The sequence below is a fragment of the Lampetra planeri genome, chromosome 48 (genome assembly GCF_965212315.1).
Source record: "Lampetra planeri chromosome 48, kcLamPlan1.2.h2, whole genome shotgun sequence".
Lineage (NCBI taxonomy): Eukaryota > Metazoa > Chordata > Hyperoartia > Petromyzontiformes > Petromyzontidae > Lampetra > Lampetra planeri.
Window position 1 is genome coordinate 7,086,433 of NC_136154.1, and position 144,179 is coordinate 7,230,611.

The 144,179-nt window shown below is 52.6% G+C and overlaps 3 protein-coding genes across 3 annotated transcripts in view; 1 reads left to right on the forward strand and 2 right to left on the reverse strand.

The window, feature by feature from the left end:
- The window catches only part of LOC144733744 (receptor-type tyrosine-protein phosphatase H-like), a 23,871-nt gene extending 21,198 nt beyond the window's left edge, over positions 1–2,673 (forward strand). Inside the window, exon 10 of the mRNA XM_078615765.1 lies at positions 1–2,673. This exon is cut by the window's left edge and continues 4,283 nt beyond it. The gene's annotated coding sequence lies outside the window, so the exon portion shown is untranslated.
- Positions 2,674–8,330: 5,657 nt separating this feature from the next.
- Positions 8,331–30,890, reverse strand: LOC144733745 (chitinase-3-like protein 1). Its single transcript, XM_078615766.1, has 10 exons — positions 30,854–30,890; positions 25,979–26,177; positions 23,963–24,019; positions 23,376–23,541; positions 20,009–20,133; positions 17,464–17,575; positions 15,973–16,155; positions 14,351–14,473; positions 9,700–9,901; positions 8,331–8,518 (listed from the first exon to the last, which is right to left on the reverse strand). Exons 1-10 carry the CDS (start codon positions 30,888–30,890, stop codon positions 8,331–8,333), a joined length of 1,392 nt encoding a protein of 463 aa, XP_078471892.1.
- A 9,332-nt stretch (positions 30,891–40,222) lies between these two features.
- Positions 40,223–117,493, reverse strand: LOC144733746 (uncharacterized). Its single transcript, XM_078615767.1, has 44 exons — positions 117,486–117,493; positions 116,747–116,861; positions 115,256–115,331; positions 114,310–114,392; positions 113,025–113,226; positions 111,407–111,535; positions 110,279–110,396; positions 109,147–109,285; positions 108,422–108,508; positions 107,697–107,769; positions 103,505–103,642; positions 102,126–102,278; positions 99,904–99,989; positions 99,291–99,411; positions 97,985–98,225; positions 96,918–96,967; positions 96,190–96,293; positions 95,890–96,041; positions 94,473–94,611; positions 92,137–92,247; positions 91,221–91,415; positions 87,115–87,354; positions 86,256–86,412; positions 84,835–84,963; positions 83,994–84,141; positions 81,817–81,854; positions 70,487–80,749; positions 67,631–68,023; positions 66,153–66,197; positions 57,363–65,272; positions 56,820–56,997; positions 55,192–55,442; positions 54,644–54,827; positions 53,327–53,546; positions 52,220–52,398; positions 50,370–50,442; positions 49,151–49,251; positions 48,582–48,613; positions 47,838–48,024; positions 47,248–47,279; positions 45,239–45,364; positions 43,550–43,592; positions 42,251–42,383; positions 40,223–41,160 (listed from the first exon to the last, which is right to left on the reverse strand). Exons 1-44 carry the CDS (start codon positions 117,491–117,493, stop codon positions 41,004–41,006), a joined length of 23,739 nt encoding a protein of 7,912 aa, XP_078471893.1. The 3' UTR covers positions 40,223–41,003.
- Positions 117,494–144,179: the final 26,686 nt, after the last annotated feature.

Sequence of the window (144,179 nt, forward strand, 5' to 3'; positions counted from 1 at the left end):
CAGGAGGTCGTGGGTTCGATCCAGACCCTGACGCCTGCTGCTGTATATTTGGAGTTTGCCTGTCTCTCTCATCATCATCATCATCACGGTGGACTAGGAGATGTTAACTACCTCGCCTAGTATGCAGGATGTCGTGGGTTCAATCCCGACCCTGACGCCTGCTGCTGTACATATTTGGAGTTTGCGTATCTCATCATCATCACGGTGGCTAGGGGATGTGAACTACCTCGCCTGGTATGCAGGATGTCGTAGGTTCGATCCAGACCCTGACGCCTGCTGCTGTATATTTGGAGTTTGCGTGTCTCTCTCACCGTGGTCGTGTGGATTTTTTCCGGGTCCTCTCCGTTTTTCCCCTCCACATTTAGAAGCAACATAACGCATTTAGAGTATTTGGCTGCATTATATTTCCACGTGATTAGCTACTAATTTGAGCTATCATTGTGGCCAGTTCGCTTCTAAAAAAAGAGCTATATAGCTCAGTGGGCATTATCCGGTAAATAAAACTCGTTTAGTTGATTAGTTTAGATTATTTGGTTGCTACTATAAATTGCCACGTGCGATGATGATGATGATATCCACTATTGATGAACTATCATAACACGTGGCCAGGTCGCTACTCAAAAAAGAGCAATGTAGCTCAGTTGTGGGCATTACCTGGTCAAAGAAAAATAGCCAATCGTAAGTCAGGGTTTCCGTCTCTCGGAGGTCTAGATGCCCGTTACTATCCCATCTCTAGGAGGTCTTGAGACATAAGGCTATGATGCAATGCCTGGATAATGGTGTTGGTAATGACCATTGTAGCATTTGAGTGGAGTGTTTTAAATTTAAGCAGAGATCACATTGTGCCTGCTCGTGTCATCTGGTGGAATGCATTGCACTGCAATGGTGTATGTATGTATATGTGTGTCTACGTATATAGGCGGTCCCCGCTTTTACGAAGTTACAACGCTGTTCCTGGAAACCCTGTCGTAATTTAATCCCATAAGTTGAAGAGTTCCCCTGCCCCCTCAAATCACCCCGCCCCCCCAACCCCCCCCTGCCCCCCCCTCATATGAGTCGGGTTTCCAGAATGCTTCGTTGGAAATTGTGAACAATTGCAAGATGCAAAGCACCTCCGATGACCGAGGTTTAGGCTACGTACGGTGCGAAAGAAGTTCCAACATCCAGGGACTCCTCTACTTACGAGCATTCGACTCACGAACTTTCAGAGATACGAACCTTTCCTTATGTCCGGTTGCCCGTTCGGACCAAGAGTTGTAAGTTCAACCGCCTCGCAATGGATGGCGGTGGTGGCATCTTCATCGGCAGACCGTGAATAACCAGCGGCATCTACGTCTACAGGAGACTATACAATTTTAAAGCCATTCCCCGTGTTTAGTGCACGTGCCGTACACGTTCACAATCGACGGGGAGCACAGTTGGACTTACGAACAAATCGACTTACAAGCATACGTTTCGGAGGCAACACAAGTCTCCGTCATCAGGTGGGACCGTCACAGCCAGATTTGCTGTATCAAGTGAGGCAGGGATTCCAAGATGCAAGTTCTTAAATACAAGTTAAGGGGGATTTTTATTATTATTATTTTTTTTTATTATAAATTTTAATTTCATTTTTTACCTACGTGACTTTACCGAAAAAACTAAGAGTATGAATCCTTCCAGTCTCGAAAGCTTCAAATCTAGAATTACGAGCAGACATCTGGAACCTAGCTCGTAAGTAGAGGAGTCCCAGTACAAACAGCACACACGTCATCACCAACGCAAGGCAAACACACAGCCACCGTGCAGCGCAGCGACCACTTCAGGAAAATATTGAATCGTGTATCTTTTTTTGTGATTGACAGCGAGATGGGTTTCAATGGTGAATACCGGCGGGTGTCCCCCCCCCCCCGCTCCCACGATTTTTACGGCGTTACGACACGCTCCTTGGAAGCTCCGTCGTTTAATCGGGAACTTATTTTCCCGTCGACTGTGGAAATGTAACTCACCCAAGGTCTTATTTTTAAAACTCCCCCCCGCCCTTCCTTTGATCGACGTGTATTCAACGGCGTATAATCGATGCCGACATCATCCACACACACAAACACGCCTGTCACATCCGCCCCCCTCCCCCCAGCTCCGATTAGCGACGGTTTTCGTCTACGCGTGACGCAAAATAAATTCAACGTACGTCGTTTGAAAACAAACGGGGACCCCCCCTCCCCGCTCCATTCAAATGCGTTTGGAGTCGTGTCGGAAGGTGCGTCGTAAACCAAAAAATAATCGATCCACGGTGGCCTCGTGAGAACGTCGCAAATAGCGGGGGCTCGTCGTAAATCGTTCCGTCGTTATTGCCGGCCTATTGATGCCTTGTTGACGGTGGCTCGATTGTGACGCCATCAAGTCCGTGGGCACAAGTCGAATCGATCGATGTTTTGGGCCTCCCCCCACCCCCCGTCTGTCGACTCAGGCCCACCAACCAAGACAATTGTATTTTATTTAAAGCAAGTGTGCTTTATAAAGCGGTTATGGTATATGGCATACTACAGGATTTGTATTACCTGCGTATTACCTGCATATTTAAAAGAAAGAAATATACTTTGCATACGTTATCTATAATTGTACCAAAGCTGATTGACTCACCGGTGTATATTATCTGGTGAGGCTTGCAATTATGAATGGCTCATGATTCTCGTTTGCGTCATTGTGTTTTTTTTATCCTTTCCAACATCTGAGATTGCAAATGTTGATACGTCAGTGTCCATCTTTCAGTCTCGTCGGGCCTGTAGGGGGGGGGGGGTGCCGTCCATTCATTTCTCAATCCACGCGTCTTGGTGAGGGTCACGGCGGCAGCGTGTTCAGTAGTGGCGGTCCAGATCTCCCTTTCCCTGGCGACAGACTCCAGCACCACATTTACTATACGCTACTACACTACACAGTACACACTACTATACACATAATCTAGTTCTTCCTAGGGAATTCCCAGGGGTTCCCAGGCCAGTGGAGCAACATAGTCCCACCAGCGTGTCCTTGACTGTCCCTGGGGTCTTCGCCCAGTTGGACTTGCCCGGTAAAGTCAGTCATTGACCTTAGGCCCAAGGTGATCTGGTATCATGTACGCTTATAAGCATCCTTGTGTTCGAACATGGTGTTTGTTCTTGACATTCCATGACGAGTGCTGAATTACAATAACATCTTACCGTTTGGGTTCAGATTAGGGGGGGGGGCATTCCTCCCAATCACACCTCTCCGGGTATTTCCATCGTGTCCCACATGAGCATTGAAGTCACCCAGTAAGAATGGAAACAAAAACATCCTCTGATAATATATGCATTGTCCTTGAAACTCATTGGTCCACACCAGAGACAGCCTTCTTTTGAGCCTCGTCTCAGCTGTCTCTGCTGTGGACCAATCAGTTTCAAGGACAATGCATATATTATCAGAGGATGTTTTGTTTGCATTCTGACCACAGGCATTGTGGTTAATGTAGACATGATTACTTGTGAAAGGTTTCAGTTTGGTGTTTAAACATCTTAACACCTGTTTTGTTGCCAGATAACAGGGGAAAACCCTATTATCAATAAAAAATATCACGACGTTTAGATCGTTTTCATCGCAACACAAGCAATCGTCTTCTCACCTGAAGACGATTGCTTGTGTTGCAATTGAAATGTCGTGATATTTTTTATTATTTTTCTATCTACGTGGCTGTACCGAAAGACCCATAGAACTATGGAGTCGGTAGGCGGCACTGTCGAGCTCTGCACCCACCGTCTCCAAGAAGGCTGAATATTATTAACTGCTGTTTGGTGCATAAGCCAGAGGTCGCAAACGGATTTTGATTCCTTACCCGTACCCGGCCGCACCAGGGTCGCAAACGGGTACCCGTACTCGGCTGGGTACGGGTAGCCGGGTATCGGGTAGGGTACGGGTATCGGGTACCCGATTGCGACCTCTGGGATGAAGCCACGTTGCAGGCGCGGGTGGGTTGATTCTAGGAACTTGAATTGTGAGAAGAAACAAGACGTTGGGAAATGAGTGACAAACGGTTACTCACCAGTGACTCACGGCCTTCTCACTCAGTGGTTGGGGTGAGTCACGTGCGGCTATCCGTACCCGTACCCGGCCGCACCAGGGTCGGGTATCGGGTAGGGTACGGGTATCGGGTACCCGGTTGCGACCTCTGGCATAAGCACAGACAACAGTCAGTGTTCCTCTCTGAGATGGAAGTCTCATTGAGGCGACCCTCTCCTCCACTGGGACAAACTCCAACTGAACAGCACCCAGCCGGGGGCTTGTGAGTATCACCACACCTGCCCAGCAGAGGTCGCAAACGGGTTTTGATTCCTTACCCGTACCCGGCCGCACCAGGGTCGCAAATTGGTACCCGTACCCGGCCGAGTACGGGTACCCGTTCCCTACCCGTACACTACCCGAAATGAGTGACAAACGGTGACTCACCAGTGACTCACGGCCTACCCGTACCCGTACCCGTACTCGGCCGCACCAGGGTCGCAAACGGCTACCCGTACCCAGCCGGGTACGGGTAGCCGGGTATTGGGTAGGGTACGGGTATCGGGTACCCGGTTGCGACCTCTGCTGCCCGGGGCCTCCCACCAGGGGTTACTCCGGAATAGTAGAAAAACCACCTCCGATCGAGACGATTGGTTACAGTGCCAATGCTGCGTGTGGAAGTGAGGCCGGCTATGTCGAGTTGATACTTTTCCATCTCCTCCACCAGCTCCGGCTTCTTCCCCCCCCAGTGAGGTGACATTCCGCGTCACAATAGTCCATCGTCAAGGTTCAGTCCATCAGAGACCATCCTTTCTCCCTGCCATACTGGCATCGCACCCGCCCCTCATCCTTCGTCCTGCGGATGGTGGGCCCACAGGAGGGTGCCACGTAACCATTTCTGGCTGGGCCCGACCGGGTTACGTGGGTCACCCGGCCACCAGGCGCTTGCCGGTGAACACCACCCCCAGGTGTGATCCGATACGGATGGAACCGTAGATTATCGGCTGCTGTTGCTGTTCAGGACTGAGAAAAAGAAACTGGCAAAATTTGTTTCAAATATTACGACTATATTTGTTTTATTTTACCAAGTAAGGCCGACTGAGCTATGAAGCTCTTTTTCACAGATGTCCAGTAGGGGCACGGGGTCAGAAAGTTACAACAAATAATAAAAAAAAGTGTAGGAAAGGCGAGCAAAGCACTAAGACGAATTAACTAAAAAAGTAAAAAAAAAATATTTTTTTTATTTTACGAGGTAAGGCCCACTGAGCTATTAGTTATATTTTGAAAATCGACCTGGTTTATCGTCATCGTGTGGAAATTTATAGCAGCCAAATACTTTAAATACGTAGTGATGCTGATTGTAAATGTGAAGAGAAAAACCGGAGAACCCAGAGAAAAATCCAAGCGACCGCGGAGAGAACATGCAAACTCGAAATATACAACAGGCATAGTCAGGGTCGGGATCGAACCCACGAACTTCTGCATAACAGGCGAGGTAGTTAACATCTCCTAGCCACCGTGGCGCCCACTGAGCTATATAGCTCTTTTTCAGAAGCAATCTGGCCACAAATGATAGTTCAACGAAGTGGTTTTTCCTCATCGTGTGGATATGTATAGCAGCCATACACTCTAAACGCGTGATATCGATTCTAAATATAGAGGGAAAACCCGGAAGACTCGGAGAAAAAGTTCACGCGACCACGGACAGAACATGCAAACTCAAAATATACAGCAGGCTTTGTCAGGGTCAGGATCGAACCCATGACATTCTGCATACCAGGCGAGGTAGTTAACATCTCCTAGCCACTGTGGCGCCCACTAAGCTATGTAGCTCTTTTTCAGAAGCGACCTGGCCACAAATGATAGTTCAACAAAGTGGCTTATCATCATCACGTGGTCATATATATCAGCCAAATACTTTAAACGCGCGATGTCGATTCTAAATGCGGAGGCAAGACCAGGAGAAAATTCCACGCTACCACAGGCAGAGAGACACGCAAACTCCCAAGCATACAACAGACGTCGTCAGGGTCGGGATCGAATCCACGACCTCCTGTATACCAGGCGAGGTTATCAACATCTCCTCGCCACCGTGGGGCGTCTGCCTGGTTTGACCACGACCACGATCGAGACGTAACCCAGTGGTTTCAGGGTCCCACTCTGCCCGGCAGAGCCGCCACCGCCATCATCTGACTCGGGCGCGAGCAGTTCTTTGTCGCGATGATGATGTAACATCCGGGGCAGACCACGTGTCGGGAAGTGTCGTAGAGTCCCACGTGCACCCGTGAAATTGTTTTGGTTCCTCTCGTTCTTTCCCATCAGGAGGACGACCGCTTGCGTTGCGATGGAAACGTCGTAGTTTTTTTTGTTATTTTTTTGAACCTATCTACGTGACTTTACCAAAAGACCCAAAGAATGTAAAGTAATACATCTTACAACTGTATTCCTTCACAGAATAAACACATGGTTATTAACTGATTTAATAATAATCTGTTATATAATTACAACAAACGCCCCGCTCCTCCAGTCTCTGATCTCTGCACCTGATGGGGTTCAGCGATGGCATTGTCCTGCTGCTCGATCTAAGACCGGAAGCAGTGGGGATTGTATTTTTTCATTCAGACGCTGTCTTTCCGACAGACCTGTTCTTCACCTGAGGACGGCTGCTTGCGTTGTGGCCGAAACGTCGTGAGAATTTTATTATGTTTCATTTTTATTATTTCCCTTCTACGTGAATTTACCGAAAGAACCAAGAAGACAGTGGGGATTGCTGAAGCTGGTTGATGTCATTACCAGCGACCAGAGGTGTGGACTCGAGTCATGTGACTTGGACTCGAGTCAGACTCGAGTCATGAATTTGATGACTTGCGACTCGACTTGGACTTGCATAACAATGACTTTGTCCCACCTCTGAGATGTGGACTCGAGTCATGTGACTTGGACTCGAGTCAGACTCGAGTCATGAATTTGATGACTTGCGACTCGACTTGGACTTGCATAACAATGACTTTGTCCCACCTCTGCCAGCGACACGTCACGGTGCCACTCACATTGTGAATTTTGTGGATTTACTCTCCAACACACCGGTGGGCTGAAGTAGTAAACTAATTGGCGCGTTTTGTTTACGTGACAAACCTTACTGGCTGTATGGGGGGGGGGGGGGGCGGAGGGTTACGACACAACATTTATACTTTATGTGATCTAACCCCCCAAAAATGCCTTTAGTATGAATCTTTCAGTTTAACACGTAGGTTTTTTTGGGGTTATTTCGTGTAAATATATGTGTCGTTAAAACTCGCCAACACCCGACGCAGCCACTTAGTAAGGGTTGTCACATAAACAGAACGTGACAATTAATCAATAGTACAGCACTAGCGTATAGTGTAGTAAATAGTAGTGTATAGTGTAGTGTATAGTAGTGTATAGTGTAGTGTATAGTAGTATATAGTGTTGTCTATAGTAGTGTAGTGTGTAGTGTACAGTAGTGTATAGTGTAGTGTATAGTAGTGTATAGTGTAGTGTATAGTAGTGTATAGTGTAGTGTATAGTAGTGTATAGTGTAGTGTATCGTGTAGTGTATAGTAGTGTATAGTGTAGTGTATAGTGTAGTGTATAGTGTAGTGTATAGTAGTGTATAGTGTAGTGTATAGTGTAGTAGTGTTTAGTCTAGTGTATAGTGTGGTGTATAGTAGTGTAGTATAATAGTACAGCACACCGGTTGTGTATTGGAGAGCCAAGCCACAACATTTACAATCTGAGTACGACGTTTCGCCAATAATTACAACCAGCTTCATCAGGCGACAGCCAGATTTGTGGAGGAGTCCACCTGTCTGCTCTTTTTGGTTCAAACATCGACAACGCCGTGGGAGAAGGCATGGTCGTCGGTTCGATGCGTACGCATTTTACCGTCTGAGCAATTTATAGAACCCGACGTTTGGGGGGTTTTGTTGTCGTTGTTGCGTTACGATTTCGCGTTAATTGAAATTAATGTTTACGTTGAACATTGACACGGGTTTTACACGGGTTACAGTTGGTTAGATATTTTTTGTCGACAACGTTTTATTGAACTCCCCTCTCTCCCTCACCTCCCTCCCACCCTCACCCCCCTTCCTCACCTCCCTCACCTCCCACCCTCACCTCCCTCCCTCACCTCCCTCCCTTCCTCACCTACCTTCCTCACCTCCCTCCATCCCACCCTCACCCCCCTTCCTCACCTCCCTCCCTCCCACCCTCACCCCCCTTTATCACCTCCCTCACCTCCATCCCTCCCTCACCTCCCTCCCTTTCTCCCTCCCTCGCCTCCCCCACCGCCCTCCCCCAATCCTCGTTGGCGCAGCTTAGCGCCAATTAACGTCGACCAGGAGGAGGGCGAGGAGTAGAAGCGACGGCATCAGGACGAGCTGGAGCGAGGCGTGATGACGCATCCGCTCTGCGCGGCCCGGAGAGTCGAAGGACGCGGTGGGCAGTGGCTCTAAGACCTCCTCTGTGCGGTTCAGCATGGAGGCCAGGCACTCGTCGTAGCTCCCTGCGTGGAAGAAGCAGTAGTGGCAGTAGCAGCGGCAGCCACAACTCTATGACAAACTGAACGCCACTACTGCCGCCCACCCGTTCACTCACTCGAACATTCACTCACTCAAACACGCACCGGTTCACTAGCTCGACAATTCACTCACCCGCCCACGAACCCGTTCACTCACTCGTCCATTCACTCGACCAATCACCGACCAATCCATTTACTCGCTCGACCATTCACTCACTCGCTCGCCTGTCCATTCACTCGACCATTCACTCACCCACCCACCAACCCGTTTACTCGCTCAAACATTCACTCACCCACCCACCAACCCATTCACTCACTCATCCATTCACTCGACCAATCACCCACCAACCCATTTACTCGCACAAACATTCACTCACCCACCCACCCGTTCACTCACTCCTCCATTCACTCGACCATTCACTCACTCACCCACCCGTTCACTCACTCGTCCAATGACTCGACCAATCACCCATCAACCCATTTACTCGCTCGACCATTCACTCACACGTCCCCCCCGTCCATTCACTCGACCATTCACTCACTCACTCACTCACTCACTCACTCACACACCGACCCGTTCGCTCGCTCGACCATTCACTCATCCACCAACCCACCCATTAATTGACTCGACCATTCACTCACCCACCCATCTGACTAATCACTCACCTACCAACCCATTCACTCACCCACCCACCCGTTCATTCACTCGACCATTCATTCACTTACCCACACACCCATCCCGTTCATTCACTCGACCACTCATCCACCCACCAACCCATTCACTCACTCGAACTTTCACTCACCCACCCGTTCACTCATCCATTCACTCGACCAATCACTCACCCACCAACCCATTCACTTACCCACCTACCCGTTCATTCACTCGAACATTCATTCACTTACCCACACACCCATCCCGTTCATTCACTCGACCACTCATCCACCCACCAACCCATTCACTCACTCGATCATTCACTCACCCACCCGTTCACTCACTCATCCATTCACTCGACCATTCATTCACTTACACACCCATCCCGTTCATTCACTCGACCACTCAACCACCCACCAACCCATTCAATCACTCGACTAATCACTCACCATCCCACCCACACGTTTATTCACTCGACCATTCACTCACTCACTCGCCCATCTGTAGACGTTACCTGTTTGGGTTTCGAGGTTACCTGTGCGGGTGTCGAGGTTACCTGTGCCGCGGTCGAGGTTACCTGTGTGGGTGTCGAGGACTCTGTTCATGGCGCTCAGGAGAGGGTGTCTCCCCTGCTGGCACAAGGTCCCAGTGAAGTCGTCGAAATCCAGGGACCAGAGAACGGCGCCAGCGAGGCCCTTGCTCTTTAGCCAACACAGCTGCAACGCCACAACGGAAGGCCGACGTCAGAGTCTGATGGTCTGTCTCTTTCTGCCATTGTCTAGAGACCCCCATCAGAGACTCGGTCTGTCTCTGTCTCTGTCATTGTCTAGAGACTCCCATCAGAGACTCGGTCTGTCTCTGTCTCTGTCATTGTCTAGAGACCCCCATCGGAGACTCGGTCTGTCTCTGTCTCTGTCATTGTCTAGAGACTCCCATCAGAGACTCGGTCTGTCTCTGTCTCTGTCATTGTCTAGAGACCCCCATCAGAGACTCGGTCTGTCTATGTCTGTCATTGTCTAGACACCTCCATCAGAGACTCGGTCTGCCTCTGTCTGTCATTGTCTAGACACCCTCATCAGAGACTCGGTCTGTCTCTGTCATTGTCTAGACACCCCCATCAGAGACTCGGTCTGTCTCTGCCTGTCATTGTCTAGACACCCCCATCAGAGACTCGGTCTGTCTCTGTCATTGTCTAGACACCCCCATCAGAGACTCTGTCTGTCTCTGTCTCTGCCATTGTCTAGACACCCCCATCAGAGACTCGTTCTGTCTCTGTCTGTCATTGTCTAGAGACCCCCATCAGAGACTCGGTCTGTCTCTGTCTGTCATTGTCTAGACACCTCCATCAGAGACTCGGTCTGTCTCTGTCTGTCATTGTCTAGACACCCTCATCAGAGACTCGGTCTGTCTCTGTCATTGTCTAGACATCCCCATCAGAGACTCGGTCTGTCTCTGCCTGTCATTGTCTAGACACCCCCATCAGAGACTCGGTCTGTCTCTGTCATTGTCTAGACACCCCCATCAGAGACTCGGTCTGTCTCTGTCTCTGTCATTGTCTAGACACCCCCATCAGAGACTCGTTCTGTCTCTGTCTGTCATTGTCTAGAGACCCCCATCAGAGACTCGGTCTGTCTCTGTCTGTCATTGTCTAGATACTCCCATCAGAGACTCGGTCTGTCTCTGTCTGTCATTGTCTAGACACCCCCATCAGAGACTCGGTCTGTCTCTGTCATTGTCTAGACACCCCCATCAGAGACTCGGTCTGTCTCTGTCTGTCATTGTCTAGACACCCTCATCAGAGACTCGGTCTGTCTCTGTCATTGTCTAGACATCCCCATCAGAGACTCGGTCTGTCTCTGCCTGTCATTGTCTAGACACCCCCATCAGAGACTCGGTCTGTCTCTGTCATTGTCTAGACACCCCCATCAGAGACTCGTTCTGTCTCTGTCTGTCATTGTCTAGACACCCCCATCAGAGACTCGGTCTGTCTCTGTCTGTCATTGTCTAGATACTCCCATCAGAGACTCGGTCTGTCTCTGTCTGTCATTGTCTAGACACCCCCATCAGAGACTCGGTCTGTCTCTGTCATTGTCTAGACACCCCCATCAGAGACTCGGTCTGTCTCTGTCTGTCATTGTCTAGACACCCTCATCAGAGACTCGGTCTGTCTCTGTCATTGTCTAGACATCCCCATCAGAGACTCGGTCTGTCTCTGTCTGTCATTGTCTAGACACCCCCATCAGAGACTCGGTCTGTCTCTGTCATTGTCTAGACACCCCCATCAGAGACTCGTTCTGTCTCTGTCTGTCATTGTCTAGAGACCCCCATCAGAGACTCGTTCTGTCTCTGTCTGTCATTGTCTAGAAACCCCCATCAGAGACTCGGTCTGTTTCTGTCTCTGTCATTGTCTAGACACCCCCATCAGAGACTCGGTCTGTTTCTGTCTCTGTCATTGTCTAGACACCCCCATCAGAGACTCGGTCTGTCTCTGTCATTGTCTAGACATCCCCATCAGAGACTCGGTCTGTCTCTGTCTGTCATTGTCTAGACACCCCCATCAGAGACTCGGTCTGTCTCTGTCATTGTCTAGACACCCCCATCAGAGACTCGTTCTGTCTCTGTCTGTCATTGTCTAGAGACCCCCATCAGAGACTCGTTCTGTCTCTGTCTGTCATTGTCTAGAAACCCCCATCAGAGACTCGGTCTGTTTCTGTCTCTGTCATTGTCTAGACACCCCCATCAGAGACTCGGTCTGTTTCTGTCTCTGTCATTGTCTAGACACCCCCATCAGAGACTCGGTCTGTCTCTGTCATTGTCTAGACATCCCCATCAGAGACTCGGTCTGTCTCTGCCTGTCATTGTCTAGACACCCCCATCAGAGACTCGGTCTGTCTCTGTCATTGTCTAGACACCCCCATCAGAGACTCGGTCTGTCTCTGTCTCTGTCATTGTCTAGACACCCCCATCAGAGACTCGTTCTGTCTCTGTCTGTCATTGTCTAGAGACCCCCATCAGAGACTCGGTCTGTCTCTGTCTGTCATTGTCTAGATACTCCCATCAGAGACTCGGTCTGTCTCTGTCTGTCATTGTCTAGACACCCCCATCAGAGACTCGGTCTGTCTCTGTCATTGTCTAGACACCCCCATCAGAGACTCGGTCTGTCTCTGTCTGCCATTGTCTAGACACCCTCATCAGAGACTCGGTCTGTCTCTGTCTGTCATTGTCTAGACACTCCCATCAGAGACTCGGTCTGTCTCTGTCTCTGTCATTGTCTAGACACCCCCATCAGAGACTCGGTCTGTCTCTGTCTGCCATTGTCTAGACACTCCCATCAGAGACTCGGTCTGTCTCTGTCTGTCATTGTCTAGACACCCCCATCAGAGACTCGGTTTGTATCTGTCATTGTCTAGACACCCCCATCAGAGACTCGGTCTGTCTCTGTCTCTGTCATTGTCTAGACACCCCCATCAGAGACTCGGTCTGTCTCTGTCTGTCATTGTCTAGACACCCACATCAGAGACTCGTCTGTCTCTGTCTCTGTCATTGTCTAGACACTCCCATCAGAGACTCGGTCTGTCTCTGTCTGTCATTGTCTAGACACCCTCATCAGAGACTCGGTCTGTCTCTGTCTGCCATTGTCTAGACACCCCCATCAGAGACTCGGTCTGTCTCTGTCTGCCATTGTCTAGACACTCCCATCAGAGACTCGGTCTGTCTCTGTCTGCCATTGTCTAGACACTCCCATCAGAGACTCGGTCTGTCTCTGTCTGCCATTGTCTAGACACTCCCATCAGAGACTCGGTCTGTTTCTGTCTCTGTCATTGTCTAGACACCCCCATCAGAAACTCGGTCTGTCTCTGTCTGTGTCATTGTCTAGACACCCCCATCAGAGACCCGGTCTGTCTTTGTCTTTGTCTCTGTCATTGTCTCTGTCCACTACAGAAGCGACCTGGCCACAAACGATAGCTCAACGAAGTGGCTCATGACGTGGAAATATAAAGCAGCAGTCAAATACTCTCAACGCGTGACGTTGATTCTAAATGTGGAGAGATAAACCGGACGACCCGGAGAAAAATCCACCAGACGACGGGGACAGAGAGAGAGACTCAAATTCCAAATATACAGCAGCAGGCGTGAGGTTTGGGATCGAATCTACGACCTCCTGCATACCGGGCGAGGCAGTTAATATCTCCTAGCCACCACGGCATCAGGGTCGGGATCGAACCCATTACCTCCTGTATACCAGGCAAAGTAGTTAACATCTCCTATCCACCTTGGTGTCAGGATTGGTTTGGATTGATCCCATGAACTTCTTACTCTCTGGTTCTTTCGGTAAAGTCACGTAGGTATAAAATAAAATACATCACGATGTTTCGGGCGCAACACAAGCGTCCATCATCAGGTGGGAAAGCGTGGTCTGCTGCTGAGGAAGACTCTTTTAAAAGGTTTGAAATGGGTGTAGCTCAAGGGTCATAAAGAAGTGGCCGGGGCTAGTGATGTTAATGTGAGAAATTAGCATGTAACTGTAAGATAGGAGAGCGGCCTCCTCGACGAAGGCATGGAAGTGGCTATGTTAATGTGAGTGATTAGCATGATGTTAATGTGAACAATTAGCATGTAAATTAAGCTAGGGGAGCGGCCTCCTAGACGAGGGCATGGAAGTGGCTATGTTAATGTGAGGGATTAGCATGAACTCCTGTATACCAGGCGACGTAGGTAACATCTCCTAGCCACTGTGGGCGTCATGGTCGGGATTGAACCTCCACCACCTCCTGCACACCTGGCGAGGTAGTTAACATAATTCTAGATTTGAAGCTTTCGTGACTGCAAGGATTCATATTCTTAGGTTTTTTCGGTAAAGTCACGTAGGTAAAAAAATAAAAAAATTAATACAAATTAATACAAGTGAAATAAAAATCACGACGTTTTGGAGGCAACACAAGCTTCTGTCTTCAGGTGGAACCGTCACAGCACGATAGCTGTATCAAGTATAGGTAGTTAACATCTCCTAGCCACCACAACGTTAGGGCTGGGATCGAACCCACGACCTCCTCCTGCACCCCGAAGCGAGGCGGTTAACGTCCCCCTATCCGGCGCGACGCCCTCGCGAGATGGCACGGGCAGTGGGACAAACACCGCGGGTCACGGGGCGACGGCTCCGTCACCTTGTAGGTGAAGCTGCGCGTGTCGTCGTAGCCCAGCCACTGGTCATCCAGGTGGGCGTAGGGCACCGCCTGCTCCTCCAGCCACTCCGCGTTGTACTGGTCCTGGCGCAGCCGCTGGCACACCTGGGGGGCGGCGCGCGAGAGCCGGGGAGGAGACGGGGTCATGGCGCCTTAACTCTTCGTGATCGGCATCTTTAGTCGTCGTCGTCGTCTTCGACGCGGGAACTATTCGCTGTCGGATGTAGGTCACCGTCCTTTGCATACGAGCCAATTCGTATCGCATCTCTCGTTTCCTTCCTTGTTGCCCTACACTCCTCCTCTTCGAAATCTTTAGCGTACTTTCCAACATGCAACAAACTTTAAATTTGGCATGTGGGTAGCTTCCAGACTCTACACAATGCAAAACAGTATAAAAATAGACTTTTGTATTTTGCGAGGGTGGGGGGGGGCACAATAATGGATATATTTTTCACGGCAAGTGAGCGGTGACGTCATATCTGTGATGTCACTCGCATGCGGCAGCGTCACGCAGTGTGCCTGCTGACGTCACGCTCCTCCCCCCCCCGAACTCTCCGCGTAGGCCGTTTATTAATCCAAGACAAGAATCCAAGTCCCGGGCGAAGCCGGGTAGTAAAGCTAGTAGCCGACTCAACACTACACCACAGACTCAACACTGCCCCATAGACTCAACACTGCACCACAGACTCAACACTGCACCATAGACTCAACACTACACCACAGACTCAACACTGCCCCATAGACTCACCACTGCACCACAGACTCAACACTGCCCCATAGACTCAACACTGCACCACAGACTCAACACTGCCCCATAGACTCAACACTGCACCATAGACTCAACACTGCACCATAGACTCAACACTGCCACCCATAGAATCAACACTGCACCATAGACTCAACACTGCACCATAGACTCACCACTGCACCACAGACTCAACACTGCCCCATAGACTCAACACTGCACCACAGACTCAACACTGCCCCACAGACACAACACTGCCCCATAGACTCAACACTGCACCATAGACTCAACACTGCAACCATAGACTCAACACTGCACCATAGACTCAGCACTGCACCATAGACTCAACACTACACCACAGACTCAACACTGCCCCATAGACTCAACACTGCACCATAGACTCAACACTGCCCCATAGATTCAACACTGCCCCATAGACTCAACACTGCACCATAGACTCAACACTGCCCATAGACTCAACACTGTGCCATAGATTCAACACTGCACCACAGACTCAACACTGCACCATAGACTCAACACTGCCCCATAGACTCAACACTGCCCCATCGACTTAACACTGCCCCATCGACTCAACACTGCACCATAGACTCAACACTGTGCCATAGATTCAACACTGCACCATAGACTCAACACTGCACCATAGACTCAACACTGCCCCATAGACTCAACACTGCCCCATCGACTCAACACTGCCCCATCGACTCAACACTGCCCCATAGACTCAACACTGCACCATAGACTCAACACTGCCCCATAGACTCAACACTGCACCAAAGACCCAACACTGCCCCATCGACTCAACACTGCCTCATAGACTCAACACTGCGCGCAGGGCCACCTCGTAGTAGGCGAGCGTCCCCGCCGTGCCCGTGAACGCGCCCGCCTCGCCGGGTCCGGAGATCGGCGCTCCGAGTGCCGTTCCGGCACCGCTCAGAGTGAACGTCGTGCCGTAGGCCGGCACCCCCACCACGAGCTTGGAGGGGGGCACCCCCCTGTCCAGCCACAGCTTCACGGCTGACTCCTGTTGGGGAGGGGGGGGGGGGTTGGTGGGACGAGTGTGCCAAAGGATGGCACGAGTTATTGAAATCAAATCGTCCGAATCGGAATGTTGCATTCATGCTGGAGGAGGAAGCTAAAGAGATACAAAACCCATCTTCTTGGTTCTTTCGGTGAAGTCACGTAGAATGGAAAAAAAACATAATACAATTATTTTTATTATTTTATTATTTTCCTTCTACGTGACTTTACCGAAAGAACCAAGAAGATGAATCCCTGCAGTCACGAAAGCTTTAAATCGAGATACAAAGCTATTCTTTAAAATCACAGATGTCAAGTAAGGGGGGAATCCCCCAGGACGTGACAACAACAAACAGCACACACACAAACACAACAGCAGTGCGAAGTATAGCAAAAGGTAAATAAGTCACTGAGCAAAACTTAAACACAAATACAACTATGAATATATTCTTTGGGTCTTTCGGTGAAGTCACTTAGATAGGTTCAAATAAAATAACCAAAGATATCTTTACCGAAAGACCCAAAGAATATTAATTCCTGCAGTCACGAAAGCTTTACGTTGAAACTATTAACTATGTATTTTTTTCTTACCAGGTAAAGCCCACTGAGCTATGAGCTTATTTTTTTTTCAGAAGCGACTTGGCCATCACAAATGATAGCGCAACAAAAGTTGGCTTATCATATATAGGAGTCAAATAATCGAAGTGATATAAGCGCGTGTTCCAAAATCAACTCCGAACCCTGAAAGGAGAGGAATTTGACAATTGTATAAGGGCGGGGCAGCCACCTCATCCCGCCTCCCCCACTCCCAAATAAATACATTTCCACCAGAGCCTACGCTAACCACGCTACACCACTGCCTCCAACGCAACCACCCACTCGCTCACCCACCCACTGACTCGCTCACCCACCCACTGAGTCACCCAACCACTGATTCGCTTACCCGACCACCCACTCACCCACCCACCTACTCACCCCACCACCTGCTCACCCTCCCACCCTCCCACTGACTTGCTCACCCACCCACCCACCCAGCCACCCACCCACTTACTAACTCTCCCACCTGACCACTCAACTACTCACTCACCCTACTCTTTGTTTTTTTCGGTAAAGTCACGTAGGTAAAAAATAAAATAAATGAAAACAACTAAATTAAATCACGACGTTTCGGAGGCAACACAAGCTTCCGTCTTCAGGTGGAACCGTTACAGCCACTCACCCACCCATCTACTCGCCCACCCGGCTCTCTCACAGGGCAGCAGCCCCCCCGTTTAACTCGGAGACCGACCGCGCCAGCGCCACTCGATCTCACCGTCGTGGTCTGCTCCGGGTAGAGGGAGGAGGAGAAGAGGGGGCTGTGGTGACTGGTTTGTCCGTTCCAGTTCTGCATGTCGTAGCACATGACGTTGATGAAATCCAGGTACCTACGGGGAATGACAACGGCGCTCAAGGACCCAGTTTTTCTTACGATCATCGCCGTCATCAGCATCATCGTCCCCTCGCCAACCACGTGTTTCGCATCCGCGTTATTCGCATACCCTTCGGCGTATCAATTTTTGTGTATCCGCGGTTTATCATGGTGAGTGGCACTTGCGATTTCAAATCAGAATATTTATTTAGACTGGAGGGATCCAATGGGCCACGAAACTCTTGTTCACAGATGCCCATTAGTCTTCACAGATGACCCGTAGTCTTCACAGGTGTCCAGTAGTGTTCAGAGATGATGTCCAGTAGTTTCCACAGATGGCCAGTAGTCTTCACAGATGCCCAGTAGTGTTCACAGATGGCCAGTAGTGTTCACAGATGCCTAGTCGTTTGAACATATGTCCAGTAGTTTTCACAGATGACAGCCAGTAGTTTTCACAGATGGCCAGTAGTTTTTACAGATTACAGCTAGTAGTTTTCACAGATGGCCAGTAGTTTTCACAGATGACAGACAGTAGTTTTCACAGATGTCCAGTAGTTTTCACAGATTACAGCCAATAGTCTTCACAGATGCCCAGTAGTTTTCACAAATGGCCATTATTCTTCGCAGATGACCAGTAGTGTTCACAGATGGCCAGTAGTCTTCACAGATGGCCAGCAGTATTCACAGATGCCCACTAGTTTACACAGATGTCCAGTCGTTTCCATAGATGTCCATTAGTCTTCACGGATCCCCACTAGTTTATCGTCTCATCTCCCCCGGCTCTGCCACCGCCGTCTTCCCATCACCAGGTGGAGGTAGTGGATAGGCAAAGCCCTCTGAACAACCACCTCATCACCGTCATCACCATGGACTTCAACCCTCGGTATTAAAGATAAATAACATAATTTTAGCGTGCTTTATTAAGTGATTTGACCATTTATTGTTTTTCTAATGCATATTGCATTTGTGTTTGGTGAAATATACAGGTCAACCCCTTATCAGTGCCTATCTTATTACAGACCAATTCCGGCCTCATTGGTCACCCCGTGCCTCTAATACATGTCAACGTTCGTCCTACAAAGTCGCATCACAAGGGAGAAACACAAACAGACAACCATTTTTTTACTCTTTGGTTCTTTCGGTAAAGTCACGTAGAAAGAAATTAAATTAAATAATAGAATACGACGTTTCGATTGCAACACAAGCAACCGTCATCGGGTAGAAAACAAATCTAGTAAACTGTCTGTCTCTCTCTCAAATTTAGCAATCTTTGTGTTGACTGTTGTCTTAGCCGACTTTCTCTGTTGTATTGCATTGTGTTTATACGCTCACTAGGTTAGTTTTCTACCTGATGACGGTTGCTTGTGTTGCAATCGAAACGTCGTATGCTATTATTTAATTCATTTTCTTTCTACGTGACTTTACCGAAATAACCAAAGAGTAATTCCTGCAGTCACGAAAGCTTCAAATCAAGTTTTAACAATTTTGATCGAACCCACAGCCTCCTGTATACCGAGAGAGGTAGTTAACATCTCCTAGCCACCGTGGTGATGATGAGAAAGGTGCAAACTTAAAATATACAGCAGGTGTCAGGGTCAGTATCGAACCCACGGCCTCATGTATACCAGGTGAGGGAGTTAACATCTCCTCGCCACTGCTGCATCCCTTCGTATTGTGTATTTAACATTATAACCTTGGTAGGCTGAAAGAGGCTAATCTATTTAATCAATTCATTAAACTTGATTTGAAGCTTTCGTGACTGCAGGAATTACTCTTTGGTTATTTCGGTAAAGTCAAGTAGAAAGAAAATAAATGAAACAATAGTATTCTCTTATTTCATTTATTGTCTTTCTACGTGACTTTACCGAAAGAACCAAAGAGTAATTCATTAAATTAAATAGTTTTGCAAGAATTCGCCCCCACTAAAGAGGGCATCGCATTACTTTACAGTACATAGATTCAATGAAGGCAGCCCTGCCGATAAAATCAAGACACTTGTATCGTAAAATGTATCAAAACGAGAGGGCATACTCTCGGAAAAAGCTAAAAGGGAAAAATTAACCCGTAAAAACAAAGTTTTTCACTATAAATCCTTTATATGCGTGGCATCGGTTTTATTTTATTATTCATTTCTGTTTTTTTGAGTAAGAGTTTCATTTTTATCACATTGGTATTTTAAATTAAATGTGAAATTTTTTTTTTCCTAAAAAGTGGAAAATTTTGGAAATTGTCACGCACAACGAGTATGTGTGCAAAATGTCAGCTCGATTGGATCACGGGAAGTGGGTTAAAAAACGACCGAAAGATTTGTACGGTCGTAAGCGCGCAAGCAAGTGAACTTAATATAAAGGATTTAAAAAAAAGAGTTTCCTGTTGTCGCCACACTTGGCGTTGGACCCCCTCCCCCCGCCTGCCCCACCCCTCCTGCCCTCCAATGGAGGCGCCTTACTGGTGAATCTTCTCCACCTCGTAGCTGCCGTCGACTATGCGCGCGATGGGCGACACGGCCACGGCAAGGAGCAGCCGCGGCCTACCCTGGGCCAGCGCCTCCTCGTCGAAGGCAGATCGCAGCTCCTGCGGCAGGGGATGGACAAACGGCCTTTCGGGGTGAGCCTCGTACACAAGGAGAGTGAACCGTCGTCACCACCACGCAAACGACCATCGCCACGCAAACGACCGTCGCCGCACGAACGACTATCGTCACGTGAACAATCATCATCACGCCCATTTTGGTAATCACCCTCGCAGCAGCAGCGGTTTTTGGATCATCTTCTTGGTTCTTTGGGTAAAGTCACGTAGAAGGGAAGTAATAAAATAATAAAAAAAGTTTTTTTATTTTATTATAAAAAAATATGTTTATTTTAGTTTAGTATTTCCCTTCTACGTGACTTTACCGAAAGAACCAAGAAGATGAATCTTTCGGTAAAGTCGCGTAGAAGGGATGTAATAAAATAATGAAAAATTATGTTTTATTTTTATTATTTTTTTACTTCCCTTCTACGTGACTTTACCGAAAGAACCAAGAAGATGAATCTTTCGGTAAAGTCACGTAGAAGGGAAGTAATAAAATAATAAAAAATTATGTTTTATTTTTATAATAAAATTAAAAAAAATTATGTTTTATTTTTATTATTTTATTACTTCCCTTCTACGTGACTTTACCGAAAGAACCAAGAAGATGAATCCCTGCAGTCACGAAAGCTTTAAATCGAAATTTTGGATCATCGTTCAATAAAGATGGCGGTCACCGCATTGTGCGGCACTTTCGGACGCTTGTCGTCGTCGTTGCGTTGAGTTTGCCCTCCTTCCTCCCGCCACCTCCGATTAGCACGGTTTGCTACATATGGCGCCAAAGATGTTCAACATATATGGGTGGGGTGAGTGGGCGAGTAGGCGGGTTGGCTGGCCTTCACCGCATCGCATGCACTTTCGGACGAGTGCTTCTGCGGCCATCTGGAATGCTCGTCCTTCCGATATTCGGAAGCCACTGAGAGCTGCTATGCACTTTTAAATCATCGTCGTCCAGACTGACAAACTCATTCGCACGGTACGTAGCCAACCGTGCTAATTGAAGCTGCGAGGGAAGACAACAAAACTGAACACAAGAAGCAGTTCTAAAGAAATGAGGATGACCCGATCATGGGACCTTTCTTGCCAGTATCAAAATATTTTTTCTACCATTTCTGGTAAAAATGTTCAAACACCAAACATAAACCTTTTGTAAGAAATCAAGTTGCTTCACCAACCACATGCACGCAGGTCGTGTGGTGAGCATGCAAACAAACACGCTCTGATAATAATGTTACAAGCATTGTCTCTGAAACTGATTGGTCTACACCAGAGACAGCAGCCGTCTTTAGGGCCTCACTGCCAGTGTCAAAAGGCGAACAGTACAAGGACAATGCACCATCGGAGCATTTCTAGCTCGGGGTGAGCAGCTGCTAAATGGGACCTTTTTGGCAGTATTACAGTGTAATAAAGGTCATGGAAGCGACTTCTGGAATCCGGTCTTTATTTGTCTTTCGTTCACAACACTCCCATCTTACTCCTTCACACTGCTGACAGACAGCGTGAGAGGGAGAGAGACATGCGCGGCCACGTGGCAGCCTAGACCCCGCTCCAGCGTGGCCTCACCCTCCGTTCGTTCCAGATCTGTCCACGTGTTGTTCGTCTCCACCCCTTTTAATACCCGGTTCACGTGATACCTTTCCACCAATCCTGGTTAGCCTCTATGGAGTCTTTTAGACTCCATGGTACGCTCCCAGGATCACGCCCCTGACTCGTCCCCCCATTGGCTGTGGCTAAAGCCAGCAGAACCAATCCTCTACTTACAGATGTCACCTTCCCATTACGTCAGGGCCACGCCCCTAGACTTCTCCCCATTGGCTATGGGCCAGGACCGGCAGAGCCAATCATCGTACGAGGTGTAATTCAACAGCAACCCGGATATGTCCTCACATTACAACAGTATAAAAAAAAGTATAGGCTTTTATCCTTTCTGGCAATAAAACAGCAGCTGCGTTGAGATGTTCAAACACCAAATATAAACCTTTTGCAATGAATCATGTTACTACATTAGCCACACAAAGTACTTGCGGTGCACATGCAAACAAAGAGCATGCTCTGGTCATACATGATGCATTGTCTGTTGGTTGCATGTTCACCACAAGTACGTGTGGTTAATGCAGACGTGATTCCTTGCAAAAGGTTTCTATTTGGTGTTTGAGCATCTTAACACAACGCTCGTATTGCCAGAAAGGGTAAAAGCTACTCTTAGAGGATGACCCGAGTTCGCGTGATGATGGTTTATGCTGCTTGACAACATCAGCGAGGCATCGCGGCTCATTCGTGGCAGAGGTCGCAAACGGGTTTTGATTCCTTACCCGTACCCGGCCGCACCAGGGTCGCAAACGGGTACCCGTACCCGTACCCGGCCGTACCCGTACCTTACCCGTACCCGGCCGGGTACGGTACGGGTATCGGGTACCCGATTGCGACCTCTGGGATGAAGCCATGTTGCAGGCGCGGGTGGGTTGATTCTAGGAACTTGAATTGTGAGAAGAGACAAGGACGTTGGGAAATGAGTGACAAACGGTTACTCACCAGTGACTCACGGCCTACCCGTACCCGTACCCGGCCGCACCAGGGTCGCAAACGGGTACCCGTACCCGTTCGGGTACGGGTAGCCGGGTATCGGGTAGGGTACGGGTATCGGGTACCCGGTTGCGACCTCTGATTCATGGCGAGCACTTTGCGTGTTCATAATGAGCGCGACCTCAGAATGAAGTATCCGTTCGGCCAACGGAAGCCAATGCATCTCAGTGGCCACGGAGTCTCCAACCCACCCTGCCTTCGCCACTTTCACGAGTTTGGTTGCGTCGCGCGTAAACGCGCCCACCGGAATGCACCGGCCACAGGACAGACGTTACAATATTCAAACTGCTCATAGCGCAAGTTACGGTGTATGTGGTTCATGTGGACTGCGACAGGCCCGTGTCCATTAGGTGTTGAAGCCACAACCGTCATTCAACGGTTGTTCACGCGATGACGGTCGTTCGACGGTTGTTCACGCGACCACGATTGTTCCACGGTTGTTCTCGCGACCACGGTTGTTCCACGGTCGTTCACGCGACAACCGTCAGTCAACGGTTGTTTACGCGAGGACAGTCGTTCGACGGTTGTTCACGCGACCACGGGCGATCTACAAAAAAACACGCACTCGGCCAATGCGGCTCGGAAGCCCAATGAGCGGAGAGCCGAGTGAACGGCGTGCGGGTCGTCCCTTGCTGGAACGCAGCGGTGGATGGGGGGCACACCTTGAGCAGGGACGTGAAGCGCTGCTTGTCCACTGCGGGGCTGCCCCTCTGCGCCGGGTACTCCCAGTCGAGGTCGAGCCCGTCGAAGCCGTACGTGCGCAGGAAGTCGACGGCGGACGCGATGAACGCTTGCCTGTGGTCCCTTCTCGATGCCATCGCCGAGAACCTGGGGCGGGGGCGATGGTGCGGCGAGACGCAGGGACGCAGAGACGCAGGGATGCAGGGGTGCAGGGACGCAGAGATGCATAAGTTCAAGACAGGTGGGTACATGAAGAAGTTCAAGACATGTGCGCACATAAAGTAGTTCAAGACACGTGCATACGTGAAGTAGTTCAAGACACGTGCGTACGTGAAGAAGTTCAAGACACGTGCATACGTGAAGAAGTTCAAGACACGTGCGTACGTGAAGTAGTTCAAGACACGTGTGTACGTGAAGAAGTTCAAGACACGTGCGTACACGAAGAAGTTAAAGACACGTGCGTACGTGAAGTAGTTCAAGACACGTGTGTACACGAAGTAGTTCAAGACACGTATTGAGATAGAGACGTAGTGAGAGAGCGGTGTACTGGTGGCCTCCTTGGACTTACCTCTCCACCCCGAACACATAGCCGCCAACCGACAGCAACACCTGAAGCTCCGGATTCCTGCGAAGCGCGAGACAGCGACCAGTTTGGGTTGCAATTCCACGGTGCCCCCCCCATAACAACGAGATGCGTTTTCAATTCAATCGCGCCGCTCGTGAACCGCACGCGCCGTAACGTGCGGCACGAGCGGTTCGAACGTCGTGCGGCTCGCCGGCGCTCGGTTGCGAGCTCGTGGGAGTGGCCACGGGTCCGGGGTGGTTGGTGGAGACTCCCCAGAGGTCGCAAACAGGTTTTAATTCCTTACCCGTACCCGTACCCGGCCGCACCAGGGTCGCAAATGGGTACCTGTACCTGTACCTGGCCGGGTACGAGTACCCGTTCCCTAGCCGTACCCGTACCCTACCCGAAATGAGTGACAAACGGTTACTCACCAGTGACTCACGGCCTACCCGTACCCGCACCCGGCCGCACAAGGGTCGCAAACGGGTAGCCGGGTATCGGGTAGGGTACGGGTATCGGGTACCCGGTTGCGACCTCTGAGACTCCACGACCGCCGGGGCTGCGTTGGCTTGCGGGTTGCCGAGCGAGCATGTGCCATCGCGAGGTCGCGCTCGTTATGGACACGCAAAGGGGTGCTCGCCTTGCGAATGAACCGCGGATGCCTCGCTGATCTTGTCGGGAAGCTGCAGGTCACCGCCATCGTCATCATCGTCGTCATCACACGGAATCCGGGTCGTCCTCGCGGAGGCTTTTCGGCTGACCGTCGAACAACATCGTCACGCGGCGCTTTCGGACGCGCTTCTGCGGCCGTCTGGAACGCTCTTTCCTTCCAATATTATGAAGCCTCCGTGAGCTACTCAATCCATAAATCATCATCATCTAGATTGACAAACTCGTTTCTACCGAACTGCTTTTTGTGCTTAGGTCATTGCCTTTCCCCCGCACTTCTGATGAGCACGGTCGGCTACGTACGGCGCCAAAGGAGTTCAAGGTACCTACGCACGTACGGCGTGATGATGTCAGCCGCACCCAACGGTTTCGTACGTCGCGCTGATGTCACCTCGCGCTCCAGCGCCAGACGTGGCCAGTCGCACGAACGTGCGGTGGTGGGGGGGGGGGGGGGGCGTCACATCGTGCCGTCGTGTGACATTCGTAAAAAGTTTTACCGGCTGGCCGATCCGGAGGACGGTAAGTAAGGGCGGATGGTGACATCTGAATGGAGGGTCGGTCGACTACGTTTGGAAATGGTTTGGCTGGCTGGCTGGCTCGACGGAGGAACGGATGCATGTGCGTATGTACGTATGCATGTTGAACTTTCTTCCGCGCCGTGCGTAGCCCACCTTGCCAATTGGAGGTGAGAATCCTGCACCTCCAAGGATGTCGTGGCGGCTGATGGACGGTCGGACGGTCACGTCTAAAGAACCACGTGACCTGCTATATTCGGGGAGGGGGGGGGAGTTTTGCTAGATAGACGGATGATCAGATGGTCACGTCTAAAGAACCACGTGACCTGCTATGTTCAGGGGGGGGGGGGGGGAAGTTTTGCTAGATGGACGGACGATCAGACGGTCACGTCTAAAGAACCATGTGACCTGCTATGTTTGGGGGGGGGGGGGGGAAGTTTTGCTAGATGGACGGACGATCAGACGGTCACGTCTAAAGAACCACGTGACCTGCTATGTTCGGGGGGGGGGGGAAAGTTTTGCTAGATGGACGGACGATCAGACGGTCACGTCTAAAGAACCACGTGACCTGCTATGTTTGGGGGGGGGAAAGTTTTGCTAGATGGACGGACGATCAGACGGTCACGTCTAAAGAACCACGTGACCTGCTATGTTTGGGGGGGGGGGGGGGGAGTTTTGCTAGATAGACGGACGATCAGACGGTCACGTCTTAAGGACCATGTGACTGCTACATTATGAAAAAAGTTTCGTCGGCTGGACGGACGTACGCAGGCGGATGCGGGTGCAGGCCCCCCAGCATAAATTGGCAAAAAAAAAAAACTCGGCATCGGCTCACCTCTCCCTGAGTGCCGTGAGCAGCCGGTATGCGGTGGGGTCGTTGTCCTGTGCCGGCTGGACGGAGAACGCATCGTCCATCACGCCGAACGCGAACAGGACGTGGGAGCACGCGAACGGGTCCACGTTGCCCGCGCCGAAGCTGCCCGCGCCGAGGCGTCCCTCCGCCCAGCTGGCGAAGTAGCAGATCTTCTTGAAGTCTGCGGGGGCGATGGGGTGGGGGGTCGATTTATGTCGACAAAATCGGCCGGCGTTTCCCCCGAAATCCCGGCCTGTTGAAGTGATTTGGGCGTTGAGCGAGCGTAGGAAACGCACGTTAAAAGGCATCGAAAGTTAGCGCCCTTGTACCGTACTTTGTAATATTTTAAACAATGGACATTAATACGTAAAGATACTAACAACGTTATGGATGCATAATATGAAGAGAATCACGGCTAATTGATGCATGAACTAATTTTTACTCAAACTAAAACAGCGCGTCGTTAACAGGGAAATGGTCGGTAAGTGAAGGCACTACACTACACTATACACTACACTGCTATACACTACACTACTATAGTCTACACCAATATACACTACTATACACTAATATACACTACACTAATATACACTACACTACGAAACACGACACTGCTATACACTACACTACATATTGTAGTGTAACAATAGTATCGTATATAGTATAGTGTATAGTAGTGTAGTGTATACTCGTGTGGTGTATAGTGTGGTGTATAGTAGTGTAGTGGAAACTCGTGTAGTGTATAGTGTAGTGTATAGTGTAGTGTATAGTAGTGTAGTTTATACTCGTGTAGTGTATAGTGTAGTGTATAGTAGTATAGTGTATACTCGTGTAGTATGTAGTGTATAGTGTATAGACTACTGTATAGCTGTGTAGTGTATAGTAGTGTAGTATAGTGAAGTGTATCGTAGTGTCGTGTATAGTAGTGTATTTTATAATGTAGTATAGTGTAGAGTAGTGTCATGGAGTGTACAGTAGTTTGTATGCACATTGAACTTCGTTCGCAACCCACAGAGCCAACCGCGCTGATCGGATAATCGGAGGTGCGGGCGGGGAGGGAAGGACAACAAACTAACACACGCAAAATACAATTCTAAAGAAATTAGTTTTCGATCTCGATTTAAAAGTGCATCGTAACTCCCAGCGGCTTCCAAACAGCGGAAGCGAAGAGCGTTCCAGACGGCCGCGGAAAAGCGGCTCGTCCAGCTGCTGCGATGACGACGATTATAGTTTTACCGCTCCTTGACGGGGTCAGCAGTGAGCTATCCCGCAGAGTTCACTCGCGGCGAGCACTTTGTAGCAAAATATTGCAGAAAAAAAAATCACCGTACAGCCGCCACTACCGCCACTACCGCCACTGCTGCTACGCGTCAAACGAAACGTTCGTTGTTGAAGGGCCCTTTGTGTGATTTCAAGGGCACCCTTTGGGTGGTTTCAAGCGACAACTTCCCGGTCGAGAAAGTCCCGCTACCGCCGCCACGGCGACTACGCGTTAAACCGAAACGCTCGTTTATCAAAGGCCCTTTGTGTGATTTCGAGAGGCCCTTTGGGTAGTTTTAAGCGACAACTTCCCGGTCGAGAAAGTCCCGCTACCGCCGCCACGGCGACTACGCGTTAAACCGAAACGCTCGTTTATCAAGGGCCCTTTGTGTGATTTCGAGAGGCCCTTTGGGTGGTTGCAAGCGACAACTTCCCGGTCGAGGAAGTACCGCTACTGCCGCCACAGCGACTGACGTCACAGCAAACCGCGTTGGTGCTCGGCCAATGAGCGAGCGCCGCGGGAGCGGCCGCGTTCAAGCCACGCACGGGTGCTGGGGTCCGTCCGCCGCGAAGGGTTTACGTTCCGAGTGAACGGCAGCATGGTTGGCTGCGTTGCGGCGCGAAAGAAGGTCAACGCACGCGCGCGCGCATCTAAATCATCTTCTTCTTCGCTCGGAGAAAAGGCCGGATTCGTCCAAGCCTCCACCGAGAGTCGCGAACACCGCGCCGGGCGATTGAAGGCTCATGCGGCACGGGGCGGCGGATACGCGGCGTTGGTTCGGTGGACAAACGCAGCGGGGCGCACGCGTGCTCAATACCTGAGGCTTGCGCTGGCGAAAGGGTGCAGATCGCCAGAAGCGCGGCCAAATCTGAAAGGCGAGGTCGTAAAGTGAGCGGAGTGCCACGCTAACTCAGATCGCCGCTGGCACGGCGCCCGAGTAAATACTTCTCATAAACGCGCAAACTTTTAAAAGCCGCATCATGGGACCTTTTTCTCTGCGGCATCAATGTATTAGGATTGGCTGTAACCTTTCCGGCAATAAAACAGCAGGAGCAGCGTTTAGATGTTCAACCGCCAAACAGAAATCTTTCGCAAGGAATAACCAAGTTACCACAGTAGCCACACACACGTGGTACTTGCGGTGAACATGCAAACACAAACGTGGCTCTGATAATAATGTTACGTGGCGTTTAAATTTTGATTGAAAGCTTTCGTGATTGCAGGGATTCATATTGTTGGTTCTTTCGGTAAAGTCACGTAGAAGGGAAATAATAAAATAATAATTTTATTCCATGGAACCTCATTTGCCAGTAAAAATATGATAATTGGTTTTTTACCCTTCTATCTGGCAACAAAAAAAAGGTGTCAGTTTTGTTGCCAGATAGAAGGGTAAAAAAACTATTATCAATAATTTTATTGTTTTCTTTTAATTATTAATTTTATTTTATTATTTCCTTTCTACGTGGTGACTTTACCGAAAGAATCAAGAACATGATTCCCTGCAGTCACGAAAGCTTTAAATCGAAATCAGCAGTTATGTTAAGACGTTCAAACAGCAAATAGATGAAAGCTAATTCTTTAGTTTCTTTCAGTAAAGTCACGTAGAAAGATAAAATAATACATTCGATAATAGCATACGACGTTTCGATTGCTTGTGTTGTAATCGAAATGTGGAATGCTATTATTTAATTTATTATTTTCTCTTTTTCGATTTAAAGCTTTCGTGACTGCAGGGATTCATCTTCTTGGTTCTTTCGGTAAATTCACGTAGAAGGGAAGTAATAAAATAATAAAAATTAAACATAATAAAATAATATAAATTTATTATGTTTTATTTTTATTATTTTATATTACTTCCCTTCTACGAAACATAATAAAATAATATATTTTTATTATGTTTTATTTTTATTATTTTATTACTTCCCTTCTACGAAACATAATAAAATAATATATTTTTATTATGTTTTATTTTTATTATTTTATATTACTTCCCTTCTACGAAACATAATAAAATAATATATTTTTATTATGTTTTATTTTTATTATTTTATTACTTCCCTTCTACGTGACTTTACCGAACGACCCAAAGAGTATTTCCTGCAGTCACGAAAGCTCCAAATCAAGATGAAAGTTTTTTCAAGGAACATGCAAACGCAAACGCGGCTCTGATAATAACGTTACTTTGCGTTGTCTATGAAACTGATTGGCCTACACCAGAGACAGCAGCCTTGCTTAGGGCCTAGTCCCACTAGCAGTGTCAGACCAGAGAACGACGCCAAAAGGCGAACAAGTACAAGGGCAATGCACCGCCAGGGCATTTATAGTTCGGGGTGAGCAGCTACTAAATGGGACACATTTTTGCCAGCATGAAAGAATGAAAATGAAATCAGAATAGACGTTAACCCTTTCTGTCAATTAACAAGAACAGCTTTACATCGAAAAAAGAAACAGCAGTTGTGTTAAGATGCTCAAACACCAAACAGAATACGTAAATTTTGACGGAAAACTTTCGTGACTGCAGGAATTCACATCCTTTGGTTCTTTCGGTAAAGTCACGTAGATCTAAAAAAATAAAAGTGAATAAAATAAAAACTACGACGTTTCGATCATAGCACAAGCGATCGTCATCAGGAGAATACGTAAACTTGAGCACACACAGACTAAGATCCCCCATATAGCCTTAACAGAGTGTAGGGGCAAGTGCTGTTAGTGAGCACCTATGAAGGCCGGAACGGCACACGAGGGGGTTGGTGGCCAGCACCACGCCCGACCGCCTTTGTCTCCCCAGTGACGATGTTTACACACCGCTACACCAGGTACTCATTTGAGGCTGAGTCGACCTAGATGAGGCCCAAGACCGGTTCAGATAATCGCCACTTGGTGTTGGCCGCGAGCGGGAATCGAACTCGGGTCGCCGGGTTCATAGCGCAGCGCGTTAACCGCTACACTACCGCCCCCCACACACAGACACACACACACACAGACACACACACACACAGACACACACACACAGACACACACACAGTCACACACATAGACACACACAGACACACACACAGACACACACACCGACACACAGACACAGCCATACACACACAGACACACACACAGACACACACACGCAGACACACACACAGACACACATACAGACAGACACACACACAGACACACACACAGACACACACACACAGACACACAGACACACACACATACAGACACACACACAGACACACACAGACACACACAGTCACACACACAGACACACACACACAGACACACACACAGACACACACACAGACACACAGACACAGCCATACACACACAGACACACACACACAGACACACACACGCAGACACACACACAGACACACATACAGACAGACACACACACAGACACACACACAGACACACACAGACACACAGACACACACACAGACACACACACAGACACACACACACAAACACACATACAGACAGACACACACACAGACACACACAGACACACACACAGACACACACACAGACACACACACACAGACACACACACACACAGACACACACAGACACCACCACAACAACCGCGCTGCCGGACTCACAGGAGGTCAGAGGCGCCCGCCTCACGGGTGCCCTCATGGTTCCCTCGGAACCCTGTGGGGGTGGCGAGGTATCTTCGGTGCCCGGGTGACTCCCTCTGTGCACGGTGGCCCTGCAGGTGGCACAGAGCGCGAAACGTTGTTCGAAGGGCGTTTAGCGGGGGGGGGGGGGCGGGGAGGTTCAGGGGCAGGCGAATAGCAGCCACGGCCACGTGCATTTTTCTCGGCGTCTTTCTCGACACCGCCCCACCAAGCGACTGGACATTTAGAATGCAGGGACGTGCGGTCAGGGGAGGCAGGGGAGGCAGAGCCTCACCTGTGTAGAGAAGTTCCGACGGACGTACTCGGAGACGGAGGTAAGTTAAGGGCTTTCGCCAGGGTTTATTAGAGCTCATCAATATTACACAGCAGGGTACACGACTCCCAGGGGCTAGGGGTGGTCCTACTCTGAGTCCGGGTCCCTGCCGGCTAGCTCCGGTCTCTCTCTCGGTCTCTCGTGTCGGATCGTGGACTCTGTCGACTCCACCGAGCGGAGAGAGAAGCACCTCTACGGCTACTACCACCGGCTTCTCCCCAGACTCCCTCCCTATTCGATCCCTCTCTCTACCCACTGGTTCCCTCTTCACCCTTCTTACTCTACCCGTTCCCACAGTGACCCCGCTTACGTCACGGGGTATCCCTTAAGTACCCTAGGAGACGTGACGTCATCGCACTGAACGGCACACCTTGACGTCAAGTCCCCATTTTACTTCTCTACACCTGTCATTCTCCAATGAAAATAGCTGTTACGGAAAAAAAACAATCAAACAAAATAAATAACAAGATTTTTTCCACTGATCTGTGTTATAAATGTCATTTCAGTACTATTCCAATCATTTTTTAAGTAAAAATCGCCAAATTTGCGGAGCTCCGCTGCAAATACAGGAAGAGACGAGAGGTGAGGCAGCGGCGAGCTCAGCCTCCCCTCTGATTGCGCAACCCCTCAGTAACTGGATGGAGCGCGGGCAATAAGCGCGTGCCTGTTACTATCTCTCTGTGCGTCACCAATGTAATGTTTGTAGACCCCTTCATTTCATGTCCTCGCCTTCCACACTCCAGGTAACTTATTCCACGTAGTATGTGTATAAAGATATTTAGGCTCGCTGGTCTCGTCATGAAACTGCAATGAAAACGCACCAGGGGAGGCAGCTATCACATCTGCCTCACCGAGGGAGACGTCAAATCTTGATTTGAAGCTTTCGTGACAGCAGGAATCCATACTCTTTGGTTCTTTCGGTAAAGTCACGTGGGTATAAAAAATATCAATAAATTACCACGTTACGATCGCAACACAAGCAATCGCCATCAGGTGAAACGTGTCTAACACGCCCCCCTCAGTGAGGACACGCCCCCTCAGTGAGGACACGCCCCCTCAGTGAGGACACGCCCCCCTCAGTGTGTGAATCTGGCTCTGACACGACTAGCCAATGCCTCCCCAGCAGAGGTCGCAAACGGGTTTTGATTCCTTACCTGTACCCGTACCCGGCGCACCAGGGTCGCAAACGGGTACCCGTACCCGGCCGTACCCGGCCGTGTACGGGTATCGGGTACCTGATTGCGACCTCTGGGATGAAGCCACGTTGCAGGCGCGGGTGGGTTGATTCTAGGAACTTGAATTGTGAGAAGAGACAAGACGTTGGGAAATGAGCGACAAACGGTGACTCACCAGTGACTCACGGCCTACCCGTACCCGGCCGCACCAGGGTCGCAAACTCTCCCACTCACTCACTCACCCACCCACTCACTCACTCACCCACCCACGCACCCACCCACACACTCACCTACTCACTCACTCACTCACCCACCCACCCACTCACCCACTCACCCACCCACTCACCCACTCACTCACCCACCCACGCACTCACCGACTCACCCACGCACCCACTCACCCACCCACTCACTCACCCACTCACTCACTCACCGACTCACCCACGCACCCACTCACCCACCCACTCACTCACCCACTCACTCACCCACCCACCCACGCACTCACCGACTCACCCACCCACGCACCCACTCACCCACCCACTCACTCACCCACTCACTCACTCACTTACTGGCCGGGTACGGGTAGCCGGGTATCAGGTAGGGTACGGGTATCGGGTACCCGATTGCGACCTCTGGGATGAAGCCATGTTGCAGGCGCGGGTGGGTTGATTCTAGGAACTTGAATTGTGAGAAGAGACAAGACGTTGGGAAATGAGTGACAAACAGTTACTCACCAGTGACTCACGGCCTACCCGTACCCGTACCCGGCTGCACCAGGGTCGCAAACGGGTACCCGTACCCGGCCGGGTACGGGTAATTGGGTATCGGGTAGGGTACGGGTATCGGGTTCCCGGTTGCGACCTCTGCCCCTCAGCCATTGACCTCACCGCACGTCACTGTCAGAATGAACGTCGCACATTTCTAGTTATGTGTCTGCCGCTGTTTAAGCGATCCAACCCAAACCCACTCTCCCCCCCCCTATATTAGGGGCCGTCCATAAATGACGTCACGCGATTTTGGACGATTTTTGACCCCCTCCCCCTCGTCACACGGCGTCACAAAAAGTCAGACCCCCCCTCAAATATGACGTCACAAAGCTCTGCCCCCCCCACCCCAAACCATATTTCCATTTTGAAAATAAAACATGCTTCAAATCATCTTCTTGGTTCTTTCGGCAAAGTCACGTAGAAGGGAAATAATAAAATAATAAAAATAAAACATAATAAAATATAATAGAATGATTTTTTATTATTTTATTATTTCCCTTCTACGTGACTTTACCGAAAGAACCAAGAAGATGAATCCCTGCAGTCACGAAAGCTTTAAATCGAAATTTAATGCTTCAAATCGCTTTAAACTATTGTCATTGTAGTGCGTATTTAATGTGGCGCTGCACTCTGATGTTGTTGGAGAAAACATTTATTAAAAAGTACATTTAATTAAGTAGAACGTGTCGTCTATATTTATTTAAAGTTGCACATTTTGATGTGACGTCACATTTCTCTAACCCCCCTCCCCCCCTCGTCACACATTGTCACAAATGTCTGACCCCGCCCCCCCCCCTAGGTGCGTGACGGCATTTCTGGACGGTCCCTAACCACACTGATGTTGTAGAAGAAAACATTTATTAAAAAGTATATTTAATTAAGTAGAACGTGTTGTCGATATTTATTTAAAGTTGCGCATTTTTACGTGACGTCACATTTCTCAAACCCCCCTCCCCCCCTCGTCACACATTGTCACAAATGTCTGACCCCGCCCCCCCCCCTAGGTGCGTGACGTCATTTATGGACGGCCCCTTATGGATGATATTGGCAGCGAAAGCCTGCTACGCTGTTCAACTTGCCGCTATTCATTCCCACGCGACGGTGATGAAGGGGATGAGGATTCGGCCACGCTTCGTCGAGGCGTCATTTGTGGCCAGGTGGCTTCTGGATAAAGTCCTACGCAGCTCAGCGGAGTCACACCTGGTACAACATTATTTTTGAAATCGTATGGTGGTCTAAATTTTGACTCCGCCTGATGACGACCGCTTGTGTTGCAATCGAAACGTCGTGAGTTTTTGTTTTTATTATTCTTTTTATTTTATTATTTTCTTTCTACGTGACCTTATCGAAATAACCAAAGAAGACCGTGTAGTAGTTTGTTAAAGAGTATCTGGGGGATCTTTGTGCGAGCGAGTGAATAAGAGAACGGGTGAGTGGGTGAGAGAGTGGGTGAGTGTGAGTGACTGGGTGAGTGAGTGTGTGGGTGATGGACGAACAAGAGAGAGAGAGAGATGGATGACTGAGATGGGTGAGTGAGAGAGTGTGTGAGTGTGTGAGTGAGGGTGTGGGTGAGTGAGAGAATGGCTGAGTGGATGGGCGATTGGGTGAGCGATTAGATGGGCGAGTGGGTGAGTGGATGGGTGAGTGAGTGGGTGAATGGATAGGTGAGTGATTGGGCGAATGATTGGATGGGCGAGTGGGTGAGTGATTGGATGGGCGAGTGGTGAGTGGATGGGTGGGTGCGTTGATGGGTGAGTAGGTGAGTGATTAGGTGAGTGAGAGAATAGGTGTGCAAGTGACAGATTGGGTGAGTCGATGGGTGAGTGGATGGACGAGTGAGTGGATGGGTGAATGAATGGTGAATGTGCGCGTGAGCGAGGGAATTGCTGAGTGGATAGGCGAGTAGGTGAGTGATTGGATGGGTCAGTGAGTTAGTAGAAGGGTGAGTGGATGGGTGATTGGGTGAGTGGATTGGTGAGTAAATGGGTGAGTAAGTGGGTGAGTGTGCGAGTGAGAGGTTGAGGGAGTGAATGGCTGAGTACATGGGCGAGTGGGTGAGCGATTGGATGAGTGAGTGAGTGGGTGAGTGGATGGGTGTTTGGGTGAGTGGATGTGTGAGTGAGTGAATGGGTTGAGCAAGAGAATGGCTGAGTGGATGGGCGAGTAGGTGAGTGATTTGGTGAGTGAGAGAATAGGTGTGCAAGTGACAGATTGGGCGAGAGAATGGCTGAGTGGATGGGCGAGTGGGTGAGTATTGAATGGGTGAGTGAGTGGGTGAGTAGATGGGCGAGTTGGTGAGTGGCTGGGTGAGTGAGTGGATGGGTGACTGAGTGGGTGAGTGGGTGAGTGGGTGAGTGGGTGAGCGTGCAAGTGTGCGAGTGAGCGAGAGCATGGTTGAGTGGATGGGCGAGTGGGTGAGTGATTGGATGGGTGAGTGAGTGAGTAGATGGTTGAGTGAGTGAGATAATGGGTGAGTGCATGAGTGAGTGTAGTGTAGAGAGTAGTGTATAGTGCAGTGTATAGTGTAGTGTATAGTGTAGTGTATAGCAGTGTATTGTGTAGTGTATTGTATAGTGTAGAGTGTAGTGTATAGTGTAGTGTATAGTGTAGTGTATAGTGTAGTGTGTAGTGTATAGTGTAGTGTATAGTAGTGTATAGTGTAGTGTATAGTGTAGTGTATATAGTAGTGTATAGTGTAGTGTATAGTGTAGTGTATAGTGTAGTTTATAGTGTAGTGTATAGTGTAGTGTAGAGTGTAGTGTATATTGTAGTCTATAGCAGTGTATAGTGTAGTGTATAGTGTTGAGGGTAGTGTATAGTGTAGTATATATAGTAGTGTATAGTGTAGTGTATAGTGTATTGTACAGTGTAGTGTATAGTGTAGTGTGTAGTGTAGTGTACAGTGTAGTGTATAGCAGTGTAGAGTGTAGTATAGTGTATAGTGTAGTAAATATAGTAGTGTATAGTGTAGTGTATAGTGTAGTGTATAGTGTAGTGTATAGTGTAGTGTACATTGTAGTGTATACGCACGTACGTTGAACTTCTCTCACACCGTGCTCATCGTCGTTGCAGGCTCGACTAGGACGCTGGGACTGGTCGGACGTGACAGAGATCGAGCGCGCTCAGAGTGAACGTGGAGCCCTCAATCCGGTGCCATTTATCGACGAGGAATTATGTCACAAGGGGCGTGGGGTTCAAACGTTTGCTAAACACGGACAGCCTCGCAAAGGCGGTCGTTTGGGGCAAACGAAAGGTCACCTGGTACCATGCCTCGGGGCTAGCAGGTTGCTCAATTGTAAGGTCTTCAAATGAAATGGACATTTTCGCTCGCCGTTTGAAGGTCCGGGGGTGTGATGGGGGTGGGAAATATTATCTGGTCACCACCTAGGAGAGAGAGAGAGAGATAACGCTGTTGGGGAGTCTTTCTAAAGTTCACAACAAGCCTGGCCAGCCTTTAATCTTGATGTGAAGCTTTCGTGACTGCAGGAATCCATACTCTTTGGTTCTTTCGGTAAAGTCACGTCTCTCTTTCTCTCTCATCATCATCATCACAGTGGCTAGGAGATGTCTCCCCGACAGACCTGGTCTTCACCTGAGGACGGCTGCTTGCGTTGTGGGCGAAACGTCGTGAGAATTATTTTATGATGTTTTATTTTTATTATTGTATTACTTCCCTTCTACGTGACTTTACCGAAAGAACCAAGGGAGGTCGTGGGTTCGATCCCCGACCCTGACGCCTGCTGCTGTATATTTGGAGTCTGCGTCTCTCTCATCATCATCACGGTGGCTAGGAGATGTTAACTACCTCGCCTGGTATGCGGGAGGTCGTGGGTTCGATCCCGACCCTGACGCCTGCTGCTGTATATTTGGAGTCTGCGTCTCTCTCTCTCTCATCATCATTATCACGGTGGGCGAGGAGATGTTAACTACCTTGCCTGGTGTACAGGAGGTCGTGGGTTCGATCCTGACCTTGACGCCTGCTGTTTGTTTGGAGTCTGCGTCTCTCTCTCTATCACCAGGGTGGCTAGGAGATGTTAACTACCTCGCCTGGTGTGCAGGAGGTCGTGGGTTCGATCCCGACTCTGACGATACCTGCTGCTGTATATTTGGAGTCTGCGTCTCTCTCGTCATCATCATCATCACCACGGTGGGTGAGGAGATGTTATCTACCTCGCCTGGTGTACAGGAGGTCGTGGGTTCGATCCCGACCCTGACGCCTGCTGCTGTATATTTGGAGTCTGCGTCTCTCTCTCTCTCATCATCATCACGGCGGCTAGGAAATGTTAACTACCTCGCCTGGTGTGCAGGAGGTCGTGGGTTCGATCCCGACTCTGACGATGCCTGCTGCTGTATATTTGGAGTCTGCGTCTCTCTCTCTCATCATCATCACCACGGTGGGCGAGGAGATGTTAACTACCTCGCCTCGTGTACAGGAGGTCGTGGGTTCGATCCCGACCTTGACGCCTGCTGTTTGTTTGGAGTCTGCGTCTTTCTCTCTATCACCAGGGTGGCTATGAGATGTTAACTACCTCGCCTGGCATACAGGAGGTCGTGGGTTCGTTCCCAACCCCGACGCCGCGGTGGCGAGATGTTAACTACCTCGCCTGTTATATAGGAGGTCGTGGGTTCGACCCCGACCCTGATGCCTGCTGTTTGTTTGGAATCTTGCGTCTCTCTCTATCACCAGGGTGGCTAGGAGATGTTAACTACCTCGCCTGGTGTACAGGAGGTCGTGGGTTCGATCCCGACCCTGACGCCTGCTGCTGTATATTTGGAGTTTGCGGTGTCTCTCGTCTCCGTGGTCGCGTGGATTTTTCTCCAGGTCTTCCGGTTTTTCTCTTCACGTTCAGAATCGTTTTTTCTCTCCACGTTTAGAATCGATGAATTTCCACGTGATCATGATGATGATGATGATAAGCCACTTCGTTGAGCTCCCATTTTGTGGCCAGGTCGCTTCTGGTAAATTAACTAACTTGCTTATAGTTTCAGTTTCGTGACCCATCAGCTTACTGGTGTCAGTGAACCACAAACGAGCCAGACCCGCCACAGCATTGTCCGCAGCACGCCGTATACAGCGTGGTATTTGATGAGCGCGTGCCCATTAATACACGCGGACAAATTACGTATTAATCTGAATTAGTCTCCCATCAATTGACGCAATTACGCCACCGTAAAGTCACTTCAATGACGAGGCGACCCGTCGCTCCGCAACTTTAATTGGTCTCAAAGGTCCTTCTGAAATGAGGTAACTGCCCTAAAGTCCTGCCCCGCTGATGACGATGATGACGATGACGCTCCCGTCACTGCCGCTGCTGCTATTATATCTATCCCCCGTGGTCATGGATGTCGTTCGTGGCTGGGTGCGTAAAGGTCAGGTCTGGGGTGAAGTCTTCAATTGGGCTTCTATTCATAGTCAGGCGGTGCGGCGGTGATTGACAGAGTGGACAGGCGTGTGCAGTCCGGTTGTGGATGCCGCGGTGGCTAGCAGATGTAATTGCCTCTCCTGGCATGCAGGCGGTCGTGGGTTCGATCCCGACTTGATGCGTATTGTATGGTTTGGAGTTTGAGTGTCTCTCTCCCCGTGATTGCGTGGATTTGTCTCCGGGCTCTCCGGTTTTTTCGCTCCACATTGAGAACCAACGTGCATTCAGAGTATTTTGGCTGCTGTACATTTCTACCCGAGAAGCCACTTCGTTGAGATATCGTTTGCGGCCAGCTTGCTTCGTGGACATCTGTGTAAAAGAGCTTCAGGGCTCATAGGAATCCTCCAGTACAAATAATGATTCTGGTTCTGAAAAAAGAGCTATTCAGCTCAGTAGTGGGCTTTACCGAGGAGAATAATAGTTGTGGCCGAAACGTCGTGAGAATTGTATTTTATTATGTTTTATTTTAATTATTTTATTATTTCCCTTCTACGTGACTTTACCGAAAGAACCAAGAAGATGAGTTATATACATGTATATCCAATGTTGTGTTTGTGTGTCCGTGTTGCGTATTCTACAATAAAAAAGAAACGAAGCTATTTTTTTTTTTACTCTTTGGTTCCTTCGGTAAAGTCACGTAGAAATAAATCAAATTAAATACATTATTATACAGTTCGTTATTATTGAATTTGATTTCTTTCTACGTGACCAAAGAGAAATTCCTGCAAATCTTGATTCGAGGCTTGGCTTTCCCACCTGATGATGGACGCTTGTGTTGCGCCCAAAACGTCGTGATTCATTTTATTTTATACCTACGTGACTTTACCGAAAGAACCAAATAGTATAATTCCTGCAGTCACGAAAGCTTCAAATCAAGTTAAATGAATTGATTAAATAGATTAGCCTCTTTCGGCCGGCCAAGGTTATGATGTTAAATACACAATACGAAGGGATTCAGCAGTGGCTAGGAGATGTTAACTAGTTTTAAAGCTATTTATTTTATTTTAACACTTAAGGTCCACTGAGCTACAGAGCTATTTTTACATAAGCGACCTGGGCATCACACATGATAGCCCGACGAAGTGGCTTATCACCACCACCACCAACCACCACCAACCACCACCACCACCATCATCATCATCATCACCACCATCATCACCACCATCATCATCACCACCACTACCATCATCACCACCATCATCACCACCATCATCACCACCATCACCATCACCACCACCACCATCATCACCACCACCACCACCATCATCATCACCACCACCACCATCACCACCGCCATTTATAGCGGCAGCCACATAACTCTAAAGGCTTTGCGTCGATTCTAAATTCGGATGGGGGAGGGGAACAAAAACAAACGGAGGATCCCACAGAGAAAAATCCACGTGACCACGATGAGAGATACAGAGAAAGACACGCAAAACTCAGGCGTCGTGCGAGTTGGCAACGATATCCCTGCGTACCAGGCGCGGTAAGTTGACATCTCCGACGCACGGACGCGGCGATCAAGGGGACTCAAGTCTTCTCCGCAAGCGGTGAAACGTAAACTTTTATTCGGAGTTCCCGATATTCTTCTCCCCCCCTCCCCAACGCCGCCACCCCCACGGCAAATGTACAGTTCGGGCCCCCCCCCCCCCCGAACGAGAGAAACCGGCGGATGTGTGCGAGAGGAAACCAAAAAAGAGGCGCCACAAAGCGTAAAAGTGCCCAAGTCCGCGCACATCGACGGAGCCAACCAAGAGAGCGATCTTTATGCTTAATTTTCTCTTTCCTTCCGAATGATACGACAGCAATACTTTGTTTTCCACTCATACCCCGCTCGCCCTGTCGCCGAAACGTCGGGACATTGTTGCCTGCCGGGCATGGCCTGGCGGGAAACGCTGCGGCGGAACCGACGCTCTCCAGATTGTAAGCGTCGCGAGTGTTGCGTGCGTGCGTGCGCGTCTGAGTGTCGCTTTAAAGTGCACATAGCCTGGCACAAGCGCGGCGGTGACGTCACCGCCACTCAGTGGCGAATGGCGGCTGTTGTTGTTGTGCGTGTGTGTTCGCGCGTTAGCGTGTGTGGTGCGGCGCGGCACTGGGCAAAAACGTCACGGTTGGGGATGCGGCAATCGGCGTGACATCGTCAAGCAAATCGGCAAAGGCAAGCGGCAAGCACGCCGCGGAGAAGTGGCCCACCACCGTTGCCGGCCGGCCGGTCGGTCGTCGTATCCGGCAACTCTCGGTTTGTTGGCCCGCTTAGGGGGTGGACGCGGCGGGTTTCGGTGTATATCACGGGGGTCACCGCGGCGTGGCGAAGGAAGGTGGCGGGCGTGGAGGGGGGCGGTAAGGAGGAACGGAGGGGTGAGTGGGGGGCGGGGGCGGTGTGGGGGTGTCGTTGTCGTCGTCGTTGTCGTCGTTGTTGTCGTTGCGGGCCGGCGTTCATTGGCAGGACTCGCAGTTGCACTCGCGGATGTACTTGTAGGAGTACTCCAGGATGGTGCCGTTGGTGCACCGCAGCGGAACGTACCGCTGCTCCGTCACCGTCTCCTGGCAACACTTGCACTCGTGGGCGATGCCGCCCGTATGGTAGTTCAGCCTGTGGGCAAAGCGTGCCGGGGGGGCGGGTGGGAGGCAGGGGGGGACACGGCTCAGAAGCAGTCGCGGGTCGCCGCGTCCGCGCGTAGACAGCGCTTGGCCACAGATGGACCTCAAATGGCCGATCTCGTGAAGGAGTCGTAATCGAGATTAGTCCGCACACGGGTAGAAGGGGGTGAGATGGAACAGATGGAGATTAGTCCGCACACGCTGGTAGAAGGGGGTGAGATGGAACAGATGGAGATTAGTCCACACACGGTGTAGAAGGGAGTGAGATGGAAGAGATGGAGATTAGTCCACACACGGTGTAGAAGGGAGTGAGATGGAACAGATGGAGATTAGTCCACACACGGGGTAGAAGAGAGTGAGATGGAACAGATGGAGATTAGTCCACACACGGGTAGACGTGAGTGAGATGGAACAGATGGAGATTAGTCCACACACGCTGGTAGAAGGGAGTGAGATGGAACAGATGGAGATTATTCCACACACGGGGTAGAAGGGAGTGAGATGGAACAGATGGAGATTAGTCCACACACGGGGTAGAAGGGAGTGAGATGGAACAGATGGAGATTAGTCCACACACGGGGTAGAAGGGAGTGAGATGGAACAGATGGAGATTAATCCACACACTATGCTGCTGTGCCGCCTTCGAGCTGACAGAGCCAGCGGGTACCACCACCACCATCATCACCATCACCACCATCACCACGACCATCACCACCATCACCACGACCATCACCACCACCACCATCACCACGATCACCATCACCACGACCATCACCACCACCATCATCACCACCATCATCACCACCACCATCACCACCATCATCACCACCACCATCACCACCATCATCACCACCACCACCACCACCACCATCATCACCACCACCATCATCACCACCATCATCACCACCATCATCACCACCACCATCATTATCATCACCTTCATCATCATCACCATCATCACCACCACCACCACCATCACCACGACCATCACCACATCACCACCACCACCACCACCATCAACATCATCATCATCATCATCACCACCATCAACATCATCATCATCACCACCATCATTGGCTTACCGGGACAGGGAGAGGCACATTCCGCTGCACTGGCTCAGGGTGATGTCGTCGGACACGCAGCTATCCACCTGGATCTTCTCCAAGGACGTCAGCACCTCGCACTTGGTGATGGACGCATCCGGGTCTTTCTCACCTGCGCGGCATGAGTAGCAACATCATCATCAGAAGCAGCAGCAGCAGCAGCAGCAGGATCATCATCATCATCAGCAGCAGCAGCAACATTAGCAGCAGCAGGATCATCAGCAGCAGCAGCAGCAGCAACATTAGCAGCAGCAGAAGTAGGAGCAGCATCATCGTCAGCAGCAGAATCATCATCATCATCATCAGCAGCAGAATCATCAGCAGCAGAATCATCCTCATCAGCAGCAGCAAAATCATCATCATCAGCAGCAGCAGCAGAATAATCATCAGCAGGATCATCATCACACAGCAAAATCAACAGCAGCAGAATCTTCATCATCATCATCAGCAGCAGAATCTTCATCAGCAGCAGAATTATCATCAGCAGCAGCAGCAGAATCATCATCATCATCAGCAGCAGCATCATCAACAGCAGCAGAATCATCATCATCAGCAGCAGCATCATCAACAGCAGCAGAATCATCATCATCAGCAGCAGAATCATCAGCAGCAGCAGCAGAATCATCATCAGCAGAATCATCATCAGCAGCAGAATCATCAGCAGGATCATCAGCAGGATCATCATCACACAGCAAAATCAACAGCAGCAGAATCCTCCTCATCATCATCATCAGCAGCAGCATCATCATCATCATCAGGAGCATCAACCGCATCATCATCATCGGCCCCGTCTGCTGATTCAATCTCAACGCATCGTTTCTCCCGGAGCAGGAATCCGATGAGCTGCCAGGGGTTAGCGACGTTTGCGACGACAAACGCCGATGGCCAAGAGGGTGAGCAAAGTCACTAAAAATATGAACGTATATATATATAAAAGAGTGTGTGTGTGTGTCTACATGAGTCTGCAATCGTAGGGCAAAATATCTCATTTATATTTGTTTTGTGTAGTATAGTGTATGGTGTTGTGTATACTAGTGTAGTGTATAGTGTAGTGTATATAGTAGTGTATAGTGTAGTGTTCATATATAGTAGTGTATAGTGTTGTGTATGTAGTAGTGCATAGTGTGTAGTGTAGTGTATATAGTAGTGTATAGTGTATATAGTAGTGTATAGTGTAGTGTATATAGTAGTGTGTAGTGTATATAGTAGTGTATAGTGTATATAATAGTGTATAGTGTAGTGGGACACCCTGTATGCATGCAAAGTACAAAAACTTACACGACAGAGGACAGCATCCAAAGTCATCGTAGATGGGGTCCGACTGGTAGGAAGACAAAGCCAAACAGCGCGAATCGCACACAGAACAAACAGTTTGACTTTAGAAGCTAACCACCCCCCCTGCCTTTCCTGCAGAGGTCGCAATCGGGTACCCGATACCCGTACCCTACCCGATACCCGGCTACCCATACCCGGCCGGGTACGGGTAGCCATTTGCGACCCTGGTGCGGCCGGGTACGGGTACGGGTAGCCGCACGTGACTCACCCCAACCAATGAGTGAGAAGGCCGTGAGTCACTGGTGAGTAACCGTTTGTCACTCATTTCCCAACGTCTTGTCTCTTCTCACAATTCAAGATCCTAGAATCAACCCACCCGCGCCTGCAACTTGGCTTCATCCCAGAGGTCGCAATCGAGTACCCGATACCAGTACCCTACCCGTACCCGGCTAGCCGTACCCAGCCAGGTATCTGGTAGGGTACCCGTTTGCGACCCTGGTGCGGCCGGGTACGGGTACGGGTAAGGAATCAAAACCCCTTTGCGACCTCTGCTTTCTTGATGAGGACTGCTTGCATTGCGATCGAAATGTCATGTTTTTGTTAGTTATTTTCTTTGAAGCTATCTACGTGACTTTACCGAAAGACCCCAAGAATGTGAATTCCCGCGGTGAACGAAAGCTGGCCGTCGCCTGATGAAGCTGGTTGTAAATGTCGTGGCTTGGCTCTACAACACACCGGTGTGCTGTACTAGTATACTACACTATACACTACACTACTATACACTACCATACACTATACACTACACTATACACTACACTATACACTACACTACTATACACTACCATACACTATATACTACACTACACTATACACTACTACTATACACTCCACTATACACTACTACTATACACTACACTATACACTACTATACACTACACTATACACTACTACTATACACTCCACTATACACTACACTATACACTACACTATACACTACACTTTACACTACTATACCCTACACTATACACTACTATGCACTACACTATACACTAGTGCTGTACTAGTGACGAATTCGCCACGTTCTGTTTACGTGACAACCCTTACTCGTTGGCCATCTCGGGTGGTGGCGGGTTTTAACGACACATTTATATATTTACGCTAACCCCAAAAGACCTCTTATCATGGACGAAAGCTTCAAGTCGAGATTTTACGCGCGAGGCGTTCCTCCCCGAACGCTAGGCCTCGGCAAGGTAAGGTAAAAGTGTAAAAACAACGAGCCTACCTTTACCCTACCTTTTACCTTACCACAATACAATCACTCTACCCTACCTCTTACCCTTTAGCAGGTAAGGTAAAAGGTAAAAAGCAACGAGCCTACCTTAAACCTACCTTTTACCTTACCACAATACAATCACTCTACCCTACCTTTTACCCTTTAGCAGGTAAGGTAAAAGTGTAAAAACAACGAGCCTACCTTTACCCTACCTTTTACCTTACCACAATACAATCACTCTACCCTACCTTTTACCCTTTAGCAGGTAAGGTAAAAGGTAAAAAGCAACGAGCCTACCTTTTACCCTACCCTTTTACCCTTACCCCTTGGCATGTCAACACCTTTACCCTTTACCTTTACCCTTTTACCCGGTAAAAAGGGTACAATTACCTAACCTTGCCGAGGCCTACCGAACGCACCTTGCACTTGCTGAAGTCGAATGGCGCGCAGGTGATCATCTTTTCCACAATGGCGGCCGAGCCGCTGACGGCGGTGCAGGAGAAACGCAGGCACATGTCGTTGTTGTCTGTCCATGTGTCGCCGACCTGCGCGCAAACGCCGGCATTCACGGCAGCGGTTGGTTGGTTTGCACGTGCGGAACGCGTCCATTTACCGGAATTCTTCTGTTGATATGCTGTTGATATGCAATTTCCTTTGTCAAGGCGCTCTTCCCCCCCCCCTAACCCAGCTTTAAAATATACGCTGCCAAGCTTGGCGGTGTTCATTCAGACGCTGTCTTTCCGACAGACCTGTTCTTCACCTGAGGACGGGCTGCTTGCGTTGTGGCCGGAAACGTCGTGAGAATTGTATTTTATTATGTTTTATTTTTAATATTTTATTATCTCCCTTTGTGAGAATAGTATTTTATAATGTTGTATTTTAATTATTTAATTATTTCCCTTTGAGAGAATTGTATTTTATAATGTGAAATTTGTATTATTTTATTATTTCCCTTTGTGAGAATTGTATTTTATTATGTTTTATTTTTATTATTTTATTATATCCCTCTGTGAGAATTGTATTTTATTATGTTTTATTTTTATTATTTTATTATCTCCCTTCTACGTGACTTTACCGAAAGAACCAAGAAGATGAATCCCTGCAGTCACGAAAGCTTTAAATCGCGATTTACCGGAAGTTTCTTTTTTGCACCACCGTGCGTACGCACGCGCGTAAGGCGACCATGGCTGAGCCAGTGCAGGACAACAAACTAATACACAACAACAACAACAGCAACAAACAGCAGTTCTCAATGTAGTATAGTGGTGTGGGAAATAGTGTGTAGTAGTGTAGTGTTTAATAGTGTAGTGTATAGTAGTGTACTGTAGTGTAGTGTATAGTAGAGTCGTGTATAATAGTGTAGTGTATAGTAGCGTATAATAGTGTAGTGTATAGTAGTGTAGTGTATAGTAGTGCAATGTATAGTAGTGCAGTGTACAGTCGTGTAGTGTATAGTGTATAGTAGTGTAGTGTATAGTAGTGCAGTGTACAGTAGTGTAGTTTATACTAGTGTAGTGTATAGTGTAGTGTATACTATAGTGTATAGTGTAGTGTATAGTGTAGTGTATAGTGTAGTGTATAATAGAGTAGTGTATAGTATTGTATAGTGTAGTGTATACTAGTGTAGTGTATAGTGTAGTGTATACTATAGTGTATAGTAGTGTATAGTGTAGTGTATAATAGGTTGTGTGTACGTTGAACTTCTTTAGCACCACTGCACGTTGCCAAACGCGCTTAAACTCGTTTTGCTTATTGCTGCCAGGTGCTAAGGACACTATTGACCTATGTCACTCTTTCTAGAAGCGATCATGATGATAATAGGTTTTTTACCCTTTTATCTGGCAACAAAACTGACACCCGTTTACAAGGGATCATGTTTGCATTAACCACAATACCTGCGGTCATCTGATGACGCTAAAAGGCGTCATCTGGTCGAACACCATATGAGACTGGGCTCTAAAAAGAAGAAGCTGTCTCGGGTGTGGACCAATCAATTTCAAAGACAATGCATACATTATCAGAGTGCTGTTTTTGTTGTTTGCATTTTGACCGCAGGTATTGTGGTTAATGCAAACATGATCCCTTGTAAAAAGGTGTCAGTTTTGTTGCCAGATAAAAGGGTAAAAAACCTATTATATTTTGCTACTGGCAAAGTAGGTCTCATGATGTAAATCATGAGGCTTGTCAGCATCATTATCATGATGTGGACATTCACGGCAGTCGAATACTCTCAACGCACGGTGATGCTGATTCTAAATGTGGATAAAAATCCACGCCACCACAGGGAGAGCGAGAGAGAGACGCGAACTCCAAATATACAGCAGTTGGGTCGGGATCGAACCCAGGACCTGCGGCTCAGGGCGGTCGCCACCGCCACCGCCCCGCCTCTGGTCAGCGAGGCATCGCGTGATGGGCGTCGCGAGCTCACCTGATAGACGGAGCCGCTGTGTCTGCAGGCAGCTGAAAGAGAAGAACAGCAACAGAGCTCGGTCAAAACCCGCGGTACGGAACGACGGCGCTTCTCTTCCATGACCCACTCCCATGACCTCTCCCGTGACCCTAGCCCATGAACCTCTCCTGTGACTCTCTCCCGTGACCAGCTCCCGTGACTCTTGTTGTGTATGTCGGGTGGGCATAAAGACAACAATCTCTCCCCATGACCCTGTCCCGTGACCCTGTCCCACGACCTCTCCCATGACCTTTTCTATGGCCCTCTCCTGTGACTCTCTCTCGTGCGTGACCCGATGCAATGACCTCTCCCGTGACCCTATCCCGTGACCCACTCCCATGAACCTCTCCTGTAACTCTCTCCCGTGACCCGCACCCATGACCTCGTCTGTGACACTCTCCCGTGACCTCTCCCGTGACCTCTCCCCTGAATCTCTCCCATGACCCGCTCCCATGACCTCTTCCATGACCTCTCCCGTGACCTCTCCCCTGAATCTCTCCCGTGACCCTCTCCCATGACCCCCTCCCGTGAACTCCCTGCCCGTGACCCCTCACGGCCGCGCTCCTCACCGCACTCCACGCGGGGGCAGCATGTGGTGGTGATGATGTCCTCCGTGACGGGGGTGGGCGCTGGGACCAGGTTGACCCCGATAGGGCAGGTGACAGTGGGCAGCTTGCAGGGCAGCGCCGTGCGCTCCACGTTGCCTCCCTCCAGGCACTCGCACTCTTCGCAGCCCTCCTTCCATTGGTCTCCGACCTGCGCCGAGTCAACCAATCGTCAGCCAAGCCGTCCAGTCGGTCGCTCAGCCAGTCAGCCAATCGTAAGCCAGCCAGCCGGCCGGTCGCTCAGCCAGTCAGCCAATCGTAAGCCAGTCGGCCGGTCGGTCGCTCAGCCAGTCAGCCAATCGTAAGCCAGCCGGCCGGCCGGTCGCTCGGCCAGTCAGCCAATCGTAAGCCAGCCGGCCGGCCGGTCGCTTGGCCAGTCAGCCAATCGTAAGCGAGCAGGCCGGCCAGTCGCTCGGCCAATCAGCCAATCATCAGCCAGCCAGTCGGCCAGTCAATGTATGCGTAGTCAGGTGCGAGGATTTAGCCTCGTCATTCGCGACAAGCGATATGCGTTTCCGGAGGTGCTCGCGGATTGGCAAAACGTCGCGGGCAGTGGCACTGCCCCACTTTGGAAAAACCGATCATCAGATATTGATTCGGAGGGAAGGCCAAAGACGTGCACGAAACGTCCATGGGAAAGGTTTAAGTAGATGGGGGGGGGGGGCGGCATGGCGTGTATTAGCGGTGGTGGTACGAAGAGGTACTCACGTATTTCGGTTCACCGCTGTCTGACCAACACTCTGCGAAAAAACACGCACAGAGCGCGGAGGTCACAACCAGGATCTCACGTGGCACGTGGGTGAGTGTATGGATGTGTGCGTGTGTCCATAGTTGTGTGTATGTATGTTGAACTGCTTTGCACTCTAGGTAGCCAACCGTGCTAATCGGAGGTGCGGGTGGAAGGACAAATGTACTTGTGTGTGTGTATGCATTCGTGCGTGTGCGTATGTGTTTGTATGAATTATGGGGAGCGGGAGTGGTAGCGGTTAGCGCTACGCTGCGCTATGAACACGGAAACCCGAATTTGATTCCCGTTCACGGCTAACACCAGCGACAGCGATTATCTGAACTGGTCCTGGGCCTCCCCTAGGTCGACTCAGCCTCATACGAGTACCTGGTGTGGTATGTAGTAAACATCGCCACTGGGGAGACAAAGGTGACCAGGCGTGGTGCTGGCCACCGACCCACTCGTGTGCCAGTGTCGGCCGCAACTAACAGCACACTTGCCCCGATAGTCTGAGGCCACAGGCTACACCTTTGCCGCGTGCCCGCGTTACCTGGACACGTGGTCACGCAGGTGGAGGATCCGGCCTGCAGCAGCTGCTGTCCGTCCCCGCAGTAGCAGCCCTCTCCCTTCCACAGGTTCGATGCATCGATTCTGAATGGACGGACCGGTACAGCCGCGTCAAGAGCGCGCCGACATACGACGGCAGCGCCGCCCGTGCAAGGCACAGGATCGCACTTTGAGGCCGCCGCGTGAAAGTGCCGAAAGGCTCGCGGCAGGAGGTCACGGGGGGGGCAGGCCCAGGTAGGGTGGGTTGACCGAGATGACGGAGATAACGATCCCCCGTATAGCCTTAACAGACTGTAGGGGCAAGTGCTGTTAGGGAGCACCTATGAAGGCCGGAACGGTACACAAGGGGGTGGGTGGCCAGCACCACGCCCGACCACCTTTGTCTCCCTAGCAGCGATGTTTACACACCGCACCAGGTACTCATTTGAGGCTGAGTCGACCTAGGGGAGGCCCGGGACCGGTTCAGATAATCGTCACTGGTGTTTGCCGTGAGCGGGAATCAGACCCGGGTCGCCAGGTTCGTAGTGCAGCGCGCTAACCGCTACACTACCACTCCCCACACACACACACAGACGCCGGATGCCAACATCAATGCCCCGCCATTTGCCACGAAAGTGATGGTGACGTCAGCACGGCGCCCATGCCAGGCACAGGTGCCACGAATTGACCGACTGAGATGACTGGCCGATGCACCACCTATGCCAGGCTAGGTGCAGGAGGAGGTCACGGGACAGACCCAGGTGGTGCCACGGGGTCGACCGACTGAGATGAATGACCGATTCACCACCTGTGCCATGGGTTGTCTGGCTGAGATGAATGGAAGATGCACCAGCTGTATCCCCTACTTTGCCAAATTGCTGCATTTTAGCCACCCGGCGCTCCGCTCGTTATTGTGAGCGTCGCTCCTCTGCCCTCCGTTGTTGCTGGAGGTCGACTGCCTCCAACTGCCCAAGATCAGCAACAGCGTCCTTCACGAGCCTCCTCCTCCATAGAGGCTGATCTTGACACCGCTGGTACCGGTCATGGGCAAGTCCACTCGGCTCTACGTCCTCTCGTACCGCATCAGCCCCCTTCTATGCGGCCAAACTCGAAGCCACTTTTGGCATGCGGCAGCTGGGCATGCGGGCTGCGTGACCCAGCCAACGCAGACATACACGGACACACACACAGACACTCACTCGCCCACATGGAGACTGCCTTACCTGTCCAGGCCACACACAGGTGTAGCCTTTGTTTCGCAGTACTTGTACACCATGTTCCCAGGGCATGTATACGCTGCACACACAAAGACAAAGACAAAGATCCCCCATAAAACCTTAACAGACTGTTCGGGCAAGTGCTACTCGTTGATAGGTGCTACTCGTTAGCGAGTAGCACCTATGAAGGCCGGCACGGCACACGAGGGGGTGGGTGGCCAGCACCACGCCCGGCCGCCTTTGTCTCCCTAATGGCGATGTTTGTACACACCGCACCAGGTACTCATTTGAGGCTGAGTAGACCTTTGGAAGGCCCAAGACCAATTCAGATAATCGTCACCGGTATTGGTCATGAGCAGGAATCGAACTCAGGTCGCCAGGTTCATAGCGCAGTGCGCTAACCGCTACACTACACACACAACAACAACAACAACCGCCATTCGCCATGAAGTGGTGGTGATATTACCGCGACGCCTGTGCCAGACTAGGTGCACCTTGAGGCCACGTGATGTGTTGAACGCCCGCTGGCAGGAAGTCACGGGGCAGACCCAGCAGGTGCCACGGGTCGACTGACTGAGATGACTACTGACCGATGCACCACCTGTGCCCCCCACTGTGCCAGGCTAGGTGCAGGAGGAGGTCATGGGGCAGACCCAGCAGGTGCCACGGGTCGACTGACTGAGATGACTACTGACCGATGCACCACCTGTGCCCCCCACTGTGCCAGGCTAGGTGCAGGAGGAGGTCACGGGGCAGACCCAGCAGGTGCCACGGGTCGATTGACTGAGATGACTACTGACCTATGCCCCACCGGTGCCCCCCTACCATGCCAACTACAAAGATAACAAAGATCCCCCATATAGCCTTAACAGACTGTAGGGGCAAGTGCTGTTAGCAAGCACCTAATGAAGGCCGGAACGGTACACGAGGGGGTGGGTGGCCAGCGCCACGCCCGACCGCCTTTGTCTCCCTAGTGGCGATGTTTACACATCACACCAGGTACTCATTTGAGGCTGAGTCGACCTAGGGGAGGCCCAGGACCGGTTCAGATAATCGTCACTGGTGTTTTTGCCGTGAGCGGGAATCGAACCCGGGTCGCCAGGTTCGTAGTGCAGCGTGCTAACCACTACACTACCGCTCCCCATGCCAACTACACACACACACGCACACACACACACACACACGGTCTCGGCACAACCCTTGCCCGCTGATACCACCGCTACCACAAGCGTTTCCACGAGATGGGGGCTGCTCTCGAAGGGTATTTGGCCTACTCTTCCACGCTGGCCAGCACATCTCTGGAAGAGGTGAGAGTTCCCACACTTTACACCCCACCATGGCTGATTGACTCTGGCGTACCACACATTAATGCGTGCGAGGTCGGCGGAGGCTCTGCATCGGATGCGTCACACTCAACGCCTCGGTACGGGTACGGGTACCCATTTGCGACCCTGGTGCGGCCGGGTCCGGGTACGGGTAGGCCGTGAGTCACTGGTGAGTCACCGTTTGTCACTCATTTCCCAACGTCTTGTCTCTTCTCACAATTCAAGTTCCTAGATCAACCCACCCACGCCTGCAACACGGCTTCATCCCAGAGGTCGCAATCGGGTACCCGATACCCGTACCCTACACGATACCCGGCCGGGTACGGGTAGCCGGGTATCGGGTAGGGTAGGGTACGGGTACCCGATTGTGACCCTGGCGGCCGGGTACGGGTACGGGTAAGGAATCAAAACCCGTTTGCGACCTCTGCTTCGTACTCCACGCTTCACACGGAAGGCGCCAACGCTCCACGCTGCATGCCGGCGGACGCGTTGCACTGGGAGACGTCGCGACGGCCGGCGCGGCGAACTCACGGCACTTGTCGGGGACGAGAGGGCGCCAGTTGACGCACACTCCGGCGCGGCCGCACTCGGCCGCGGCGAGCTGGGCCCCGGCGCAGTCCAGGGCCTCTGTGCGTGGCTTGCAGTGGTCGCTCTTGCAGCCCTCCAAGTAGCCCGACAGGTCCACCACAGCGGAGCATGACTGGAACGTCCTGCGGTCAATGGGGGGGAGAGATCCGTAGTCAGAGACCCGTAGACTCAGAGACAGCATAGACTCACAGACCCGTAGACTAACAGACCCGTAGACTCAAAGACACATAGACTCAGACACCCATAGACTCACAGACCCACATACCCATAGACTCACAGACCTATAGACTCAGAAACCCATAAACTCACAGACCCATATACTCACAGACCCATACACCCACAGACCCATAGACTCACAGACCCATAGACTAACAGACCCATAGACTCACAGACCCACAGACCCACAGACCCGTAGACTCACAGAGCCACAGACCCACAGACCCGTAGACTCACAGACCCGTAGACCCACAGACCCATAGACTCACAGAGCCACAGACTCACAGACCCACAGACCCACAGACCCACAGACCCGTAGACCCACAGACCCACAGACCTACAGACCCACAGACCCACAGACCCGTAGACTCACAGACCCACAGATCCGTAGACTCACAGACCCGTAGACCCACAGACCCATAGACTCACAGAGCCACAGACCCACAGACCCACAGACCCACAGAACTACAGACCCACAGACCCACAGACCCGTAGACTCACAGACCCACAGACCCGTAGACTCACAGACCCGTAGACTCACAGACCCATAGACTCACAGACCCACAGACCCACAGACCCGTAGACTCACAGACCCACAGACCCGTAGACTCACAGACTCACAGACCCACAGACCCACAGACTCACAGAGCCGTAGACTCACAGACCCACAAACCCACAGACCCGTAGACTCACAGACCCATAGACTCACAGAGCCACAGACCCACAGACCCGTAGACTCACAGACCCACTTACCCACAGACCCACAAACCCACAGACTCACAGCCCCACATCCCCGCGGCGCCCGCACGCAAACGGGACCGACGAGCAACTCACTGCAGGATGAGCGCGTTGCACTCGTCGGCTCCGGCGCACGTCGTCGCCTGCGTGGCGCCGCCGGCGCAGCTCAGCTTTGCGGGCAGCAGCACGCGCATGCACTGCGGCTTGGTCGGGTCGTCCGTCATCCAGTCGCCCGCCACCACGGCGCAGCACTCGGCCGCCCGCGGAATTCCGTCGCGGCCCATACAGTCGTCCTTGCGCATGTTGTTGCACGTGCCTGCGGTCGCGGTGGCGACGGTGACAGACAGGGGTGGGGGGGGGGGGTATAAGGGAGGTTTGAAGCTTTCGTGACTGCAAGGATTCATATTCTTAGGGTTTTTTTCGGTAAAGTCACGTAGGTAAAAAATTCTAAATTTATAAAAGTAAAATAAAAAAATAAAATAAAAATCACGACGTTTCGGAGGCAACACAAGCCTCCGTCTTCAGGTGGAACCGTCACAGCACGATAGCTGTATCACTTGATACAGCTATCGTGCTGTGACGGTTTTATTTTTATTTTATTTCTATTTTACTTTCATTAATTTTAATTTTTTACCTACGTGACTTTACCGAAAAAACTTAAGAATAGGTACAAGGGATGTTTACTCGCTGCACTGCCCTCATCGTCTCTCTCCCCATTGCCTCTGCTACCCTTCCCGTACCCTGCAGAGATTCCCACGCCTTCCGTTGGCTCCCCGTGTCTTACGACAACCTCGCCGTGCCCCCCTGGATCTTCCTGTGCCGATTGCATTCCTCCCGGTGTGTTTCTGCGTCTACATCTGTCTCCCCGGGTCCCCCCGTGCCTCCCCGTGGCTCCACGTGTCTACCCGTGTCTCCCCGTGTCTACCCGTGTCTCCCCGTGTCTCCCCATGTCTCTCCACGTCTCCCCATGCCTCCCCATGCCTGCTCACGCCTTTCCATGCCTGCTCACGCCTTCCCATGCCGCCCAGTGCCTCCCTGTGCCTTCCCATGCCTTCCTGCGTCTCCCCATGTCTCCCCATGCCTTCGCCTGCCTCTCCGTGTCTCCTTGTGTCTCCCCATACCTCCCTATGCCTTCCCGTGTCTCTCCACGCCTTTCCATGCCTCCCCGTGCTTCACATTCCTTCCCTCTGCCTCCCCGTGTCTCCCTGTGCCTCCTCGTGCATTCTCACGCCTCCCCCTGTCTCTCTCTCTCTGCATATTCCTGCATCTCCCTACGCCTCCCCGTGTCTCCACCGGCGCGTCTCTCATCCCATGTGTGTCTCTCTCTCTCTCCCTCTCTGTCCCCCACGTTTCTCTCCCCACGGGCGGATTTGCCGGTCCCTCTCCGCGTCTCCGCCTCCGCGTCTCGCGTACCGCACTGTCCCTGCGTGTTGTCCCAGAAGACATCTCGTGGCAGGTCGATGAGGAAGCCGAGGCCGTTGAACTGCACGCGGACGCGCAGGTCCTTGATGAAGATGATGTCGTCGGTCTTGACGGTGGACACCTGGAAGCCGCGCTCGTTGAAGGGCGCCTTCTTGGTCTTTCCGTTCAACAGGAACTGCCGGGGGGTGAGAGAGAGAGAGAGAGACGACGAGGAAGACGAGAGAGAGGAGACAGAGGGAGGTCACGGTACAGCCACAGCAGCAGGCCGGACGGCTGGGGAGGGTGGCAACTTCCATATCCCGTGGGGGGGGGGGGGGGGTGCGGATGGCACGCAGTAGGAGGGTGGCCTGCCAAGCCGAGACAAGCCGGCGAGAAGGGGAATAAAACTAAACTGAACTATATTTTTTCTTCTTGTTACCAGGTCTAAGACCCCCCACCACTGAGCTGCTACTAAGCCGCCATTTTGGCAGAAGCGACACCTGACCACGTGGTGGCCTATCCCCGTCGCCGCCGCCATCGTCACCCCGGAGGCCACACACCTTGCGCTCGCTGGGATTGCCGCTGGAAGTCATGGTGGCGCGCAGGACGTTGCCCTGGTAGGAGATGACGAGTCCTCGCGTGCACGAGGAGGCCAGCGGAGTCGAGACGCAGTCGAAGTTGTCGGCGACGATGGTGAAGTCGTGGAGCTTCTCCCGCTCCTCCACGAGGATGTACGAGCAGTTGCCCGGCGAGGAGAAGCGCGCTCCGTCGAAGGTCTGCATGTGCGTGTCGCCGAAGCCCGTGCAGATGCCTGCGGGAAGCGCGTGTGCGGACGGAGGGGATGGAGGAGGTGAGCGGCGACGCATTGGCGAGTCACGCGACCGAACGAAACAATTTCTAATTTTACCAGCTCAGGGCTCACTGAGCTATGTAGCTCTTTTTGTCGAAGTGAGACCTGCCTATCACAGATCAAGTTCAAGTTCAAGTTTCAACACTATGAGACCTCATTTACCAGTGGCAAAATATAGTAGTAGGTTTTTACCCTTTAAACTGGTACAAAACTGACACCTTTATAGAAGACATCATGTTTGCAATAACCGCAACACAAGCAGTCAAAATGCAAACAAAAAGAAACAACTCTGATGATGATAATGTATGCACTGTCCTTGAAGTTTATTGGTCCACACCCGAGACAGCTTTCCTTAGAGCCTAGTCCCCATTGGTGTTGGACCAGATGACGCAAAAAGACGTACAACTCAAAAACAGTGCACTATCAGAGTATTGAGAGCTCGGGGTAAGCATTTACACTATGAGAGCTCCTTTACCAGTGGCAAAATATAGTAGTAGGTTTTTACCCTTTAAACTGGTACAAAACTGACACCTTTATAAAAGGCATCATGTTTCAAGTTTATTTATTAGTTATAGCCCTGTGAGCCATTCGGCTCTTGAATCGGGTGCAACCACAACAAACAGAAAACAAAAACATGAACAAGAAAACATCTTAAAGTGACTATGTTGCAAACAGAAAATCCAAGAAAAGACAGCAACATATTGCAGAAAAATCCCAGTGGGATGCAAGTCAAACAACAACAACCACAAGACAACTTAGATTAAGGCCATCAGTCTAAGATGATAGCGGCTCAACGTTGTGGCGGCTTCTCATGATCATCATCACGTGGACATTCATAGCAGCAGATACAGAAACCCGTAGATATGCATAGAGACCCATAGAGATACATAGAGACCCGTAGACTAAAATAAAACTATCCTATCTTCTTGGTTCTTTCGGTAAAGTCACGTAGAAGGGAAGTAATAAAATAATAAAAATAAAACATAATAAAATAATTCTCACGACGTTTCGGCCACAACGCAAGCAGCCGTCCTCAGGTGAAGACCAGGTCTGTCAGGGAGACCTGATCTTTACCTGAGGAGGGCTGCTTGCGTTGTGGCCGAAACGTCGTGAGAATTATTATTTAATGTTTTATTTTTATTATTATTTTATTACTTGTCTTCTACGTGACTTTACCGAAAGAACCAAGAAGATGAATCCCTGCAGTCACGAAAGCTTTAAATCGAAAACTATCCTATTTTGTATTTTTCCAGGTCCCCTCGTCTCGCCCGACCTCTCTGTCACCCCGTTGACCTCTGCTGCCCCCCCCTTCCCCAGCCCCCCCTACCCCAAACTCACAGTCGCACTCCCAGTGGTAGCAGCAGCCGTCGGGGTCGGTGACGCGTCGCGAGGGGCGGCCCGACTCGCAGGCGGGCGGTGAGGGCACCACGCACGGCCGCTTAGTCATTGAGACCTGCGAGCCGTCGCCCATGCACGTCGCCAGCATGCAGTCGTTCTCGTTCCACTGCTCGCCCAGCTGCTCGTCACGAAGGGGGGGGGCGTGGGTGGGTTAGGGGTGGTGTGAGTGGGTTCAAGTTCAAGTTCATGTATTAGGTATAGCCCTGTGAGCCATTCGGCTCTTGAATCGGGTGCATCCGCAACAAACCAAAAACAAAAACATGAACAAAAATATCTTAAAGTGAATATGTGACTGAGTGCAAACAGAAAATCCAAGAAAACACAGCAAAATATTGCAGAAAAAATACCGTACACCAACGCTGTGTGCAAAAATCCCAGTGGGATGCAAGTCAAACAATAACAATAGCGCCTCAACGGTCGTTTGGGTCCTGTCCCCTTAGCATCTACGTAGTTGCGTGCGTCTGACTGTGCCCCTCGGCTTGCCTTGCGTGGAGGGTTGAGCTGGTGGCAGTCGTTGGGCGGTATCGTCGGCGGAAGAACTGTCGGCACTTTTGGCGCCGTGGTCTGTCCGGCCCCCACGGTTTGGGCACCAGTCGACTGAATTCTGCCTTCGGTGGTCGCGACCGGCGCGGCTGTCGTGCGGACCGGGGCCGCTGTCGTGCGGACCGGCCCGGCCGTTGTCGTAACCGCTGCGGACGTCGCTTCGAACTCAGCCGCCGTCGTCTGCACCGCTGTCGTGGCGGATGTTGTCTGCCGTTCGGCGACTGTTGTCGTTATCGGGGCAGCGGTCGTTGGGATCGCCGTGACGGCAATTGTCGTTGCCACCGTAGTTTGTCCTGAGGCAGCTGTGGTCTCCACTGGACCGGCTGTTGTCTGCAATGGACCGGCTGTTGTCTGCACTGGACCGGCTGTTGTCTGCACTGGACCGGCTGTTGTCTGGACTGGACCAGCTGTTGTCTGCACTGGACCGGCTGTTGTCTGCACTGGACCGGCTGTTGTCTGGACTGGACCAGCTGTTGTCTGCACTGGACCGGCTGTTGTCTGCACTGGACCAGCTGTTGTCTGCAATGGACCAGCTGTTGTCAGCACTGGACCAGCTGTTGTCTGCAATGGACCAGCTGTTGTCGGCACTGGACCAGCTGTTGTCTGCAATGGACCAGCTGTTGTCGGCACTGGACCAGCTGTTGTCGGCACTGGACCGGCTGTTGTCTGCAATGGACCGGCTGTTGTCTGCACTGGACCGGCTGTTGTTTGCACTGGACCGGCTGTTGTCTGCAATGGACCGGCTGTTGTTTGCACTGGACCGGCTGTTGTCTGCAATGGACCGGCTGTTGTTTGCACTGGACCGGCTGTTGTCTGCACTGGACCGGCTGTTGTCTGCACTGGACCGGCTGTTGTCTGCACTAGACCGGCTGTTGTCTGCACTGCACCGGCTGTTGTTTGCACTGGACCAGCTGTTGTCTGCAATGGACCAGCTGTTGTCTGCACTGGACCAGCTGTTGTCTGCACTGGACCGGCTGTTGTCTGCACTGGACCAGCTGTTGTCTGCAATGGACCAGCTGTTGTCTGCAATGGACCAGCTGTTGTCTGCACTGGACCAGCTGTTGTCTGCACTGGACCGGCTGTTGTCTGCACTGGACCGGCTGTTGTCTGCACTGGACCAGCTGTTGTCTGCACTGGACCAGCTGTTGTCTGCACTGGACCAGCTGTTGTCTGCACTGGACCGGCTGTTGTCTGCACTGGACCAGCTGTTGTCTGCACTGGGCCTGCTGTTGTCACCACTGGGCCTGCTGTTGTTGCTGCTGTTGTAGTCACTGCACCAGCTGTTGTCTGCACTGGAGCAGCTGTTGTCTGCACTTGACCGGCTGTTGTCGGGACTGGTCCTGCTGTTGTCTGCACTTGACCGGCTGTTGTCTGGACTGGTCCTGCTGTTGTTGTTGCTGCTGTTGTAGTGACTGCACCAGCTGTTGTCTGCACTGGACCGGCTGTTGTCTGCAATGGGCCGGCTGTTGTCTCCACTGGGCCTGTTGTTGTTGCTGCTGTTGTAGTGACTGCACCAGCTGTTGTCTGGACTGCACCAGCTGTTGTCTGGACTGGACCGGCTGTCGTCTCCACTGGGCCTGCTGTTGTTGCTGCTGTTGTAGTGACTGCACCAGCTGTTGTCTGAACTGGACCGGCTGTTGTCGGGACTGGACCGGCTGTTGTCTGCACTGGACCGGCTGTTGTCTGGACTGGACCGGCTGTTGTCTGCAATGGACCGGCTGTCGTCTCCACTGGGCCTGCTGTTGTTGATGCTGTTGTAGTGACTGCACCAGCTGTTGTCTGCACTTGACCGGCTGTTGTCGGTACTGGTCCTGCTGTTGTCTGCACTTGACCGGCTGTTGTCGGTACTGGTCCTGCTGTTGTCTGCAATGGACCAGATGTCGTCTCCACTGGGCCTGCTGTTGTTGCTGCTGTTGTAGTGACTGCACCAGCTGTTGTCGGCACTGGACCAGCTGTTGTCTGGACTGGACCGGCTGTTGTCTGCAATGGACCGGCTGTCGTCACCACTGGGCCTGCTGTTGTTGCTGCTGTTGTAGTCACTGCACCAGCTGTTGTTTGCACTGGACCGGCTGTTGTCTGCACTTGACCAGCTGTTGTCGGGACTGGTCCTGCTGTTGTCTGCAATGGACCGGCTGTCGTCACCACTGGGCCTGCTGTTGTTGCTGCTGTTGTAGTGACTGCACCAGCTGTTGTCTGCACTTGACCAGCTGTTGTCGGGACTGGTCCTGCTGTTGTCTGCAATGGACTGGCTGTCGTCACCACTGGGCCTGCTGTTGTTGCTGCTGTTGTAGTGACTGCACCAGCTGTTGTCGGCACTGGACCAGCTGTTGTCTGGACTGGACCGGCTGTTGTCTGCAATGGACCGGCTGTCGTCACCACTGGGCCTGCTGTTGTTGCTGCTGTTGTAGTGACTGCACCAGCTGTTGTCTGCACTTGACCGGCTGTTGTCTGGACTGGTCCGGCTGTTGTCTGCAATGGACCTGCTGTTGTCTCCACTGGGCCTGCTGTTGTTGCTGCTGTTGTAGTGACTGCACCAGCTGTTGTCTGCACTTGACCGGCTGTTGTCGGTACTGGTCCTACTGTTGTCTGCAATGGACCCGCTGTTGTCTCCACTGGGCCTGCTGTTGTTGATGCTGTTGTAGTCACTGCACCAGCTGTTGTCTGCACTTGACCGGCTGTTGTCTGGACTGGTCCTGCTGTTGTCTGCACTTGACCGGCTGTTGTCGGTACTGGTCCTGCTGTTGTCGGGACTGGTCCTGCTGTTGTCTGCAATGGACCCGCTGTTGTCACCACTGGGCCTGCTGTTGTTGCTGCTGTTGTAGTCACTGCACCAGCTGTTGTCTGTACTGGAGCAGCTGTTGTCTGGACTGGACCGGCTGTTGTCGGGACTGGACCGGCTGTTGTCGGGACTGGTCCTGCTGTTGTCTGCAATGGACCAGCTGTTGTCTGGACTGGTGCTGCTGTTGTCTGCAATGGACCGGCTGTCGTCTCCACTGGGCCTGCTGTTGTTGCTGCTGTTGTAGTGACTGCACCAGCTGTTGTCTGCACTTGACCGGCTGTTGTCGGTACTGGTCCTGCTGTTGTCTGCACTTGACCGGCTGTTGTCTGGACTGGTCCTGCTGTTGTTGTTGCTGCTGCTGTAGTGACTGCACCAGCTGTTGTCTGCACTGGAGCAGCTGTTGTCTGGACTGGACCAGCTGTTGTCTGCAATGGGCCGGCTGTTGTCTCCACTGGGCCTGCTGTTGTTGCTGCTGTTGTAGTGACTGCACCAGCTGTTGTCTGTACTGGAGCAGCTGTTGTCTGGACTGGACCGGCTGTTGTCGGGACTGGACCTGCTGTTGTCTGCAATGGACCGGCTGTCGTCTCCACTGGGCCTGCTGTTGTTGCTGCTGTTGTAGTGACTTTACCAGCTGTTGTCTGTACTGGAGCAGCTGTTGTCTGGACTGGACCGGCTGTTGTCGGGACTAGTCCTGCTGTTGTCTGCAATGGACCGGCTGTCGTCTCCACTGGGCCTGTTGTTGTTGCTGCTGTTGTAGTGACTTCACCAGCTGTTGTCTGTACTGGAGCAGCTGTTGTCTGGACTGGACCGGCTGTTGTTGGGACTGGTCCTGCTGTTGTCTGCAATGGACTGAATGTCGTCACCACTGGGCCTGCTGTTGTTGCTGCTGTTGTAGTCACTGCACCAGCTGTTGTTTGCACTGGACCGGCTGTTGTCTGCACTGGACCAGCTGTTGTCGGGACTGGTCCTACTGTTGTCTGCAATGGACCGGCTGTTGTCTGCAATGGACCGGCTGTCGTCGGGACTGGACCGGCTGTTGTCGGGACTGGACCGGCTGTTGTCTGCAATGGACCGGCTGTCGTCTCCACTGGGCCTGCTGTTGTTGCTGCTGTTGTAGTGACTGCACCAGCTGTTGTCTGCACTGGACCGGCTGTTGTCGGGACTGGTCCTGCTGTTGTCGGGACTGGTCCTGCTGTTGTCTGCAATGGACCGGCTGTCATCTCCACTGGGCCTGCTGTTGTTGCTGCTGTTGTAGTCACTGCACCAGCTGTTGTTTGCACTGGTCCTGCTGTTGTCTGCACTGGACCAGCTGTTGTCTGCACTTGACCGGCTGTTGTCGGTACTGGTCCTTCTGTTGTCTGCAATGGACCTGCTGTTGTCTCCACTGGGCCTGCTGTTGTTGCTGCTGTTGTAGTGACTGCACCAGCTGTTGTCTGCACTTGACCGGCTGTTGTCTGCACTTGACCGGCTGTTGTCGGGACTGGTCCTGCTGTTGTCTGCAATGGACCAGATGTCGTCTCCACTGGGCCTGCTGTTGTTGCTGCTGTTGTAGGGACTGCACCAGCTGTTGTTTGCACTGGACCAGCTGTTGTCTGGACTGGTGCTGCTGTTGTCTGCAATGGACTGGCTGTCGTCTCCACTGGGCCTGCTGTTGTTGCTGCTGTTGTAGTGACTGCACCAGCTGTTGTCTGCACTGGAGCAGCTGTTGTCGGGACTGGACCGGCTGTTGTCTGCACTTGACCAGCTGTTGTCTGCACTGGACCAGCTGTTGTCGGTACTGGTCCTGCTGTTGTCTGGACTTGACCGGCTGTTGTCTGGACTGGTCCTGCTGTTGTTGTTGCTGCTGTTGTAGTGACTGCACCAGCTGTTGTCTGTACTGGAGCAGCTGTTGTCTGGACTGGACCGGCTGTTGTCGGGACTGGTCCTGCTGTTGTCTGCAATGGACCGGCTGTCGTCTCCACTGGGCCTGCTGTTGTTGCTGCTGTTGTAGTGACTTCACCAGCTGTTGTCTGTACTGGAGCAGCTGTTGTCTGGACTGGACCGGCTGTTGTCGGGACTGGTCCTGCTGTTGTCTGCAATGGACCGGCTGTCGTCTCCACTGGGCCTGCTGTTGTTGCTGCTGTTGTAGTGACTTCACCAGCTGTTGTCTGTACTGGAGCAGCTGTTGTCTGGACTGGACCGGCTGTTGTTGGGACTGGTCCTGCTGTTGTCTGCAATGGACTGGGTGTCGTCACCACTGGGCCTGCTGTTGTTGCTGCTGTTGTAGTGACTGCACCAGCTGTTGTCTGCACTGGACCAGCTGTTGTCTGGACTGGACCGGCTGTTGTCTGCAATGGGCCGGCTGTTGTCTCCACTGGGCCTGCTGTTGTAGTGACTGCACCAGCTGTTGACTGCACTGGACCGGCTGTTGTCTGCACTGGGCCTGCTGTTGTTGCTGAACTTGTAGTCACTGCACCAGCTGTTGTTTGCACTGGACCAGCTGTTGTCTGGACTGGTGCTGCTGTTGTCTGCAATGGACCAGCTGTCGTCTCCACTGGGCCTGCTGTTGTTGCTGCTGTTGTAGTCACTGCACCAGCTGTTGTCTGCACTGGAGCAGCTGTTGTCTGGACTGGACCGGCTGTTGTCGGGACTGGTCCTGCTGTTGTCTGCAATGGACTGGCTGTCGTCACCACTGGGCCTGCTGTTGTTGCTGCTGTTGTAGTGACTGCACCAGCTGTTGTCGGCACTGGACCAGCTGTTGTCTGGACTGGACCGGCTGTTGTCTGCAATGGACCGGCTGTCGTCACCACTGGGCCTGCTGTTGTTGCTGCTGTTGTAGTGACTGCACCAGCTGTTGTCTGCACTTGACCGGCTGTTGTCTGCAATGGACCCGCTGTTGTCTCCACTGGGCCTGCTGTTGTTGCTGCTGTTGTAGTGACTGCACCAGCTGTTGTCTGCACTGCACCAGCTGTTGTCTGCACTTGACCGGCTGTTGTCGGTACTGGTCCTACTGTTGTCTGCAATGGACCCGCTGTTGTCTCCACTGGGCCTGCTGTTGTTGATGCTGTTGTAGTCACTGCACCAGCTGTTGTCTGCACTTGACCGGCTGTTGTCTGGACTGGTCCTGCTGTTGTCTGCACTTGACCGGCTGTTGTCGGTACTGGTCCTGCTGTTGTCGGGACTGGTCCTGCTGTTGTCTGCAATGGACCCGCTGTTGTCACCACTGGGCCTGCTGTTGTTGTTGCTGCTGTTGTAGTGACTGCACCAGCTGTTGTCTGCACTGGACCAGCTGTTGTCTGGACTGGTCCTGCTGTTGTAATGACTGCACCAGCTGTTGTCTGCACTGGACCGGCTGTTGTTGCTGCTGTTGTAGTGACTGCACCAACTGTTGTCTGCACTGGACCGGCTGTTGTCTGCACTGGACCGGCTGTTGTCGGGACTGGTCCTGCTGTTGTCTGCACTGGACCAGCTGTTGTCTGGACTGGTCCTGCTGTTGTCTGCAATGGACCGGCTGTCGTCTCCACTGGGCCTGCTGTTTTTGCTGCTGTTGTAGTGACTGCACCAGCTGTTGTCTGGACTTGACTGGCTGTTGTCAGGACTGGTCCTGCTGTTGTCTGCAATGGACCGGCTGTCGTCTCCACTGGGCCTGCTGTTGTTGCTGCTGTTGTAGTGACTGCACCAGCTGTTGTCTGGACTTGACTGGCTGTTGTCAGGACTGGTCCTGCTGTTGTCTGCAATGGACCGGCTGTCGTCTCCACTGGGCCTGCTGTTGTTGCTGCTGTTGTAGTGACTGCACCAGCTGTTGTCTGCACTGGAATGGCTGTTGTCGGGACTGGACCAGCTGTTGTCGGGACTGGTCCTGCTGTTGTCTGCAATGGACCGGCTGTTGTCTGCACTGGACCGGCTGTTGTCGGCACTGGTCCTGCTGTTGTCTGGACTGGACCGGCTGTTGTCTGCAATGGACCGGCTGTCGTCTCCACTGGGCCTGCTGTTGTTGCTGCTGTTGTAGTGACTGCACCAGCTGTTGTCTGCACTGGACCGGCTGTTGTCGGCACTGGTCCTGCTGTTGTCTGGACTGGACCGGCTGTTGTCTGCAATGGACCGGCTGTCGTCTCCACTGGGCCTGCTGTTGTCTGGACTGGACCGGCTGTTGTCGGGACTGGTCCTGCTGTTGTCTGCACTGGACTGGCTGTTGTCTCCACTGGGCCTGCTGTTGTTGATGCTGTTGTTGGGACTGGACCGGCTGTTGTCGGGACTGGTCCTGCTGTTGTCTGCAATGGACCGGCTGTCGTCTCCACTGGGCCTGCTGTTGTTGCTGCTGTTGTAGTGACTGCACCAGCTGTTGTCTGCACTGGACCAGCTGTTGTCTGCACTGCACCAGCTGTTGTCTGCACTGGTCCTGCTGTTGTTTGCACTGCACCAGCTGTCGTCTGGCCTGCACCAGCTGTTGTCTGCACTGCACCGGCTGTCGTCTCAACTGCACCGGCTGTGGTCTGGCCTGGACCGGCTGTCGTCTTCACTGGTCCTGCTGTTGTCTGCACTGCACCAGCTGTCGTCTGCACTGGTCCTGCTGTTGTCTGCACTGCACCAGCTGTCGTCTGGCCTGCACCGGCTGTCGTCTCAACTGCACCGGCTGTGGTCTGGCCTGGACCGGCTGTGGTCTGCACTGGTGCTGCCGTTGTTGCTGCCGTTATAGCAAAGGCAGCGGTCGTCGTCTGGACGGGACCGGCCGTCGTCCGGATGGGAGCGGTCGTAGTCCGGATGGGCGTTGTCGTCGCCGTCGTCGTGGGCAGCGCCTTGACGGTCGTCCTGACCCCCATCGTGGAGGCCCGCGTCTCCGTCGTGAGGACGTCCGGGGGGAACGTGAAAACCGGGAGGTCTCGCGTGAGTGGCATGGGCACCGGCCCCAGGGTCGTGGTCGAGGCGCCGATGGTGTTAAAGATGGTGGCGACCGTGGTGGTGACCACCCCAGTGACAAAGGCGGTGGTGGTCTGGCATGGGCCTGATGTGGCTGAGATTCTGGAGCAGTCGGGCAGGCACACGGCAACACGGCAGCCGCCCAGCCCGTCCGTTGTGTTGTAGACCACGTCGCCTGTGAGGTGAGAAGGAGCGACGCACCGCCGTCTCGTTGGTTGATCACGCTCGCGATGATGATGTGGGGATACAGGCCGTCTGGGTGTTTGCTGAGATAACGATGGTGAAGGTGTCATCCCCCCTTCCTTAACCCCCTTCCGTTCCTCTTTCTTGAAGCCTCAACCTCCTCTGCCGTTCTCTTGCCCTTCCCTACCCTCACCAACTCCACTCCTTTCTGTCCCTCCCCTATAGCCCCTTCCATTACTTCCCCCCCCCCCCCCCCCCAACGTGCCCTCTGTTACGGTCCCTTGCGCTGGCTCTTGCCATCTGAATCGCTAGATTTTTTTCATTACCGCCTTTTAATGATACAAAGTGACCGGCACTAAGTTGCTATGTCAAGATGTAATCAGATCTCTGGTGGGGCGCGAATTGGATACATAACGCAATGAATTCATTGGGGAATACTTTTTCTTTATAACCTGGATGCGAATTGGATGTAACGCATTCGAGCAAATGGAACTGCGGTCGTTAGCGAGCGGGAACAAGTTGGTCGTATGGACTTGCTTACAGTATTGGGATGCTGCTGAACTCTCCTATATGCGACTCCATGCGCCTCGGTCTTTGTCCGGCCTGCATTATTTATCATCTCGCTGGTTATTGCAGACAGCGCTTTACCCCCCAATGTTATACGTTCTTGACTATTACACGGTGTTCTTCAGGAATGCGACTACTACTACGACCACGTAGTTACAGGAGCAACATAGACTGCATATATCTATCTATCTAACACGACTCGTGGGCCAGGCACGACGAAAAGAGACGGAATGGCGAGCGAGTTTTGTGTGCCCGACGCGTGTTGCGCCCGCCCGCCCGCCCACCCGCCCGCCCGCCCCTCTCACCTGAAGCGACGGTGACTCCCTGCGAGATCTCACACAGGCACGGCCCTAGGAAGGTGAGAACAGAAAGGGAGGCGCAAATCAACACTCATGTTAAGGGGGGGGGGCGCGGGGTTCGACTGTGTGCAGACCGTGGCCGCAGGGAATTGAAAACCAAAGGCAAAACGCGCGCGGAGTTGAGCGCTCACCTCCGCGCGCGTAAATGTGTGTTGTTAGACCCGTCACTACCACCCAACATAGCCAATTGGTGAGGTTCGTCACGTAAACAAAACGTACCAAATTCGTAACTAGTACAGCGCACCGGTGTATTGGAAAGTAAACCCACTACAACATTTACAATTATAGTGCAGTGTGTAATGTAGTATACTAGTACAGTGCACCAGTGTGTTGGAGACAAAACCCATTACAATATTTACCACTATTGTGTAGTGTATAGTGTAGTGTATAGTGTATCAAGACGCTGAACTAGTATCTTACACTGTGCGCTACATTAATTGAAAATGTTGTAGTGGGCTTACTCCCCAACACACTGGCAATGCTGTACTCGTAACGAATTGGCACATTTTGTTTACATGAGAAACCCTTCCTAATTGGCGGCGGTAGTAGCGGCTTCAACGACACAGTTTTTAAGATGACTAAATACTGTGGTCTGTTGCCGTAACCGCGTACAATGTTTTGATAACTCGACACTGAACACCAATTCATTTTCGTTATTTGAACAAAGCAAACTTGAGGTTAAAACAACGTCGAGTGAAGGGAAGGAAAGGGAAGGGAGAAGGCGGCGGTGGTGGCTTACGACTTCATTTACGACGAGCGAGGGAGCTCCCCGCGCACCGCGATACGTTCTCAATCTTCGCTGCTTCTTTCTTTCTGTCCCCCCCTCATTCTCCTCGCAGCTCAAGCCACGCTTTCGCTCTCTCTCGCTCACTCTCTCTTCTTGCCCACCCCATTCACTGGAAGGCACTTCCCCCTCCACACTGAGCGTTCACCTTCACTCACTTAGTTTGCGCTCCGCACTAAACAACTCACACTTATTGTTACCCCCAAGCTCACCCCACGACCTCCCCCCCCCCTGAATCTCCTCTGTCATAACCACTACCTCCGGTACTGTTCCCACTTCATATTCTCATTGGATGACTTTTGGTCATTCCCCATTCATCATCATCGTCACCAATTTCGCTTTCGCTGGATTCCTGCATCAACACAGATTCCCCCCCCCCCCACCCCGTTGGTTTCTCCCGTGTATGTCGCTCACCCTATCTCCACCATTGCATTCATACGCTGTGCTATTGTTGATTCTGTGTAAGGCGCCGATATACATTTGATTTAAGATAAGGTGAGATACGACACACAACATGGGGGGGATATAATGGGAGGGTCGAGTCACGCGGGAGAAACCACTCGCGACAGATCCCCAGGGGGACGATGGTGCCCGGTGGCCGACAGCGAATTTGTAACCGAATCCAGCAGCAGCCGCTCACTTGTAACGATGGCCGTGGTGGCGGCTGTGGTGGCGAGCAGCGTCGTCGGGACCACAGCCACAGTGGTGGCGGCGGTCATCGCAGTGGGAACGGTGGCGACGAGGCCGCAGCACACCCGGACGCGGTAGTTGTAGCACAGCTGCAAGTCGCCGCTCTGGTCGCCGTTGAGGCAGACGAGGCCGCTACCGCTGTCGCACGACACCACCTGGCCGAGTTGGTCAATGGGAACGCCGGGGAATTTGTCGGCACGGCATTGGATGTTTATCGGTGTCTGCCTGCCGGGGCAGACCTCCAAACCGGTGGCACGGATGGCGGCGTAGCTCTCGTCATCGCCGTTGTTGTCTAGGCTTGGGTTGGAGACGTCGAACCACTGCGACCAGGCACCCGGGCACACTGCGGATGGATGGACGGGCGGTTAGTTGTTTTGTCGGTTAGTCAGTTAGCCGGTTTGTCGGTGAGTTGGTTTGTTTGGTTTATGCATTAGTCCGTGAGCCGGTTTGTCAGTTTTTTGGTTAGTCGGTTTGTCGGTTAGTCGGTTCATCAGTTTGTTCATTAGTTGGTTAGTCAGTTTGTTGGTTTGTCAGTTAGTCGGTTTGTCAGTTAGTCAGATTGTTGGTTTGTCCATTAGTCGGTTAGCCGGTTTGTCAGTTAGTCGGTTCGTCGGTTAGTCGGTTCGTCAGTTTGTCGGTTTGTTAGTTAGCCAGTTTGTCAATAAGTCAGTTTGTTGGTTTATCCATTAGTTGGCTAGCCGGTTTGTCAGTTAGTCGGATTGTTGGTCAGTTTGTTTGTCGGTTAGTCAGTTTGTCAGTTTGTCCATTAGTTGAATAGCCGGTTTGTCAGTTAGCCGATTTATCGGTTTGTCAGTTAGTCAGTTTGTTGGTCAGTTAGTTTGTCGGTTAGTCAATTTGTCCATTAGTTGGTTAGTCGGTTTGTCAGTTAGTCAATGTGTCAATTAGTCGGTTTGTCAGTTTGTCAGTTTGTTGGTCAGTTGGTTTGTTGGTTAGTCAGTTTGTCAATTTGTCCATTAGTTGGTTAGTCGGTTTGTCAGTTAGTCAATTTTTCGGTTTGTCAGTTTGTCCATTAGTCGGTTAGCGAGTTTGTCGGTTTGTCAGTTAGTCAGTTTTTTGGTCAGTCGGTTTGTCGGTTAGTCAGTTTGTCAGTTTGTCCATTAGTTGGTTAGTCGGTTTGTCAGTTAGTCAATGTGTTGGTTAGTCGGTTTGTCAGTTTGTCCATTAGTCGGTTAGCGAGTTTGTCGGTTTGTCAGTTAGTCAGTTTTTTGGTCAGTTGGTTTGTCAGTTCATCAGTTTGTTGGTTTGTTAGTTAGCCGGTTTGTCGGTTAGTCAGTTTGTTGGTTTATCCATTAATTGGTTAGCCGGTTTGTCGGTTTGTCAGTTAGTCGGATTGTTGGTCAGTTGGTTTGTCGGTTAGTCAGTTTTTCAGGTTGTCCATTAGTTGGTTAGCCGGTTTGGTAGTTAGTCAGATTGTTGGTTAGTTGGTTTTTAGGTTTGTCAGTTAGTAGGTTTGTTGGTCAGTTGGATTGTCAGTTAGTCGTTATGTCCATTAGTCGATTAGCCGGTTTTTCAGTTTGTCGGTTTGTCAGTTAGTCGGTTTGTTGGTCAGTCGGTTTGTCGGTTAGTCAGTTTGTCAGTTTGTCCATTAGTTGGTTAGACGGCTTGTCAGTTAGTCGGTTAGTTGTTTAGTCAATTTGTCGGTGAGATGTTTAGTCACATGCATTATGACAGACAGAGTGACCGACTACCCCATGGTGACAACATGAAAGTGCTCGTGGGCTGGCTGGCTCGTAGTAGCTTGGGGTTACACTAAAACTACGATTTTTATTTTTTTATTTTGCCAGGTAAGGCTTGCCACTGAGCCATGACGTGGCCTGTCATCGTCGCCATCGTCATCATCTCCACGTAGAAATTTATAGCAGCAGTCAAATACTCTGAACACGTTGGGACATCGATTCTAAATATGGAGAGGAAAAACCGGTGGAGGACCCAGAGAAAAATTCACGTGACCACGGTTAGAGACATGCAAACTCCAAATATACAGCAGGCACTGTCAGGGTCGGGCTCAAACCCACGACCTCCTGTATACCAGGTAAGGTAATCAACATCTCCTAGCCATTGTGGCATTGTAATAGATCGTTAACCAAGATTCATTGTGATCTATTCCGCTTCACCCAATCCGTAAGAAATGGGCACGCCCGCCGTTCCTCCTTCCATTTTACAATGAATGGATGTCATGGGACAGCCCTTGCCAGTTTCAAAAAATAAGAATAACTTTTACCCTTTCTGGCAAATAAAAGAGCTGTGTTAAGATGTTTAAACACCAAAGATAAACCTTTTGCAAGGAATTATGTCTGAATTGGTACTTGCGGTGAACATGCAAAGTATATGTTGTTAATTCTAGATTTGTTAATTAAATTTCATGACTGCAAGAATCCATACTCTTTGGTTTTATTCAGTAAAGTCACGTAGGTAAAAAAAAGAAGAAGTTATTTTTCATTTTTATTTAAAATTGTATTTCTTTACCTACGTGACTTTACCAAATAAATCCAAAGAGTATATGTGGTTAATGCAGACATGATTCCTTACAAAAGGTTTCTGTTTGGTGTTGTCACATCTTAACACACCTGTTTAATTATGTCCAGAAAGGGTAAAACCAATTCTCATATAATGAATGGATGAATGAAAAACAGTGTACCTGAGTGGGGTGGGAAGCCATGAATGTTTGAGGTGGCTGCTTAGCAAGGGGATTGACCAAGTCTTGATAAGGATTATAGCCAAGCCAATCGATGATGAGAGTCTTTGTTAAGGAAAGAAAATTGAAAAGATGTATTGTTCTACTTACCCAATGGAGTTGTAGTTTCTTGAATGACGACGGGCGTGGATACAACTGGTCCGGGTGTGGTTACGACTGGTCCCGGTGTGGTTACGACTGGTCCCGGTGTGGATCCGACTGATGCGGGTGTGGATCCGATTGGTCCGGGTGTAGTTGTTACTGGTCCTAGTGTGGATCCGACTGGTCCAGGCGTGGTTATGACTGGCCCGGGAGTGGATCCGACTGGTCCAGGCGTGGTTGTGACTGGCCCGGGAGTGGATACGACTGGTCCAGGCGTGGTTGTGACTGGCCCGGGAGTGGATACGACTGGTGCGGGTGTGGTCGTGACGGGTCCTGGTGTGGATCCGACTGGTCCGGGTGTGGATCCGACTGGTCCAGGCGTGGATCCGACTGGTCCGGCTGTAGTTGCCGCGGATGCCTTGGTGGTCACCACAGGAGCAAGTGTTGTTGTTGCGATCTCCTGGCCGCAGCACACTCGGATCTTGTAGTCGTAGCACATGGACGGGGATTGCTCCGCGTTGTTGCAGATGAGTCCCACTTGCCCATCACACGTGATCTTCTGTCCCAGATTTTGCCACGCCACGTTGGGGAAGCGCATTGCCTTGCAGTCGATGGCCTCCACTCGGTCGCCCATGGCGCAGATGGCCTGGCCATTCTGCCTGATGTTGTCGAACGTTTCGTAGTCTCCGTTTTGCTGGCTCGTTTGCGGGTAGTCCACGTTGTACCACTCAGACCACGTTCCCATGCAGGGGACCGCTGCGGCCGTGGTTGTGACTGCTGCAGGCGTGGTTTCGACGGGTCCGGGTGTGGATCCGACTGGGCCGGGTGTGGACCCGACTGATGCGGGCGTGGTTACAACTGGACCCGGTGTGGTTTCGACTGATGCCGGTGTGGATCCGACTGGTCCGAGCGTGGTTGTGACTGGTCCCGGTGTGGTTTCGACTGGTCCCAGTGTAGATTCGACTGGTCCGGGTGTGGATCCAACTGGGCCGGGTGTGGTTTCGACTGGTCCCGGTGTGGATCTGACTGATGCGGGCGTGGATCCGATTGGTCCGGGTGTAGTAGTGACTGGCCCAGGTGTGGATCCAATTGGTCCGGGTGTAGTTGTTACTGGTCCTGGTGTGGATCCGACTGGTCCTGGCGTGGATCCGACTGGTCCGGGCGTGGAACCGACTGGTCCGGGCGTGGTTACAACTGGACCCGGTGTGGTTTCGACTGATCCCGGTGTGGATCCGACTGGTCCGAGCGTGGTTGTGACTGGTCCCGGTGTGGTTTCGACTGGTCCCAGTGTAGATCCGACTGGTCCGGGTGTGGATCCAACTGGGCCGGGTGTGGTTTCGACTGGTCCCGGTGTGGATCTGACTGATGCGGGCGTGGATCCGATTGGTCCGGGTGTAGTAGTGACTGGCCCAGGTGTGGATCCGATTGGTCCGGGTGTAGTTGTTACTGGTCCTGGTGTGGATCCGACTGGTCCTGGCGTGGATCCGACTGGTCCGGGCGTGGAACCGACTGGTCCGGGCGTGGTTACAACTGGACCCGGTGTGGTTTCGACTGATCCCGGTGTGTATCCGATTGGTCCTGGCGTTGTTGTGACAGATCCTGGTGTGGTTTCGACTGGTCCTGGTGTGGATCCTACTGGTCCGGGTGTGGAAGCGACTGGTCCGGGAGTGGTTTCAACTGGTCCCTGTGTGGATCCGACTGATGCGGGTGTGGAACCGATTGGTCCGGGCGTGGTTGTGACTGGTCCCGGGGTGGATCCTATTGGTCCAGGCGTGGTTTCGACGGGTCCGGGTGTGGATCCGACTGGGCCGGGTGTGGATCCGACTGATGCGGGCGTGGTTACAACTGGACCCGGTGTGGTTTCGACTGATGCCGGTGTGGATCCGACTGGACCGAGCGTGGTTGTGACTGGTCCCGGTGTGGTTTCAACTGGTCCCGGTGTAGATCCGACTGGTCCGGGCGTGGATCCGACTGGTCCGGGTGTGGTTTCGACTGGTCCCGGTGTGGATCTGACTGATGCGGGCGTGGATCCGATTGGTCCGGGTGTAGTTGTTACTGGTCCTGGTGTGGATCCGATTGGTCCGAGCGTGGTTGTGACTGGCCCAGGTGTGGATCCGACTGGTCCGGGTGTGGATCCGGCTGGTCCAGGTGTGGATCCGACTGGGCCGGGTGTGGATCCGACTGGTCCAGGCGTGGATCCGACTGGTCCGGCTGTAGTTGCCACGGATGCCTTGGTGGTCACCACCGGAGCAAGTGTTGTTGTTGCGATCTCCTGGCCGCAGCACACTCGGATCTTGTAGTCGTAGCACATGGACGGGGATTGCTCCGCGTTGTTGCAGATGAGTCCCACTTGCCCATCACACCTGATTTTCTGTCCCAGATCTTGCCACGCCACGTTGGGGAAGCGCATTGCCTTGCAGTCGATGGCCTCCACTCGGTCGCCCATCGCGCAGATGGCCTGGCCATTCTGCCTGATGTTGTCGAACGTTTCGTAGTCTCCGTTTTGCTTGCTCGTTTGCGGGTTGTCCACGTTGTACCACTCAGTCCACGTTCCCATGCAGGGGACCGCTGCGGCCGTGGTTGTGACTGCTGCAGGCGTGGTTTCGACGGGTCCGGGTGTGGATCCGACTGGGCCGGGTGTGGATCCGACTGATGCGGGCGTGGTTACAACTGGACCCGGTGTGGTTTCGACTGATGCCGTTGTGGATCCGACTGGTCCGAGCGTGGTTGTGACTGGTCCCGGTGTGGTTTCAACTGGTCCTGGTGTAGATCCGACTGGTCCGGGCGTGGATCCGACTGGTCCAGGCGTGATTACAACTGGACCCGGTGTGGTTTCGACTGATGCCGGTGTGGATCCGACTGGTCCGAGCGTGGTTGTGACTGGTCCTGGTGTGGTTTCAACTGGTCCTGGTGTAGATCCGACTGGTCCGGGCGTGGATCCGACTGGTCCGGGTGTGGTTTCGACTGGTCCTGGTGTGGATCTGACTGATGCGGGCGTGGATCCGATTGGTCCGGGTGTAGTTGTTACTGGTCCTGGTGTGGATCCGATTGGTCCGAGCGTGGTTGTGACTGGCCCAGGTGTGGATCCGACTGGTCCGGGTGTGGATCCGATTGGTCCTGGTGTGGATCCGACTGGTCCAGGCGTGGTTACAACTGGACCCGGTGTGGTTTCGACTGATGCCGGTGTGGATCCGACTGGTCCGAGCGTGGTTGTGACTGGTCCCGTTGTGGTTTCAACTGGTCCTGGTGTAGATCCGACTGGTCCGGGCGTGGATCCAACTGGTCCTGGTGTGGATCCGACTGGTGCGGGCGTTGTTACAACTGGACCCGGTGTGGTTTCGACTGATGCCGTTGTGGATCCGACTGGTCCGAGCGTGGCTGTGACTGGTCCCGGTGTGGTTTCAACTGGTCCTGGTGTAGATCCGACTGGTCCGGGCGTGGATCCGACTGGTCCAGGCGTGGTTACAACTGGACCCGGTGTGGTTTTGACTGATGCCGGTGTGGATCCGACTGGTCCGAGCGTGGTTGTGACTGGTCCTGGTGTGGTTTCAACTGGTCCTGGTGTAGATCCGACTGGTCCGGGCGTGGATCCGACTGGTCCGGGTGTGGTTTCGACTGGTCCCGGTGTGGATCTGACTGATGCGGGAGTGGATCCGATTGGTTCGGGTGTAGTTGTTACTGGTCCTGGTGTGGATCCGATTGGTCCGAGCGTGGTTGTGACTGGCCCAGGTGTGGATCCGACTGGTCCGGGTGTGGATCCGATTGGTCCGGGTGTGGATCCGACTGGTCCAGGCGTGGTTACAACTGGACCCGGTGTGGTTTCAATTGATGCCTGTGTGGATCCGACTGGTCCGAGCGTTGTTGTGACTGGTCCCGGTGTGGTTTCAACTGGTCCTGGTGTAGATCCGACTGGTCCGGGCGTGGATCCGACTGGTCCGGGTGTGGTTTCGACTGGTCCCGGTGTGGATCTGACTGATGCGGGCGTGGATCCGATTGGTCCGGGTGTAGTTGTTACTGGTCCTGGTGTGGATCCGATTGGTCCGAGCGTGGTTGTGACTGGCCCAGGTGTGGATTTGACTGGTCCGGGTGTGGATCCGATTGGTCCGGGTGTGGATCCGACTGGTCCAGGCGTGGTTACAACTGGACCCGGTGTGGTTTCAATTGATGCCTGTGTGGATCCGACTGGTCCGAGCGTTGTTGTGACTGGTCCCGGTGTGGTTTCAACTGGTCCTGGTGTAGATCCGATTGGTCCGGGCGTGGATCCGATTGGTCCGAGTGTGGTTTCGACTGGTCCCAGTGTAGATCCGACTGGTCCAGTTGTGGATCCGACTGGGCCGGGTGTGGATCCGACTTGTCCAGGTGTGGATCCGACTGGTCCGGCTGTAGTTGCCGCGGATGCCTTGGTGGTCACCACCGGAGCAAGTGTTGTTGTTGCGATCTCCTGGCCGCAGCACACTCGGATCTTGTAGTCGTAGCACATGGACGTGGATTGCTCCGCGTTGTTGCAGATGAGTCCCACTTGCCCATCACACGTGATCTTCTGTCCCAGATTTTGCCACGCCACGTTGGGGAAGCGCATTGCCTTGCAGTCGATGGCCTCCACTCGGTCGCCCATGGCGCAGATGGCCTGGCCATTCTGCCTGATGTTGTCGAACGTTTCGTAGTCTCCGTTTTGCTGGCTCGTTTGCGGGTAGTCCACGTTGTACCACTCAGACCACGTTCCCATGCAGGGGACCGCTGCGGCCGTGGTTGTGACTGCTGCAGGCGTGGTTTCGACGGGTCCGGGTGTGGATCCGACTGGGCCGGGTGTGGACCCGACTGATGCGGGCGTGGTTACAACTGGACCCGGTGTGGTTTCGACTGATGCCGGTGTGGATCTGACTGGTCCGAGCGTGGTTGTGACTGGTCCCGGTGTGGTTTCGACTGGTCCCGGTGTAGATCCGACTGGTCCGGGTGTGGATCCAACTGGGCCGCGTGTGGTTTCGACTGGTCCCGGTGTGGATCTGACTGATGCGGGCGTGGATCCGATTGGTCCGGGTGTAGTAGTGACTGGCTCCGGTGTGGATCCGATTGGTCCGGGTGTAGTTGTTTCTGATCTCGGTGTGGATCCGATTGGTCCTGGCGTTGTTGTGACGGGTCCTGGTGTGGTTTCGACTGGTCCTGGTGTGGATCCTACTGGTCCGGGTGTGGAAGCGACTGGTCCGGGAGTGGTTTCAACTGGTCCCTGTGTGGATCCGACTGATGCGGGTGTGGAACCGATTGGTCCGGGCGTGGTTGTGACTGGTCCCGGGGTGGATCCTATTGGTCCAGGCGTGGTTTCGTCGGGTCCGGGTGTGGATCCGACTGGGCCGGGTGTGGATCCGACTGATGCGGGCGTGCTTACAACTGGACCCGGTGTGGTTTCGACTGATGCCGGTGTGGATCCGACTGGACCGAGCGTGGTTGTGACTGGTCCCGGTGTGGTTTCAACTGGTCCCGGTGTAGATCCGACTGGTCCGGGCGTGGATCCGACTGGTCCGGGTGTGGTTTCGACTGGTCCCGGTGTGGATCTGACTGATGCGGGCGTGGATCCGATTGGTCCGGGTATAGTTGTTACTGGTCCTGGTGTGGATCCGATTGGTCCGAGCGTGGTTGTGACTGGCCCAGGTGTGGATCCGACTGGTCCGGGCGTGGATCCAACTGGTCCGGGTGTGGTTTCGACTGGGCCGGGTGTGGATCCGACTGGTCCAGGCGTGGATCCGACTGGTCCGGCTGTAGTTGCCACGGATGCCTTGGTGGTCACCATTGGAGCAAGTGTTGTTGTTGCGATCTCCTGGCCGCAGCACACTCGGATCTTGTAGTCGTAGCACATGGACGGGGATTGCTCCGCGTTGTTGCAGATGAGTCCCACTTGCCCATCACACCTCATTTTCTGTCCCAGATCTTGCCACGCCACGTTGGGGAAGCGCATTGCCTTGCAGTCGATGGCCTCCACTCGGTCGCCCATCGGGCAGATGGCCTGGCCATTCTGCCTGATGTTGTCGAACGTTTCGTAGTCTCCGTTTTGCTTGCTCGTTTGCGGGTTGTCCACGTTGTACCACTCAGTCCACGTTCCCATGCAGGGGACCGCTGCGGCCGTGGTTGTGACTGCTGCAGGCGTGGTTTCGACGGGTCCGGGTGTGGATCCGACTGGTCCTGTTGTGGATCCGACTGGTCCAGGCGTGGTTACAACTGGACCCGGTGTGGTTGCGACTGATGCCGTTGTGGATCCGACTGGTCCGAGCGTGGTTGTGACTGGTCCCGGTGTGGTTTCAACTGGCCCAGGTGTGGATCCGACTGGTCCGGGTGTGGATCCGATTGGTCCGGGTGTGGATCCGACTGGTCCAGGCGTGGTTACAACTGGACCCAGTGTGGTTTCAATTGATGTCTGTGTGGATCCGACTGGTCCGAGCGTTGTTGTGACTGGTCCCGGTGTGGTTTCAACTGGTCCTGGTGTAGAGCCAATTGGTCCGGGCGTGGATCCGACTGGTCCGGGTGTGGATCCGATTGGTCCGGGTGTGGATCCGACTGGTCCAGGCGTGGTTACAACTGGACCCGGTGTGGTTTCAATTGATGCCTGTGTGGATCCGACTGGTCCGAGCGTTGTTGTGACTGGTCCCGGTGTGGTTTCGACTGGTCCCAGTGTAGATCTGACTGGTCCGGTTGTGGATCCTACTGGGCCGGGTGTGGATCCGACTGGTCCAGGCGTGGTTACAACTGGACCCGGTGTGGTTTCGACTGATGCCGTTGTGGATCCGACTGGTCCGAGCGTGGTTGTGACTGGTCCCGGTGTGGTTTCAACTGGTCCTGGTGTAGATCCGACTGGTCCGGGCGTGGATCCGACTGGTCCGGGTGTGGTTTCGACTGGTCCTGGTGTGGATCTGACTGTTGCGGGCGTGGATCCGATTGGTCCGGGTGTAGTTGTTACTGGTCCTGGTGTGGATCCGATTGGTCCGAGCGTGGTTGTGACTGGCCCAGGTGTGGATCCGACTGGTCCGGGTGTGGATCCGATTGGTCCGGGTGTGGATCCGACTGGTCCAGGCGTGGTTACAACTGGACCCGGTGTGGTTTCAATTGATGCCTGTGTGGATCCTACTGGTCCGAGCGTTGTTGTGACTGGTCCCGGTGTGGTTTCAACTGGTCCTGGTGTAGATCCGATTGGTCCGGGCGTGGATCCGATTGGTCCGAGTGTGGTTTCGACTGGTCCCAGTGTAGATCCGACTGGTCCAGTTGTGGATCCGACTGGGCCGGGTGTGGATCCGACTGGTCCAGGCGTGGATCCGACTGGTCCGGCTGTAGTTGCCACGGATGCCTCGGTGGTCACCACCGGAGCAAGTGTTGTTGTTGCGATCTCCTGGCCGCAGCACACTCGGATCTTGTAGTCGTAGCACATGGACGGGGATTGCTCCGCGTTGTTGCAGATGAGTCCCACTTGCCCATCACACGTGATTTTCTGTCCCAGATCTTGCCACGCCACGTTGGGGAAGCGCATTGCCTTGCAGTCGATGGCCTCCACTCTGTCGCCCATCGCGCAGATGGCCTGGCCATTCTGCCTGATGTTGTCGAACGTTTCGTAGTCTCCGTTTTGCTGGCTCGTTTGCGGGTTGTCCACGTTGTACCACTCAGTCCACGTTCCCATGCAGGGGACCGCTGCGGCCGTGGTTGTGACTGCTGCAGGCGTGGTTTCGACGGGTCCGGGTGTGGATCCGAATGGTCCTGGTGTGGATCCGACTGGTCCAGGCGTGGTTACAACTGGACCCGGTGTGGTTTCGACTGATGCCGTTGTGGATCCGACTGGTCCGAGCGTGGTTGTGACTGGTCCCGGTGTGGTTTCAACTGGTCCTGGTGTAGATCCGACTGGTCCGGGCGTGGATCCGACTGGTCCAGGCGTGGTTACAACTGGCTCCGGTGTGGTTTCGACTGATGCCGGTGTGGATCCGACTGGTCCGAGCGTTGTTGTGACTGGTCCCGGTGTGGTTTCAACTGGTCCTGGTGTAGAGCCAATTGGTCCGGGCGTGGATCCGACTGGTCCGGGTGTGGATCCGATTGGTCCGGGTGTGGATCCGACTGGTCCAGGCGTGGTTACAACTGGACTCGGTGTGGTTTCAATTGATGCCTGTGTGGATCCGACTGGTCCGAGCGTTGTTGTGACTGGTCCCGGTGTGGTTTCGACTGGTCCCAGTGTAGATCTGACTGGTCCGGTTGTGGATCCTACTGGGCCGGGTGTGGATCCGACTGGGCCGGGCGTGGTTACAACTGGACCCGGTGTGGTTTCGACTGATGCCGTTGTAGATCCGACTGGTCCGAGCGTGGTTGTGACTGGTCCCGGTGTGGTTTCAACTGGTCCTGGTGTAGATCCGACTGGTCCGGGCGTGGATCCGACTGGTCCAGGCGTGGTTACAACTGGCCCCGGTGTGGTTTCGACTGATGCCGGTGTGGATCCGACTGGTCCGAGCGTTGTTGTGACTGGTCCCGGTGTGGTTTCAACTGGTCCTGGTGTAGAGCCAATTGGTCCGGGCGTGGATCCGACTGGTCCGGGTGTGGATCCGATTGGTCCGGGTGTGGATCCGACTGGTCCAGGCGTGGTTACAACTGGACTCGGTGTGGTTTCAATTGATGCCTGTGTGGATCCGACTGGTCCGAGCGTTGTTGTGACTGGTCCCGGTGTGGTTTCGACTGGTCCCAGTGTAGATCTGACTGGTCCGGTTGTGGATCCTACTGGGCCGGGTGTGGATCCGACTGGGCCGGGCGTGGTTACAACTGGACCCGGTGTGGTTTCGACTGATGCCGTTGTAGATCCGACTGGTCCGAGCGTGGTTGTGACTGGTCCCGGTGTGGTTTCAACTGGTCCTGGTGTAGATCCGACTGGTCCGGGCGTGGATCCGACTGGTCCGGGTGTGGTTTCGACTGGTCCTGGTGTGGATCTGACTGTTGCGGGCGTGGATCCGATTGGTCCGGGTGTAGTTGTTACTGGTCCTGGTGTGGATCCGATTGGTCCGAGCGTGGTTGTGACTGGCCCAGGTGTGGATCCGACTGGTCCGGGTGTGGATCCGATTGGTCCGGGTGTGGATCCGACTGGTCCAGGCGTGGTTACAACTGGACCCGGTGTGGTTTCAATTGATGCCTGTGTGGATCCGACTGGTCCGAGCGTTGTTGTGACTGGTCCCGGTGTGGTTTCAACTGGTCCTGGTGTAGATCCGACTGGTCCGGGCGTGGATCCGACTGGTCCAGGCGTGGTTACAACTGGACCCGGTGTGGTTTCGACTGATGCCGGTGTGGATCCGACTGGTCCGATCGTGGTTGTGACTGGTCCTGGTGTGGTTTCAACTGGTCCTGGTGTAGATCCGACTGGTCCGGGCGTGGATCCGACTGGTCCGGGTGTGGTTTCGACTGGTCCTGGTGTGGATCTGACTGATGCGGGCGTGGATCCGATTGGTCCGGGTGTAGTTGTTACTGGTCCTGGTGTGGATCCGATTGGTCCGAGCGTGGTTGTGACTGGCCCAGGTGTGGATCCGACTGGTCCGGGTGTGGATCCGACTGGTCCAGGCGTGGTTACAACTGGACCCGGTGTGGTTTCAACTGATGCCTGTGTGGATCCAACTGGTCCGGGCGTGGTTGTGACTGGTCCCGGTGTGGGTTCGACTTGGCCGGGTGTGGATCCTACTGGGCCGGGTGTGGATCCGACCGATGCGGGCGTGGTTACAACTGGACCCGGTGTGGATCCGACTGGTCCGAGCGTGGTTGTGACTGGTCCCTGTGTGGTTTCAACTGGTCCTGGTGTAGATCCGACTGGTCCAGGCGTGGTTGTGACTGGCCTGGGTGTGGTTTCGACTGGTGCGGGTCTGGTTGTGACTTGTCCGGGCGTGGTCGCGACCGGTCCGGCTTTGGTCGTGACCGGTCCGGGCGTGGTTGTGGTTGCTACGGGCCTCGTATTCTCCACCACCTTCTGCGTCACCTGCTCCACCGGCGCTTCCGTCAGCAACTGCACCGTCGACCTCAGCACGGTCACTGTCGTGACCGGGCCCTCCGTGGTCACCACGACGACCTGCTTTGTCGGCAGCAGCGGCAGCTGCGGCGCCTTTGTCCCCGCGGTGGTGGTGGGCGCGGCCGAAGTGATGGCCTTGCACTCGCTGGTGTCCTTCACCGCGCCCGACGCCATGCACGTCTTGGTGAAGGTGCACAGCCCCACGGCGTCCGTCTCCTTCGAGATCACGCTGCCCGCCGCGTACACCTTGCCTCCGACGCAGCAGCCCGCTGCGGGATTTCACACGAAGGGGGGCATGAGGATCGACAAGCCGCCCCTCTTTCTCGCGAGCGGAGCCCACGCGGAGACCGCCATGCACTCTGAGGCCACGCCGAAGCGTTGGACGCTCGCTGGCAACGAGGTCGCAGGACAGACACGTGGGTCCATTGGTTGACTCACTGAGATCAACAAAGACAGAGAACACCCCCCCCCCCCCCCCCCGTAGGGGCAAGGGCTTTTTAAAGCGAGCAGCAGCAACCTATGAAGGCTAATGGCACTTTGGCACTTGAGGGGGTGGGTGGCCAGCACCACGCCCAGTCGTCTTTGTATCTCCCCCCCCTGTGGCGATGTTCACTACACACTGCACCAGCTAACTCAATTGAGGCTGAGTTGACCTAGAGGACGCCCAGGCCTGGCTCAGATAATCGTCACCAGTGTTGGCCGTGAGCGGGAATCGACCTCGGGTCCACTGGGTTCGTATCGCGGCGTAGCGCTATCCGATACCGCCACCGCTCGTGCACGCACACACTCGCACGCACACGCACAAACACACGTTTGCACGCACGCACACACACACTCTCGCACGCACGCACACACGTTCGCACGCACGCACACACACACTCTCGCACGCACACACACACATGGTCGCACGCACACGCACAGACACACGTTCGCACGCACAGACACACGTTCGCACGCACACACACACATGGTCGCACGCACACACGCACACGGTCGCACGCACACACGCACACACTCGCACGCACACGCACAGACACACTCTCGCACGCACACACACACACATGGTCGCACGCACACACGCACGCACGCACACGCACAGACACACGTTCGCACGCACACACACACATGGTCGCACGCACACACGCACGCACACACACACACACACGCACAGACACACTCTCGCACGCACACACACACACATGGTCGCACGCACACACGCACACACTCGCACGCACACGCACAGACACACTCTCGCACGCACACACACGCATGGTCGCACGCACACACGCACAAACACACGCGCGGCGGGCCGGCCCCTGCGGCGACTCAGCCTCACCTGCTTCCGTGCATGTCAGCTGCCCATCCTTGCAGTTGCTGCAACAGACAGCGGAAACGGGGGGGGGGGGGGGCGGCGGGGGACACAAAGGACGAAGGTCAGCCAACACGGAAGACATCCCGACGGACGTCAATAGAGTGCGCGGGTTTCGCCTTCCCCTGCCTGCGCTGTGCGTACCCGCGCGGCGCTGTGCGTACGCCCGCACGAGGGCGACCGGGCCCAATCGGAGGACAAACTAAAAGCGAAAGGAAGCTCCAATTTAAAGCTTTCGTGACTGCAGGGATTCATCTTCTTGGTTATTTCGGTAAAGTCTCGTAGAAGGGAAATAATAAAATAATAAAAATAAAATAATTCTCACAACGTTTCGGCCACAATGCAAGCAGCCGTCCTCAGGTGGAGAACAGGTATGTCGGGAAAATACTGTCTTCCCAGACAGACCTGTTCTCCACCTGAGGACGGCTGCTTGTGGCTGCTTGCGTTGTGGCTGAAACGTCGTGAGAAGAATTTAATTGTTATTATTATTATTTCCCTTCTACGAGACTTTACCGAAATAACCAAGAAGATGAAAAGAAGCTGTTCTGAAGCAACGAGTACCCAATGTACAATCAGTGTGTACCGTAGCAGTGTGGTGTATAGTGTAGTGTGTAGTAGTGTAGTGTATATAGTAGTGTATAGTGTAGTGTGTAGTAGTGTAGTGTATATAGTAGTGTATAGTGTAGCGTATAGCAGTGTAGTGTATAGAATAGCAGTGTATCGTGTAGTATATAGTAGTGTAGTGTGAAGTGGATAGTATAGCGTATAGTCGTGTAGTGTATATTGTATAGTAGTGTAATGTATAGCAGTGTTGTGTATAGTATAGCAGTGTACAGTGTAGTATATAGTAGTGTAGTGTGTAGTGTATAGTGTAGTGTGTAGTGTAGTAGTGTATAGTAGTGTAGTGTATAGTGTAGTGTATAGTTTAGTAGTGTATAGCGTAGTGCAGTGACGTGCGGTGCGGTCAATGGCTGGGGAGCCATTGGCTAGTGTCAGAGCCAAATTCACACACTGAGGGGGGCGTTGCCTCACTGAGGGGGCGTGTCCTCACTGAGGGGGCGTGTCATCACTGAGGGGGGCGTGTTAGACACGTCTCACCTGATGACGATTGCTTGTGTTGCGATCGAAACGTCCGTGATGTATTGTTATTTTTTCTACCCACGTGACTTTACCGAAAGAACCAAAGAGTATGGATTCCTGCTGTCACGAAAGCTTCAAATCAAGATTTTACGTCTCCCTCGGTGAGGCAGATGTGATAGCTGCCTCCCCTGGTGCTTTTTCATTGCAGTTTCATGACGAGACCAGCGAGCCTAAATATCTTTATACACATACTATGTGAAATAAGTTACCTGGAGTATGGAAGGCGAGGACATGAAATGAAGGGGTCTACAAACATTACATTGGTGACACACAGAGAGATAGCAACAGGCACGCGCTTATTGCCCGCGCTCCATCCAGCTACTGAGGGGTTGCGCAATCAGAGGGGAGGCTGAGCTCGTCGCTGCCTCACCTCTCGTATCTCCCCGTATTTGCAGCGGAGCTCCGCAAATTTGGCCGTTTTGACTTAAAAAAATTAACCCGTAAAAACAAAGTTTTTCACTATAAATCCTTTATATGCGTGGCGGCTAGAGTCCTCTCGTCCTCTGGCTTGAGATGGCTGCCACCTATGGGTCAGATGATTGTCTGCCAGCATTAAGCAATTGGTAATTAAATATTAAAAAATGTTTCCCTAAACAGTGTCAAATTTTGGAAAACATTTTTCACGAAAATGAATTGTCACGCACAACGAGTCTGTGTGGAAAATGTCAGCTCGATTTGATCACGGGAAGTGGGTTAAAAAACGACCGAAAGATTTGCACAGTCGTAAGCAAGCAAGCAAGCACGCAAGCACGCAAGCAAGCAAGCAAGCGAACTTAATATAAAGGATTTAAAAATGACTGGATTCGTACAGGAATGACATTTATAACACAGATCAGTGGAAGATAAAAAAAAATCTCGTTATTTTATTTTATTCTATTTTTTTTCGTAACAGATATTTTCATTGGAGTATGACAGGTAAAGCTCTAGCCTCCCCTGCCTCTCCCCCCTGACCGCACGTCCCTGCTCCCCACCCACCCCCCCTCCACCCTTTTGACGGAACTCACCACACTTGGCACGAGTCGGAGATGACGATCTGGCCGCCGGCCGGCACGACCTCGTCGCCCAGGTAGCAGCTGCATGCCGAGAGAGCCACGCACCTCATGCTGTTCTCGTCCAGGTAAGGTGCGGCCGAGGGGCAACGTGGGTAGCAGCCTGCGTGCAACGTGGGTAAGGGTGGGGGTGGGTTGGTGGTGGTGGTGGGTTCCTGGTGATTTCAGAGCAATGCTCGGTGAAGACTTGGGTTGCGTAGGCTGGTTAGGGCACGGGTTTGCCTGCTATGTATGGTGGTGATGGTACGTGTGAGCGTCGGGGTGGTAGTGGGGTGGGAGTGGGATGGGTGGGGGTAGGAGTGGGGTGGGAGTGGGGTGGGGGTCGGGTGGTCGTGGGGGTGGTGTGTGGGTGGGGTGGGAGTGTGGGTGGGAGTGTGGGTGGGAGTGGGGTGGGGGTGGGTTGGGAGTGGGGGTGATAGTGGGGGTGGGAGTGGGGGTGGGAATGGGTTGGGGTGGGGTGGGGGTGGGGTGGGAGTGGGGTGGGGGTGGGGGGTGGGGTGGGAGTGGGGGGTGGGAGTGTGGGTGGTCGTGGGGGTGGGAGTGGGGTGGGAGTGGGGGGTGGGAGTGGGGTGGGTCGTGGGGGTGGCGTGTGGGTGGGAGTGGGGTGGGGGTGGGAGTGTGGGTGGGAGTGGGGGGTGGGAATGGGTGTTGGGGAGTGGGGTGGGTCGTGGGGGTGGCGTGTGGGTGGGGTAGGGTGGGAGTGTGGGTGGGAGTGGGGTGGGGGTGGGAATGGAGGGTGGTGGAGAGTGGGGGTGGGGGTAGTGGGGGGTGGGGGTAGTGGGGGTGAGATGTTCACCTTCCATGCGAGGCAGCGTGAATCCGCCGGGCTGCTGCTGCTTGCGGCAGGTGAGCGGCAGGGTGCCGCAGGCGCTGTAGTGCCACGTGCAGTCGCTGTCGTCCTTGTTGTAGTAGTCGCAGAACACGGCTGTTGGCGGGTGGACACGGCGACATATGCAACAGCAACAACAACAACAAAAACAACCGCCATTCGCCACTAAGTGGCGGTAACGTCACCACGACGCTTGTGCCAGGCCATGTGCACCTTGAGGCCACGTGAAGTGTGGAACGCCCGCTGGCAGGAGGTCACGGGGCAGACGCAGCAGGTGCCACGGGTCGACTGACTGAGATGACCGAGATGACTGGCTGATGCACCACCTGTGCCCCCTACTGTGCCAACTTGCTGTGCTTTAGACACCCGATGCTCCGCTCGTTGTTGTGAGCATCTCTCCTCCACCCTCCGTTGTTGTTGGAGGGCGACTGCCTCTAACTGCCCAGCAGCGTCCTTTACGAGCCTCCTCCACAGAGGCCGAACTTGACACCGCTGGTACCAGTCATTGGCAAGACCACTCAGCTCCACGTCCTCCTATACCACATCACTCAATTTCTTCTCTAGCCCGTGCCGCGCTCGTTTAGCCCCCTCGATCCGGCCGAACAAAAGCTGTTTACGCATGCGGTGGCTGGGCATGCGGGCTACATGGCCCAGCCAACGCAGCCTTGCCCACGGGAGGAGCTCACTGATGGGACTTTGCCCGGATCTTTCAAGGATTTGTGAGCTCCTCACACAATCCAGCCTGGTTAAACCCAGAATGAATCGTAGGCAGGCCAGCCTAAATGTTTCCAATCTGCGAAGAAGCTCCATTAGGGGGGGTCCTGCAAAAACAACCCCCTACCTCCTCGTGGTGCCGGACGGGCAACATTGTCGTGGACGGTGCCGTGGGGGAGGGGCCAATTCTGATTGGCCTCTCCCCTCAGGGCGTTTGTAGCCCCCACAGTGGCTAAATGGGGGATCTGGACGGATGCGAGGGGCTGATAACCCTTCCACCTTCAATAAATTACCACTAAACACACACACAAAGAGGCAAAGACAAAGACCCCTTGTATAGCCTTAACAGACTGTAGGGGCAAGTCCTGTTAGCGAGCACCTATGAAGGCCGGAACGGTACACGAGGGGGTGGGTGGCCAGCCACCACGCCCGACCGCCTTTGTCTCCCCAGTGGCAATGTTTACACACCGCACCAGGTACTCATTTGAGGCTGAGTCGACCTAAAGGAGGCCCGGGACCGGTTCAGATAATTGTCGCGGATGTTGGCAGTGAGCGGGAATCGAACCCGTGTCGCCGGGTTCATAGCGCAGCGAAACACACACACACACAGGTACACACGGGTACACACACACCTCCATCTCACACCTCCCCGCCCACACGTCGCGACCACTCACGGCATCGCTCGGGGGTCCTCCACTTGACGCACACGCCGGCCTCGTTGCAGGCCTGCGCGTACGCGGCCACTGCCGTGCAGAAGCACTCGCAGTCGCCGCCCGTGTCGCATGCGCACGAGTCGCGCACGCACGCATCGAAGTACGGCACGTGGTACACCTGCAGGGGGGACACGTGGGGGGGGGGGGGGGGGGAGACGACACGTGGTGAGCTACGTGGTATACCTGGAGGCACGTGGTACATCTGCAGGGGGGACACGTGGGGGGGGGGGACACGTGGGGGGGGGGACACGTGGGGGGGGGGACACGTGGGGGGGGGCACGTGGGGGGGGGCACGTGGGGGGGGACACGTGGGGGGGGGACACGTGGGGGGGGGACACGTGGGGGGGGGGGACACGTGGGGGGGGGGGGGACACGTGGGGGGGGGGGGACACGTGGGGGGGGGGGGGACACGTGGGGGGGGGACACGTGGGGGGGGGGGACACGTGGGGGGGGGGACACGTGGGGGGGGGGGACACACACGTGGTGAGCTACGTGGTACACCTGGAGGGGACACGAGGGGGGGATGGAGGAGGCAAGACACACACGGTGAGTGACGTGATAGAGACGGTGAGGTTCGTAGGTCGGGGGTGGTGGAGGTGGTGATGGTGGCAGCGGTGGTGGAGGTCATGGTGGTGGTGGCGGAGGTCGTGGTGGAGGTCGCGGTGGTGGTGATCGTGGTAGCGGTGAAGGCCGCGGTGGTGGACCTCATGGCGGAGGTGGTGCATGCCGTCAGTTATGGCCACGGTAGCGGTGAAGACAACAGCACCACCACCACCACCGCCGCCGCCTCTGCCACGCCACCCCACCACTCAGCGCGCACCTGGTCGTGGCAGTCCTGGAAGACGTCGCTGTTGATGATGTTGCACTTGCGCTGAGCCCACACTAGGCGGTAGGGGTTGCGCTCGCATGGCCGCGCCTCGGCTTCGACGGCAGCGCAACTCTCCTTCATCTTCCAGCTGTTGCCGAACGCCACGGCGCTCGCCACCGTCGTGCCGTCGGCCGTGCGGAAGTCGTCGCTCACGTCACCGTTGAAGTTGCCGCAGAGGCCGCACACCTTGCCCTGTGGGGGTTTTGGTGGTGGTGGGTGGTGGGAGGTGGGGACACACACACACACACACGGGGAGTGGAGTGAGAGAGTGGAGTGAGTGAGGGAGGGAGAGAGGGAGGGAGGGAGGGAGGGAGGGAGGGAGGGAGGGAGAGAGGGAGGGAGGGAGAGAGGGAGGGAGGGAGAGAGGGAGGGAGGGAGAGAGGGAGGAAGAGAGTGAGGGAGAGAGTGAGGGAGAGAGAGAGGGAGGGAGAGAGGGAGGGAGGGAGAGAGGGAGGGAGGGAGAGAGGGAGGGAGGGAGAGAGGGAGGGAGGGAGAGAGGGAGGGAGGGAGAGAGGGAGGGAGGGAGAGAGAGAGGGAGGGAGAGAGGGAGGGAGGGAGAGAGGGAGGGAGGGAGAGAGGGAGGGAGGGAGAGAGTGAGGGAGGGAGAGAGTGAGGGAGAGAGGGAGGGAGGGAGAGAGGGAGGAAGAGAGTGAGGGAGGGAGAGAGTGAGGGAGGGAGAGAGTGAGGGAGGGAGGGAGGGAGGGAGAGAGTGAGTGAGTGAGAGAGTGAGGGAGGGAGGGAGAGAGTGAGGGAGGGAGGGAGAGAGTGAGTGAGTGAGAGAGTGAGGGAGGGAGAGAGAGAGAGAGTGAGGGAGGAAGAGAGTGAGGGAGGGAGGGAGGGAGAGAGAGAGTGAGGGAGGAAGAGAGTGAGGGAGGGAGAGAGTGAGGGAGGGAGAGAGTGAGGGAGGGAGGGAGAGAGAGAGGGAGGAAGAGATTGAGGGAAGAAGAGAGTGAGGGAGAGAGTGAGGGAGACAAGGAGAGTGGATTGTGAGTGGAGTGAATGAGTTGAGGGAGAGTGGAGTGTGAGTGAGTGCAGTGAGTGAGTGAGGGAGAGAGTGAGGGATGGAGAGAGTGAGTGAGACAGGGAGAGTGGATTGTGAGTGGAGTGAGTGAGTTGAGGGAGAGTGGAGTGTGAGTGAGTGCAGTGAGTGAGGGAGAGAGTGAGGGAGGGAGAGAGTGAGTGAGAAAGGGAGAGTGGAGTGTGAGTGGAGTGAGGGCGGGAGTGAGAGAGGGAGAGTAGAGTGAGTAAGACATGGAGAGTGGAATGTGAGTGGAGTGAGTGAGTTGAGGGAGAGTGGAGTGTGAGTGAGTTGCAGTGAGTGAGTGAGAGCGTGAGGAGTGAGTGGAGTAAGTGGAGTGAGTGACAGAGTGGAACGTGAGTGGAGTGAGTGAGTTGAGGGAGAGTGGAGTGTGAGTGAGTTGCAGTGAGTGAGTGAGAGCGTGAGGAGTGAGTGAGTGGAGTGAGAGAGGGAGAGATAGTGGAGTGAGAGTGGAGTTAGAGAGTAAGGGAGTGAGAGAATGAGGGAGGGAGTGAGGGAGAGAGGAGTGAGTGAGACAAGGATAGTGGATTGTGAGTGGAGTGAGTGAGTTGAGGGAGAGTGGAGTGTGAGTGAGTTGCAGTGAGTGAGTGAGTGAGAGCGTGAGGAGTGAGTGAGTGGAGTAAGTGGAGTGAGTGAGAGAGTGGAATGTGAGTGGAGTGAGTGAGTTGAGGGAGAGTGGAGTGTGAGTGAGTGCAGTGAGTGAGTGAGAGAGAGAGTGAGGGAGGGAGAGAGTGAGTGAGAAAGGGAGAGTGGAGTGTGAGTGGAGTGAGGGCGGGAGTGAGAGAGGGAGAGTAGAGTGAATGAGACATGGAGAGTGGAATGTGAGTGGAGTGAGTGAGTTGAGGGAGAGTGGAGTGTGAGTGAGTTGCAGTGAGTGAGTGAGTGAGAGCGTGAGGAGTGAGTGAGTGGAGTAAGTGGAGTGAGTGAGAGAGTGGAATGTGAGTGGAGTGAGTGAGTTGAGGGAGAGTGGAGTGTGAGTGAGTTGCAGTGAGTGAGTGAGAGCGTGAGGAGTGAGTGAGTGGAGTGAGAGAGGGAGAGATAGTGGAGTGAGAGTGGAGTTAGAGAGTAAGGGAGTGAGAGAATGAGGGAGGGAGTGAGGGAGGGAGAGAGGAGTGAGTGAGACAAGGAGAGTGGATTGTGAGTGGAGTGAGTGAGTTGAGGGAGAGTGGAGTGTGAGTGAGTGCAGTGAGTGAGTGAGGGAGAGCGTGAGGAGTGAGTGAGGTAAGTGGAGTGAGTGAGAGAGTGGAATGTGAGTGGAGTGAGTGAGTTGAGGGAGAGTGGAGTGTGAGTGAGTTGCAGTGAGTGAGTGAGCGAGAGCGTGAGGAGTGAGTGAGTGGAGTAAGTGGAGTGAGTGAGAGAGTGGAACGTGAGTGGAGTGAGTGAGTTGAGGGAGAGTGGAGTGTGAGTGAGTTGCAGTGAGTGAGTGAGTGAGAGCGTGAGGAGTGAGTGAGTTGAGGGAGAGTGGAGTGTGAGTGAGTGCAGTGAGTGAGTGAGTGAGTGAGAGCGTGAGGAGTGAGTGAGTGGAGTAAGTGGAGTGAGTGAGAGAGTGGAACGTGAGTGGAGTGAGTGAGTTGAGGGAGAGTGGAGTGTGAGTGAGTTGCAGTGAGTGAGTGAGTGAGGAGTGAGTGAGTGGCGTAAGTGGAGTGAGTGAGAGAGTGGAATGTGAGTGGAGTGAGTGAGTTGAGGGAGAGTGGAGTGTGAGTGAGTTGCAGTGAGTGAGTGAGAGCGTGAGGAGTGAGTGAGTGGAGTGAGAGAGGGAGAGATAGTGGAGTGAGAGTGGAGTTAGAGAGTAAGGGAGTGAGAGAATGAGGGAGGGAGTGAGGGAGGGAGAGAGGAGTGAGTGAGACAAGGAGAGTGGATTGTGAGTGGAGTGAGTGAGTTGAGGGAGAGTGGAGTGTGAGTGAGTGCAGTGAGTGAGTGAGGGAGAGCGTGAGGAGTGAGTGAGGTAAGTGGAGTGAGTGAGAGAGTGGAATGTGAGTGGAGTGAGTGAGTTGAGGGAGAGTGGAGTGTGAGTGAGTTGCAGTGAGTGATTGAGCGAGAGCGTGAGGAGTGAGTGAGTGGAGTAAGTGGAGTGAGTGAGAGAGTGGAACGTGAGTGGAGTGAGTGAGTTGAGGGAGAGTGGAGTGTGAGTGAGTTGCAGTGAGTGAGTGAGTGAGAGCGTGAGGAGTGAGTGAGTTGAGGGAGAGTGGAGTGTGAGTGAGTGCAGTGAGTGAGTGAGTGAGAGCGTGAGGAGTGAGTGAGTGGATTGAGAGAGGGAGGGAGAGTGGAGTGAGAGAGGGAGAGTGGAGTGAGAGAGTAAGGGAGTGAGAGAATGAGGGAGGGAGTGAGTAAGTGAGAGAGGAGTGAGTGAGTGAGAGTGAGAGACTTTTGACTTTCAAACCACTTTTATTGCTGCCAGCAGCAACAGCACCGGAGCCGATTTCGATACGAAACCCCACAAAGTCGTCAGCGGCAACAAATAACCCGAAATAAAGGTAATTGTGACAATGATAATTGTTTTATAACAGTTTTCACGTAACTTTTGTGGTAAAAAAAATGTCAGAAGGAACTTTTGGCACCCGGGCATCGTCACTTTATCAAATTTGGCCCTCTTTGCAAAAACGTTTGGACACCCCCTGCAATAGTTATTCTTTGATTCTTTCGGTAAAGTCACGTATAAAGATAAAATAATAGATTAAATAATAGCATACTACGACGTTTCGATTGCAACACAAGCAATTGCAACACAAGCAAGTGTTGCAATCGAAACGTCGTAGTAATGCTATTATTTAATGTATTATTTTATCTTTAGACGTGACTTTACCGAAAGAACCAAAGAGTAATCCCTGCAGTCACGAAAGCTCCAAATTACGATTGAACCCCTTGCAATAGACCAAAGAAAGCACGCGGTGCTCAACGCGCCACGCGCGACACGAAAACAATAACCGTCACGTGGTGTCGCACGTCATTGCGCGCGCCACGCCCCCCTACAAGGAGGCCCGGCCCGGCCCGCTCGCCCGCCCGCCTTCCTCCCGCGTACCTTGTAGCTCGCGTCGAGCTTGACGAAGATGCTCGTGTGTCGGTCCCACATGACCATGACGCCGATGTCCGTCTGCACGATGCGGTAGAGCCCCACCGAGTGGACGCTGAGCGCGCCGACGTCCGGCAAAGCCGCGCCGCTTACGGGCAGAACCTGCACGGCGCCGTCCTTCATGCGCACCTCCACGTTGTACGCCTACGCCGTGGGTGGGGGTGGGAGGGGGGAGGGGAGGGGGGAGACGCAGGTGAGTGGGTGGGTGGGTGGGGAGGGGGGAGATGTGGGTGGGTGGGAGGGGAGGGGGGAGGGGGTGAGATGCAGGTGAGTGGGTGGGTGGGGGGGGAGAGATGCAGGTGAGTGAGTGGGTGGGGGGGGAGGAGGGGGGGGAGACGCAGGTGGGTGGGTGGGGGTGGGTGGGGGGGGAGGAGGTAGATGCAGGTGAGTGGGTGGGGGGGGGGAGGGGGGGACGCAGGTGGGTGGGTGGGGAGGGGGGAGACGCAGGTGGGTGGGTGGGGGGGAGATGCAGGTGAGTGAGTGGGTGGGGAGGGGAGGGGGGAGACGCAGGTGGGTGGGGAGAGACACTGATGAGTGGTGGGTAGGGAGAGAGATAAAGGTGGGTGGGTGGAGTAGGTGGGGGGGGAGAAACCGATGGGTGGTGGGTTGGGAGGGAGGCAGATGCAGGTGGGTGGGGAGCGAGGGAGACGCAGGTGAGTGGGTGGGGAGGGAGGGAGACACAGATGCGTGGTCGGGTGGGGAGACACGGGGGGGGGGGGGGGTGGGGGGGTGGGGGGAGGGCGCGAGCGAGTGAATCGAATACGAGAAGGGAGGGAGACCAAGAGAGGGGATCAGACGCGGGGGTTCAAACCCAGACGGTGGGTTGTGTGGGGTGTGGGGGTGTGGGGTCGGGGTGACCTCTGACCTTGACGAATAGGCGCACGGACTTGGAGCAGGAGACCCCCGTGGTTCCGCAGTCTTCGTTGTCGGTGATGATCTGGAAGGTCCCTGCACCTGACGCTCCGCCGCAGTAGTCCTACGGGACAAAGTGTTCCCCTTTAGGAGTGCTGTCCGGGGCGGGGGCGGGTGCCGTTCGCAACTTTCAGGGCGGCTGGGGCCCCGCCGTCTGGAGCTGCGTAACTATTTTTTAATCCTTTATATTAAGTTCACTTGCGCGCTTGCTTGCGCGCTTACGACCGTGCAAATCTTTCGGTCGTTTTTTAACCCACTTCCCGTGATCCAATCGAGCTGACATTTTTGCACAGACTCGTTGTGCGTGACAATTTATTGTCGTGAAAATGTTTTTCCAAAATTTTCTACTTTTTAGGAAATGTTTTTTTCATATTTAATTTAAAATACCAATGTGATAAAAATGAAACTCTTACTCAAGAAAAACAGAAATGAATAATAAAATAAAACCGATGCCACGCATATAAAGGATTTATAGTGAAAAACTTTGTTTTTACGGGTTAATTTTTTTCAGAAGCGGCCCTTTGTCCGTCACAAATGAACATCTACGGCAGCAGCCGCATTCTCCAAACGCACGGAGGTGCATTGTGACCCATAAACTAAGCGACAACTGAACTAATGATAATAGTTTTTTTACCCTTCTATCTGGCAACAAAACTGTACACCTTTTTACAAGGAGCCATGTAAATGCTTACCCCGAGCTCTCATACTCTGATGGTGCATTGTCTTTGAGTTGTGCGCCTTTTGGCGTCATCTGGTTCAACACCATGTGAGACTAGGCTCTAAGGAAAGCTGTCCCTTCTACGTAACTTCTACGTAACTTTACCGAAAGAACCAAGAACATGGATCTAAACTAGTTTTATCGTCAACAGGTATAATGTCCCCACTCCTGAACTGCTACTGCTTAGCTTCTGTCACGGAAGCGAGAACCCTGGCCATCACAAACGAGAGCAGCTCAACAAAGTCGCTTGTCATCGACGAACGCGTGGAGACGTTGATTCTAAATGTGGAGGGGAAAAAACAACCCCAGAGAACCCAGAGAGAAATCCGCGCGACCACGGGGACAGAGAGAGAGACAGACGCAAACCCCAAATATATAACAGGCATCAAGGTCGGGATCGAACACACGACCTCCTGTATACCAGGCAAGGTAGTTAACATCTCATAGCCACCATGGCTTTAGGGTCGGGATGGAACCCACGACCTCCTGCATACCGGGCGAGGTAGTTAACATCTCATAGCCACCATGGCTTTAGGGTCGGGATGGAACCCACGACCTCCTGCATACCGGGCGAGGTAGTTAACATCTCATAGCCACCATGGCTTTAGGGTCGGGATGGAACCCACGACCTCCTGCATACCGGGCGAGGTGGTTAACATCTCCAAGCCAACGTGGCTATTAGGGTCAGGATGGAACCCACGACCTCCTGCATACCGGGCGAGGTAGTTAACATCTCATAGCCACCATGGCTTTAGGGTCGGGATGGAACCCACGACCTCCTGCATACCGGGCGAGGTAGTTAACATCTCATAGCCACCATGGCTTTAGGGTCGGGATGGAACCCACGACCTCCTGCATACCGGGCGAGGTAGTTAACATCTCATAGCCACCATGGCTTTAGGGTCGGGATGGAACCCACGACCTCCTGCATACCGGGCGAGGTAGTTAACATCTAGCCACCGTGATGATGGGAGAGATAGACGCAGACTCCCAATATACAGCAGGCGTCAGGTTCGAGATCGAACCCACGACCTCCTGTATACCAGGCGAGGTAGTTAATATCTCCTAGCCCACCGAGATGATGATGAGAGAGAGAGACGCAGACTCCAAATATACAGCAGGCGTTAGGTTCGAGATCGAACCCACGACCTCCTGTACACCAGGCGAGGTAGTTAACATCTCCTAGTCCCCAAGATGATGATGAGAGAGAGAGAGACGCAGACTTCAAATGTACAGCAGCAGGCGTCAGGGTCGAGATTGAACCCACGACCTCCTGTGTACCGGACGAGGTAGTTAACATCTCCTAGCCACCGTGATGATGGGAGAGATAGACGCAGACTCCAAATATACAGCAGCAGGCATCGTCAGGGTCGAGATTGAACTCACAACCTCATGTATACCAGGCGAGGTAGTTAACATATCCTAGCCCCCAAGATGATGATGAGAGAAAGAGAGACGCAGACTCCAAATGTACAGCAGCAGGCATCAAGGTTCGGGATCGAATCCACGACCTCCTGTGTACCGGGCGAGGTAGTTAACATCTCCTAGCCACCGTGGCGTTGGGGTCTCACCTGCGTGATGGCGTAGTCGCACTTCCCGTCGAAGATGAAGCGGCGTCCGTCGTAGGTGATGAAGTGGCCGTCGCCGTACATCTTGCACATGCCGGGACACGTGGCGTTCGTGCAGCTCCACACGCCTCCGTTGCACGTGCTGCCAAGGGGGGTGACACAACGCCGGTACGTGTGAGCGCGCGTGTGCGCGCGTGTGTGTGTGTGAGCGCGTGTGTGTGCGTGTGTGTGTGAGTGCGTGTGTGCGTGTGTGTGTGAGTGCGTGTGTGTGTGTGCGTGTGTGAGTGCGTGTGTGTGTGAGTGCGTGTGAGTGCGTGTGTGAGTGCGTGTGTGCGTGTGTGTGTGTGTGTGTGAGTGCGTGTGTGTGAGCGCGCGAGTGTGCGCATGTGTGTGTGTGAGTGCGTGTGTGTGTGTGTGTGTGAGTGAGTGCGCGCGTGTGTGCGTGTGTGGGTAGTTGGAGGCAGTCGCCCTCCAACAACAACGGAGGGCGGAGGAGCGACGCTCACAACAACGAGCGGAGTGCCGGGTGGCTAAAGCACAGCAAGTTGGTACAGTAGGGGGCACAGGTGGTGCATCAGCCTGTCATCTCGGTCATCTCGGTCAGTCGACCCGTGGCACCTGCTGGGTCTGTCCCGTGACCTCCTGCCAGCGGGCGTTCGACACTTCACGTGGTAGCCTCAAGGTGCACTTGACCTGGCACAAGCGTCGTGGTGACGTCACCGCCACTTAGTGGCGAATGGCGGTTGTTGTTGTTGTTGTGTGTGTGTATGGGGAGCGGTAGTGTGGCGGTTAGCGCGCTACACTATGAGCCTGGCGACCCGGGTTCGATTCACGGCCAATACTGGTGGCTATTATCTGAACCGGTCCTGGGCCTCCCCTAGGCCTACTCAGCCTAAAATGAGTACCTGGTGCGTGTGTGTAAACATCGCTACTAGGGAGACAAAGTCGGCCGGGCCGTGGTGCTGGCCACCCACCACCTCGTGTGCCGTGCCGGCCTTCATAGGTGCTCGCTAACAGCGGTTACCCCCTACAGTCTGTTAAGAGGCTACGCGGGGAACCATTCCCTGTGTGTAGAACAAGGGCATGGTGCTGGCCCCCCCACCTACCCACCCACCCCCTCGTGTGCCACAGTGCCGGTCGCCTTCATAGCTGCCACTCGCCATCAGCGCTTGCTCCGACAGTCTGTTAAGAGGCTACGTGGTGGACCTTTTCCTGTGTGTAGAACAAGGGCATGGTGCTGGCCACCCATCCACCTACCCACCCACCAACCCACCCAACCACCCACCCCCTCGTGTGCCACAGTGCCGGTCGCCTTCATAGCTGGCACTCGCCATCAGCGCTTGCTCCGACAGTCTGTTAAGAGGCTACGCGGGGGACATTTGCCTGTGTGTGGTGGTGGTGGTGGTGGTGACACGCGTACCACTTGTTGCAGTCCACCGTGGCCACCTCGCCCTTGCGGTACGTGACGCCGTTGTGCACGCAGGGACACGCGTCCTGCACCACGCACGCGCCAGCATCGTCCAGCACGAGGCCAGCGGGGCACGTGCAGCCAGACTGGCAAGAGCTCTTCATCTGTGGTGTTTGGGGGGGGGGGAGTGGAAGGTCGTCATTGTCATTGTCATCATTGTCATCATAATCATCATCATCGGTGTGTTGTCATCATTATCATTGTGTCGTCGTCATCATCATCATCAATGTGTGCTCATAATCATCAACTCACGCATGGCATGCCGGCGCTGCGACAGCTGGCCTGGCAGGCCACGCCGAGGTCTCCGTCCGCCAGTTGTGAGCAGTTGGCGTAGACCTTGGGCGAGACGCAGCCCTCTGTGGACAAGAGACAGGTTGGGTGGTGGTCCGGAAGGTGGTGGTTGTTGTGGTGGTTGTGGTGGTGGTGGTTGTGGTGGTTGTGGTGGTTGTGGTGGTGGTGGTTGTGGTGGTTGTGGTGGTTGTGGTGGGGGTGGTGGGGGTGGTTGTGGTGGTTGTGTGGTGGTGGTTGTGGTGGTTGTGGTGGTGGTGTGGTGGTGGTGTGGTGGTGGTTGTGGTGGTTGTGGTGGTAGACAAACGGGAGAGACGCGGAGATGCCTCGTTCTGGACAAACGGGGAGATAGAGACCCACAGAGACCCATAGAGACCCGCAGAGAGACTCATAGAGACCCACAGAGACTCATATAAACCCACAGAGACTCATAGAGAGCCACAGAGACTCATAGAGTCCCACAGAGACCCATAGCGCAAAGAGAATCAGAGACCTACAGAGACCGACTGAAGACGCAAGCCGCATGAGCGCGACCGTGGCCATGCAACCCAAATGATGGACCAGACAGTGAACCCACAGGCACCCCACAGACACTCATAGAGATGCACAAATAAATATACCCACGTGTTATTAGAATAAAACATTTTTTGTTAACGAGCTTGAGAAAAAGTGATCGGGGAACGGAATCTCACCAACGCCTTGGTCTGACGATTCGCAGGTGATTTTGCCCGCCTTGCAAACGCTGTGGACAGGACGGGAGAAGGGACGGAGGTCACGTGGTGATGGCAATCACGCACTTACTCACACTCACTCATTCACTCACACTTCCTAGCACCCACTCACTCCCCCACCCACTCATCCACCAACCCACTTACTCACCCACCCACTCACCCACCCATTCACCCATCCACTCACTCACCCACTCACCCACCCACTCACTCACCCACCCACTCACTCACTCATCCACTTACCCACCCATTCACCCATCCACTCACCCACCCACTCACCCACTCACCCACTCACCAACCCACTCACTCACCCACCCACTCACCCACCCACTCACCCACTCACCCACCCACACACTCACTCACCCACCCACCCACTCACCCACACACTCACCCACCCATCCACCAACCCACTCACTCACCCACCCACTCACCCACCCACCCACCCACCCACCCACCCACCCACCCACTCACTCACTCACCCACTCACCCACCCACTCACCCACCCACTCACCCACCCATTCACCCATCCACTCACCCACCCACTCACCCACCCACTCACTCACTTACTCACCCACCCACCCACCCACCCACCCACCCACCCACTCACTCACTCACTCACCCACTCACCCACTCACCCACCCATTCACCCATCCACTCACCCACCCACTCACCCAGCCACTCACCCACTCACCCACCCATTTACCCATCCACTCACCCACCCACTCACCCACTCACCAACCCACCCACTCACCCACCCACTCACCCACCCACTCACCCACTCACCCATCCACTCACCCACCCATCCACTCACCCACCCACCCACTCACCCACCCACCCACTCACCCACCCACTCACCCACCCACACACTCACTCACCCATCCACTCACCCACCCACCCACTCACCCACCCACTCACCCACTCACCCACCCACCCACTCACCTACCCACCCACCCACTCACCTACCCACCCACCCACTCACCTACCCACACACTCACTCACCCACCCACCCACTCACCCACCCACCCACTCACCACGCGCGCCCGTCAACGCTGTAGCTCTGCCCGTTGACCACGACGCGGTTGCCCACGTAGCAGGGGCACAGTTCGGGCGCCACGCACTGCGAGGCGCTGTCGAGCAGAGTTCCCGCAGCGCATTGGCAGCCAGAGGCTGGCTCCTCCCCCTCGCACAACGAGGGCTCGGCCACGCCTCGGCACGTGGCCTCACAGGGGCTGGCCGAATCAACGAACACCTGACCGGCAGGGCACTTGGACGCTACGGGCGAGACGGGGGTGGGTGGGGGTTGGGGGGACACGGAGTGAACAGAGTGAGAGTAGGACGACGCGAAAAGGGTGGGTGGTGGTTTGGGGGTGGGTGAGTGGGTGAGTGGGTGAACGGGTGGGTGAGTGGCTGAACGGGTGGGTGAGTGGCTGAACGGGTGGGTGAGTGGCTGAACGGGTGGGTGAGTGGCTGAACGGGTGGGTGAGTGTATGGGGGTGGGGTTGGGGGGACACGGAGTGAACGGAGTGAGAGTAGGACGACGCGAAAAGGGTGGGTGGGGGTTTGGGGGTGGGTGAGTGAGTGAGTGGCTGAACGGGTGGGTGAGTGTATGGGGGTTGGGGTTGGTGGGACACGGAGTGAACGGAGTGAGGGTAGGAGGAGGACGACGCGAAAAGGGTGGGTGGGGGTTTGGGGGTGGGTGAGTGGGTGGGTGAGTGGGTGGGTGAGTGGGTGGGTGGGTGAGTGGCTGAACGGGTGGGTGAGTGTATGGGGGTTGGGGTTGGGGGGACACGGAGTGAACGGAGTGAGGGTAGGAGGAGGACGACGCGAAAAGGGTGGGTGGGGGTTTGGGGGTGGGTGAGTGGGTGGGTGAGTGGCTGAACGGGTGGGTAAGTGTATGGGGGTGGGGTTGGTGGGACACAGAGTGAATGGAGTGAGAGTAGGAGGAGGGTGACGCGAAAAGGGTCGGTGGGGGTTTGGGGTTGGGTCCCATGATGTTGCTGCTCACCCCGATTCCTTACCCGTACCCGGCCGCACCAGGGTTGCAAACGGGTACCCGTAGCCGTACCCGGCCTGGTACGGGTAGCCGGGTACGGGTAGGGTACGGGTATCGGGTACCCGGTTGCGACCTCTGCATGTAGGCTGTGTGTGGCGGGATATATAAACTTTTAGGTTGAGGTGTAGATTTGTGCAGTAGTTTCAGGCTGCCGCGCCCGCCGCAATAAGTTCTAATGTAACGTTGTAAGCCTCATTTTGGCGCCCCTTTACCTTGGCGCCCGGGGACATATGTACCCCCCTGACCCCCCCCCCCCCCTCTAGCTATGCCTCTGTGACTCTCACCGCAGATCGCGGGGTTCCAATTGGCGATGATCACTCCTCGCAGCGCGCAGGCGTGCGCGTACGCCGACACTGACGCGCAGAAGCAGTCTTGCCCACAGTGGCACGAGTCGTGTTTGCAGTTCTGAGAGACACGCAGAGGGCAAGGTGGGACAAACACGCGCACACACGCGGTGAGACAGAGTTCAATCATGCAGACGTACAGACGCGCAGAGACGCGCAGACGCGTCGGGAGACATATTTACAGACAGACATACACAAACACACACACATACGTGGTGAGACAGAGACACGGAGACAATGACATACCATACACTAGTATATATCACACCACTATACACTACTATACCACGCCTGTCAACCCCCTTATCAGTGTCTTACCTTATTACAGACTATTTCAGAGCGTATTGGTCACCCCGTGCCGCTTATACATGCCAACACACACACACACACACACATGCCACGCACCACACGCACCACACACACCACACACACCACACATACACCACACACACACACGCCACGCACCACACACACAACACACACCCAACACACACACACTACACACACACACACCACACACACACTACACACACACACCCCTCCTCCTCCTTACCTGATAGTACGGTAAGGGGTCCACTACGTCCTTGCACTTGAGGAAAGCGGGTGGACCAATCAGCTCGCAGTTCTTCGACAGATCCTCTGCGGGGTGGGGGGGAGACACGTGGGGCGGCGGGGGGGGGGGGAGGGGCAACGGGTCAGGAGGCGTGGCCAGGGTGACGTCACTGAGCGAGGGGCGGATCGACGGATTTCGCCAGGCCCGAGGTCACGTGGGCTCGGTTAGGGCCTTTGGTGATGACTGGTGTATAGTGTGGTGTATAGTGTAGTGTATAGGGTGGTGTATAGTGTGGTGTATAGTGTAGTGTATAGGGTGGTGTATAGTGTGGTGTATAGTGTAGTGTATAGGATGGTGTATAGTGTAGTGTATAGGGTGGTGTATAGTGTAGTGTACAGTGTAGTGTATAGTGTAGCGTATAGTAGTATAAGGGATGTCAGGGCTAAGGATGGAGGTGGACAGTGGGTTAAGGCGCATGGAGAGGATTCCCGCCAAAGGGGAGCGAGACAGTGGGGGAATAGGAGGAGCAGGCGATACAGTTATAGGAGGGGATCATCTTAGAATTTGGCGGAGGAAACGGATCGAGTAAAAGCCCGTGGGCAAGTGTGAGCTTGGGTTGAATAAAGGACGGCTCCACGTTTGCACTACCACCACCGCCGCCGCCGTTACTCCGATTGAGCTCCTGTGTAGCTCTTTTTCAGAAGCGACGCGGTCATCACAAATGATAGCAGGTCAACAGAGTGGCATATTATCATCATCATCGTCGCGTGGAAATTCATAGCAGCGGCCGAATGCTCTAAACGCATAGAACTGTTGATTGAAAATGTGGAGGGAAAAACAAGAAGGACCTGGATGAATATGCATGCGACCACGGTAAGAACATGCAAACTACAAATATACCGGCATCAGGGTCGGGATCGAACCCGCGACCTCCTGTATACCAGGGGAAGGAGTTAATATTTTGCCTGGGTTCATCTCGCCGCGGTGGACTAGGAGATGTTAACTACCTCGCCTGGTGTGCAGGAGGTCGTGGGTTCGATCCCGACCCTGACGATGCCTGCTGCTTCTGCTGCGTATTTTGAGTCTGCGTCTCTCTCTCTCATCATCATAACGGTGGCTAGGAGATGTTGACTACTTCGCCTGGTGTGCAGGAGGTCGTGGGTTCGATCCCGACCCTGACGATGCCTGCTGCTTCTGCTGCGTATTTTGAGTCTGCGTCTCTCTCTCTCATCATCATAACGGTGGCTAGGAGATGTTGACTACTTCGCCTGGTGTGCAGGAGGTCGTGGGTTCGATCCCGACCCTGACGATGCCTGCTGCTTCTGCTGCGTATTTTGAGTCTGCGTCTCTCTCTCTCATCATCATCACGGTGGCTAGGAGATGTTGACTACCTTGCCTGGTATACAGGAGGTCGTGGGTTCGATCCCGACCCTGACGATGGCTGCTGCTGCTGTGTATTTTGAGTCTGCGTCTCTCTCTCTCATCATCATCACGGTGGCTAGGAGATGTTGACTACCTCGCCTGGTATGCAGGAGGTCGTGGGTTCGATCCCGACCCGGACGATGCCCACTGTTGTATATTTGGAGTCTATTACCATCTCCTCGCCCCCCTACATTCAGTATGAACATCACCACCGCTGCTATAGATGTCCACGTGACGATTAGATCAGTCACTTCGTTGAGCTGCTATTGGTAAAGTCACGTAGAAGGGAAATAATAAAATAATAAAAATAAAACATAATAAATATGTTTTCGGTAAAGTCACGTAGAACAGAAATAATAAAATAATAAAAATAAAACATAATAAAATATGTTTTATTTTAAAACATAATAAAATATGTCTTCTTTTTATTATTTTATTATTTCCCTTCTACGTGACTTTACCGAAAGAACCAAGAAGATGAATCCCTGCAGTCACGAAAGAAGCTTTACATCGAAATTTGAGCTGCTATCGTTCGTGACGGCGGCCACCGTCGCGGCAAACGGAGCCGGCTGAGCTACGACCACCGATGCGGTGGCGGCGACGGTGACGGTCACGGCGCTGAGTGGCCACCGTCGCGGCAAACGGAGCCGGCTGAGCTACGAGCACCGATGCGGCGGTGGCGGTGGCGGTGACGGTCGCGGCGCTGAGCGGTCACTGTATCGGCAGACGGAGCCGGCTGAGCTACGAGCACCGATGCGGCGGTGGCGGTGACGGTGACGGTCGCGGTGCTGAGCGGTCACCGTATCGGCAGACGGAGCCGGCGTCGGCGGCGATGACGGCCTCCAGCGGCTTGCTGCTCCAAGCCGCCACGAACTGCGGGGCCACGCTCTCCACGATGCCCTGCGGCGTGCGAAGGTCGTCCGCCTTCTCCGCGTTGTAGCTGCCGCACAGCCCTGCGGGTGGCACGGGGGGGAGGGGGTCACGCGAAGAGATCACGGTCAGAGGTCACGGCTGGAGGCTACGGTCGGAGGTCACGATCAGAGGTCACGATTGGAGGTAACGATCAGAGGTCACGGCTGGAGGCTACGGTCGGAGGCCACGATCAGAGGTCACGTTTGGAGGTCACGATCAGAAGTCATAGTCGGAGGTTAAGGTCGGAGGTCACGATCAGAGGTCATAGTCGGGGGGTAAGGTCGTAGGCCACGATCAGAGATCATAGTCGGAGGTTAAGGTCAGAGGTCACGATCAGAAGTCATAGTCGGGGGTTAAGGTCGGAGGTCACGGCCAGAGGTCACGATCAGAGGTCACGATTGTAGGTCACGATCTGAGGTCATAGTCGGAGGTTAAGGTCGGAGGTCACGGTCAGAGGTCACGATCGGAGGTCACGATTGGAGGTCACGATCAGAGATCATAGTCGGAGGTTAAGGTCGGAGGTCACGGCCAGAGGTCACGACCGGAGGTCACGATTGGAGGTCACGATCAGAGGTCACGTTTGGAGGTTACGATCAGAGGTCACGATTTTCAGGTCGCGATCAGAGGTCACGTTTGGAGGTCATGATCAGAGGTCACGATGGGAGGTCACGATCAGAGGTCATAGTTGGAGGTTAAGGTCGGAGGTCACGGTCAGAGGTCACGAATGCAGGCTACGGTCGGAGGACACGATCAGAGGTCACGATTGGAGGTCACGATCAGAGGTCATAGTCGGAGGTTAAGGTTGGAGGTCACGATCAGAGGTCATAGTTGGAGGTTAAGGTCGGAGGTCACGATCAGAGGCCATAGTCGGAGGTCACGGTTGGAGGTCACGATCAGAGGTCACGATCAGAGGTCACGATTGTAGGTCACGATCAGAGGTCATAGTCGGAGGTTAAGGTCGGAGGTCACGGGCAGAGGTCACGATCGGAGGTCACGATCAGAGGTCACGATTGTAGGTCACGATCAGAGGTCATAGTCGGAGGTTAAGGTCGGAGGTCACGGTCAGAGGTCACGATTGGAGGTCACGATTGGAGGTCACGATCAGAGGTCATAGTCGGAGGTTAAGGTCGGAGGTCACGGTCAGAGGTCACGATCGGAGGTCACGATTGGAGGTCACGATCAGAGATCATAGTCGGAGGTTAAGGTCGGAGGTCACGGTCAGAGGTCAGCGGGGTGGGTGGTGGTGGTGGGGGAGGGAATCGCTCACCTTGAGTCTGCCCCTGCATGGACGTGGGCACGGTGAGGTAGAGCTGCATGAGAGGTGCCAGCTGAACCTGCATCTTGAGGCCGACGATAGTGAACACCTGAATGTAGGTCGTCGTCTGCGCATAGACCTTCAGTGCATCTGTGGGGGTGGGTGGGTGGGGTGGGGTGGGGTGGGGGGAGCGCGTAAGACGGACTCCGGGGAAAGTTCCGGAGTTGTTTCCCTGAGCTCTGCCCCTATCAGGACGTCCGCCATCTTGCGACCGCGGTGGCTGGGATGTGTTAACTACCTCGCCTGGTCTTCTTGGTTCTTTCGGTAAAGTCACGAAGAAGGGAAATAATAAAATAATAATAAAAATACAACATAATAAAATAATTCTCACTATTGAATTATTTTATTGTTTTATTTTTATCATTATAAAAAATAAAAATGAAACATAATTAAATAATTCTCACTATTGAATTATTTTATTATGTTTTTATTATTATAAAAAATAAAAATAAAACATGATAAAATAATTCTCACTATTGAATTATTTTATTATGTTTTTTAATTTTTAATTATTTTTTATTATTTCACTTCTACGTGACTTTATCGAAAGAACCAAGAAGATGAATCCCTGCAGTCACGAAAGCTTTAAATCGAAATTTACCTCGCCTGGTATACAGGAGGTCATGGCCTCGATCTCGACCCTGACGTTGCATGCTGTGTAAAGGATTCTGCGCGTTTTCTCTTTTTTTAAATCCTTTATATTAAGTTCACTTGCTTGCTTGCGCGCTTACGACCGTGCAAATCTTTCGGTCGTTTTTAACCCACTTCCCGTGATCCAATCGAGCTGACATTTTGCACACAGACTCGTTGTGCGTGACAATTTATTTTCGTGAAAACTAATTTCCAAAATTTTACACTGTTTAGGGAAAAAATAAATTATATTAAATTACCAATTGCTTAATGGTGGCAGGCAATCATCTGACCCATAGGTGGCAGCCATCTCAAGCCAGAGGACGAGAGGACTCTAGCCGCCAAGCATATAAAGGATTTATAGTGAAAAACATTGTGTTTACGGGTTAATTTTTTTCCCTCTCTCTCTTCCCGTGGTGGTCGCGCGGATTTGTCGCCGGGTCCTCTGGTTTTTCCCCTCCACATTTAGAAAAATGCGTTTAGAGTATTAGGCTGCTCTTATACATTTACATTGAGCTACGTGGCTTTTATTCATAAGTGACCTCGCTATCACAACTGGTAGCTCAACGAAGTGGCTTATCGCATACCTGTCAACCCATATGGTTTGTCCGTATTTTTTGGATAGTTTTAGGTCCACACGGAGTACAGCCGTGTCAATGCGGGCAATTGTTTTTTGCCTATCCGTTTGTGTTTCTCCCTTGTGATAATGGGACTTTGTAGGATGGACGTTGAGATTTATACGGAGCACGGGGTAACCAAAAAGGCCTGAATTGGTCTGTAATAAGATAGGCAGCACTGATAAGGGGTTACCAGGTATGGCTTTATGTCCGATGGGATATATACAAATATGTTGTGAAATTTCGATTTAAAGCTTTCGTGACTACAGGGATTCATCTTCTTGGTTCTTTCGGTAAAGTCACGTAGAAGGGAAGTAATAAAATAATAAAAATAAAACATAATAAAATGAATTCATTCAGACGCTGTCTCCCCGACAGACCTGGTCTTCAACCTGAGGACGGCTGCTTGCGTTGTGGCCGAAACGTCGTGAGAATTATTTTATTATGTTTTATTTTTATTATTTTATGTTGTGAAACTTAAGGATGAAACATTGACACATACGCATCATTTGAAGGTAGCAATATACTTTCCCTCACTTGTCTACAATCCTCGTTCGGGACCTTCCTTCCACGGCGTATTTACGAGGTGCTTGCCGATGAGGGTGGCGATGGGCACAGTTGGCTACACACGGCTGCGAAAGAAGGCGACTTCCACTAATATTTATATTAAATCCGCAACGCGTTTCAGCAGCGAACATTGCCATCGCTCGGGACGCGTGCCAATGCAGCAGCGGCGACCAGTCCCACCACCTCCGCCCCATTCGCCCGAGGCTACACAACAACATCGACATCTCTGCGGACAACCCGCCCGGCCGCCCGCCCGCCCACGCAACACGCGTTTGCAAGATCGGGCAGGTCACAGAGCCGGGAGAGAAGGCAACTCCCCCGCCCACAAAGGGAGGGGAGAGGGGGGAAGGACATCTGAATTATTGGCACCGAAGGGTAACAAATCAAAAAAGTTGTCGCTCGACGATGCCCGGCGGTGTTTGGCGAGTCGCGGAGTCATCGTCGTCGTGGTCGTTGCGACTCATCGGGGAAGAGCGGCGGGGTGGGGTGGGTGGGGGGATTGTGGGGGGGAGGGGCTGCCCCCCCCCCACCCCCAGGGGGGGTGGGTGAGTGGGGGGACAGCTGTCCCTGCGTGGCACGGCCTGCGTGCTTTCGCTAGTCTGCGGGCAGCAGTGGGTGGATGGGGTGATGATTGCTGCTACTGTCTTAGTTAAGCTAGTTTAGTGTGATCTACCCTAGGGGTGCCCCCAGCAGCAGCTGTCCCTGCGTGGCACGGCCTGCGTGCGTTCGCTAGTCTGCGGGCAGCAGTGGGTGGATGGGGTGATGATTGCTGCTACTGTCTTAGTTAGTTAAGCTAGTTAAGTGTGGTCTATCCTAGGGGTGCCCCCAGCAGCAGCTGTCCCTGCGTGGCACGGCCTGCGTGCGTTCGCTAGTCTGCGGGCAGCAGTGGGTGGATGGGGTGATAATTGCTGCTGCTGCTGTGTTCGATAGTTAGTTAAGCTAAAGTCACGTAGAAGGGAAATAATAAAATAATAAAAATAAAACATTATTTTTATTATTTTTATTTTTATTATTTTATTATTTCCCTTCTACGTGACTTTACCGAAAGAACCAAGAAGGTGAATTCCTGCAGTAACGAAAGCTTTAAATCTAAATTTAGTTAAGCTAGTTAAGTGTGTAAATTTCGATTTAAAGCTTTCGTGACTGCAGGGATTCATCTTCTTGGTTTTTTCGGTAAAGTCACGTAGAAGGGAAGTAATAAAATAATAAAAATAAAACATGATAAAATTGTTTAATTTTGTTTAAAATTGTTTAATTTTATTATGTTATGTTTTATTTTTATTATTTTATTACTTCCCTTCTACGTGACTTTACCGAAAAAACCAAGAAGATAGTTAAGTGTGGTCGTGCCTAGGGGCACCCCCAGTGGGACCTGTCTCTGCGTGGAACTGGGTGACCGGTGGCCTGCGAGCGGGTGCTAGGCTGCTGGGAGTAGTGGCAGGGTGGGTGGGTTGCCCGGGGTGACGATTGCCGCTGCCGTATTAGTTTGCCAGCAAAGCTTTTTTTGGTTCTATCGGCAAAGTGACGTGTAAAGAGAAAGTAATAAATTAAATACTAGCATACGACGTTTCGATTGCAGCACAAGCAATCGTCATCAGGTATAAATGAAATAGAAACACAAATCTAGTATACTTAGAAATGTAATGTAATACAACAGAGAGTCGGATAACATAACAGTCAACACCCTACCTGGTTGATTACTTTCTTCTGTGTGCCTATGTACGTCTCTCTCTATGTATCTCTGTGATATCTGTCTCTACTTATATGTCTGTCTATATGTCTCTGGTTGTGTGTTTTATCTCTCTCTCTCAAATTTAGCATTCTCAGGAAGAACGTAATCAACCAAGTAGGGTGTTGTTATGTTATCCGACTCTCTGTTGCATTACATTACATTTCTAAGTATACTACATTTGCGTTTTTATTTCATTTATACCTGATGATGATTTGCTTGTGTTGCAATCGAAACGTCGTATGCTAGTATTTTATGTATTACTTTCTCTTTTTCGATTTAAAGCTTTCGTGACTGCAGGGATTCATCTTCTTGGTTCTTTCGGTAAATTCACGTAGAAGGGAAGTAATAAAATAATAAAAATTAAACATAATAAAATAATATACATTTATTATGTTTTATTTTTATTATTTTATATTACTTCCCTTCTACGTGACTTTACCGAAAGAACCAAAGAGTCATTCCTGCAGTCACGAAAGCTCCAAATTAAGCATCAGTTAATTTCGTCGTGGTCCAGCCTAGGGGCACCCCCGCTGGCAGCCGTCCCCTTTCGCGCCGCGAGCGACCGAGCGGTCGGGCGAGCCGGTCGCCAGCGTCTCACCGGAGGTGTGGGGCAGCGCGAGTGCCGTGTCGTCCAGGTACACTCGCCCGTCGGAGCGGATCTCCAGCAGGCCCTGCCGGAGGGGGTAACGAGACGCGTTACGTTTTGGTTTTGTTTTCTCTCATTGTCACGGTGGCTAAGGGAGATGTTGACTACCTCACCTGGTGTACAGGAGGTCGTGGGTTTGATCCCGAACCCTGACGATGCCTGCTGCTGCTGCTGTATATTTGGAGTCTGCGTCTGTCTCTCTCTCATCATCATCATCATCATCACGGTGGCTAGGAGATGTTGACTACCTCGCCTGGTCTACAGGAAGTCGTGGGTTTGATCCCGACACTGATGCCTGCTGCTGTAAATGTGGAGTTTGCACCTCTCTCTCTCTCTCATCATCATCAGGGTGGCTAGTAGATATTAACTCTCTCGCCTGGTGCTGGTGTGCAATGGGGAGCTCAAACTCTGCACGCTGTGCGAAGTGGCAGTTCAAGAGTTTAACACGTAATAGTAGTAGTGTTAGTAGCCGCCGCGGTAGGGCTTTCGCGAGCAATATCCGTAACAGCGCTTTTTTTTTTTTGCGCTTGCGCGATCTGACCTCCGCCAAAAAACCCACCGACAACAACAACAACAAACGCCTCTTTAGCACGGGCAGGTCAAGAGGTCGCGGCCAGCGCGATAACAGAGACACGTAGAGACGGCGAGCGAAACGAGACGGGGCTGCCGCCGCTTACCGAATTCATCTTGAGGTAGACGGCCTCCAGACGCGGTGAATCCGGCGACTTGTCTGCGATGTCGATCTGCACCGACCAGCCGTTCGTCTGTGCAGGAACAGGCGGAGAAGGTGTGTGGGGGGGGGGGGGGGGGGGTTGGGGGGGGGTGAGATGGGGGGGAGTTAGTGGGGTCGGAAGTGGAGGAGGGAGACAGGGTTGCAACGCCCGTCTGCGTTAGACTCAGACTCGAGACCAAAGCTGCCGGAGCGGGTCAGTCACTCGTTCTAGATTTGAAGCTTTTGTGACGTGTCCCTATGGGTCTCTACGTGTCTCTGTGCGTCTCTGTGGGTCTCTGTGTGTCTCCGTGGGGTCTCTGTGTATCTTCACGTGTCCCTATGGGTCTCTACGTGTCTCTGTGTATCTCTGTGGGTCTCCGTGTGACTTTGTGGGACTCTGTGTATCTGCATGTATCCCTATGGGTCTCTACGTGTCTCTGTGTATCTCTGTGTATCTCTGTGTATCTCTGTGGGTCTCTATGTGTCTCCGTGGGGTCTCTGCGTATCTTCACGTGTGCCTATGGGTCTCTACGTGTCTCTGTGTATCTTTGTGGGTCTCTGTGTGTCTCCGTGGGGTCTCTGTGTATCTTCACGTGTCCCTATGGGTCTCTACGTGTCTCTGTGTATCTCTGTGGGTCTCCTGTGTGTCTCTACGGGTTCTCCGTGTGCGCCTGAGGATGCGGTCCACACCGACAGGAGGAGGAAGCTGCCCGCCCCAAAGAAGCCGTAGGTGTTGAAGTCGAACGTGGTCACGTGGGTGCTGCCCTCCAGGGAGCACATGGCGTCGGCGGCCGTTGAGGTGCAGCTCCAGACGCCGCTTGCGCAATGGCTGCTCGCGGACAAAGCGGACAAGCGGCAGCGTCATCAGCATCATCATCATCAGGGTCGTCATCGGGCAGAGTCAGCATCATCATCATCAGGGTCATCATCAACATCATCATCAGGGTCGTCATCAGCAGAGTCATCAAGTCATACTTTGTAGCGATCATCCGGAGCGAAACATTTTATTTTAGGCCACTGAATAGCACTGGCAGCTAGGGGTGTACAACTCCTCTAGAGCAGTTTTGAGTGAAGATCTCATAGGTAGTGACTCAAGTTTCAATTTATTGGCAATAGCATTCCAGACCCTGGGGACATCAATAGCAAAGGCCCTTCCTCCAGTATAGGTGTAATGCGGGCGTAAACGGCCTCGCGGATATGACGTAACGGGGGGAGGAGTTAGGTCACGTGGGGGAGAAGGGAAAGCTCTTAAGGGCGGGAACCGGAAGAGACGGGAGGAGAGTGTAAGAATAAAGATGGGAGGAGGCCACGCAGGGCAGAGGGTGGAGAGTGGCGCGATCACCACAGGACGGGACTCGGCACCGTTGGCCAGCGGTGTCCGGGCACGGGGGAACCGGAGAGCAGCGGTGAGGCTGCAGAGAGAGCAGCTGAGAGACTGCATAAAGGCGGAGAGGCTGAGAGGAGAGCCAGCAGCGGAGCTGCATCGGAAGCGAGGAGAAAAGGCTACGTGAGCGACGGCAGCTGCCAAGCTGCCAAGCGGGAGGCGGGGAAGGCTCTGAGCGAGGGCCGTGTGGGGCAAAGTTGTAAGAACCCAAATAAAGGACAACGGAGACAGACACAGTGAAAGAGTCCTTTATTACATATGTACGGCAATAGGGAATATGAAGCTGGTAAATGAGTGTAGACCTTAGGTCAAATTTGTTCTTTGAAACAGAGAGGAGTGGAGTGAGATGAGAAGGGAGAGATAGGAGAGTGCGTGGGGGGCCTGCGGGGTAGAGTGGGGGGCTGGGGGGAGGGGTATGGTGTGGGCCCCCTTTCTCACCAGATGCTGGAGGCCTCTTCAAGGACGGTGCCCGAGTTGTAGAGGAGGCCGTTGCGCTTGCACTTGCACGAGGTAGGAGGCACGCAGCTCAAGGTCTCGTAGTCGTCCAGCACAGTGCCTGCGGATGGGTGGGGTGGGTGGGCGAGTAGGGGGACAGGTGAGTGAGTGGTTGGTTGGGTAGGTGAGTGGGTGGTTGGGTGGGTGAGTGGGTGGGTGGGTGAGTGGGTGGGTGAGTGGGTGGGCGAGTAGGTTAGTGGCTGGGTGATTGGGGTGGTGGGCGAGTAGGTGGGCAGATGAGTGAGTGGGCGAGTAGGTTAGTGGCTGGGTGAGTAGGGTGGGTGGGTGAGTAGGGTGGGTGGGTGGGAGAGTGGTTGGTTAGGTGGATGGGTAAGTGGGTGGATGGGTAAGTGGGTGGGCAGGTCTCGTCGAACTGCACCTCCCACTCACCCACTCACCCACCCACCCACCCACTCACTCACCCACCCACTCACCCACCGACCACTCACCCACCCACCCACTCACCCACTCACCCACCCACCCACCCACTCACCCACCCACCCACCGACCCACACACTCACTCACCCACCCACCCACCCACCCACTCACCCACTCACCCACCCACCAACCCACTCACTCACCCACCCACCCACTCACCCACCGACCCACTCACTCACCCACTCACCCACCGACCCACTCACTCACTCACCCACCCACCCACCCACTCACCCACCGACCCACCCACCCACCCACTCACTCACCGACCCACCCACCCACCCACCCACCCACTCACTCACTCACTCACTCACCCACCCACCCACCCACTCACTCACCGACCCACCCACCCACCCACTCACCCACTCACCCATCCACCCACACACTCACCGACCCACCCACCCACTCACCCACTCACCCACCCACCCACCCACTCACCCACTCACCCACCCACCCACCCACTCACCCACCCACCCACTCACCCACTCACCCACCCACCCACCCACCCACTCACTCACTCACCCACCCACCCACCCACCCACCCACCCACTCACCCACCCACCCACCCACCCACTCACCCACCCACCCACTCACCCACTCACTCACCCACCCACCCACCCACCACACCCCACCCACCTTCGGGGCAGAAGCATCCAGGCAGACAGCTCTCATCGCATTGCACCTCCCCCACGGGGTTGGAGCACGTCTTGGTGCAGGGGCTACCGCAGTCGCTGAAGACGAAGCTCTTAGAGCAGCTCGGCTCCTCTGTGACGCGGACGGGGAGGAAGGGGGGTGAGGGGGAAGGAGTAAGGGGGGGGGGGACACGGAGGGGTCGGTCGATTGATCAGAATGTATCAGAAATTGCATAACAAAGGCATACACTACACACTACACTATACACGACTATACACTACGCTACTATACACTATACACTACACTATACACTAATATACACTACACTGCTATACACTACACTACTATACACTACACTATACACTACACTATACACTACACTATACACTAAACTACGATACACTACCCGATACACTACACTATACAGTACACTATACACTACACTTTACACTACTATACACGACACTATATAACTACACTATACACTAAACTATTATACACTGCACTATACACTACACTATACACTAAACTATTTTCCACTACAATATACACTACACTATACACTACACTATACACTAAACTATAGCAGCAAACTATTTGTCGATTTGTTCACGTGACAAATCCTTCACTTGTCGGCTGTATCGGGTGGTGGAGGGTTTTGCCAAAACATCGATTATCACGTGACCTCCTTTGGCAGTATTACATCACGACAATCGGGTTTTCGCCTTTCTGGCAATAAAACCAGGAGCTGTGTTAAAACACCTGAGCCTCTTACCACCTGACCTCTGACCTTCTAGTACCTCACCCCTGACCTTCTAGTACCTGACCCCTGACCCTCTAGCACCTGAGCCTCTACCACCTGACCTCTGACCTTCTAGTACCTGACCCTTGACCTTATAGTACCTGACCCCTGACCCTCTAGCACCTGAGCCTCTACCACCTGACCTCTGACCTTCTACCTGACCCCTGACCCTCTAGCACCTGACCCCTGACCCTCCAACACCTGACCCTCCACCACCTGAGCCTCCAACACCTGACCCCCGAGCACCTGACCCTCCACCAGCTGACCTCTGACCTAGTACCTGACCCCTGACCCTCTAGCACCTCACCCTCCACCACCTGACCCCCGAGCACCTGACCCTCCACCACCTGAGCCTCCACCACCTGAGCCTCCACCACCCTGAGCCTCCACCACCCGACCAAAAAACCCTGACCCTCCACCACCCTGAGCCTCCACCACCCGACCAAAAACCCTGACCCTCCACCACCCTGAGCCTCCACCACCCTGAGTCTCCACCACCCGACCAAAAACCGTGACCCTCCACCACCCTGAGCCTCCACCACCTGAGCCTCCACCACCTGAGCCTCCACCACCTGACCAAAAACCCTGACCCTCCACCACCCTGAGCCTCCACCACCCGACCAAAAACCCTGACCCTCCACCACCCTGAGCCTCCACCACCCAACCAAAAACCCTGACCCTCCACCACCCTGAGCCTCCACCACCCTCCACCACCTGACCCCCGAGCACCTGACCCTCTACCACCCTGAGCCTCCACCACCCGACCAAAAACCCTGACCTCTCCCTCCAGCCGCTACGGGGCGCGCGGCGAAAACTCACGGCAGGCGCCGGCCTCCCTCCAGGAGTCGGCGGGGAACCCGTGCAGGAGGCAGCGGCGAGCGTAGACCGTCTCGGACGCGCACGCCGAGGCAGCAGCAGAGGCGGCGGCGGAGGCGGCGGCGTCCAGGCAGAGCTCCACGAAGGGGGAGTTGTTCTCCGTGCAGGAGGCGAAGGCCGAGTAGCGCGCCACGCACTCCGCTTGCTGGGGTGGGAGGGGGCGGTGGTGGTGATGGTGGTGGTGGTGGGGATGGAGGTGGCGGTGGTAGTGATGGTGGTGGTGATGGAGGTGGTGGAAGTAGTGGTGGTGGAGGTGGTCGTGATGGCGGAGGTGGCGGTGGTGGTGGAGGTGGCGGTGGTGGTGGTGGAAGTAGTGGAGGTAGTGGAGGTGGTAGTGGTGGTGGAGGTGGTGGAGGTGGTGGTGATGGAAGTGGTGGAGGTGAAGGAGATGAAGGAAGAGGAGGTGGTGGTGGTGGTGGAGGTGGTCGTGATGGAGGTGGTGGTGGTGGTGGTGGAGGTGGCGGTGGTGGTGGCGGAAGTGGTGGAGGTGGTGGTGGTGGAGGTGGTGGATGTGGTGGTGGTAGTGGTGGAGGAGATGGTGGTGGTGGAGGTGGTGGTGGTAGCGGTGGAGGTGGTGGAGGTGGAGGTGGTGGAAGAGGTGGTGGAGGAGGTGCAGACGAGACACAGAGAACATCAGCTGAACATCCTAAATCTTCCTACTTTCTGTCTCTGGACTGGCCTCCGTCTGGAGACAGCAGCAGTTGCCCGCGTGCCCTACACGCAGGATCGCTGTGTGTGGGACACCTGGGCCTCCCCTACGTCGACTCAGCCTCAAGTGAGTAGCTGGTGTAGTGGTGTGTAGTATTGAACATCGCCACACTGGCCGGTAGCCTTCACAGGTGCCACTTGTTAACAGCACTTGCCCCAACAGTCTGTTAAGGCTACACGGGGGATCTTTGTTTTTGTTTGGCGTGTGTCTGTATGGGGGTGGTGGTGGGTGGGGCGATGGGTGGTGCAGCAGTTAGCGCACCGAGCTACAAAACCCGGCGAACCCGAGTTCGAACCTCCCCTAGGTCGACTCGGCCTTAAAAAAAGAGGAGCAGGCCTACTCACTCCCCCCATCGAGACACCTTCGACTTGCTCCGAACAGCACTTGCCCCCAGTCCCTGTAGAGGCTACACGGGGGGGAGGGAGGAACCTTTGTCTTTGTTACCCAGAATACGCAACGCCACACCCCCCCCCCCCAAAGTGCGGGGCCCGGGGCGCCCCCCCCCCCAGCGACACTCACTTTGTTGGGGTCAGCGAGCGGTGTGTAGACGTTCGCTGTGCAGGACCCCGTGCTCATGGATTGCACCCACGAGGAGACGGAATCTATGGAGGGTCAGGCCAGCGGGTAGGGCGGCAGGGGGTAGGAGGAGAGGGTTGTGGAATTCGAGTTCAAGTTCATTTATTAGGTATAGCCCTGTGAGCCATTCGGCTCTTGAATCGGGTGCAACCGCAACAAACAAAAAACTAAAACATGAACAAGAAAACATCTTAAAGTGACTATGTGCAAACAGAAAATCCAGGGGGGAAAAAACAGCAAAAATTCCGGAAAAAAGCACCGTACACCAACGCTGTGTGCATAGTGTAGTGTATAGTGCAGTGTATAGTGTAGTGTATAGTGCAGTGTAAAGTGTAGTGTAAAGTGTAGTGTAGTGTATAGTGTAGTGTATAGTAGTGTAGTGTATAGAGTAGTGTGTAGTGTAGTGTGTAGTGTATAGTGTAGTGTATAGTGGTGTATAGTGCAGTGTATAGTGCAGTGTATAGTGCAGTGTATAGTGTAGTGTAAAGTGTAGTGTAAAGTGTAGTGTATAGTGTAATGTATAGTGTAGTGTATAGTGTAGTGTATAGTGTAGTGTATAGTGTAGTGTATAGTAGTGTATAGTGTAGTGTATAGTGTAGTTTAAAGTGTAGTGTATAGTGTAGTGTATAGTAATGTAGTGTATAGTGTTTAGTAGTGTAGTGTATAGTGTAGTGTATAGTGTAGTGTATAGTGTAGTGTATAGTAGTGTACAGTAGTGTATTGTGTAGTGTATAGTGTAGTAGTCTATAGTATATGATACTAGTACAGCACCACACTGCTTGCGTTGCAGAGCCAAGCCACAACATTTCACAACCCGAGCCCGACGTTACCGCCACCAACTACAACCAGCTTCGTCAGGCGACGGACAGAGATTCGCGGTAATTCTCACCGCCGGTTCCACGGACGCCGCTGTAGCTTCCGCAGAGTCCCACCGTCGTGTTCTCGTATTTCTTGTCCACCTTCACCTGTAAGAGAGCACGCGGCACAGGGTCAGGACCAGAGGTCGCTACCGGGTACCCGATACCCGTATCCTACCCAATACCCGGCTACCAGTACCCGGCCGGGTACAGGTACGGGTACCCGTTTGCGACCCTGGTGCGGCCGGGTACGGGTAGGCCGTGAGTCACTGGTGAGTCACCGTTTGTCACTCATTTCCCAACGTCTTGTCTCTTCTCACAATTCAAGTTCCTAGAATCAACCCACCCGCGCCTGCAACATGGCTTCATCCCAGAGGTCGCAATCAGGTACCCGATACCCGTACCCTACCCGTACCACACACAAAACTCACACACTGACTCACACACACGCGTGTGCGCGTGCACCAGCTGTGATAGGGGTAGTGACAGTGATAGGGGTAGTGATAGTGATAGGGGTAGTGATAGGGGGAGTGATGGGGGTAGTGATAGGAGTAGTGATAGGGGTAGTCATAGTGATAGGGGTAGTGATAGGGGTAGTGATAGGGGTAGTGATGGGGGTAGTGATAGGGGTAGTGATAGGGGTAGTCATAGTGATAGGGGTAGTGATAGGGGTAGTGATAGGGGTAGTGATGGGGGTAGTGATAGGAGTAGGGATAGGGGTAGTGATAGTGATAGGGGTAGTGATAGGGGTAGTGATAGGGGTAGTGATGGGGGTAGTGATAGGAGTAGTGATAGGGGTAGTGATAGGGGTAGTGATAGGGGTAGTGATAGGGGTAGTGATAGGGGTAGTCATAGTGATAGGTGTAGTGATAGAAGTAGTGATAGGGGTAGTGATAGGGGTAGTCATAGTGATAGGTGTAGTGATAGGGGTAGTGATAGGGGTAGTGATAGGGGTAGTGATAGGGGTAGTGATAGTGATAGGGGTCGTGACAGTGTAGGGGTAGTATGGCTTGCTGATGTAGATGAAGGTCGATGACGTCACCGACCGTGACGTCATCAACTGTGACGCCATCGACGGGTGACGTCATCGACCGTGACGTCACCGGCCCGTGACGTCACCGACCGTGACGCCATCGACAGGTGACGTCATCGACCGTGACGTCACCGGACCTGACTTCATCGACCGTGACGTCATCGACTGCGACGCGGGTTGGCAGGGAGCCCAAGACCGCCCTGCGTGGGGGAGCGAGCGAGCCATGGATGGATCTATCGATCTATCGAGCGATCGATCTTGCTGATGTAGATGCAGGTCGATGACGTCACCGACTGTGACGTCATCAAATGTCACGCCATCGACAGGTGACGTCATCGACCGTGACGTCACCGATCGATCGAGTGAGCGAGCGAGCTATCTATCGAGCCATCGATCAATCTATCGAGCGAGCCATCGATCGATCTATCGAGCGAGCGATCGATCGATCGAGCGAGCGAGGCGTGGCGTGGGCGTTGCGCGTTCCTCTCACCGTCACAAACTTCTCTCCCCACACCACCGAGAGTCCCAGCAGCTTGGCCGTGAACTTGGTGTAGGGGCCGTAGCTCTTGATGAAGAAGCCCTTGCCGATGTACGGCAGCGTGAGTCTGCAGAAGAAGCAGCATCAGCAGCAGCAGCGGCAGCGGCAACGAAAACAAGGCGACGGACGGTCATTAGAGTCGATGCTGCACCCTCCGATGAGCACGCATGGCCCCGTACGCATGTGGAACGAAGTTCAACGTCCATCGCAACGGAGGGTTTTTGGTTTTTGTTTGCTTGCAGGGGTTAGACCGCGTGAACGTGATTGTGTCGTGAAACCCGCCGCCACCCGGCACGGCCAATTATCAAGGTTTTGTCACGTGAACGGAACGTGCCAATTCGTTACGAGAACAACAGTGAGTAACACCCACAGCAAAATTTACAATTATAGTGTATAGTGTAGTGTATGGGGTAGTGTATAGTGTAGTGTATAGTGTATAGTGTAGTGTATAGAGTAGTGTATAGTGTAGTGTATAGTGTAGTGTATAGTGTAGTTTATAGTGTAGTGTATAGTGCAGTGTATAGTGTAGTGTATAGTGTAGTGTATAGTGTAGTGTATAGTGTAGTGTATAGTGTAGTGTATAGTGTAGTGCAATAGTACAGCACTACACCCGTTGTGTGTTGGAGAGCGAACCCACTACAACATTTACAACTCGAGTACCGTGAGGGTTCGCTGGTAATCTACAACCGACAGCGTCATCAGGCGGACAGCAGAGGTCGCAACCGGGTACCCGATACCCGTACCCTACCCGATACCCGGCTACCCGTACCCGGCCGGGTAAGGGTACGGGTAGCCGTTTGCGACCCTGGTGCGGCCGGGTACGGGTACGGGTAGGCCGTGAGTCACTGGTGAGTTTGTCACTCATTTCCCAACGTCTTGTCTCTTCCCACAATTCAAGTTCCTAGAATCAACCCACCCGCGCCTGCAACATGGCTTCATCCCAGAGGTCGCAATCGGGTACCTGTACTCGTACCCTACCTGATACCTAGCCGGGTATGGGTAGCCGGATATCGGGTAGGGTACTGGCACGGGTACGGGTACCCGTACCCTACCCGATACCCGGCCGGTTACGGGTAGCCGGGTATCGGGTAGGGTACGGGTACGGGTACCCGTTTGCGACCCTGGTGCGGCCGGGTACGGGGTACGGGTAAGGAATCAAAACCCGTTTGCGACCTCTGGCGGACAGCCACAGCAACTGTGTGGGCGGGGGGGCGGTGGGTGCTTTACACGTGGTCAAAGGATCCCCCAGGCCCCCCCAGACTCACGCTTTGCCGAGCAGGCTGACGGGGCCTCCCTGCAGGTCCACGTGGATCTTGGCCTCGTCGGTGGAGATCTCGATCGCGGCGGGCTCGCCGTCCGCGACCCGCACGGACGACTCAACGTTGAAGCGTCCCAGCTCCTCGGCCGTGAGCGCGAAGCTGCAGAGCCCCGAGCCGCTCACGGACGCCACCTCGCCGTCGAACGCGGCCACGTGGGCAAGGCCCTCGGTGGCCCACAGCGTGCACACCGCACGCGAGCCTGCAGACGTGTAGAGCACGTTGAGACGGTCGTTTGGTTCGGGGCGTTTCGGTCGGTCGGTCGGTCATTCGTTCATACTTCTAGATTTGAAGCTTTCGTGACTTGCAAGGATTCATATTCTTAGGGGTTTTTTCGGTAAAGTCACGTAGGTAATTTTTTTTAAATTAATAAAAGTAAAATCAAAATAAAATAAAAATCACGACGTTTCAGAGGCAACACAAGCTTCCGTCTTCAGGTGGAACCGTGCATACTCTTAGTTTTTTTTTCGGTAAAGTCACCATATAGGTAAAAAATGAAATAAAATGTATAAAAAGAAAATAATAAAAATCACGACGTTTCGGAGGCAACATAAGTCTCCGTCATCAGGTGGGACCGTCACAGCCAGATTTGCTGACACAGCAAATCTGGCTGTGACGGTCCCACCTGATCTGTTCCATCTCACTCCCTTCTACCGTGTGTGGACTAATCTGCATCCGTTCCATCTCACTCCCTTCTACCCCGTGTGTGGACTAATCTCCATCTGTTCCATCTCCGTCATCAGGTGAGACCGTCACAGCCAGATTTGCTGATACACACACGGGATAGAAGGGAGTGAGTTGAAACAGATGTGGATTAGTCCACATACGCTGGTAGAAGGGAGTGAGATGGAACAGATGGAGATTAGTCCACACACGGGGTAGAAGGGAGTGAGATGGAACAGATGGAGATTAGTCCACACACGGGTAGAAGGGAGTGAGATGGAACAGATGGATATTAGTCCACACACGGGGTAGAAGGGAGTGAGATGGAACAGGTGGAAATTAGTCCACACACGGGGTAGAAGGGAATGAGATGTAACAGATGGAGATTAGTTCACACACGGGGTAGAAGGGAGTGAGATGGAACAGATGGATATTAGTCCACACACGGGTAGAAGGGAGTGAGATGGAACAGATGGATATTAGTCCACACACGGGGTAGAAGGGAGTGAGATGAAACAGATGGAGATTAGTCCACACACGGTGTAGAAGGGAGTGAGATGGAACAGATGGAGATTAGTCCACACATGGGGTAGAAGGGAGTGAGATGGAACAGATGGAGATTAGTCCACGCACGGGGTAGAAGGGAGTGAGATGGAACAGATGGAGATTCGTCCACACACGGTGTAGAAGGGAGTGAGATGAAACAGATGGATATTAGTCCACATACGGGTAGAAGGGAGTGAGATGGAACAGATGGATATTAGCCCACACACGGGTAGAAGGGAGTGAGATGGAACAGATGGATATTAGTCCACACACGGGTAGAAGGGAGTGAGATGAAACAGATGGGGATTAGTCCACACACGGTGTAGAAGGGAGTGAGATGGAACAGATGGAGATTAGTCCACACACGGTGTAGAAGGGAGTGAGATGGCACAGATGGAGATTAGTCCACACACGGGGTAGAAGGGAGTGAGATGAAACAGATGGGGATTAGTCCACACATGGGGTAGAAGGGAGTGAGATGGAACAGATGGATATTAGTCCACACACGGGTAGAAGGGAATGAGATGGAACAGATGGAGATTAGTCCACACACGGGTAGAAGGGAGTGAGATGGAACAGATGGAGATTAGTCCACACACTCTTACCTTGCAGGGTCGGTTCAGATGCTGCGAGAGAGAGAGAGAAAAAAAAAAGCACACGCATGCATCAGCGTCGTCATCATCATCATCAGCAGTGTCATCAGCAGTATCATCATCATCAGCAGTGTCATCAGCAGTATCATCATCATCATCAGCAGTGTCATCAAGGTCAGCTGTGCATCGTCTAGATTCAAAACGCATCTGTTTAGAACTGCTTGTTGTTGTTGTTGTGTTTATTTTGTTGTCCTTACCCCGAACTTGCGATTAGCGCAGGTGGCTACGTACGATGCGATAGAAGTTCAGCATACACACAGACAAAGACCCCCCCCCCCCTCGGGTAGGGTACGGGTATCGGGTACCCGGTTGTGACCTCTGCTGTCCGCCTGATGACGCTGTCGGTTGTAGATTACCGGCGAACCGTCACGGTACTCGAGTTGTAAATGTTGTAGCGGGTTCGCTCTCCAACACACAACCGGTGTAGTACTGTGCACTACACTATACACTACACTGTACACTACACTACACTATACACTACTCTATACATTACACTATATACTACTAAACACTACAATATACACTACTATACACTACACTATACACTACACTATACACTACTATACACTACACTATACACTACTATACACTACACTATACACTACATTATACACTACACTACACTATACACTACTCTATACACTACACTTTACACTACACTACACTATATACTACTCTATACACTACACTATATACTACTATACACTACACTATGCACTACACTATACACTACACTATACACTACACTATACACTACACTATACACTACTATACACTACACTATACACTACACTATACACTACTATACACTACACTATACACTACACTATACACTACTATACACTACAGCCTTAGCAGACTGTAGGGGCAAGTGCTGTTAGCGAGCAGCACCTATGAAGGCTACCGGCACTGTGGCACACGAGGGGGTGGGTGGCCAGCACCACGCCCGACCGCCTTTGTCTCCCCAGTGGCGACGTATACACACACACAGCACCAGGTAACTCATTTGAGGCTGAGTCGACCTAGGGGAGGCCCAGGACCGGTTCAGATAATCGTCACTGGGGGGTGTTGGCCGTGAGCGGGAATCGAACTCGGGTCGCCGGGTTCATAGCGCAGCGTAGCGCTAACCGCTGCACCACCGCTCCCGGCACACACACACCGACACGCACACATTGACGCACGTACCGCACTCGATACCCGATCAATCGCTTGCCAGCGAGGGCATTGCGACGAGTTGCTGTCGTGCGGGATAGTAGCCCAGGGCAAGGGAGGGGAGTCGGGAACAACCAAATCGGCGATGGGAACCATCACAACAAGATTTTGTACGCTGCTCATATGCGGGAGATTCTCACCCCCCCCCCCCCCCGATCTATCAATGCCCCTGATGGTGCGTTGTCTTTGGAAGTGATTGGTCCGCACCAGAGAACAGCTTTACTTTAGAGCCTCGTGCCAGTTTCTTTAGAGCCTAGTCTCAGTGTATTTAGAGCCCGGTATCAGTTTATTGACACTGAGACTGGGCTCTAAAGAAACTGAGACTAGGCTCTAAAGAAACTGAGACCGGGCTCTAAAGAAACTGAGGCTGGGCTCTAAAGAAACTGAGACTGGGCTCTAAAGAAACTGAGGCTGGGCTCTAAAGAAACTGAGGCTGGGCTCTAAAGAAACTGAGGCTGGGCTCTAAAGAAACTGAGACTGGGCTCTAAAGAAACTGAGGCTGGGCTCTAAAGAAACTGAGGCTGGGCTCTAAAGAAACTGAGACTAGGCTCTAAAGAAACTGAGACTGGGCTCTAAAGAAACTGAGACTAGGCTCTAAAAAAACTGAGGCTGTGCTCTAAAGAAACTGAGGCTGGGCTCTAAAGAAACTGAGACTGGGCTCTAAAGAAACTGAGGCTGGGCTCTAAAGAAACTGAGACCGGGCTCTAAAGAAACTGAGGCTGGGCTCTAAAGAAACTGAGACTGGGCTCTAAAGAAACTGAGGCTGGGCTCTAAAGAAACTGAGACTGGGCTCTAAAGAAACTGAGGCTGGGCTCTAAAGAAACTGAGGCTGGGCTTTAAAGAAACTGAGGCTGGGCTCTAAAGAAACTGAGACTAGGCTCTAAAGAAACTGAGACTGGACTCTAAAGAAACTGAGACTGGGCTCTAAAGAAACTGAGACCGGGCTCTAAAGAAACTGAGGCTGGGCTCTAAAGAAACTGAGGCTGGGCTCTAAAGAAACTGAGACTGGGCTCTAAAGAAACTGAGACTGGGCTCTAAAGAAACTGAGACTGGGCTCTAAAGAAACTGAGACTGGGCTCTAAAGAAACTGAGGCTGGGCTCTAAAGAAACTGAAGCTGGGCTCTAAAGAAACTGAGACTGGGCTCTAAAGAAACTGAGACTGGGCTCTAAAGAAACTGAGACTGGGCTCTAAAGAAACTGAGGCTGGGCTCTAAAGAAACTGAGGCTGGGCTCTAAAGAAACTGAGACTGGGCTCTAAAGAAACTGAGACTGGGCTCTAAAGAAACTGAGACTGGGCTCTAAAGAAACTGAGACTGGGCTCTAAAGAAACTGAGGCTGGGCTCTAAAGAAACTGAAGCTGGGCTCTAAAGAAACTGAGGCTGGGCTCTAAAGAAACTGAGGCTGGGCTCTAAAGAAACTGAGACCGGGATCTAAAGAAACTGAGGCTGGGCTCTAAAGAAACTGAGACTGGGCTCTAAAGAAACTGAGACTGGGCTCTAAAGAAACTGAGACTGGGCTCTAAAGAAACTGAGGCTGGGCTCTAAAGAAACTGAAGCTGGGCTCTAAAGAAACTGAGGCTGGGCTTTAAAGAAACTGAGGCTGGGCTCTAAAGAAACTGAGACCGGGATCTAAAGAAACTGAGGCTGGGCTCTAAAGAAACTGAGGCTGGGCTCTAAAGAAACTGAGACTGGGCTCTAAAGAAACTGAGACTGGGCTCTAAAGAAACTGAGACTAGGCTCTAAAGAAACTGAGACTGGGCTCTAAAGAAACTGAGGCTGGGCTCTAAAGAAACTGAGACTAGACTCTAAAGAAACTGAGACTAGACTCAAAAGAAACTGAGACCGGGCTCTAAAGAAACTGAAGCTGGGCTCTAAAGAAACTGAGACTAGGCTCTAAAGAAACTGAAGCTGGGCTCTAAAGAAACTGAGGCTGGGCTCTAAAGAAACTGAGACTGGGCTCTAAAGAAACTGAGACTGGACTCTAAAGAAACTGAGACTGGGCTCTAAAGAAACTGAGACTGGGCTCTAAAGAAACTGAGGCTGGGCTCTAAAGAAACTGAGACTGGGCTCTAAAGAAACTGAGACTGGACTCTAAAGAAACTGAGACTGGGCTCTAAAGAAACTGAGACTGGGCTCTAAAGAAACTGAGGCTGGGCTCTAAAGAAACTGAGGCTGGGCTCTAAAGAAACTGAGGCTGGGCTCTAAAGAAACTGAGGCTGGGCTCTAAAGAAACTGAGGCTGGGCTCTAAAGAAACTGAGACTGGGCTCTAAAGAAACTGAGGCTGGGCTCTAAAGAAACTGAGGCTGGGCTCTAAAGAAACTGAAGCTGGGCTCTAAAGAAACTGAGACTGGGCTCTAAAGAAACTGAGACTGGGCTCTAAAGAAACTGAGGCTGGGCTCTAAAGAAACTGAGGCAGGGCTCTAAAGAAACTGAGACTGGGCTCTAAAGAAACTGAGGCTGGGCTCTAAAGAAACTGAGACTGGGCTCTAAAGAAACTGAAGCTGGGCTCTAAAGAAACTGAGGCAGGGCTCTAAAGAAACTGAGACTGGGCTCTAAAGAAACTGAGGCTGGGCTCTAAAGAAACTGAGGCTGGGCTCTAAAGAAACTGAGACTGGGCTCTAATGAAACTGAGACTAGGTTAAAGAAAGCTGTTTCTGGTGTGGACCAATCAGCTTCAAAGACCAGGCATCATCATCACATACTACCAGAGCATGGTTTTGTGTTTGGATGTCCACCACAACTACTGTGTGTGTGTTTGGTTAATGCAGTAACGGGATTCCTTTCGAAAAGGTTTCCGTTTGGCGTTTGAACATCTTAACAGAAAGGGTAAACTCTTGATTTTAACCTTTCGTGACTGCAGGAATCCCCGCTCTTTGGTTCTTTCCGTAAAGTCACTTAGGTAGAAACATTAATAGGTCACGACGTTTCGATCGCAACACAAGCAATCGTCATCAGGTGGGGACAACCACAGCAAGAAAAGGGCAAAACCTATTCTTCAATGTTTCAGTTGTATCTGTATATTTACGCTTCGTACCCTTCCTAAACTCTGCACTGCCATATCGCGTGTGTGCGCATTGCGTTGTTACACCCTTGCTGGTCATCTGTAAACTTAATCTTTTGTTATAATTAAGAAGAGCTTCATAGCTCATCGGATTCCTCCGTCTGCAGTATAAATCAAGATTCTGATTCTGAATGTACCGGACGAACCGGTAAGCGAGTCGCAAACCGGTTTATCTGTACCCCCTCCCCAACCCAAACTCGTCAAGTCGTCTTTTGGCAGCGAAAAGCGAAATAAATTAACACGCACACACACAAAGACAAAGATTCTCCATATAGCCTTAACAGACTGTAGGGGCAAGTGCTGTTAGCGAGCACCTATAAAGGCCAGCACGGCACACGAGGGGGTTGGTGGCTAACACCACGCCCGGCCGCCTTTGTCTCCCCAGTGGCGATGTTTACACATCGCACCAGGTACTCATTTGAGGCTGAGTCGACCTAGGAGAGGCCCAGGGCCGGTTCAGATAATCGTCACCGGCGTTGGCCGTGAGCGGGAATCGAACCCGGGTCGCCGGGTTCGTAGCGCAGCGTAGCGCTGACCACTACACCCACCGCTCCCCACTACACATACAGACAAACAAACACACACACACAGACACACACAGACACACACACAGACACACAGACACACACACACAGACACACACACAGACACGCACACAGACACACAAAGACACACACAGACACACACACAGACATACACACGGACATATACACACACACACAGACACACACAGACACATACCCACACAGACACAAACAGACACACACACACAGACGCGCAAAGACACAAACACACAGACACACACACACACAGACATACACACAGAAACACACACACACACAGACACACACACAGACACACAGACACGCACACACACAGACACACACACACACAGACACACAGACTCACTGAGATTCATCACCCGCTATCCATCCCAATCCCTCCCTCGCCCGGTCAACTCGTAGTGCCTCAAGGTGCGAACGCATATGGGGCCGTCCATAAATGACGTCACGCGATTTAGGACGATTTTTTACCCCCCCCCCCCCCCCTAGTCATAGGGCGTCACAAAAAGTCAGACCCCCCCCCTCAAATATGACGTCACAAAGCTCTGCCCCCCCCCCCAAAAATATATAAAACATGCTTCAACTCGCTTGAAACTATTGCCATTGTAGTGCGTATTTAATGTGGCGCTGCACTCTGATGTTGTAGGAGAAGACATTTATTAAAACGTCTATTTAATAAAGTAGAACGTGTTGTCTACATTTATTTAAAGTTGCGCATTTTAATGTGACGTCACTTTTCTCAACCCCCTGCCCCCTCCCTCGTCACACATCGTCACTTTAAAAAAAAAGGTGTCAGTTTTGTTGCCAGATAAAAAGGGTAAAAATCCAATTATCATATTTGTTTACTGGCAAATGAGGTACCAATGGTATTTGTGGTTGTTGTTGTTACCAGATGGAGCGTTGAGCTACCGTGCAGCGCTGTTTTAGTTTATTTTTCTTCAAAACAGCCACCGGCTGGGCGATGTGTCAGCCGATCACCATCGCAAGGACGTTCACAGCAGTAGGCAAGCGCTCTACAACGCATCGAGAGAGACGAGAGACTCGGGGAGATGCGTGGATACCCACAGAGATACAGCAGCAGGCGTCAGATTCGGTATCGAACCCACGACTTGCTGCGCACCAGGCGAGGTAGTTAACATATCCTAGCCCCCACGATGATGATGAGAAAGAGAGACGCAGACTCCAAATGTACAGCAGCAGGCGTTAGGTTCGAGATCGAACCCACGATCTCCTGTACACCAGGCGAGGTAGTTAACATCTCCTAGCCACCGTGATGAGAGTGAGAGACGCAGACTACAAATAAATAGAAGCCGTCAGGGTTCCAGATCGAACCCACAACCTCCTGTATACCAGGCGAGGTAGTTAACATCTCCTAGCCCACCGTGATGATGAGAAAGAGAGACGCAGACTCCAAATGTACAGCAGCAGGCGTTAGGTTCGAGATCGAACCCACGACCTCCTGTACACCAGGCGATGTAGTTAACATCTCCTAGCCCCCAAGATGATGATGAGAGAGAGAGACGCAGACTCCAAATATACAGAAGGCGTCAAAGTTCGAGATCGAACCCACGACCTCCTGTACACCAGGCGATGTAGTCAACATCTCCTGTTCGGAAAGTCAAAAACGCGCAACACCCAAAAAGAGCATCGGAGCCGTTCGGATTCCACCCTCCAGCCGACGAATCCGATGATTGCGCTGCGAGGCGCTAGGGCAGAAGTCGCAACCGGGTACAAGATACCCGTACTCTACCGGATATCCGGCTACCCGTACCCGGCCGGGTACCCGTTTGCGACCCTGGTGCGGCCGGGTACGGGTAGGCCGTGAGTCAGTGGTGAGTCACCGTTTGTCACTCATTTCCCAACGTCTTGTCTCTTCTCACTATTCAAGTTCCTAGAATCAACCCACCCGCGCCTGCAACATGGCTTCATCCCAGAGGTCGCAATCGGGTACCCGATACCCGTACCCTACCCGATACCCGGCTACCCGTACCCGGCCGGGTACGGGTACGGGTAGCCGTTTGCGACCCTGGTGCGGCCGGGTACGGGTAGGCCGTGAGTCAGTGGTGAGTCACCGTTTGTCACTCATTTCCCAACGTCTTGTCTCTTCTCACTATTCAAGTTCCTAGAATCAACCCACCCGCGCCTGCAACATGGCTTCATCCCAGAGGTCGCAATCGGGTACCCGATACCCGTACCCTACTCGATACCCGGCTACCCGTACCCGGCCGGTTATCGGGTACAGGTACCCGTTTGCGACCCTGGTGCGGCCGGGTACGGGTACGGGTAAGGAATCAAAACCCGTTTGCGACCTCTGCGCTCGCGCTCGTGCGAATGGTTCTCACCTCGGATCACCGCCGGACTCAGCGTCAGCATGAGCGGGAGCAGCAGGAGGAGGAGGGAAGGGAGATGCTTCGAGGTCACCATCGCTGTCAACCACAGCGTCGTTCCACCCATGGTTGCCCTGGGTTGGTGGGTGGTGGTGGTCGTGGTGGTGGTGGCTGTGTCCGTCTAACTCGCTTGAAATTCTTCCCTAGAGGCCTCCTTGTGGCCCTCTCCCTTGTGGCCTCCTCCACTGGAGGCCCGTTTTATAGGGTGGATAGTGGGAGGGGGGGTTAGTGGGGGGGGGAAGGGAAGGGAGGGGGACTACGTTGAGAGACAACCTGAAGATTCATCGCCTCCGGCTACGTCTCTCCACCCGTCGATCCACACGCCTAACGCACCCACACCCTACAAAAAAACACACACAACAGGAAAAGTTCCCCCGTGTAGCCTTGGCAGAACTGTCGGGGCAAGTGCTTCACGCGCGAGTGAGTGGGGTTGGCGTGGCGTGGCGTGTGTGGACAAGCGCCATACGTAGCCCGGTCGCCTTTGTCTCTCTCCCTAGTGGAGACGTTTTCACAGCAGACTGCGTGGGAACCTGATGGGGTTCAGGTCCTGGACCGGTTCAGATGAATCGCCACTCTGGGAAGGGGATCGAACTCAGGGGCCTCCGCCGGGGTCTCGGAGGAGGCGCGGGGCAGCGCTAACCACTGCGCCACCGCTCCCCGAAGACACAAAGATCCACCCAGCCACCCGGGTGTAGCTTGAACAGATCGTGTGGTTTTTTGTTGTTGGACAATTGCTATTCTTAGGTTTTTTCTGTAAAGTCACCACGTAGGTAAAACATTAAAATTAATAAAAGTAAAATAAAATAAAAATCACGACGTTTCGGAGGCAACACAAGCTTCCGTCTTCAGGTGGAACAGTCACAGCCACGACAGCTGTATCAAGTAAATGAGATACAGCTGTCGTGGCTGTGACGGTTCCACCTGAAGACGGAAGCTTGTGTTGCCTCCGAAACGTCGTGATTTTTATTTTATTTTACTTTTATTAATTTTAATGTTTTACCTACGTGACTTTGAAGAAAAAACCTAAGAATATGAATCCTTGCAGTCACGAAAGCTTCAAATCAAGATGGAATTCTTATTGTTTGGGTCTTTCGGTAAAGTCGCGTCGCGATAGGTTCGATGGAAACGCAAGTGGTCGTCTATCGGGAAAAAAATAACGACCCGCTTGTGTGTTGCGATCGAAAGGTCGTGAGTTTTTTTGTTATTTTTGTGTCGTTTTCTTTGAACCTATCAACGTGAAAAAGAACGACCCGCTTGTGTGTTGCGATCAGAAGGTCGTGAGGTTTTTTGTCATTTTTTTGTCGTTTTCTTTGAACCTATCAACGTGAAAAAGACGACCCGCTTGTGTGTTGCGATGGGAACGTCGTGAGGTTTTTTTTGTTATTTTTGTGTCGTTTTCTTTGAACCTATCGACGTTAAAAAGACGACCCGCTTGTGTGTTGCGATCGAAAGGTCGTGAGTTTTTTTTGTTATTTTTGTGTCGTTTCCTTTGAACCTATCAACGTGAAAAAGACGACCCGCTTGTGTGTTGCGATCGAAAGGTCGTGAGTTTTTTTTGTTATTTTTGTGTCGTTTTCTTTGAACCTATCAACGTGAAAAAGACGACCCGCTTGTGTGTTGCGATCGAAAGGTCGTGAGTTTTTTTTTGTGTCGTTTTCTTTGAACCTATCAACGTAAAAAAGACGACCCGCTTGTGTGTTGCGATCGAAAGGTCGTGAGTTTTTTTTGTTATTTTGTGTCGTTTTCTTTGAACCCATCGATGTGAAAAAGAACGACCCGCTTGTGTGTTGCGATCGGAAGGTCGTGAGTTTTTTTGTGTCGTTTTCTTTGAACCTATCAACGTGAAAAAGAACGACCCGCTTGTGTGTTGCGATCGGAAGGTCGTGAGTTTTTTTTGTTATTTTTGTGTCGTTTTCTTTGAACCTATCAACGTGAAAAAGAACGACCCGCTTGTGTGTTGCGATCGGAAGGTCGTGAGTTTTTTTGTTATTTTTGTGTCGTTTTCTTTGAACCTATCAACGTGAAAAAGACGACCCGCTTGTGTGTTGCGATCGGAAGGTCGTGAGTTTTTTTTTGTTATTTTTGTGTCGTTTTCTTTGAACCTATCAACGTGAAAAAGACGACCTGCTTGTGTGTTGTGATCGGAAGGTCGTGAGTTTTTTTGTTATTTTTGTGTCGTTTTCTTTGAACCTATGGACGTGAAAAAGACGACCCGCTTGTGTGTTGCGATCGGAAGGTCGTGAGTTTTTTGGGTTATTTTTGTGTCGTTTTCTTCGAACCTATCGACGTGAAAAAGAACGACCCGCTTGTGTGTTGCAATTGGAACGTCGTGAGGTTTTTTGTCATTTTTGTGTTGTTTTCTTTGAACCTATCAACGTGAAAAAGACGACCCGCTTGGGTAGCGTTCGAAAAGTCGTGAGTTTTTATTATTTTTGAGTCGTTTTGTTTGAACCCATCCATCCACGTAACTTTACCGAACGATCCAAACAATATAGTTCTATTGCAGTTAGCCTTTCGCGACCAATGTCCCTAACGAAGGTGTTGGTGGTGGTGTTGTGTTGTGATGGTTGTGTTAGATCGCGACGATATAAATGCATCGTTAAACTCGGCCCGCCACAGCATTACACAGCCCCAAAACCGGGTGTCGAAACGTCGTGTTTTGTTTTATTTTATTTCCACCTCCGTGACTTTACCGAAAGAACCAAAGAGTATAGAGGACGGTTGTCACGGTTTGACCGTGGCTCGATTTGGTCCCAAACTGGGCTGCTTCGCCATCAAACAGTGGCCGATTTGATTGCCAGTAGTAGCAGCAAGCCATAAAGGCTACCAAAGACAAAGACAAAGATCCCCCGTGTAGCCTTATTAGAATGTAGGGGCAAGTGCTGTTAGCGAACACCTATAAAGGCCGGCACTGCACACGGGGGGGGGGGGGTGGCCAACACCGCGCCTGACCGCCTTTGTCTCCCCAGTGGCGAAGTTTACACACCGCACCAGGTACTCATTTGAGGCCGAGGCGACCTAGGGGATGCCCTGGACCGGTTCAGATAATCGTCACTGGTGGTGTTGGTGGGCGTGAGTGGGAATCGAACCCGGGTCGCCGGGTTCGTAGCGCAGCTTAGCGCTGACGGCTACGGCTACATGGCCCAGCCAAAGCACCCTTGCCTGCCGGAGGAGCTCACCGATGAGACTTGCCCAGATCTTTAAAGGATTTGTGAGCTTCTCACACAATCCAACCTGGTTAAACCCAGCATGGATCTTAGGCAGGCTAGCCTAAATGTTTCTAACCGGTGAAGATGTTCCATTAGGGGTTTCCACGTTTCGCAAGCGTAGAGAAGGGAGGGAATGACCGTGGCCGAGAAGACCTGAAGCTTCGTAAGGAGCGACAGACCAGGTAGCTTCCACACAGCGTTACACAACCGATGCAAAGATAATGCCGCTCGACTGATTCGGAGTGAGACCTCTGCTGTTAAACCGGAGCCGGTCATGAGCACACTGCCAAGGTATGGGAAACTCTCCACTCTCTCCACGACTGCCCTATCACCAATTGGGAGTTGTGGGGGTGGAGTGTCCGATGGTACAAAATACCCAGGCAGGTGCTTAGTTTTAGTGGGGCTGATGGGAAGGCCCCACCTCTGAGTGGCACGCTCCAGTCTCAGCAGCAGCATCTCCAAATCCTGCTCTGAATGAGCAGCAATTGCCAAATCATCGGCATACATAACGTAGTTGACCAATAGGGAGCCATCCTTTGACCGCACCCAGGCATCGATCAGCCTCCCATTATATCTGTACCAAATAAAAATTCCTCCGGTACAGCTATTGAAGGCTTCACGAACTATGTGGTCAAAATAAATGTTAAATAATGTGGGAGCCAGAGGACATCCCTGTCGCACCCCAAGGTGTACAGGGAATGGCTCTGACTCCTGGCCACGTAGTTTTACCCGGGCCCGCTCACCATCATGAAGGTCCTTAATTATCGTGAGCAGAGGGTCAGGGACTCCGAAAGCACGAAGAACAACTCAGATCCCAAGCCTACTGATGGTATCATAGGCCTTGACTAGGTCAATTAAGCAGAGATGTAGGTCTTGTTGGAATTCCCTACACCTCTGCTGTAGCAGACGGACAGAAAATATGGCATCTGGGCAGTACCGTCCTTTCCTGAAACCACATTGGACCTCCGCAAGCCTCTCCTCAGCATGCCTAGCAAGGCGATGTTGAATAATCCTTGCCAGGACCTTTCCCGGCACACTGAGGAGTGAGATGCCCCTGTAGTTGGTACAGTCTGTGCGGTCCCCCTTTTCAGAGAGGGGGACCACAAGGGCATCCTTCCAATCCTGCGGAACCCCTCCAGTGGTCCAGACTGTTGTTCTGATGTCATGTAGGGCAGTCTGTGTACAAACGCCAACCTCCCTCAGCATTTCGCTTGGTAGATCATCTCTGCCCGGTGCCTTTCCTGATCTCAGACTCTGGATCTCCTTCAGTACTTCCTCAACAGATAGCACCTCAGCCAGCCACTCACAGGGGGTGACTTCTTCTTCTTCTAATATTTGAGGCACCGCTGTCTCAGCAGGGTCATCCCCACTTTGTCCCACGTTGTTTTCTTGAAAGAGGGGTTTCTCCTCCCCAGGCCCTCACAAAAATGCTCAGTAAATCTGCCAACCTGCTTTTGGGGGTCGGAGATTGGATCACCGTTTTTTCCCCTAATGATGGTAATAGGTGTGGCACTGCAGGTTACTTTTTGGTGGAGTTAAATAGGTATTTGTGATCGCGGGCCACTGACGCAGACTCCATCTCCTCAGGAACACCCTGACCATCACCCATCCTTGCAGCGCCTCACGGCTCTCCGAACCTCCGAGCAAAGGCTACGATAAGCCTCCTCATTCTCTGACGTGGGATGCTGTAGCCGATGAGAGTGGGCCTGTCGCTTTTTCTCAACCATCCTGAATACCTCCTCTGTCAGCCAGGGTCTCTGGGGAGGTCTGGACCGCGTACCCAAAGCAGCCATTGCAGCTGCATGAGTCACAGTCCTAAACCTCGCCCATTTACCCTCGACATCAGGAGGAGTGGAGGACGATGCCAACCCTAGCCACAAGCGATTATGAAATTCTCGCTTGCAACTTTCATCAGCTAGCTGAGACCAGGCCACCTTAGGTTGGAATGGGGTCCTGGGTGTACACCCACCACCGGAGTGGAAGAATGGCAGGCGCATCTTACAGATGACTAGTCGATGGTCAGAGGGCAGATCAGCTCCACGGTAGGTCCCGGTGTCAAGGACATGGACTCGCATCCGCTGGTCCGTCACTATGTAGTCCAGCAGATGTCCTTGCTTGGACCCGGCATGCATCCATGATGCTGTGTGGATGCGCCGATGCCAGAACAGCGTGTTGGTAATTACAAGCCCATGCACACAAATTCTAGCAGCCTCCTATCGTTGTTACTGAGCTGATCTGGCCCATGCCTTCCAATCACTCCAGACCAGGTGCCAGCATCATGACCAACTCGGGCATTGAAGTCACCCAACAAGATGACTCTATCCCGAGGGGACACTTTAGCCAGCACCTGTGAGAGGAGGTCATAGAAGGTATATCACTCATCGGTCTTGCCTGGATCTCTCCACGGATGTTCGTCTTCGGTGCGGGCATAAGTAATCACGACCACCACTCCTCGCCTCCGGTTGATGGGAAGGCGAGCCCAAAGTAGGCTGGGGCCTACAGCTTCACACACCTCACCGCCACGCTCCCACACCCTCTTCATTCTTTTGTTCAGAAGAAGAGCCACACCCTGTTGTTTGGCAGTCTCCTGCCCCGAGTAGAGGATTGTCCACCCCTCATGTTGGCAGGAGCCAGAGCCGGTCCACCGGACCTCCTGAATGCCACAGAGATACAGGCGGTAACTGTCCAGCTCCCGACAGAGGAGTGGCAGCCTCTCCTCCGCAGTGAGCGTTCGGATATTCCACGTGGCCATCCGTAGTGGACTTTTGTCATTTCTAGAGGAGCCCCGAGGGTAAAGATTCAATCTCCTGCCTCCGCCAAATGGGGATTGGCCAGGAGACCTCATAAACAGCTGTCCCCCCGGGGCCTCAGGCAAAAGCTTATTAGTTAGATATTTCAGTCGTGGTTTAGTGGTAATTTCTTGAAGGTGGAGGGGTTACCAGCCCCTCGCACCCGTCCAGAGCCCCCATTTAGCCGCTGTGGTGGTCACAGACGCCTGAGGGGAAAGGCCAATCGGAATTGGCCCCTTCCCCCACGGCACTGCCCACGACAGTGTTTCCCGTCTGGCACCACGAGGAGGTAGGGGGTTATTTTGGCACATCACACGATACACACCCAGTACCCACAAACACACACCCAGTACCCACACACACTCACCCACACACCTACCCACACGCCCACACACACACCCACCAACAAACCAACCTACCTACATACCCACACACCCACCCACACACACCCACCCACACACTCACTCACACACACACCCAACACCCACACACCTACCAACATGCCCACACACACACCCACCCACACACCCACCTACCCAACCACTCACCCAAACCCACCCACCCACACACTCACCCACACACCCACAAACCCACCCACACACCCAACCACAGAACCACACACCAACACACCCACCTGCACACCCACCCACCCACACACTCACCCACACACCCACAAACCCACCCACACACCCACTCACCCACACACCCACCCACACACCCAACCACCCCACACTCACTCACACACGCAACACCCACACACCTACCCACAAGCCCACACACCCACCCAAACACCCAACCACAGAACCACCCACCCACACACTCACCCACACACCCACCCACACACCCAACACCCACACACCTACCCACACGCTCACACACCCACCCACACACCCACCCACACAACCACCCACACACTAACCCACACACCCACCCACCCACACACCCACCCACACAATCAACCACCCACCCACACACCCACCCACCCACACACCCACCCACACACTCACCCACACACCCACCCACACACCCACCCACACAATCAACCACCCATCCACACACCCACCCACACACCCACCCACCCACACACTCACCCACACAATCAACCACACACCCACATACCCACACACCCACCCACACACCCAACACCCACACACCCACCCACACAATCAACCACCCACCCACACACCCACCCACACACCCACCCACACACCCAACACCCACACACCCACCCACACAATCAACCCCCCACCCACACACCCACCCACACACCCACCCACACACCCACCCACACACTCACCCACACACCCACCCACACACCCACCCACACACCCACCCACCCACCCACACACCCACCCACCCACACACCCACCCACCCACCCACCGACCCACACACCCACCCACACAATCAACCACACACCCACCCACACACCCACACACCCACCTACACACCCACTCACACACCCACCCACTCACACACCCACCCACACACTCACCCACACACCCACCCACACAATCAACCACCCACCCACACACCCACCCACCCACACACCCACCCACACACTCACCCACACACACACCCACACAATCAACCACACACCCACACACCCACCCACACACCCACCCACACAATCAACCACCCACCCACACACCCAACACCCACCCACACACCCACCCACCCACACACCCACCCACACACCAACCCACACACCCACCCACACAATCAACCACCCACACACCCACCCACACACCCACCCACACAATCAATCACCCAGGTTGTGGTGTTGTCGAAGTGGGAGGGGGGCTGCTGCCGATTGTGCAAATATGATTAGGCGTTTATCTAATACATTTAATGTATGCATATTTCGTTAATAATGGGGGTCTGTTTCGTGTGTCTATGGACGTATTTATTGCGTGCGTGTGTATGATGTTGACACAGTCAGCCCATGGCACCTGCTGGGTCTGTCCCGTGACCTCCTTCACCCAGCCTGGCACAGCAGTCAACCCATGGCACCTGCTGGGTCTGTTCCGTGACCTTCTGCACCTAGCCTGGCACTGCAGTCAACCCATGGCACCTGCTGGATCTGCCCCGTGACCTCCTGCACCCAGCCTGGCACAGCAGTCAACCCATGGCTCATCCTGGGCCTGTTCCGTGACCTCTTGCACCTAGCCTGGCACAGCAATCAACCCATGGCACCTGCTGGGTCTGTCCCGTGACCTCCTGCACCTAGCCTGGCACAACAGTCAACCCATGGCACCTGCTGGGTCTGTCCCGTGACTTCCTGCACCCAGCCTGGCACAGCAATCAACCCATGGCACCTGCTGGGTCTGTCCCGTGTCCTCATGCACCTAGCCTGCACAGCAGTCAACCCATGGCACCTCCTGGGCCTGTTCCGTGACCTCCTGCACCTAGCCTGGCACAGCAATCAACCCATGGCACCTGCTGGGTCTGTCCCGTGACCTCCTGCACCTAGCCTGGCACAGCAGTCAACCCATGGCACCTGCTGGGTCTGTCCCGTGACCTCCTGCACCCAGCCTGGCACAGCAGTCAACCCATGGCACCTGCTGGGTCGTTCCCATCTCCTCCTGCACCCAGCCTGGCACAGCAATCAACCCATGGCACCTGCTGGGTCTGTCCCGTGACCTCCTGCAACCAGCCTGGCACAGAAGTCAACTCATGGCACCTGGTGGGTCTGTCCCGTGTCTTCCTGCACCCAGCCTGGCACAGCAATCAACCCATGGCACCTGCTGGGTCTGTCCCGTGACCTCCTGCACCTAGCTTGGCACAGCAGTCAACCCATGGCACCTGCTGGGTCTGTCCCGTGTCTTCCTGCACCCAGCCTGGCACAGCAGTCAACCCATGGCACCTGCTGGGTCTGTCCCGTGTCTTCCTGCACCAAGCCTGGCACAGCAGTCAACCCATGGCACCTCCTGGGCCTGTTCCGTGACCTCCTGCACCTAGCCTGGCATAGCAATCAACCCATGGCACCTGCTGGGTCTGTCCCGTGACCTCCTGCACCTAGCTTGGCACAGCAGTCAACCCATGGCACCTGCTGGGTCTGTCCCGTGACATCCTGCACCTAGCCTGGCACAGCAGTCAACCCATGGCACCTGCTGGGTCTGTCCCGTGACCTCCTGCACCCAGCCTGGCACAGCAGTCAACCCATGGCACCTGCTGGGTCTGTCCCGTGACCTCCTGCACCCAGCCTGGCATAGCAGGCAACCCATGGCACCTGCTGGGTCTGTCCCGTGACCTCCTGCACCCAGCCTGGCACAGCAGTCAACCCATGGCACCTGCTGGGTCTGTCCCGTGACCTCCTGCACCCAGCCTGGCATAGCAGGCAACCCATGGCACCTGCTGGGTCTGTCCCGTGACCTCCTGCACCCAGCCTGGCATAGCAGGCAACCCATGGCACCTGCTGGGTCTGTCCCGTGATACCTGCACCTAGCCTGGCACAGCAGTCAACCCATGGCACCTGCCGGGTCTGTCCCGTGACATCCTGCACCCAGCCTGGCACAGCAGTCAACCCATGGCACCTGCTGGGTCTGCCCCGTGACCTCCTGCCAGTGGGCGTTCGACACTTCACGTGGCCTCAAGGTGCACATGGCCTGGCACAAGCGTCGTGGCGACGTCACCGCCACTTAGTGGCGAATGGCGGTTGTTGTTGTGTGAGTGTTTGTGAGTGTGAGTGAGTGTGTTTGAGTGTGTATGTGTGTGAGTGTGTGTGAGTGTGTGTGAGTGTGTGTGAGTGTGTGTGTGGGGAGCGGTAGTGTAGCGGCCAACACCAGGTGACGATAATTATCAGAACCGGTCCTGGGCCTCCCCTAGGTCGACTCAGCCTCAACTGAGTAGCTGGTGTAGCGGTGTGTAGTGAACATCGCCACTGGGGAGACAAATCCGGTCGGGCGTGGTGCTGGCCACCCACCCCCTCTGTGTGTGCCACAGTGCCGGTAGCCTTCATAGGTTTCTGCTGATACTCGCTACTAACAGCACTTGCCCCTGCAGCCTGTCAGAGGCTACACGGGGGACCTTTGTCTTTGTGCGTTTGGCCTTCATAGGTTGCTGCTGCTACCTAACAGCACTTGCCCCGACAGTCTGGTAGAGGCTACATGGGGGACCTTTGTCTTTGTGCGTGTGGCCTTCAAAGGTTGCTGCCTGATCGCTAGCAGCACTTTCCCCGACACTCGCCCAGAGGCTAGACGGGGGACCTTTGTCTTTGTGCGTGTGGCCTTCAGAGGTTACTGCTATATAGCTAGCAGCAACTTGCCCCGACACTCGCCCAGAAGCTACACGGGGGACCTTTGTCTTTGTGCGTGTGGCCTTCAAAGGTTGCTGCCTGATCGCTAGCAGCACTTTCCCCGACACTCGCCCAGAGGCTACACGGGGGACCTTTGTCTTTGTCTGTTTGTGAGGTGTTAGCTAACCAGCACTTGCCCCGACATTCGCCCAGAGGCTACACGGGGGACCTTTGTCTGTGCCTTTGTGTCAACGTGAGTTGCCAGCTAGCCCCGGGGCCACGTCGTGATTACTGACGTGCGCTCATTTCGCAAATCGTCGTGGCAATTAATAAGCCGTGCGTTGATGGGGAATGAATCACCACGATGCGCTGTGTTAGGCTTCAGGAAAGCCGCCAACGCAGCAAACGCAAAACACGAAAAATATGCCTCTAATGAAGTACAACGTTTCATACTGTTAGGGTTTTTTTTCGGTAAAGTCACGTAGGTAAAAAAAAGTAAAATTAAAAGTTAACAAAAGTAATAATGGGAATAAAATAAAATAATAAAAATCACGACGTTTCGGAGGCAACACAAGTCTCCGTCATCAGGTGGGACCGTCACAGCAAAAATTACTGCATCAAATCACGAAAGATTCAAATCTAGAATTAAGTACAAAGTTGTTGTTGTTGCGTTGTTGTTGTTGTTGTTGATGTACACATACGCGCGCGTGTGTGTGTAGTGTAGTGTGTGTCAGTTGAAGGTTTTTTCGCGCGTACGTCGGCAAGCGTTGCTAAGGGCGACAAACAAATACACAACAACAACAACACAAACAGCAGTTCTAGAGAAACGAGTTTTCTGCATTGTATCGTGGTGTAGTTTCGATTTAAAGCTTGCGTGACTGCAGGGATTCATCTTCTTGGTTCTTTCGGTAAAGTGACGTAGAATGGAAATAATAAAATAATAAAAATAAAACATGATAAAATAATTCTCACGACGTTTCGGCCACAACGCAAGCAGCCGTCCTCAGGTGGAGAACAGGTCTGTCGAGGAGACAGAGTCTGAATGACAAGCCCCAGGCTTGGAGCGACTATTTAAGCTGGGATGGAGGGGCAAAGAGCGCCTTGACAAAAGAATTTGCATATCAATAGTAATTTAACATATTTATGGGAAATGCAGATATGCGATTAGTACTACTTGTGAAATGCGTAGGTTTGGCGAGGGGTTTAAAGTCATTATGCCCGTGCCTTATGCAGGATTAGCAGCATCAAAGGGAGGGGAAAGTGGTAGCATTAATAAAGGAAAGGAGTGTTAATAGTATGTAGCTGCAGTAACTAAACCCCCACGTAAACAACTAAAGTATAAACTACATAGTATCATCAGTATACTAAATATACTCTACAATAAGCTGAGTAACTAACAGTAAGTAATACATTACAATTCTATGTCGCAAAAAATATAATATGCTTCCAGCTAAACTTAATTCTCTTACATCACACGAGTCTACACCGTACTATATACTGCGGCGGCAAATAAAATACAATTCTCACGACGTTGCGGCCACAACGCAAGCAGCCGTCCTCAGGTGAAGAACAGGTCTGTCGGAAAGACAGCGTCTGAATTTTTACCGAATGAACCAAGAAGATGAATCCCTGCAGTCGCGAAAGCTTTAAATCGCAACGTGTAGGGTAGCAGTGGAGTGGAATAAGAAGTATAGGGTAGCAGACAATACGGAGAAGCTGAATGAGAGAGAGAGTCGGAGTGAGATGGAAAAGCCGAGAGAGAGCGACGGCTGGAGTGGGACAGGGAAGCGGAGAAGCGAGTCGGGAGGAACGGAGCGAGCGAAGAACGCGTTTAAAGGATGGTGGCGAAATGTGGTGTGTTGGACAAATAAAGTGACGACAGAAAGGGAAGAAGTTGTCCGCGTAAAGTTCAGCACTACACGTGTGCAAAATTTGGAATTGATTGGACAACAGGAAGTAGAGTAACTTGTGATGACAAGATTTGACCACGACAAACACCAAGTGAAGTGAAATGAAACCGTTGAAAAAATAAGTCATATAAAAAAAAAAAACTTTTTTGTTTTTAAAACACGCTTTATTGAAATATACCGTACGAGTAATGGAAGAACTCCACGACTCCAGGAAGTGGCCCCGAAGCTTACCATAACGTAAGGGATCGTGGTGGTTTACAGCCAAGGTCAGTTGAGCATGGGCAATTAGACCCAAGCCGAAACCTAACGTGTAAAAAATAATGTTTACAAATATTTTTTTTATGATAGAATATAGTATTGTCATCAGTATAACATACGTATACCAAGTTTGCAGTCTATACCACATTGGGAAGTGGGTAAAACATTTAGTTACAAGATTTGAGGATACAACATACAAAATGAGTTGATCAAAAGCGTGTAAATACAACAACAAGAAACACGGTCACAATGAAGGGTTGTTTTGTTTTGGGGTAACATCACCGTGACGTACAAATCTGCGTCGCTTTAATCCGTCACCGGCCGACACGGCCACTCGGTAAGGTTTTGTGTCGTGTAAACGGAACGTGCATCAGCCCAGCCGTTTACAATTGTCAACTAATTACTCTTTGGTTCTTTCGGTAAAGTCATGTAGGTATAAAATAAATTAAATCACGACGTTTCGATTGCAACACAAGCAATCATCATCAGGTGGGAAAACCACAGCAAGAACACATTCCTGCGGAGGGAGCTGGTAGGAACGTTGAGTTGCTCGGTCAATGGCCTGCAGGGTCAACGGCGGCGTGGTGTATTCGGCTAATATGCCCGACTGTGAGGGCGGGCACAAGCCGGCGTGAGTAGGTTAAACGTTGAGTTTTATAAGGGCACCACGGGGTGACCAGCCCCTACCCACCCAGCCCCGCCCCTCCCCATCCAGCCCCTCCCCACCCTCCCCTCCCCACCCAGCCCCTGCCTGCACGACGGACGGACACAATAATCCCCTGTGGGCTGGTGTAACCAGGAGGTTCCTACCAGTACAATTTTTTTGATGAAGTGGGAGAAAGAGTTGCTGTGGTAAGAGGTTATATAGGTAAGAAAAGGGGAGGAGCTAGGGAGAGTGAGGGGGAGGGTGAGCGCTGCGTGGTGTAGTAGTACCCTGCAGATATGATAGACGACAACCAATACAAAGCAGTTAGGGTTTTTTTTCGATTTAAAGCTTCTTTCGTGACTGCAGGGATTCATAATCTTGGTTCTTTCAGTAAAGTCACGTAGAAGGGAAATAATAAAATAAAAAAAATAAAACATAATAAAATAATTATCACGACGTTTCGGCCACAACGCAAGCAGCCGTCCTCAGGTGAAGAACAGGTCTGTCGGAAATACAGACCTGTTCTACGTGACTTTACCGAAAGAACCAAGAAGAAGTTAGGGTTTTACCTGGTTAATAACATCCTTCCAATGACTGCTCAATTTGTATCCATCTTCTCGGTTGAAGTTATGTCTATGTTTATATATCTGGATGGCTCCATGAACAAACAAAACAAACTAATTGGCACGTTCCATTTACGTGACAACACCGTTCCTGGCTGTGTTGGGTGGTGGAGGGTTACGACACGACATTTACACTCAACGCGATCTAACCCAACCCAACCTTTGCTGTGAACTATATTGTTCGCGGACGCCTGACATGTTGAACCGAATTAAAATTAAGCCGTAAAAACAAAGTTTTTCACTATAAATCCTTTATATGCGTGGCGGCTAGAGTCCTCTCGTCCTCTGGCTTGAGATGGCTGCCACATATGGGTCAGATGATTGCCTGCCACCATTAAGCAATTGGTAATTAAATATAATTTATTTTTTTCCTAAAAAATAAATTGTCACGCACAACGAGTCTGTGTGCAAAATGTCAGCTCGATTGGATCACGGGAAGTGGGTTAAAAAAACGACCGAAAGATTTGCACGGTCGTAAGCGCGCAAGCAAGCAAGCAAGTGAACTTAATATAAAGGATTTAAAAATGAGTAAGCCTCATCAGAGCCCATGGGAGTGGACATTCCACAATCCTCTGGCGGCTTGCGTGCGCACACGAGTGTGACCACAAATCAGCAACTGCATTTCTTTGTTTTTAAATCAGCCCTTCCCCATTCAACGCGTAGGTATTTTGCCACCAATATTCAGATTTCGAACCTCCGACATCCTGCATAGCAGGCGAGGTAATTAACATCTCCTAGCCACCGTGGTGATGAGAGAGACGAGAGACGCAGACTCCAAATATATAGCAGCAGCAGCAGGCGTCAGGGTCGGGATCGAACCCACGACCTCCTGCACACCAGGCGAGGCAGTTAACATCTCCTCACCACCATGATGATGATGAGAGAGAGACACACAGACTCCAAATATACAGCAGCAGCAGGCGTCAGGGTCGGGATCGAACCCACGACATCCTGCACACCAGGCGAGGTAGTCAACATCTCATAGCCACCGTGGTGATGATGATGATGATAATTATTGTACGCCCCTGATATGGATAAATAACGACGCTCATGAGTTCAAATTGCAACGTCGCAACGTCAACACCCATCAATATTATGACTACTGGGGGCGCAGGGAGGGTATTGTGGGCGTGGTTGTTAATTAGTGGTACGATGCATCGAACGCAAATAACCTCAGCGAACATTGCTGACTCGAGACTCGTTTTGTGTCGCCCGGGGGGAGATGAGCGGAGCGCCCTGCGTGGGGACCTCACGGTTAGTCGATCGTCGTCGTCAACGTCGTCATCATCATCATCATCGTCGATCTACACTACTATACACTACACTATACACTACACTATACACTACACTATCCACTACTATACACTACACTGTACACTACACTATCTACTACTATACACTACACTATACACTACACTATACACTATACTATACACTACACTATACACTACACTATACACTACACTATATACTACACTATACACTACACTATACACTACTATACACTACACTATACACTACGCTATACACTACACTATATACTACTATACACTACACTATACACTACACTATACACTACACTATACACTACACTATACACAACACTATACACTACACTATACACTACACTATACACTATACTATACACTATACTATACACTATACTATACACTATACTATACACTACACTATACACTATACTATACACTACACTATACACTACACCATACACTACACTATACACTACACTATACACTATACTATACACTATACTATACACCACACTATACAATATACTATACACTACACTATACACTATACACTACACTATACACTACACTATACACTACACTATACACTACACTACTATACACTACACTATACACTACACTATACACTACACTATACACTACACTACTATACACTATACTATACACTACACTATACACTACACTACTATACACTACACTATACACTACACTATACACTACACTATACACTACACTACTATACACTATACTATACACTACACTATACACTACACTACTATACACTACACTATACACTACACTATACACTACACTATACACTACACTACTATACACTACACTATACACTACACTATAAACTACACTATACACTACTATACACTACACTATACACGACTATACACGACTATACACTATACACTACACTATACTATATTGAGAATGTATTTCTGTAGAACTGCCTGTCGTTTAGCGCGGTTGGCTACGTACGGTGCGAAAGAAGTGCAACAACCGTTCACACAACGTTCACACAACGTTCACACACAGCACAAAGTCATAGATCCCCCGTATAGCCTTTCACAGATTGTTGGGGCAAGTGCCGTTAGCGAGCACCTATGAAGTCTACCGGCACTGTGGCGCACGAGGAGGTGGGTGGCCAGGACCACGCCCGGCCGCCTTTGTCTCCCCAGTGGCGATGTTCACTACACACCACACCGGGTACTAATTTGAGGCTGAGTCGACCTAGGGGAGGCCCAGGAACGGGTCAGATAATCGTCACTGGTGTTGGCCGTGATCGGGAATCGAGGTTCATAGAGCAGCGCGGTGACCACTACACTACCGCTCCCCACGCACACACAGACACACACACACAGACACACACACACAGACACACACAGACACACACACACAGACACACACACACAGACACACACACACACAGACACACACACACAGACACACATACACAGACACACACACACAGACACACACACACAGACACACACACAGACACACACACACAGACACACACACACACACACACACAGAGACACACACAGAGACACACACACAGACACACACACACAGACACACACAGACAGACACACACACACACACACACACACAGACACACATACAGAGGCACACACAGACACGCATACAGACACACACACACAGACACACACACAGACACACACACACAGACACACACACACAGACACACACACACAGACACACACACACAGACACACACAGACACACATACAGAGGCACACACAGACACGCATACAGACACACACACACAGACACACACACAGACACACACACAGTCGTCACACACACAGACACACACACATAAAGACACACACACAGACAGACACACACAGACACACACACAGACACACACACACTGAGACACACACCGACACACACACACATACAGAGGCACACACAGACACGCATACAGACAGACACACACAGACACACACACAGACACACACACACAGACACACACACACACACACACATACAGAGGCACACACAGAC

What these genes read in the sequence shown, in the direction of transcription:
- LOC144733745 (XM_078615766.1), bottom strand. Translation starts at nt 30,890, where the DNA reads ATGAGGGCACCCGTGAGGCGGGCGCCTCTGACCTCCT. An exon ending in CTCACGGCACTCAGGGAGAG is followed by an intron (nt 24,020 to 25,978) that starts GTGAGCCGATGC and finishes CGCGCTTCGCAG; the next exon opens with GAATCCGGAGCTTCAGGTGT. An exon ending in TATGTGTTCGGGGTGGAGAG is followed by an intron (nt 23,542 to 23,962) that starts GTAAGTCCAAGG and finishes CCCCCGCCCCAG; the next exon opens with GTTCTCGGCGATGGCATCGA.
- LOC144733746 (XM_078615767.1), bottom strand. An exon ending in ACGGTGGACTGCAACAAGTG is followed by an intron (nt 94,612 to 95,889) that starts GTACGCGTGTCA and finishes CCCCCTTGGCAG; the next exon opens with CACGTGCAACGGAGGCGTGT. An exon ending in TCCGACTCGTGCCAAGTGTG is followed by an intron (nt 81,855 to 83,993) that starts GTGAGTTCCGTC and finishes TGTCTGTTGCAG; the next exon opens with CAACTGCAAGGATGGGCAGC.